This window comes from Vigna angularis, chromosome 2 (assembly GCF_016808095.1).
Source record: "Vigna angularis cultivar LongXiaoDou No.4 chromosome 2, ASM1680809v1, whole genome shotgun sequence".
In the NCBI taxonomy this organism is placed as follows: domain Eukaryota; kingdom Viridiplantae; phylum Streptophyta; class Magnoliopsida; order Fabales; family Fabaceae; genus Vigna; species Vigna angularis.
The window spans coordinates 8723196-8824425 of NC_068971.1; the positions used below are offsets into that span (position 1 = coordinate 8723196).

A 101230-nucleotide genomic window follows, 5' to 3' on the forward strand; every position below is an offset into this window, starting at 1 on the left:
TTAAACCCACAAAACCAGTTTGTAAGATGAGATTTGCACTCACTTGTATAGTGTACATTTTCTTTATCTTTAGTCGAAATGAAATTTTCAACAATGACAGATATCATTATATCATTTTATGGATTTACAACATTTCAAATTGTATAACTCAATAACTCTGTGTGACAATCAAATAATTTTACACCAATAAGAATCAAAACTAATTTAGAAAGAAAAATAAGCAATTATGGTTCATACCAAGATATCAAGTTTCCCAAATTTGGCTTTTGATGAAATGAGCTATGGTAGCAACACTGGCAGGGTCATCCACATCAAGCTTATGAAAAACCAAAAGGGATGAGAGACTGTTACGTACCTGAGTACGTAAACTAGCCAAATACACCCTTTCACACTCTCACACACGTAATAGAACAATAAACGAATGATAACGAATGAATGAATCTCTTTTATTGATGGTAATATCTGAATAAACAAGGGTAAACAATAATTGGGAGCATAACCTCCTTCAATTACTTTAGAAGCATAACCTCCCTCACAAGACAATCATGTCTGTCACAAAACTCAATAATCAAAAACATGTCTTTAACCCTAGACTCTAGCTTTATTTATATTAATTATTTCCCGCACATCTCTTATTAAATATTTCTCTAGAATATATCTGCATTTAATATAAATATCCTTATATTTAATATTTAATATAAATATCTCTATATTTAATATAAATATCTCTCCGTATATTATCCTAGCATATATCCTTAATTATAAATATCTTATATTGAATATTTCCCTAAATATATATTTATTTACTCTAATTAACTTATACTATATTTATTTACTTTAATTAACTTATACTAAATATTATCTCTGCTCATATACTTTCCAACCCTTATTACTTATATCCTAACAGAGACCAAACTCTTTCAGTGTTTCAACTGCTTTCTGTTAAGGAGTGGACTTTAAGCCTAACTCAATCCTACAAAACCGGCTTGTAAGATGAGGTTTGCACCCACTTATACTTTAAATTAGCCTTATCTCTAGTCGATGTGAGACTTTCAACACACCCCCTGACGCCGAGGTATATACATCTCGAGCGTGGGATTAGACATTAATGGGTGGTCCAATAGTGGCCCGATAACGGTGGAACAATATGCCCAACAAACAACAAATATTGCTAAGATAGACTCTAACCATAGCTCTGATATCATGTTAAGAAGTGGACTTTAAGCTTAACTCAGCCCCACAAAACCGGCTTGTAAGATGAGGTTTGCACCCATTTATATAGTTTAAATTGACCTTATCTCTAGTCAATATGAGACTTCCAACACTTTCAAGCCCCTCCCTCATCTCTAACGGTTAGCACCACCATTTTTTTTGGGATCGATAATGATAGTTGTCAGGATTCATTAGTGGGAGAGTTGAACCGACAACTCTTCTCACATCTCCTTCCAAACCCACCAAACCAACCTTATAACTCCCAAATGTTAGTGGGGGAAGTTGAAACCAGAACTTCTCCCACTAACACCACCATAACACCAATTGAAGCCAACTTCTCTCACCCCAAAACCAATCCCTTTGTTTGCTCCTGTCACAACAGCATACCTAAAAGATAGTCCAGAAAGTAATTACTTTGTGATTAGAACTTAGAAAGTCTATTCAATTATTAGAAAAAAAAGTAAATTATAACGATAACTTCTCATAATTTCTCAGATTGCTTCTAATATTCTTTCTTTTTCTGTCCTACACTAGTTACTTAGTTTTTTAAAAATATTGTACACAAGAGCTGATTTTAGTAGGGACAGGGTAGCCTCAAACCACCAACCAAGTCGCCAAGTTCAACTTCCAAAGCTTCATTCTTCGAGAGAAGATACAAAGATAAGTTATTGGTAATTACGAAGGGTACAACTCTGCCGTATCTTTTGTTTACATGCAATGTGAGGATGATGCAACACATGTATGGGAGGAAGAGAAACCCGCCCACTCTACTTTACCATATGTGGAGGAAGATATAATTTTGCATGAAAATTAAATCTTAAAATTAGGCTTAATTTTGAAAATATTATTTTTCTCCCTACTAAAAATATTAGTTAAAATCCGTTACTGATTGTTCATCATAAATCGAAAATGTGAAATTATAAAGAAGTTATTGTAAATGTTAAAAAGCAGAAATATTATATTTAAGCTAAAAATAAGTCTCAGATGTCAGTCTAATACAGTTAGAAACAAAAACTTAGTTAAACAAAAGCTAAACCTTTTTGCTTCCTCCCCCATTGTACAGAAATTAGAAGGTGATAACTATCTACTACGGGTATGTCCCTTCAATTCATCACATTGATGAACCTTATTAATAAGCAGTGATTCTCCAACTTTGGCCTTTTTCTATGTTCAAAATAAGAATTAAGAAATACACACAACAATTAATTACAATGTATCATGTTATGGTTTTTCAACAGCATGATTGGAATTCAACTGCATGATTGGAATCAATTGCCGTCTTCACTGTCATAATTAACAAACAGTGGGAATGCTATAACAATATTACAAGTAAAAACTGTTCAAAGAAATTAGTATAAGAAAAATAATTAATTACGAACAATGTCAATGTATGTCTTTACAAATTACAAGAAAATGTTGACCAATTTCCTTCTAATTTCCTTCTGGATTTGGGTATTGTAGACGGCACTTGCAACTCATTGATTCCATCCTCAAGTCATTGAAATCTAAATTTCAACCCTTATAATTTCTTAATAAAGAGTATATATTGAAAAAAGATAAGAAAGATGAATATTATATAAAAAAATTATAAATTAATTGTTTTAAAATGTTGGATTAGAAATGATACGAATTCTTGAAGTAAATAGGATTTATGTTTCATCTATATTATATCCAATCAATAATAAAGGCCTCTATATTGGACCCGACCCGTAAGGTTGAGATGACAAGGTCATCTTCGATTTTAAATGATTTGGACTTCATTATTTGGTGTAGGTGAGTATGACGTGTCTTTTTTGTTTTGTTTGTTTTAAAAGAAAGAAATTGGCAAAAATGAATTAAACATTAGAAATGAATTTCAGAAATTGGGAATTAAATTTGTTTGAATTAGGAATTCAATTTGTTCGAATTGGTTATTGAATTTGTTCGAATTAGGAATTGAATTTGTTCGAATTAGGAATGGGAAAAAAGGTAACGAGGAATTAGAGATTGCCAACCACCACCTCGCGTTGTTCATCTCCATTGAGTCACTTCTTCTCCATCTTCATCAACCTGCAAAGGAAAGAAAGAGGAAAACCCAGCAGCATATCCACTCGAAATCCAATTTGTCCAAGTCGCACCAGTTGTGCGAGGATCAAGCACGCAACGAGTCCACCATGGAACCCTAACCTAGAACCAGATTCGTTCCTCCTCGTTCATCTTCATGGCAACTTGAAGGAAAATCAAGCCAGCAGTCTTCGTGAGCCCTAATCGCGACACCCAGAGAATCCAGACCGCGAATATTTTCGCATAGTAACCCCAAATTTTCCAGAAACTCAATTAAACCCTAAAGTCGGGATATGTTCGCAACACTGTCGTCCTCCATTCTCCACCGCGACGCCAACCAAATCGCAAACCCAAAAAACAGAGAAAGTCCAGAATCGCATCTAACATCAATTCATCTTCTTCACGCTAGACGAACAAATTCAATCCCCAATACGTAAACAAGACGAACATGGGCCATTTTCAAACCTCGAGCCTCTTTTTCTCAACATCAACTATGATTAAACCCTAAATCCCCAAATTGATACCCTAATTTGTGAAACGGATTCCAAATTTGCACGAACCCTACAATGTGAGAACCAAGTTCTTCCAATCTCAATCCCTAATTCAATCAAATTGAATCCCCAATTAATTCCCAATATTTCATTCATTCTTTTCAATTTTTTTTTTAAAATAAATATCCACATCAGAATCTCATAGACCTACTAATGTCAGCATTTCAATTAAAAACATAATCCACCGCGTCAAGCATCCATTGACGCCGTTGATTCAATTTAATGGTAGGGGATGTAATTGTTGCTATTTTTACAAAATAAGAACTTAGACACTGAAAAAGAAAATGAGCAATTTGAAATTTTCACCTAAAATTGGGACAAACAATGATTAAACCTTAAAATTTCAAACAAATACAACTTCAGACGTTCAAATAACCTCTTTTTCTTCCATTCGCAGAAGACACACAATTATAGAACAAGTCCATTCTTCATTAAAAAAAAATTAAAAGTGAGTGGGTTCAGTAAACATAATTAAAAATGACACCCTTCAGCAAATACACCATCCAAGTTGTTTTTCAATACTTATTTATCAAAACAAATAATCAGAATCGAGGAAAAGGTGATGCTTTTGTAATTGAAGCTGATGCAAATGCAGGATTTGAATTGGAAGGTGAGAACTTGCCTGTGAGGGGAGTGAGAAAGTTGAAGAAGGGGACAGAGTTTGACGCAGTTCTCCCTCCAAAGGGGTTTATAAGAATTGGTTGGGATCTGCAAGGGAGAAGGGGAGAGAGGAAGAAACTTTGTGTGGGACCCACCAGTTGGAGACACATGTGCCTCCTGATATTAACACTTTCCAAGATTAGTGTGTTAATCAATACTTGTTATTTTGCAAGATTGGGGTTAATTTTCAGCTTTTAAAGAGAAAAAAAAATTATGTGCAATTTGTTAATCAGTTTCTTTCATGTAACAATTTTACAACCTGTTTTAAAGGGTTTTTTCAAGATAGTTTAACTATTAAATTCATTAACCGAAATGAAAATGGCATATATTTTAAAAACTATTTATTTCTAGTTTATATTAAACTTGAATAGGATTATGTAAGATATATAAATTAATAGTAAATTTATAATATAAAACAAGTGAAAACCCATGTGAGTATTAATTTTTTTATAATCATAAAAAATAATAAAATTAATATAATTATTTTTATTATTATAATTATGAAATTAAATATAAATATTTTTTTACAATTTTTTTGTAAATAGTTTTTATTTATTTTATAAGTAATTTTGTATTAAAAAATAATTAAATTTAAAAAAATGTCATATTGAAAAAAAAAATTTAAAGAAACAATAAAATTCATAAAATATATTATTCATTTAACAATACATGTGTGTATTTTATTGTATATTTGAAAGTATAATACAATATTAGTGGTACATGTATTTTAAGAAGAGAACACACTACTGGTTAATTTCTTTTACTTCAATAGGTCCTATTTTTGTTAAGAATCTTAAATATGATATTTTTTTTTTCTGGCGTCTCAATTGGTCCTTAATTTTGTAAAATTGAATCAAATAAAATCTTTCCGTCAAATTGATCAAACGACGTTAAGTACTGTGTCACCTGACATGCTAACAGTGTTGTTTTACCACACGTGTCATTAGAAACGTGGGTGAAGTCTATTATTTTAAATTTAAATTAAAAAATTAAATTAAAAGAATGGAAATTCAAATACAAAACGGCAAAGTTGAAAATTCAATTCCAGAAATCATCGTTCTCTCTCAATTTTAAACCTCTGTTCTGCCGTTTTGAAATTATATTAAAAAAAATTAAAAAACAAAAATCTATTTTCTTCTTCTTCCTTCACTAACTTCATCTTCTACGAAGCCTGCACCACTACTTTACGAAGCCTGCACTAGTGGTGACACCAGGACACAACCATGGGAGATCGTGGAAATGTCAAACTATTGGAGTTGGGAGGACATCGGTTCGTTGGTCTCACAATCATTAAACAGAGAAATAAAAATTTGGTGAAATAAAAATCTTTTTGGAGTTGAAATCTGGTGAGCCCATGAGACGAAGTCCAGAAATAAAAATTAGAGAGAAAGAAAAAGTGATGGCGTTGATAGTGGAAGAATGATAAAACGGAGATGGGTGGCAGAAGGTTGAAAAACAGAGAAACCATGGGCGTTGAATCGGTAGCGCCGTCGCCACCACCTCCGAGATCGAAAGGAAAAATCGCTTTGCTCCAAAGCCCCAAGATACCCTTCTCACTGGCTCTTCTCTTCGCTGACGCCCTCCTCGTCACTCTCGCTGATGCTCATCTCTTCAGATACGAAGATAGATTGGGACGCTTACATGTCACAGGTTAGCAGATTTCTCAAAGGGGAGAGAGACTTTCGCAACCTCAAAGGCGACACTGGTCCTCTCGTCTACCCTGCTGGCTTTCTCTACATTTACTCTGCATTTCAGTATCTTACCCAAGGACAAGTTTACCCTGCTCAGGTCACGCATTCAAATTATTATATTTCTCATTCTACTCAGTTAATCTGGGCCCTTTGCTTGCTTTCTCTATTCAAGAGAGTTCATTCCATCCTCGTGCTTCGTCTGTTTAATGACTGTATGGCCATGACACTTCTTCAAGCAAGGGCGTCCAATTAACTGTAACCTTATCCATTGACATCTACTCGAACAAATTTTGTGGACAGTGACGATCCCTAAAATTCAAAATTTCTCCGATTTCATTTCCATATCACAATTGCAGATGGGGGCTTTCTTAATTGAATTTTCTACTTTGCCTTGCTTTATTTGAATTTCCACTCTTTTAATTTAATTTTTTAATTCAAAATTTAAAATAATAGAATTTATCTATGTTTTTAATGACAAATGTGTTAAAACAACACTGTCAAAATGCCAGGTAACACAATACTTAACACCGTCTGATCAATTTAATGGAAAGACTCAATTTGATTCAATTTTATAAAAATAAAGACTTAATTGAGACGCTAGAGAAGAAAGAGTCAAGATTACAAAGGAATCAACGTATTGAAACATTAAACCTTTACTTTAATAACGAAGTTTTTACATATCAGATCCAAAAGATCAGTTGGCGTGACCCATCAAAGAATTTATTACAGGGTCGATAGTTACTCTTGTTTCCAAAGAAAAAATTATTATCTTTTAATGGTTCGTTTTAACAGACATATCTCATATCTAAGTCACTTAAATAGCTTAGGATTTCATAACTCTATATAAAATCATGCATGTATACCATCAACACACATTAAAATATATATATTCTTAATTTTTTATAAATTTAAACGTCGAAGTACCTTTTAGACGTGGATCTTTCCTTACTTTTCAATCCTTTAAAGCATATCATAAGAGTTTATTTGGTTTAAGCACGTGTCAAAGGGTCTAACATTCAAATCTGGTAAGAATAATTCAAGTTTAAATTGATTTGTAGTTAGTGTAACGTCCCAGCAACTCACATGGACCATCGACTGCCCCCACAGATCATCACCAGGCTTTCCAGTGTGCTTTGTCCTCACTCGCACACTTTCCGGGAAAACTTCCCAGAAGGTCACCCATCCCAGAATTGCTCCAAGCTAAGCACGCTTAACCATGGAGTTCTTATGGGCTAGGCTACCGAAAAGCAAATGCATTTTGGTGATATGAGTAGCCAAATCAATCCCTTTAAGATATCCTTCAACTGTATAGTCCCATACCTACACAGTCTCCAGATCCCTCTCATTCCGGTGTATGTCCGATTCGTCCATGTACCCCTTCCACCACCCGAAGCTGCCAGGAGCCGCTCCTTGTCTGTGCCCCCTGCACCATGCTTCTTGCACCGGCGTCACTCCCCGCCCTCGTCTCCGTGCCCGGGTGTCACAGTTAGAGGTTTATCTTGAGGATTTAAATGAGTAAATTTTGTTCAAGATAAAATGTTCTTGAATTATTATTATTGGTCATGGGTAAAACTTATTTTTCCTTACTAGTCACTACAAAGGTAATTTGCACTTGCTACATTAAAAGTAAGAATAAAATAAAAGGATATTTAAGTATATAAATATTAATTTTTATGGTATTTTTTTTATTTTGTTTGTGTTCTTTTATTCTTTTTTTCTCTAATTATAATAAAATAAATATGCATATAATAAATGAATAGATGACATCTCCGTAAATGTCCATTTTAAAGTTCAAGGATAAACATCTACACGGCTCTCCTTTTGTTTCTTTATATTTTTTAATAGATCACTAATTAAATCAGAATACTAATAGATCACTAATTAAAATTTTTTAACATTCATCTTCATTTTATTAATCTCTATAAATTGATTCAATAAGTATTAGAAAGCTTTCATAGTGTAACATCCCAGATTATATAAAATTATATAATATAATAATTCATATTTTAATATAATAAAACAGTTAGAGAAAGACTTGCAGATAAAGTCTTAAGGTTACAGTAATCCTAAAATGGCTACAATTTAAAACTTTTAACACATAAGAGTATTTCCAAATACACAAAACGCTTATGGATCCTAACTAGGCTAATCAGCGGTGTCATCTCCCTCCAAGGCCTGCTCCAGAAGCACCTCATCTACCTCTGCTCACATCCAAATGGATGATCATTGCAACAGAAAACACAACACAAACAAAAGACAAACACAAGCAGAAAGGTGAGCTAGATATACAAAAATCATATTATAACAGTCACACACAACATGCAATTTAATTCACATATACATAGTCACTTAATACAACTTGTTACACTTTTAAACTTGACTCGTCCGGACTTAGAATGATTGCCGAGCTATGGCGGGTCATGCTCTCGTGGTGGCTTCTACTGCTTTGCAAAGTCATTGCCAATGGGTTTCACCCTACCACACTCACAAGGTTAGTCCGTTATCACTCACCTTGGACCATACTGGAAGCACCCAAGACTAGGACCTCCTGCTACTACTCACGACATGGTTCAATCCTCTCTACCTAAGAATGATTGACCATTGTAGTTTCAGGATAACCCCCAAGACTGAGCTTCCATGCAAATCATTCTAAAACACACCAAGGGCACCACCATGGATATTCTCCTTGAAGATCATGGAATTACGTCCAATAACATAGGGCACCACCATGTAACCTCCCTTTGAGATCCATGGAATTACGTCCATCAACCATACTGTCACTTTGAAACTTAACTCAAGACATGAACAACCAAGTACCATAATACTATCATATTGAATCCAAACATATAACCTCACTGATCATACACTATCATAGATACTTCTACACCATTCTAATAATCAAAACATAGTTCAAGGTTATCAGAAAACAGGAATAAAAAGAATAAAAACAGGTTCTAGGCAAGTCGCTCAGCGCACCAAACTCGCTATGCGAATAACAAAAACAGTGAGTTTTACTCACTCACATTCGCTCAGCGCACCAAGCCTGTGCGCTCAGCTAAAGTCCATTCGCTCAGCGCACCAAGTCTGTGCGTTATTCTAAATTGAAAATTCTGCTACACATTATTAGACCCTAAACCCTCGCATAGCGCCCCAAATTCGCTATTCGAATTAAACTAGCATTTTCCCAAGCAACCACCAGTCGCACAGTGACTAGATTCGCTATGCAAATCACCAGACAGAGAGCAGCACCCTCCAGTCATTCGCACAGCGCACCAGCTCGCACAACGAATGACCCAAACAGTGAGCACTCTCTACAGGGATTCCCTATGCGAGACAGCTCGCATAGCGACTCTGCATCATCTGCAGAACGCAAATTCTGTAGAATCATGCACTCACACCATCCCTTACCATTTCTAGGCCATTTCTCCAATTTCTAACACCCTTAATTCATGTTTTACACCTAATTAGACTTATCTAGATGTTCCTAATCCTTCTTACTACACTTCTAAAGGGATTACACTCAACTTTTACTCCTCAACATCAATTTCCATAACTTGAAGATCCCAAACCCCATTCCACCAATTTGCACTGATTTGGACCACTTTGGTGACTCTAAGAAGTCACAATACACTTGCTAAGACTGCCCCAACAGACCACAAGATCCTTAGACCACTAACTCTCAAATTCACTATCCCACTTCTTCTAAAATAACCTTAAACACTATCAAATTCCCTCAACATACACCTAAGCTCTCACAGTATATTCCTTCATCTAAAATACTCAATTTCAGTTCAAAATCACATCCCAATCAATTCACAAGCATCAGTTCACAGATTCATAGATGCACATTCCAATACATATCATTCCATCTACTCAAAACTTAACATGCAAACCAAGCAGCAGAAATAATACATATCTCAGTATATACACATACATGCAACTAATTATAAAGAAGTATTTCTAGCTCCTCTTACCTTAGAGTTGAGCAACCTAGCTCACAAAAAACGACTCAACAGTGCCGAACTCAGCAAGAACCTAGACAACACCCTACAACCACCATATTGGTGACGAAAACGGCTCATAGAGCTCAAGATTTAGCAGAGAGTGGGAAAAGGGAACACAAGATACATGCAACCAATAGAACTGCATGTTCTAGGTTCTAAAACAGCGGAGGAGGAGGAAAGGAAACTACTTACCTGTTGGAATGAAGAATGGAGAAAGTGATCGGTTTAAAACAGAGCCCTCTACGCCGCAGGTACTAGGGCACCACCTGATCGGAAATCAAACGACTTAGTGAAGAGATTTGGTAGAGAACTTGGAAGAACTGAGTTCTAGAAAGAGAGAGTAAGGCTTGACTAATGAACCGGGATGTTCTAAAATGTGTTTTTAAGAAAGAAATTTTGGTTTCATTAACTTAATACCCTATCAGCTTTCTAATTCAGATTTTTCAAGTTCTCACACATTGCATTGTTATGCGATGGGCAATCATATTGTCATGTTTTCATCTTCATGGGTAGCTCCTCTTTGTTTTTGATTAATATATATATTTAAAAAAATTAAGACTAAAAACTACTTTATCATAATTTAATAAAAAATGGAGAGATGTAATTACTAAAAAGAACTATGATAATCAAGACATAATTAAAAATCAGTTATGAAAAAATGTTTTGGGATGCCATATAGATGTATAACATTTTTTAGAGTACTAAATCTATAAAATATATTAAAATATATCAAAAAGTATTTTAAATTATATATTAATTTATACATAAAACCTTTTTGGGTATATATTATTTCTAGTCTCTTGTTTTATATTTAAATATTTCACTATTTTTTTAATATTTTTATTTATTGCTTATTTTTTCTCATAAGAATGTTTAATTTTCAATTTAATTTAAGTGTTGAATAACAAATTCTAAATTCAGATAATATAAAAATTTTATCTTTTTATTCTATTATTCTTAATTTGTTTTCTTTTGAAGAGCTCTTTTTGTTTTGTTAAAACAATTTTTATTATCTCTTAACATTTTAACTAGTTTGACATGTAAAGTTTTCTTAAAATTTTAAGATATTTTTTCATCTTATCAAACTTTTAATTATATTTTTTTTTACGATTTCATTCAATACAGTTTTGATATTCTTTTATATAATTCTTTTTATTTTCTAATTCATTATCATAAATGTAATTCCATCACTATAATTGTAAAAAAAATTATTTATTATAATATAATAATTTAATATTATTATTATGAATATTGTTTATCATCATTCAACATATTAAAAGATAAAATTATGTGCTAAATTTTAATTATTATTAGTTTAATATTTGTTCTTTCAATAATTTGTATTATAATTTTTATTAGTATATAAAAATGAGATTTTGTTAAAATTTAAAAATGAAAGTAAGGAAACATTTAAAGTATTTTTAAATTTGAATATCTATTTTATTTTTGTAATTTTTTAAAATACTTTTAAATTTTTTCAACTTTTTGTTTCGTTAACAATTGTAAATTTAATAACTGTTTTGGTTGTTGTGAAAATTTATTTGATACCATGTATATAATTATATATTTTTTTCTAAATATTTGATTATATTATTTTGATATTATAGAAATAAAAATATATTATTTTGATGTTGAATATTTGATAATATTATTGTTTTTACAAGAACTTCTTATTATTTTATAAAAATGAATTATTTAATATTAAAACAATAAAAAAAATGTATGGATAGAGGCACGAATGTATTACCTTGTCGAGTAACGATATAAACGAGACAAAAGTTTCGTACTGATTGAATTTAGGTATGGGGATGATGATGAATTTTGTCCATCCCTAATAATGACTACATTCTTGACCATCATCATCTCCATTTTCACATCTCATCTCGAACCACGTATCTTCATTGCACGTTCCACCATCACCCACCCACTATCATTGTGACCGATAATGTTATTGGTGTTGCCAGCGTCATCTTCTCCCTCGCGCATGGGAATCTTTCTTCTTCCTCTCTAAAACAAAACCTGCCATATCTTGTCGCTACATTCAAATCACAGCTAGAGTGTCATTCAACAAAAAATAATTAAAGTTTGAACATAATCAATTCCAATTTTTGATAAAGGACAAAAAAATATATTCAATCCTTACATTTAAAATCAAATTTAGAATAAAGTAAGAACATCGTACTTTTTTTTAAAACGTATCATACTTTCATTATGTTAATTCATGCAATGGTTAAAAAATGGTGTAATAATGTAAAAAAAATATATTAAAAATGGATGAATTTTAAAGAATATTAAAAAGTATTAAGGTGAAATTTAATCAACGGTGTAAGTGATTAAATGTAATAAACATTAAAACGTTAAATACTAGGGTTTTAAAATGTTTTTTAACTGGCCTTTAAGAAAATAGTCTAAGCTAATGAAAAACAAAATTTATAAGCATACAGATAGGTAAGTAAGCCATATATTGGCTTGCAGTAAAGATGATTAAAGTCTTCCATAAACTGATGCAACTTCACTTCGAGAAAAGAAGAGACCAGAAGGACCTCCATTAGGTAGTAGAGCCAACCTTACTACACTTTCAGCACCTTCATCAACTCCAAGATAGCCAATATTGAAGTTGAGATCTGTTTTCACAAAGCCAGGGCAAACAGCATTGATGCAGAAAGATGGGTACTTCTTGGCAAGAACCCTTGTGTAGGCAGTCAAAGCAGCTTTTGAGACTATATATGCAGAAAGCTCAGGTGGCCACCCATTGGTTTCTAATGAACCCTCTTTAAAATCATTTAGAAACCTTTTCAGAACTTCATCCACTTTTTCTTCTGTTAAGCTTTCAACATCACTTAGGATTCCTCTAGCCCATTCATTTCGTATTCTCTGCATGACCAACAGTATCAGATACATCACAATGATTGAAGAAACAGTACATAGCAAAAGTTGGCTATCAGATTGTGATTCCAGACACAGTAACAATTTCATGCATATTAGTCACATATACCTCCAACTTCCCCATGGTGGAGGAGACATTAACAATCCTTGGTGAGTCTGACAATTCTATGAGGGGAATAAATGCTTCACACATTAATTTGGCTCCATAGTAATTTGTTCTAATGCTTGCTTCTGTAGATTCATAAGTTTCATATGCAAATTTTCTCCAATTAACACTGTCAACTTTTTCCTGTAGTCAAAGAGAAGAAAGTTAGCCTCTTTCCTTGCAGCAAATAAGGGCAGACATCTTCAAATAAAACAACCAGGCCTCTCTGTAATTAATGTCTTTTTCAAGAATATACCTTTGCAAGAAAAAAGATAGAGTTCTATCCAAAGAAATTTGAATATACCGAAAATGTTAAGCCTAGTTATTTCTTGGAGAAAGAAATGTTTATAGGAGACATGACATAGAAACATAGATGAAACAATACCATTGACCAAAGAAAAATTACTGAGCTACAAATTTTAAGATGGTGTGAAAGTTTATTTAAACTTTTGTTGGTGAGCCTATTAGGCCACCTATATTATTGGTCATTATAGGACCACTTGTAGATGTTTCATTTGCAAATTTCACATTCAAAACATCTCGTTTTTTAGTATGAGAGGAATGTTGAAAATCTCATGTTAGCTAGTAACAATCAAATTAAAGTATATAAATTGAGAACAACCCTCAGCTCTTAAGCTAGCTTTGGGGTCCAATTCCAAATTCTAAGAGTGAGTATATGTTGTACTTTGGAAACATACGTTAGATTATGCCCATCATCATGATTAAAAGCTCAACCATTATTGATCCTATGATAACAAATGTTAGTTTGTGCAAAAATTTGTCTCCTTTTATAACCCAGTAATGTAGGATTTAGCCCTATCGTCTATGCAAAATAAAAAACCGCAGACAATACATTCCAGAAAACCATTCACAAACTAGATCAACAGAAAAGTTATGTCCTAACTTAAGCCTTCACTCAAATTTCTATATATTAACATTTCCTAGTAAACTTTCAGCTGTCAGGTTAGAAGACGAAGGAAATATTCTATATAATTAGGAATACATACCCGTGTAGCAGCTAAAGCATCATGGTCAACATTAGTTCCACTTATTCCTGCATTATTCACCTAATCAGAATTCAAACATTAATCAGCATTCATTCCAATTTCCATATAGGTGTGTGTATGATAAAGGGAAGAAAAATTAACTATACAAGAGAACACACACAAGAACAGTAAGATCCAACTGATCTAAGAGTTGGTGCAGGACAAGTGCTTGTTAACTATAAGTTTCAAACAATTATGAATATGAACATGGATGAAGTCATGAAGCACAACGAACTTCCAAAAATGAGGATTTGGATGCTCACCTGATCTAAACAACATAATTATTATTGGGACAAAGAAAAATACACAGTTTTTGTCCTACTAGAAACTAGCATGAACAAAAAGAAATTGTCTTTCTCTTCTTAATACGATGCTAAAACTCAATCATACCAGGATATCAAGTTTCCCAAAATGTGTTTTGATGAAATTTGCAAGGGATTCAATGCTTTTAGGGTCAGTCACATCAAGCTGATGAAACACCACTTGGTCAGATACACCAAACTCCTTCAGTTTTTCAACAGCTTCAGTACCCCTTTTTTCATCCCTAGCTGTTAGCACCACAGTGACACCATTAGAAACCAATTGCTTGCAAATCCCAAATCCTATCCCTTTGTTTGCTCCTGTGACAACTGCGTACCTGTAACATAAATCGATCCATCAAAATTATGGAAAATAACCACTTTTAATTCTTTGTTATTCTATGATTGATTAAAATTTGGGCACCACATAATATATGGTGCCAAATGGGCACCATTACGAGACTTGAAGAAACGTGTACCTTGTTGCTGCTGCCATGGTTGTTACAAGAAATCTGTGAGCTTTTTGAAATTTAACACCAGTTTTTAAGAGGTGAGTTCACCTGCTCTGTTGTCAACGTTTTCTACAACTTCTATATAATATGGAAAAAGTTAATTTGACAAGGTATCACTGCTCATATAATATAGGACACATTTCTGGACTTTCACTTTCAAATATATAAATATTATATCCTTAAAAAGTATACTACAATTATTGGATTGCACTGCCAAAAATTCATATCTATTAGACTTTTAAATTTTATCAGAAAAGAGAACTTGTTTTGCTCATAACTATGATTCATATGGATTTCCTGAATAAGACCTTGACTACAATAGTTCTTGATCAAGATAAAATTCCTCTTTATAGTGTTGCATGGTCAACCTCATAGTAATTGGAGTCCCTTCATCAACTGTTAAATGGTTCCTTACGAATCTATCTATAAATAATAAAATTAAAACCATCAAGCAACTTTCTTAAGGCAACCGAAAATATTAACAAAAAGAGAGTCAAACTTTAACTATAAGGGGAAAAAAACGTGGCATTTTCGTTTTGAATAATGTGACTCTTTTATTTTGCAGAATGTAGTTTCATATAACATGGACACATGACCAATAAGAAACTTGATATGAGACAACTTCAATAAACTCGATAAGAGACAAGTTCGGTTAAGGCAAATGTGGAGATAAGCTTGGCACATTTAAAGTATAAGCTCGGCAAATAAGAAATTCTACTCTCTTTTTATTATACATAGGTTTGTTTAGGGTGTAGGAAAATTTTCACCATCCCGCCAGCAGCCTGGCAGGTCGTGGCTTGGCCAAGTTCTTCAATTTGATCCAAATGACAGTCGTGGATACAAGCTCAACAGGGGAAGCATCAACATGTCAGAGCCGTATAGCAAAATGGCTAGCGTAAACAACAAATCAAGAGGGGTGAACTTGTTTCTTATTGCAAATTGTGTTTTTAATAATTTTCTCTCGTAATTCAAATTCCTTAAGGATAAATTAAAACAAATAAGAGAGTAAGGAAGAAAGAAAATTGTACATGTGATTTTATACTAGTTCAAATCACAAGAATCCTAGGTCGAGTTGTTAATCTTAAATGGGAATTAACGATCCACTATCACAATACCAAGAAATTGTTTCAATGACAAAGAAATAAACAAGTTTAAGGTTTAAAACACTTCTCCTTTTACTCTAAGAGATGAAACTTACTTACCCTGAAAGCCACAAGAGATGAACACCTCCTTCAAATGTTTCACGAAGAATGATCACTTCCTTTGGATCTTCACAAAGGATGACAAGGATTTACTCAGCAACAACAACAATAACACTCAATCACAACTTTCGTGAAAGTTCTCATTCCATGCCAACACCAAGTTCTCAAAGCCTCAACACAAGGGTTACACAAACCCTGGAACACACTTATCAGAGGACACAGCAAAACAGATAAGATTTCGTCTGTCTCATATTTTAGAATGAGAGTCCCAATCCAATATATAGAGATCTCACTTAAGAATACTTCCAAAAATTTGTTGTTAACTATTTAACGCTTAATAATCGATTATCTAAATAAGGTAATCGATTATGCATTTAATGTATGCACAGCGGTCAAAAATATGCTTGAAAACTCTCATAATTGCATGTGATAATCGATTATGGTAAGTCATAATCGAGTATGGATAATCGATTATCAAAATATGGTAATCGATTATTCTAGAAGAAAAATGAGTTTTTAGAAAACTTTTAAAACCTCTATGTGATAATCAATTATCTTAAGTGTTAATCGATTATTATAGAGTTTTTCTGACTCCAAAACAAATTTTAAAACATACAATACATAGAATCAAGGATAAACAACACCTTATATAAATCTACGGAATTACAAGAGCTTTAACACAAAACAAGTCTTCATGAAAGTCTTCTTGCAACTTGAGCACTTGAGACATCATCAAAACTTCTAAGCTTCATCTTTATGCTAACACAACACAAGCTCGATAGGAGATAAACACCAAGCTTGGCGGAGAAAAGCTTCGCAGGAGAAACGTCGACACAACCTCGAAAGGAGACAACGTCATGAAGCTCAGCAGGAGACAACCTCAGCAGGAGACAACCTCAGCAAGCTCGATAGGAGACAACTTCAGCATACTTAACAAGAGACAACATCAAACATGAGAATCTTTCTTCTTCCTCTCTAAATCAAAACCAACCATGTCTTATCGCTACATGACTTCAAATCAGCATCATTAAACAAAAAAGAATCAAAGTTTGAATAAGATCAATTCCAATTTTTCACAATAGATAAAGGATAAAAACATATTTAACCCTTATATTTAAAATTAAATTTAGAATAAAGTAAGAACATCGTACTTTTTTTAAAAAAGTATCATACTTTCATTATGTTAATTCATTCAATGGTTAAAAAACAGTGTAATAATGTAAAAAAAAAGAAATTATTAAAAATGGATGAATTTAAAAGAATATTAAAAAGTATTAAAGTGAAATTTAATCAACTTGATTAAATGTAATAAACATTAAAACGTTAAATAGGGTTTTAAAATGTTTTCTAACTGGCCTTTAAGAAAATAGTCTAAGCTAATGAAAAACAAAATTGTTTCCCATATGCTGTGAATAAGTTCAAAGAAAATTTCCAGCTTGTAAAAAAACGACTGAAATGACATGCATAACATAGCCTAAATTGTTTCTTGATTTGAGATTTTTTCCAAGTGTATATAAGTTTACGAACTTACTTTGGGATATCCAGAAAAGCGTAATAGTAGATTAACTTAGTTTCTCCAACAAGAATCATAAACTTATAATAGTCCAAACAGTTAACAAGAATGAGTATTCATATTGCTCACACTCCGATGAAAACAAAATATTTTTAGCTAAAATTGCGGCACTTGATTGGTGTTAAAAGAAATAAGAAGGCTTTGAAAGCAAGTTGCTACCATCTAGCTTTAGAGGATGTTCAGTTCCTTCATCAATTAGTTAGGGTCATAAATGGCAAGGGCATAGCAAAATCTGAAGCAGAGAAGTACAAATATACCATCTTTACAAATTTATAAGCATACAGATACGTAAGTAAGCCATATATTGGCTTGCAGTAAAGATCATTCAACTCTTCCATAAACTTATTATAATTATTTAACAAACAACACACTGTGTCTAAATTAAATTTCTCAAATTATTAATGACTGTAGTTCACCACTATTGGCAACATAATCCTGTAATATCTGCAATTCACTGTAGGGTTGTTCTCAGCAATGATGTGTAGATATGTGTCATGACACATAGCTTGTTATTTATTCATTATCTTCTAGTACACAACAAACCTTTTGTCAAACTGATGCAACTTCACTTCGAGAAAAGAAGAGACCAGAAGGACCGCCATTAGGTAGCAGAGCCAACCTTACTACACTTTCAGCACCTTCATCAACTCCAAGATAGCCAATATTGAAGTTGAGATCTGTTTTCACAAAGCCAGGGCAAACAGCATTAATGCAGAAAGATGGGTACTTCTTGGCAAGAACCCTTGTGTAGGCAGTCAAAGCAGCTTTTGAGACTATATATGCGGAAAGCCCAGGTGGCCACCCATTGGTTTCTAATGAACCCTCTTTAAAATCATTTAGAAACTTTTTCAGAACTTCATCCACTTTTTCTTCTGTTAAGCTTTCAACATCACTTAGGATTCCTCTAGCCCATTCATTACGTATGCTCTGCATGAACAACAGTATCAGATACATCACAATGATTGAAGAAACAGTACATAGCAAAAGTTGGCTAGTCAGATTGTGACTCCAAACACAGTAACAAGTTCATGCATATTAGTCACATATACCTCCAACTTCCCCATGGTGGAGGAAACATTAACAATCCTTGGTGAGTCTGACAATTCTATAAGGGGAATAAATGCTTCACACATTAATTTGGCTCCATAGTAATTTGTTCTAATGCTTGCTTCTGTAGATTCATAAGTTTCATATGCAAATTTTCTCCAATCAACAGTGTCAACTTTTTCCTGTAGTCAAAGGGAAGAAAGTAAACTTCTTTCCTTGCCGCAAATAAGGGCAAACATCTTCAAATAAAAAAACCAGGCCTCTTTGTAATTAATTTCTTTTTCAAGAATATACCTTTGCAAGAACAAAGATTAAGTTCTATCCAAAGAAATTTGAATATAATGAAAATGTTAAGCCTAGTTATTTCTTGGAGAAAGAAATGTTTATAGGAGACATGACATAGAAACATAGATACCATTGACCAAAGAAAAATAACTGAGCTACAAATTTTAAGATGGTGTGAAAGTTTATTTAAACTTTTCTTGGTGAGCCTATTAGGCCACCTATATTATTGGTCATTATCGGACCACTTGTAGATGTTTCATTTGCAAATTTCACATTCAAAACATCTCGTTTTTTAGTATGAGAGGAATGTTGAAAATCTCATGTTAGCTAGTAACATGATCAAATTAAAGTATATAAACTGAGAACAACCCTCAGCTCTTAAGCTAGCTTTGGGGTCCAATTCCAAATTTTAAGAGTGAGTATATGTTGTATTTTGGAAACTCACGTTAGATTGTGCCCATCATCATGATTAAAGCTCAACCATTACTGATCCTATGATAACAAATGTTAGATTGAGCAAAAATTTGTCTCCTTTTATAATCCAGTAATGTAAGATTTAGCCCTATCGTCTATTCAAAATAAAAAACCGCAGACAATGCAGTCCAGAAAACCATTCACAAACTAGATCAACAGATCAATTATGTCCTAACTTAAGCCTTCACTCAAATTACTACATATTAGCATTTCCTAGTAAACTGTCAGCTTTCAGGTTAGAAGACGAAGGAAATATTCTATATAATTAGGAATACATACCCGTGTAGCAGCTAAAGCATCATGGTCAACATTAGTTCCACTTATTCCTGCATTATTCACCTAATCAGAATTCAAACATTAATCAGCATTCATTCCAATTTCCATATAGGTGTGTGTATGATAAAGGGAAGAAAAATTAACTATACAAGAGAACACACACAAGAACAGTAAGATCCAACTGATCTAAGAGTTGGTGCAGGACAAGTGCTTGTTAACTATAAGTTTCAAACAATTATGAATATGAACATGGATGAAGTCATGAAGCACAACGAACTTCCAAAAATGAGGATTTGGATGCTCACCTGATCTAAACAACATAATTATTATTGGGACAAAGAAAAATACACAGTTTTTGTCCTACTAGAAACTAGCATGAACAAAAAGAAATTGTCTTTTTCTTCTTAAAGAGAGGATCCAAATCTCAAAAAATTATTTAAAACTGCGATCTTTAGTTTATTTTTTTGAAATTGATTTAAGCATTAAAAAGAGAGGAAGCAGGGTAAGTCAGTCTATATACAGTAGGTGTGACCCTTCCCAGGACCGTGTCATATGAGGAGCTTTATAGCACCATGTAGCCCCTCTTTTACGGTGAAGGTGCAAGCACCAAAATAGGGTGGAAGAAGGGTCACCTAGTAAGGGATTGAACCTTTCACATCTTCTCTCACAAATCCAGGTCTTACTATTTGAGAAAGGATATCCCTCTTTGATCCGTTGTTTTACTATTTTAAATGAAGACAGAAAGTTAAGGATATGTTTTTATTGTATTATTTCATATTTTCATTTTCTGTCTTCACTTCTTAAGTCTAAAAGTATTATTATTATTGTCAATCTGTTTCCTGCTTTTAAATTTTGTACAGAAGCACACTGAAACAACTTTTGGGGAAAAACAAAATGACTAGAATATGTATTTGATTTTCTTTACCAAAAACTACAATATTAATAAACCTTTCTCCTTCACGGCTTCGCTTTGTGAGGAGGATGAAATTATAATCCCTGATTTAGAAATTAAGGGTTAAAACTGTAACAAAATATCAGTCCAGGTAAAACAAATTCTGCAAATGTTATAATTTAACTGTTAATTTTCACATCAATAGCTGAAACTGTATTTCATCCTCCAAACTTCAACAACTCATTACATAAACGTCAAATTCCAACCCTGCTTCACAATATTACCATCTAAGTCCATACAATAATCTTCATCTTGTGATAGGTTCTCTTTCTAACACACAGGATAATATATGTGTGTGCCTGGTGCTTTTACTGGGATCAACAAGAAAATAAGGAAACATATAATACGATGCTAAAACTTAATCATACCAGGATATCAAGTTTCCCAAAATGGGTTTTGATGAAATTTGCAAGGGATTCAATGCTTTTAGGGTCAGTCACATCAAGCTGATGAAACACCACTTGGTCAGACACACCAAACTCCTTCAGTTTTTCAACAGCATCAGTACCCCTTTTTTCATCCCTTGCTGTTAGCACCACAGTGACACCATTAGAAACCAATTGTTTGCAAATCCCAAATCCTATCCCTTTGTTTGCTCCTGTGACAACTGCGTACCTGTAACATAAATCGATCCATCAAAATTATGGAAAAATAACCACTTTTAATTCTTTGTTATTCTATGATTGATTAAAATTTGGGCACCACATAATATATGGTGCCAAATGGGCACCATTACGAGACTTGAAGAAACGTGTACCTTGTTGCTGCTGCCATTGTTGTTGCAAGAAATCTGTGAGCTTTTTGAAATTTAACACCAGTTTTTAATAGGTGAGTTCAATGCTCTTTTGTCAACGTTTTTCTACAACTTCTATATAATATGGAAAGAGTTAGTTTGACAAGGTATCACTGTTCATATAATATAGGACACATTTCTGGTCTTTCACTTTCAGATTGGGAACGAAAGTCACCATTATTTATTATTTTCTAAGAAATTAATGTATTTGTTTTGAAAACAAAAAATTTCTTTACTTGATAATATTATTTGCAAAAGAACTTCTTGGAATGTTAAAGTTATTTCTGGTTTATACATGTTATTTCACAAAACTGAAAAATTATTAATCAATTTTAGTAATGGGTTCTTGTGAATAAGTATTAGGCATTAATTTACTTAGATTTCATACACGTGCACAGATTTATAACACTCGTAATGTTTTAATTTTCATCATTAATCACTCAATTTATTTTATATCATCACTCAAATTTATTATTAACAATTTTGAATTAGTATTAAAAATTCATGGGTCAGTAAGAGAAAACAAATGGAAAAAGTAATAAATAACCTCATAGAAACATATTAAAAGCTAGAAAGGTTAACTTCCATGCTCTATATACCTAGTCCTGCACTAATTTATATCTCTAATACTTTTTAAATATTTAAATAGATATATATTATTACAAATTATTATCATTATTTGATTGAAAAACATCATCGTGTTAAACACATATTGAAAGAGTTAAAAATTCAAAAATATAAAAACAATATTGGATAAATAAATGAAAGTTAATAAAAAAACTAAATATAATTATAAATTAGAAGAATTTTAATTCATATTTTCATTGTATTCAAATTTAAATATGTAAATAGTTCTTACGACTCTCTCTCTCTCTCTATATATATATATATATATTAAGATATACTATATCCTTAAAAAGTATACAACCATTATTGGATTACACTGCCGAAACTTCATATATTTTAGACTCTTAAATTTTATCAGAAAAGAGAACTTGTTTTGCTCATAACTATGATTTGTATGGATTTCCTGAATAAGACCTTGACGATAATAGTTCTTGTTAAATGGTTCCTTAGGAATCTACCTATATATAATACAATTTAAACCATCAAGCAACTTTCTTAAGGTCAATTAAAAAATTAACAAAAAGGTCAAACTTTAACTATAAGAGGAAAAAACATGCATTTTCATTTTGAAGAACATGGTTCTCTTATTTTGTACAAAGTGGTTTCTGTTAAGAAAATTTCATATGATACAAATATTTTCTTAAAATTTAGTCTCATATTCATCGGTAATTGAAATCCTTTAAATAGCTGTGACACTTACAATATTATGGAAATAAAAATAAAATTTGAAAATAAAATATCAACTATCTTAAAAATAAAATCTGCTTAATCTATCATAATATAATATTGTACCTAGATAAATTGAAAATCATAACTACTTATCCCTATTTTATCTTTGTTAAATCAAACTAAATATTACTAGATCCAAAACTAATAAAATAAGATTTAAACAAATTATTAATAAAACTCTAAATTTTAAGTTTATCCCAACAAACTCTCCCATAAACTTAAATTCTTCCTTCCTTCATTCGGCTTTCCATGTGCATCATCCCATACCGGGTTTGCTTCTTTCAATCAGATTTGACTTCCTCTTTTTTCTTATGGCTCTCTTGTCTTTTACCTTGGTTGACCTCTTTAATGCTTCGACTGACTTTGGTATGCCCGACTTCTCAATAACATTGACCAACTCATTTTTGACCTTAGGCGATTTCTCAATAATCTTGGCTGACATCTTCATCGGGTTCTTCTAAACATCTTCATCTTCCTCTTCGTCTAGTTCAAGAATACTAGATACTTTCTCTTCCTTTTCAAGAGCCACCTTTTTCAGTTCCTCAAGCTCAACCCTTTGTTTATTCATAACTTCATTAGCTTCATCTAGAAGCCTCCTTATCCGCTGAATCTCTTCATCTTTTTGTTTGAGTTCTTTCTCCAGGTTTTCCTTCTCCACAATTATTGCATCCTTTACTGAGATCACATCATCCATTGTTGAAATCGAGCTCTCCATGTCCACTACATCCGAGCTTTTTGCCATCAAAAGAATTCCACACTCTTCTTCCGCATCTTCAGTAAGGAGATTAGTCTCCCCCTTTGTCTTGATCTTTCAATACTTTGCAATATGGCCTACCTTGCCACAATTGTAGCACTTGCTTGATCTACACTCGTTTGCATAATGTCCATATTTTCCACACTTAAAACACTCAACTATTGACCGATCTCCTCGACCTTTTCCTTGTCCTCGGTCATGCCAATTATGTTGACCGGTTTGCTCTTCACTATCATTCTCAAAATTACCTCGCCACGTCCACCTCGTCCTCGGCTTCCTCGCCCTCTACTATTAGGACCTCGGCTTTGAGTAATTCGAGTTTTATTCGAGTCAAACTGTACTTGTAGTGCTTGATCATCAGATTTCCTCTTTTTTCTTTTTCTTCCTCAATTCGTGGGCTTTTAATGACCCAACTAACTCCTCCACAATGAGAGTTGACAAATTCTTTGTCTCTTCAATAGTGACCACAATACTTTCAAAATCATCCATCAGATTTCTCAAGATCTTTTCCGCAACCCGGTTAGGAGGAACCTCTTCTCCGTTCATTCCAAGTTGGTTGGCCATCTTCTGCACTCGAGTTATAAACTCGGCAACTCCCTCATTTTAATCCATCTCCATATGTTCAAACTCTCTTTTGAGAGCTTGTACTGGGACCTGCTTCACGCGAGTAACTCCTTTGTATGCCACCTTCAAAATTTTCCATGCTTCTTTTGCTGACTTTGCATTAGCTATTTTCTCGAATCCAGATTCATCCACTGCATTATACAAAAAGTACAAAGTTGATCTATCTTTCACTCGTGTCTTCTTCAATGCAGCAATCTGGTTCACTGTCTGATGCTCATCATCCGCTAGTTCATTGTACCCGTCCTCCATTATGTCCCATAGATCTTGGGATCCAAGAAGAACCTTCATCTGCAAAGACCAATTGTTGTAATTGGTCTTTTCCGACAATTGTGGCACACTCATCCCATTGACTACATTTGCCATCTCTCTCACACAAAAAATAAGCACTCACTTTTTCTCTCACGGTGTTTGAATCTCTCCTCTCTCTTTTTCTCTCTCTCGGTACTCAGAGCATAAAGCTTTGATACAACAGTTGAGGAAATCTCACAATACACACACTCTGATATTTTCTTAAAATTGAGTCTCGTATTCATCAATAATTGAAGGGTTTTAAATAGTCGTGACACTTACAATATTACGGGAATAAAAATAAAATTTGAAAATAAAATATCAACTATCTTAAAAATAAAATATGCTTAATTTATCATAAAATAATATTGTACCTAGATAAATTGAAAATCATAACTACGTATCCCTATTTTATCTTTGTTAAATCAAACTAAATATTACTAGACCCAAAACTAATAAAATAAGATTTAAACAAATTATTAATAAAAATTTAAAATTTAAGTTTATCCCAACAATTTCACATAACATGGAAACTAACAATAAGCTTGGCAGGAGACCATTTCAGTAAGTTAGGTAGTAGACATTGTCAATAAGCGTAGCAAGACACAACTTCACCAAATTCAATAGGAGACAAGTTCGACACGTTTATAGTACAAGATCAACGAACCAAAAATTTTATTCTTTTTTCCACACAGGTTTGTTTAGAGTGTAGGTAAATTTCTTTTGCCATCCTGCCAGCCCGAAAGTCTAACAGGTTGCGGCTTGGCCAAGTTCTCCAATTTGACCCGAACATTAATCGTAGATACAAGCTTGGTAGGAGGAAAGTCAACACAATCTCGACAAGAAACAAATACCAAGCTCAGTAGGAGAAAAGCTCTTAGGAGAAACATTGACATAAGTTCGGAAGGAGACAACATCATAAAACTCGGTAGAAGACAACCTCAACAAGCTCGACAAGAGACAACTCAGCAAGACAACATTAACAAGCTCAACAAGAGACAATCTCACCAAGCTCGATAGGAGACAAGTTCGGCAGGACAAACGTGTAAACAAACTTGACACATTTACCGTATAAGCTCGACATACCAAAATTTCTACTCTCTTTTTTCGCACATAGGTTTGTTTAGGTGTATGGAAATTTTTTCGCCATCCTACCAGCCTAACAACACGACATCTTGCGGCCTGACCAAGTTCTTCAATTTGACCCAAACGCTAGTCATGGATCCAAGTTCTACAAGAGAAAAGTTTACACAAGCTTGACAAGAGAAAAGCTCAATAGAAGAAATATCGACACATGTTTGGAAGGAGATAATGTCATGAAGCTTGACAGAAAACAACCTCAACACGCTCGGTAGGAGACAATCTCAACAAGTTCGACACGAGATAACTTAAGCAAGTTAAGTAGGAGATAACACGAGCAAACTCAACAAGAGACAACCTCATCAAGCTCGGTAGGACAAACTCACTACATGTACAATATAAGTTTGACAGGCCAAAAATTCTACTCTTTATTCTTTCGCACATAGGTTTGATTAGGGTTTACTTATTCCCAAATTTTATCTCTTTGTGAAGATACAAATGTTTTTCATACATGTTTTTGTCAAATTTTTATTGTTTTTTTTTACCACTGTAAATATATCTGCATGTGATATCTATTTAGTGCATATCAACAAGTTTATTTACAACATTTGTGAATGTCAACTATTAAATGATTTGTAATTCAACATTCGTAATTAGTGCATATTTCTAAGATCTCAACTAGTTTAGCCCGACAATCATCCATACCAACGAGCTTGACAATCATCTGGGCTAGATCAGACCAGAGCAGCCTGACAGTCATAACATCGGTTTTTTTACCAAACTAGGCATATTTGCCTCTCTTATTACCAAACTAGGCAAATTCAAACCAAATTACCAAAATGGGGAAGTCGTGGGGGGCCCAAGCGACTTCAATTGAAGAAGTCGTGCCCCCCCTGCACGACTTCACAATGTTCATATACACAGTGTTGAAGTCGTGCACCCCAAAAACGACTTCTGGGTATGGTAATCGATTACCACAATGTTGTAATCGATTACCATACCGTTTTTAATAAAAAAATAAAAAAAAATTGAAATCGTAGGGGGGGTTCACGACTTCAATAAGAGAAGTCGTGCACCCCCTACACAACTTTACTTTATTTTAATTTTTAACTTTTATTGATTAAAATCATTTATAATTTCTAAAAAATATTTTTAAATGTATTTAAAATAATTAAAATTATATTTAATTAATAATTAAAGTTTTTCAATATTATTAAATAAATAAATTTTATACTTTTAATTATTTTTGTAATTAAATTAAATTTTTTATAAAAGAATTTTAATTAAATAATCTATAACTATAATTATTATAATTATTTAATTAAAAATTCAAAAACATTTATATTTCATTATAATTTATTTTTTTTAATTTTAATTATTATAGTATATTTTTTTACAAATTATAATTAATTAATAATAATTTTTTTCATTATAAATTATTTATGCATTTTAATTTATGTAATTACAATAATAATAGTTATAAATTATTTAATTAAAATAATTTAAAAAAATGTGATTAATTTAATAACAAAAATAAGTTTATTTATTTAATAATATTTAGAAACTTTAAATATTAATTATATATAATTTTTAATATTTTAAATACATTTAAATATATAATTTAAAAATTATAAATCATTTTAAATAAAAATAATAATAAAGTGAAAATGTATGGGGGGAGCACGACTTCAATACAAGAAGTCGTGAACCCCCTCCACAATTTTAGTTATTTAGCTTTTTTATTAATTTAATTAGTTTATATTTAATAATTTTATTAATTTAAATAGTTTATAATGAAAAAAATTATTATTAATTATTATAATTTTGTAAAAAAATATACTATAATAATAAAAATTAAAAACAATAAATTATAGTAAAATATATATTTTTTTGAATTTTTAATTAGATAATTATAATAATTATAGTTATAAATTATTTAATTGAAATTTTTTTATAAAAAATTTAATTTAATTATAAAAATAATTAAAAGTATGAAATTTATTTATTTAATAATATTGAAATTTTTTATTATTAATTAGTTATAATTTTAATTATTTTAAATATATTTAAAAATATTTTTTAGAAATTATTAATGATTTTAATTAATAAAAGTTAAAAATTAAAAGAAAGTAAAGTTGTGTTGGTGGTGCACGACTTCTTCTATTGAAGTCGTGAACCCCCCTACGATTTCAATTTTTTTTTAATTTTTTTATTAAAAACAGTATGGTAATCGATTACAACATTGTGGTAATCGATTATCATACCCAGAAGTCGTTTTTGGGGTGCACGACTTCAAACTATTCACATGAACAGTGTGAAGTCGTGCTGGGAGGCACGACTTCTTTATTTGAAGTCGTCTTGACCCACGACTTCACTTTGGGTCAAAATTTTATGGGATTTTTGCCTACTTTGGTGAAAAAACCCATAACATCAGTAGTCCAACAATAATTCAGACCAGACCAGCTCGACAATCATTCTATCCAGAGCAGAACAATCGACAATCATGACTCTGGTAGTTTGATAGTCTTCCATAGTAGCTCGACATGGGTCAGGCCATACCAGACCAGCCCAACAGTGTTCTAGACCAAACCAACCAACCCGACCGTCATCTGGACCAGCGGGCAAAACTGATGACATTAGATTTGATGCCAGGAAAAAAAATATATACTAGAGAGCCAGCCCGTCATCTCTCCATTGGTGGGTTGTAAATTATAACCGGATCTCGATTGTTTTTATAGAAAATAAAATACCTTTGTCTTGTGTTGTACGGGTCAAAATTCTAGTAATAAATTAACAATGGAATTCTATGCAGAAGTTGTTCTTGATTAATTCCCTATCTGGTGTGTATTGAAGAAAACTATAAGAAACGTAGAAGAATGAAAACGTAATTTTTTCCCCCTCAAACATGCTGCAAAACTTGTTTGCAGAAACATAACCTATATAAATTTGGTGTAGAAAGTAGCCTTAATGTAGACTATGCATAGAACTAAATCAATGTTTTCATGACTATGTACTTATTTATTCAGAGCTTTTTGCTATATAAATGGATATTCAATGATCAAAAGGGTATTACTTGACCCTGATGAAAGAAGCAACCAGAAGGAAGATTATTTGGCAACAGTGCCAACATTACAGGAGTTTCAGAACCTTCATCAATGCTTAATTGTCCAGTGTTGTTGTTCATATCAGTCTTGACAAAGCCAGGGCACACAGAGTTTATGTGAAAATGTGGAATTTTCTTGGCCATAACTCTTGTGTAAGCATTCAAAGCTGCTTTTGACATTGTATAAGCAGGAGCAAAAGCTGGCCAACCCTTGATTTCCAATGATCCCTCTTTGAAATCTTTCTGAAACTCTTTCAGTACCCTATCTATTTTTTCTCTTGTAAGGTTTTCAATGTCACTGAACACTGTTGTAGCCCACTCATTAGGTATGTTCTGAAACAATCACAGTACAAAATAATAATATAAGATTATTGCAATAAATATCATTTTATGTAGAAAAGCTGCAGAGCCTAAATGTACCTTCAAGAGCCCTGCTCTTGAGGAAATATTGATAATTCTTGGTGAAGTAGACAACTGTAGAAGAGGAATAAGAGCTTCTGTTACCCTTTCCACACCATAGAAGTTTGTTTGCACACATTGTTCAACTAACTCAAAAGTTCCATACCCTATTTCACTCCAATCAACTTTTTCACCATTTCTCTACAACAAATATGACATTCATAATTAGTTTCTTCTCCATTACAATACACATATACCTGATATATGGAACATACCTGCATTGTACATGGCTCTATAACAAGGAAAGGAACACATAACTCGTTGATTTTGAATATTGAGGAGAGTGGTTTTAATCTAGCTAGTTAACTGAGAAATATATTATACTTGACTTTATAGTACAACATATAATAGCTAGGTGAAGAATAGAAGTAGATAGATTAATAAAATGAATTGTATTCATTAAGAAGAAAGAAGAAGAAGAAGCAAACCAACCATTCTAAGTAAAGCTTCACCATTTAATAATTTACCCCCGGGAACAGCTGCATTATTCACCTGCATCAGTGCCAAAAGAGTGAAAATTTTACATAACAAGGTGAAAATGATACATTATTCTGACTGTACTATGAACTTTAAGCCCTTATTCACTTGAATGGATTTGGGGAAGAGTGATTGAATGAATTTGAGAGAATTTGAAAGTAAATTTTTTGTTGTTTATTTGAGTGGATTTTGAAAAGAAGTGAGAGTGGATTTGAAAGTAAATTTTTTTAATCTGTCATATTAATCAAATTCTACACTAATTCTCACAAACTTTATTTCTAAATCCACTCTCACTTACTTCCAAAATCCACTCAAATAAACAACAAAAAGTTTACCTTCAAATCCTCTCAAATTCATTCAATCACTCTTCCACAAATCCATTCAAGTGAACAGGGAATAAATACTGCAGGTGTATAACTCAGTATCTTTGTGTGAGAATCAAATAATTTTACACTAACAAGAGAAAAATAAGCAATTATGATTCATACCAAGATATCAAGTTTCCCAAATTTGGTTTTGATGAAATGAGCTAAGGTAGCAACACTAGCAGGATCATCCACATCAAGCTGATGAAAAACCAGAAGGTCTGAGAGACCAAACTCTTTCAGTGTTTGAATTGCTTTCAAGCCCCTCTCCTCATCTCTAGCTGTTAGCACCACCACAACCCCACTTGAAGCCAACTTCTTACACACCCCAAAACCAATCCCTTTGTTTGCTCCTGTCACAACAGCATACCTGAAAGATAGTTCAGAAAGTATAATTACTATCTGGTTAGAACTTAGAAAGTCTATTGATACTTTCTCAGAATTTCTCAGATTACTTCTAATATTCTTTCTTTTTCTGTCCTACACTTGTTCATTAGTTTTTTGAAAATATTATACAAAAACTTAAGTTAAACAAAAGTCTCAGATGTCAGTCTAACATACTTAGAAACAAAAACTTAAGTTAAACCTTTTTGCTTGATCTCCCATTGCACAGAAATTAGAAGGTGATAACTATCTACTACCAGTTTGTCCCTTCAATTCATCCCAGTGATGAACCTTATTAATAAGCAGTGATTCTCCAACTTTTGCCTTTTTCTTTGTTCAAAATAAGAATTAAGAAATACACACAACAAATGGATGTTTGTTAATTACAATGTATCGTGTTATGGTTTTTCAACTGCATGCATGATTGGAATCAATTGCCGTCTTCACTATCATAATTAACGAAAGGTGGGAATGCTATAAGAATATTACAAGTAAAAATTGTTCAAAGAAATTAGCATAAGAAAAATAATTCATTACGAACAATGTCAATGTATGTCTTTACAAATTACAAGAACATGTTGACCGATTTCCTTTCGGATTTGGATATTGTAGACGGCACTTGCAACTCATTGATTTTATCCTCAAGTCAAATTTAAATTTGAACTTATAATCTTTTTAATAAATAAATATATATTGAATAGAGATAAGATTTTTTTTTATAAATTCATTATTCTGAAATATTAGGTTAAAAATATATCAATTCCTTAATTAAATTGGTTTTACGTTTCATTTATGTTGTATCAGATCAATAGTAAAGCTCTTTATATCACCATTCTTAAATTAAAGTTGCAAAATTTGAAAGCATGTATGTGTTTTTTAATTTTTAATTCTCGTTTCATTTCTTTACAAATAATTTTTAATTTCTTAAAAAAACATATAAATTTCAGATTTTAGACTCTAAAAAAAGTCTTTTTTTAATATTAAATTGTAGTTGAATCGGTACTGATAAAGTAGAATTAGTAATAATTATTATTGTAATTTAATAAGCAAAATAACATGTTAGTATTTTGTATTAATAATTAGATGATATTTAACCGAAGATAGACTAGACTTGCTTAATTTTAAAATACTAAAAAAGAAATGTATATCCACATTCTGTATTAAAATTTAATTAAATTAAGCTTGCTTATTAAAATAAAATGATAAAGACAGAGTTGAATTGAAACATATAATTTAAGCTTGATTTGCAAGATAAAATATGCTTTGTCTAATTTTAAAAAAATGAAAAGTGGTTGATCTGTAGCTTCTATTCTATCTGGTTCAAATATGATTAAAAAAAATACATTTTTAACTAATATAAGTTTATTTATTTTTAGTTCCTTTTACGCACTGTTTGGGAGGAGCGTTACATAACTAGATTGGTTGATTTTGAAACCCTAGGGTTTTGTTTTTGGGCTTTCTCACGTTACTTGTGTCTTCTTATTTTGCCATATCTCTGTTTTCAGAAGCATCTGAGGAAGAGAAGAGAGAGTGGATCGCCGTCTGAAGACAATTCACTCATCTCAGGTACGCCCTTCTAAACCATTCTTCAAATTTTCACTCTCACTGTCACAACACTGTTCTTTCTTTCTGTTTCTTTTCTTTACTTTTCTTGTATATTGTATTATTTTTGTGAGTCTCGATTACGTAGCCTTTTCATGAACCTGGTTGAGGTCAAATTCCTGAGCTTTAATTCGAGACCGAATTAGAGAGGGTCGATTGGAATTTCGGGAGAGACTTACCAGTTCACTCCATATTTTTTGTTTTATTTTGTTAACTCCCCGTAAGGTGTTTGTGAAAATGTTTCAGTGAGGAGGCAGCTTGATTGCCTTATCCGGTGCCTGGGTGTGGAATTGATTGAAGTTATTCTATTTTCCTTGGCAGGTTTTTGTACTTAAGATAAAATGAGTGGAACAGAGAAAGGAGGATCCGGAACCACAAAAACCCCTGCTGATTTCCTCAAATCCATTCGTGGAAGGCCGGTTGTCGTCAAGCTCAATTCTGGTGTTGATTACCGAGGTTTCTCTCTTCATTTACTACTTTTTTTCGTCTTCCCTACCCTAGATACGCAGGTCAAGATTGTTTGCCAAATGTTGATAAAAGTTAGAGACTGTCAGTGCCGACATGTTTTGGTTTATTTTCTGTCATGTTTTTATATTGGGTATGTATGGGTTTGTGTGCTTGTGCAAGTCCGTTGTCTGATGATTCTTTAGAATATTGGTGAATTAATGGGTATATCTTGGTTGGATATGATTTATTGATATGTTAATGCGTGGTCCATATTTTCTTGTCATAACTTTTTCTGCTTTGTTGAGAGAAAACCTGATGATTTGGTTGATTGGATGAGAAGGAAATTTCTTTATTTAGTCTAATGGTAATTATTGTTATATTTTGATCTCAGATATTGATTTAGGCTTCTGGGCAACCTATGTTTGGCCCCTGCCCAAAATTGTTGGATACGTGGAGTAATAAGAATAGAATGTACTTATTTTTTTATATATATCAAACGCTGGGTACTTCTTTTCATATAGACACGTTTTTCACTCACGATTGAAGATCATAGTTTATGACTTTATGATACGTTTCTGAGAGTACTTGAAAAGAATTGATTGCTAATGGATTTACATTGTGAATTGCCTATTGGTCTCATCCCCACTGTATAGTTTGTATCTGTTATGTTATGCTTCTGTGTATGCGTGAAGTAGGCTCACTCTTTTTGGCTAATTCTCGCAGGTATACTTGCTTGTCTAGATGGTTATATGAATATTGCAATGGAGCAGACAGAGGAATATGTCAATGGACAACTGAAGAACAAGTATGGTGACGCTTTCATTCGAGGAAATAATGGTACTAATATTTGAAATGCAGTGTTATAAACATATACACACATATTTATGGAAAATTGAGATTTTGTTTATTATACACAATAGATATTTGACTGAGTAAATAATTGGAAAATTTATTTTATTTGATGCAGTTCTATACATCAGTACCTCAAAGAGGACTCTAGCAGAGGGGGCGTAGAATGTATAGGATTGTTGATGTTTTTTAATGTTTGGAAGACGCGTATGATTTTTTAGAGACTGCCTTTATGTTGCAACTCTTGCCTATTGTAGACGATTTGCCCTGGTTATATATATGTAAGGCAAAGCAGTATGGTCAGATTGTAAAATGCATGTTGACACATTTTGATAGAATTTTTAACCTACTTTGAAAATTCAAAATTGTAATAGAAACTTCTATCGCTTTGATTTTTCTTTTAGTTTTTTAAATGACATGTTACTATGTTATATATTATGCCTGTTTAAATCTTATTTGGGGAGTTCATGACTTGGTTGGATGGCTCAACTTCTTCCAACTGTCAATGTGGTCTGAACTCTAAAGTTAACAATCCTCCACCATGTGGTATATAATCCACCAAGTTTGGGCCCTCATACTGTAATGATTATATTCATCGAGCAATGGTTGTAGATGCAAAAGGGCGGTTATTGACAGTGATTGTCTGGTTTGATTTGATTAGCATAAACTCTGATGAATAAGTTTGAGGTTTTGTCGTTTTGTTTAACCAATTGAAATTTGAAAGGGTTAAAAATAAATACAGTGATACATTTGGAAGGTTAGAAATTGAGAAAGAAAATGCTATAGTATATATCGTGAAGGGACTTTTGGGTCTGTTTCTTCATTAGCTTATTTACTGTTTTCTTTTTCAATGCTAAAGAAAATACGGCTAAGAACATTCATGGTCGACTTCTAATTTGAAATGTTTTTCTAAATCTAACTCAGATTCGCATGATGTAATAAATAATGCTATCTTCCTCCTAAAAATTCGTGGAAAATGAAAACAAGAATTCAATGAGGGGACATGTAATATCGAATTCACTTGGGAATTTTCTCCTTTTGTTCTTTTCTTTACAACGTCGCCCATTCAACTGATAGCTTGTTAGTTTGGGATACGTGCCTTAGTATATGTTAGTATATACTAACATTTTAGTTTTCTTGTTTTTTTGTTTTTTTGTTTTTTTGTCTTTAATTTTGAATCGTACTACTTTAACTACTTCAAATGCCGGTTAATTTTTTTCTTTAATAAAACATTATCCAAAATGCATTAATGGGCGTAATTTCGTTCTGATTTCTATGTAAGAAAATTCTTTAAATTTTCTCTCTCAAAAATTTAAAACTTATAATTTTAGTTTGAGAGCGACTTCCTCCACCACTCCAATTGTTTCCTTCACCTTTCCAATTTTTTTTAATTACAAAACTATTCTTTTCACCTTAACTCTCACAGTAGCCCCCCTCTCACTCCCCAACTCTTATTTTCACTCTCTCTCCAAATGCGTTTGTTCCGAACGAGTGAAAACTGCAAAACACAACGAAGAGGGAAAAATGTAAATAAAGGAAGTTATTTGAATGAGTATACCCATGGAAGCAACAGTTGAAGTGCCAAAAGCCCACACAAAACTATCATGATCTCGTACCACCACCACTCCAGGCAAACGGAGACACAGCTCGGCGCGGCGAGCCGGAGCAGCGGCTTCAACCCGGAGAGACAGTCTCGGGTCGACGCGGCGCAGCGGAGGCCTGTGAGGCACATGTGCGTGGCGAGGAAGAGGAGGATGGAGAGGCTGGAGGCAGCGGAAGCTGCCGCGACGCCGGCGAGGCCGCGACAGAGTCGCATGACGAGAAGGTAGTTGAAGGGGAAGTGGAGGAGGGTTCCAGCCAGGGACGCTAAGGTGACCGGGTGGGTGACGCCCTGCGCGTGAAGGTAAATGCGGATTGGATGGAGAAAGGAGTGGGTGGGGAGGTCAGGGAGGGAAAAGATGAGGTAGGTGTGTGCCATGCGGGTGATGTTAGGATCCTGGTGCAAAGGTAGAAGGATGTTTGAGATGTTGAGCAAGAGGAACGATATTGGAATGGAGCAGAGTAGCAGAAACATTACACAGCAGTTTGCGTCGAAGGACTCGATAGCACCGACCGAATAACATGTGATGTTGGCAAAGGCCATTCCTAAGGATCCCGCCGCCAGTTTCAGGTCTCTTAATATCCATCAGCGCCCAGACCACCCAGACCAGGGTTCAAGCGTATGTGCACATCCGTTTGGCCTTGAATCGGAAGTTAACATCCGTTTATATTCACGACAAGGGCAGAAAAAGAACGAGGAGATGCAGCGCACAATATGTGGTGGTGGAGGGAGTAACTCCCTTTAAGTTTTTATAAAGGAAAATGATACTCAAACAACCAAATTTGACAACATTTGGACACAGCACACGTGTCAGCGTTTGAGCGGCCCACGTTTTGGTTGGAAAAAGCTGCTGCAATCTGAGAATTTCTGATGAAACCTGCTTCAACGCTGACGTGGCGAGGACGGGCACGGGCAGTTTGGGGTGTGCGTTTCAAAAATTAAAATGAAAATGAAATATGACTTGGAAAGGGAGTGGTCAGGGGTTTTTGTTTGGCGTTTGAAATTTGAATTTCATTTTTGAACAATTTTAGAGAGAAGTGAAGGTTGAGAGAGAGAGAGTCTAACCTAGAGAGAGCCCGAGAGAGTTGGAGAAAGGGAGTTAGAGAGAGAGAGGTCCGACGGATTGCTTGCCGGAGTGCCGCCGGACAACGTTGAAGGCTGTCGGAGGTCCTCAACTCCTCCAGCCGGTTCCGATTCACGGTCGCCGCAGCTCCGACGTTGGCGAACGAACCGAAGACGGCGTCGTCTTCCCTCCGGCCCAGCGAACTAGGTGCGCATTCTGAGTCTCGCTTCGTCCCACCTGCTTCCCTCCCTATGCCGGACCTTTGCATTCACCGCCGGAGTGCCGCCGGAGTGGCGACTATACGGTGGACGAAAAAGAGGGGTTTTCCGGGTTGTCAGTCCCACCCACACCGTAGGCAATCGTCTCTGTTCCAACCGCCACACCTCGTGTTCACTCAAGGTTAGTTTTTTTTTTTATTTCAGTGGAATGAATGTTGAATACGTGCATGATGTTGTTTGTGGATGATTTTGGTTATGTATGATATGTTGTTTGTAAGCTGTAAAAATATGACTTGTTCGATGACGGTGGAATGTTGTTTATGTATGATGGAGGTGGTTTGTTAATAGTATTTATTGGATGAATTAAATGTGTGGTGATTGATACTATGGACATGACACATGGGTTATCACATGGAATCATTAAAAGTGTAGAACTGTAGCACACTAATTCACATTTTATTCCAATTGTTGGAGAAACAAAAGTGCATTCTTTCCAGTCAGTCTGCTACAGATGAAAATAATACAGTTAGTCAATCTTCATCGGACGCCATAAATTCTAGCACTGAGGGTAGGTAAATTGGCCTCCAAAGTCTTTGTTACTGATTTTTATTTGATTAGTATTTACTTAACATTGTTCTACTTTTCTTTCAGGTGGATCATTGCAAAATGATTATGTGTACAACACATTCCTTTATCATCTTTTCGTGTGGTTTGTCAATTTTTATCCTGAAATCTTTTAGCCTTTGTTTACAGTAAGTGGTGCCAAACATAGATGTGGATTTGGATGTGTGTTTAGTTGTTTGTTAAAATTTAATTTTGATTTGTGATATTTTTTGTTGGAAACTATATCAAGAGATGTGATATGTGTACGTCAATTTATAGATCTTTGGTGGCATAAAAACATGCAGGGTGATTAGTTGTATAATTAACACCTTTGGCTGAGAGGAGTGATAGGTGTAAATTTTACTTGTTTTTGTTGCTTAAATTGTTGTGCTTTTGAGTAAGTTTTAGTGTTAATTCTCATGAAAAGTATATAATTGTTGATATAAGTATAATTTTGACTGTTTAAATGTTTTTTGATGCTTTTGTTTGTTTATTTCGAAGTAGAATAACGATTGGATACTGTCAAAGACTTGGAGCGCATCATTTGGCTGTCAGCATCGAGAAGAGAACGCCCATCCAACAGCAAGCCAGGACGCTCGTCCAGCGCGCAGCGCAGAGGACGCTCGGCTAGCGCTCAGAGAAGGCTCGTCCAGCGCGCAGAGGACGGTCGTCCAGAAAGTGGACGCTCGTCCAGAGAGCGGAGATCGCTCGCCCAACTAGCAGAGAACGCTCGCCCAGACGCTTGTCGCCCAGAGGGGACGCTCGTCCAGCGCGCAGAGGAGGCTGCGCAGAGGACGCTCGTCCAGCAAGTGGACGCTCGTCCAGAGAGCGGAGATCGCTCGCCCAGCTAGCGGAGAACGCTCGCACAGACGCTTGTCGCCTAGAGGGGACGCTCATCCAGCGCGCAGCGGACGCTCGTCAAGCGCGCAGAGGAGGCTCGTCCAGCAAGTGGACGCTCGTTCAGCAAGTGGACGCTCGTCCAGAGAGCGGAGATCGCTCGCCCAGCTAGCGGAGAACGCTGGCCGAGCTGGCCGAGGACGCTCGTCCAGACGCTTGTCGCCCAGAGGGGATGCTCGTCCTATCAACCATTTACAGCAGATATGTGGTGTGCTACGACTGTCTCATTTTTTGTGATTGGAATTGTTATATGGATTCTTGAACACCGAGTCAATAGTGACTTTCGTGGTCCTCCTAAGAAGCAAATTGTAATTATGTTAATGTACGCTTTTGTAGCGTCATATGATAACCTTTTACGGCCAGTTTATTGAATTTGGTGCAGCAATAAGTGCCCCAATGTTCATCTTTTGTTTAAGATTCTAAATCCATTTAACGAGTTATTGATGATTTGAATTAATGCAGTATAGACTAGGAAGTATTGCGGTTCAGTCATAGATGACACACGAAAAAAAGGGGGGGTTTTTTTTGGATTGTTTTGCAAGGAAAATTAAATTAATTAAAAGTTGAAAGTTAAAAACAATTGACAAAAGACCGAACGGTCCAAAGCACAGAACGAAAGGTTGAAGTATAAATTGCACAGAAGTAAAAACCGAGCTGTAATAACATTGAGACCGAGCGGTCTCCGATAATGGATTTGAGCGAACGCTAAATACCGAGCGTCCTAACTGCACGGTTCTTATAACAAGGCCGACCGGTTAAGGCAGTAAATCAAAAATGAGCACAATAAAGCCGAACGGTAAAAGCAGCTTAAACAGTTAATGAACAGGACGAACGGTATTAGGTGACCGAACGGTATGAAGATAACAGGCAATGGAAAATGATATTGAAAACTAAACCAAACACAAAAACGAATGTTAATGACCGAACGGTACAAGAATATTCATTCATCACTTCCCACCACTGAAACACCAGGACCAGCCTAAGAAAAGTTCAAAAGTGCTTAAAACTCACTTTTTTTGACAATGCTCACCCATGTTAACCTGACTGACTACCTCTGTTGGACTTTCTGTACAAAATCCAATTTTCTCTCGGGTAATCGTTTACAGTGTCCTTGTAATCGATTACAGTGTCAAAGAAGGTGTAAACTTGATTTCTAAGGCATAATTTGAAAGGTATTTGAGTATAGATTCCAACAAAACAAGAATCAACTCATTTGGAGTTCGGTGGAGAAAGTTATGAGCAAAAGAACAAGCAAAGGTCAGAGTTGGCAAAAATATATGAAACGCTAACTTGAAAGAATAAACTGTACCAACTCAGATGTCTAAAAATTACAAATTAGTAGTCATTGGAAAGATTTTTGAGTCTAGTTTCTAATAAAAAAGGAATCACATCATTTGGAAGTCGGTGTGAAACGTTATCAGTAAAATAGCCAACAAAGGTCAAAGTTGACAGCATGTTATCTCACCCAAGTTGCTCATCTCATAAATATTGTTTCTTTCCTCCATCATGGGGTGCCAAAACATCACTTTCCTCCATCATTGGGACATAATCACATCACTAACCTCCCTCTCCCACCATTGGAACACATGGAATAGCCTAAGACAAGTGCAAAAGTGCCTAAAAGTCACTTCTTTTTCCAATGGTGACCCCTGTTCACCTGACTGAGTACCTGTGTTGGACTTTCTGTACAAATTCCAATTTTCTCTCGGGTAATCGTTTACAGGGATGCTGTAAACGATTACCAGACCCTTTTTTCAACACCCTCACTCATCCCTTGCACACCTTGCTCCTCTAACTGATGAGGGGTCACCCCACACTCCTTGGCCTCACATCACATCACCAACCACCCTATCCCAGCACTGAAACACCTAGACCAGCCTCAGACAGGTGCAGAATTGCATAAAAGTCACCTTTTTTTTAATGGTGACCCCTGTTCACCTGACTGAGTACCTGTATTGGACTTTCTGTACAAAATCCAATTTCCTCTCGGGTAATCGTTTACAAGGATGGTGTAAACGATTAGCAGACCCTTTTTTCAACACCCTCACTCATCCCTTGCATACCTTGCTCCTCCAACTGATGAGGGGTCACCCCACACTCCTTGGCCTCACATCACATCACCCCCACTCAAATTGTCCTTCAAATAAACTGGTTTTGACATTCGTCACCCATGTTACCCAGAAAGACCACTCAAACACGAACATCTTACAAACAACCCTGCAACTTAGGAGACACAAAAAATGACCACATTCTGAAATCCACAAACCCACAACTCATAATAACAATGGTATTGAAGAAATAAAATATGAGACCAATTCAAAACCAAAACTCAAATTTTATTTCATTGAACTAAATCGGATACATTAAACATTGTTTTCTTAATCTATTTACAATGATTACAATTATCATTACTTTCCAAATAACATTTTCCATCAACTAAATACACAAATCACTCATTTTTTATTCTAAGCACTACGGTTCCGGTGTATGGAGTCCTAAGTGCTCTTCCCTTGTAACGCCTTCGTGATCGAACCCTAACATACGTCTTCAAAGGTTGTTCATTTCCGTCAATGTCAGTAGGGGATACAAAACCAGTGTTCACAGGTGGTTCTGTACGAGGCACACTTTGTCGAACGTCATCTTTATTTTGCCTTCTTGCCTTCTCTTTAGCCAATTGTGCCTCCAAACTTCCAACCCTCCTTTTAAGTTATTCAATTAGAAATTCTTGTTCCTCTAAGGCACGCAATCAATGACCGATGCTCGTCTGTCAAGCGTTCGTTCAAAGTACATATATACTTTGTCGAAAAAGAGTGACGAACACTCAACTGCATAAACCAAAATAAAATCATCAAAACAACGAAACCCAATAACCCAAGAACCACAACACAAGGATACCAACCCCAAACCTTAACCCAAACCAAATAAGCATGCTACGACATGCCCAAACCGAATAACCAAGCTACGACATGGAATGGAAAACCACTTACCTTCGTCGTCGGACAATGGTCAACGAAACTTCCCATTCCGCACGATAACAGGAGACGAAACTGGACGGAGACAACATCACGCACAGAGAACAAAGTGAAGCGGCACGAAACGTGACCTTCGACCTTTCAAGAGAACGGACCTTCGTTTCCAATGGAACAGAGAAAGGGCTATTTTCGGATTTTCACTAAAAATAAAAGTTACGGCGGCACTCCGGGACAGGGACGGCACCACCTGGGACGAAGCAATACCTTCAACGCCTCCCTTGGTCGCAGGGCCGGAACGGACGACACAGGCTGCCGTGTTCAGGTCGACCGCTCCACGTCGGAGCTGGAAGCGTTCGATCTCTCCGACACGGCCTTCAACAGTGGACGGCGGCACTCCGGCGCGGACTCGGTCTCTCTCTCTGTCGCTCGTGATCCCTCCTTTCTCCAACTCTTTCGTCTCTCTGTCTAGGTCACACAAGTTGTTTTGGTTGTTCGCGCTGCTTCTCTGTCTACGAAGTGAGAAAATAAAATTCAAATTGAAAACGCACACCCCAATCTGCCCGTGCCCGTCCTCGCCACGTCAGCGTTGAAGCAGGTTTCATCAGACTTTCTCAGATTGCAGCAGCTTTTTCCATTAAAAACGTGGGCCGCTCAAACGCTGACACTGTGCTGTGTCCAAATGTTGTCAAATTTGATTGTTCGAGTATCATTTTCCTTTTATAAAATAACATTTTGGATTTGGTCCTTTGCATTTATGGACTTGGGTATATTTATTGTCAAATCAGTAATTTGTTAATAGGAGAGTTTTTCTTTATCACTTTCGTATAACTATTTTTATTATTAGTTATCAAACCCTAATTTATGTCATTTGCATATAATCTTAAAAATGATATAACATTTATGCTTATTGAAAATCTATCAGTTATAGATTTAAGTTATAACAAACCCTACATATTAAGACATATGCAAGTTACTTAACTATAGTAAATAGGATGAAACACGACAAAGAAAAGAGTAGAACATATTAAATGACCAACTTGCAAGTAATCCTCCACAATTCCACTCCACATCACGTAAGAGTAAAACATGATAAAGAAAAGAGTAGAACATATGAGCAAGAGGCACTTTATTCCATTGCATTGTATTATTGTAACTGCATGAATGCAAATTTAAAAGTTGGACAATTCTTGCCTAACATAGAAAAGGCCAGAAGGGGAACCATCAGGAAAAAGTGCCAATCTCACAACACTAGCAGCACCTTCATCAACTGATAAGATGCCAGAGTTTTTGTTGATGTCTGTTTTCACAAAACCCGGGCACAGACTGTTAATAATCACGTTTTGATGCTTCTTTGCTAGAATCCTTGTGTATGAATTCATGGCTGCTTTTGAGACAATATAGGCAGACACGAAGGTTGGCCAGCCTTTAGTTTCTAAGGAATCTTCTTTGAAGTCTTTGATAAACTCTCTGAGCACCTCGTCTATTTTCTCTTCTGTAAGATTTTCAGCATCATTAAGCACCCCTTTAGCCCATTCGTGTGCTATGTTCTGAAACATCATCATAACAAAATTTTGCCAACGTTTAGAAGGGAAAGTAAACCATCTTTCAAATGAATTGTTTAGGCATTCTTATACCTTTAACAATCCCGATTGGGAGGAAACATTCACAATCCTTGGAGAGTTGGATAATTGCAGAAGGGGAAGAAATGCCTCAGTTACTTGCTTTGCACCATAGTAGTTTGTTGTTAGGCACTTTTCAACCATCTCATAAGTTTGAGTGAGTTCCCCCCAGTTAAATGCTGATCCCTCCTCCTGAATTCATGTTGAAGAAACTCCAAAAAACATTAACAGAGGCTCCACTGAGACAAATATACATACATATACACACTCACCACTTCATCCAGATTGACACCATTTATTCCTGCATTGTTCACCTACACAAAAATTTGTTATTCTTAAATGGTTAAAAATTGAGTTGTCATATGAAGCTAAAGAATAACAATTAAGACAATACAACATTCCATCATATTTCCAAATTACAATTCACTAATTTGCTGTTTTACTGATAGCAAAAGAAATGAGAAACTGGGTCTTCTTACCAAAATATCAAGTTTCCCAAACTGTGTCTTAACAAATTCTACTAGAGAATGAATACTAGCAGAGTGAGTGACATCAAGCTGGTGAAAAGTCACCAAATCAGAGAGACCATAATCTTTCAATTTCCCAATGGCTTCTTGACCTCTGTTCTCATCTCTGGCTGTGAGCACCACCTTCACTCCATTTGAGGCCAACTGTTTAACAGTCTCAAACCCTATCCCTTTATTTGCTCCAGTTACAACAGCATACCTTTCACATCAAACCACACACATTTCTACAAATCATGCAAACATTCATAATAGTGTTTGATCTCATTAGAAAAAATAAGACCGGCACAAATAATTTTTCTCTCCTGGTTTTGTAGACTGGACTTTAATTCAAATTATAAAGTAAACAATCATGTTAATTCTAGAAATTGAAAGAAGCTATTGCATTAGTTTCTGAATTTAAAAAAGAAAAATTCAAACAAGTTCTTAAACTTAGGTTTCCAAGTCACATTTTTAAACTTTTGATCTAATACAACTGTAAATTTTGTATTTTCAGGAAACCCTTTCTTTGGATCTGACAGGTGTTAGTTTTTATCAGCAAAAGATTCAAACTTGTTATATATATCCCTCATCTTCAGGAACTTAGAGACGAATTTAAAAGTAACTTCAATTAAATTGGTGTTCATTCCAAGATACAAGAGTGGTATGTAGGAATAGTGTGGTCATGTCTACATGAAGAAAGCATGGACTAAAGGGGTGAAATACTAACCTTAGATTTTGCTCTGCCATAGAAATGCTGAAACTGAATGATGTGTTAATAATGTTAGTGGTTTTCTCCAAAACCAGGTGGCAAATATAATGAAGTGTACCAGCTTATTTTATAGTTGATGATGTTTTTTTTTGGTAGCTTCGTTGATTGGGACACTTGCAAAGTTTTGTAGTGGCGGTGGAACATTGGTGCAAGTGGGGACGTGGGTGTATCAAACACACAATTTTTTTCTTCTTAAATACTAGTTTCTATTTTTATTGAGTTTGGTTCTTATTTTTGTTAATTTAGTCATTTTGTTAATGTTATATAAATAATTAATGATGAATAATGTACGTCAAATATCGTGATGTTTTTTACATATTTTACAATATTAAAATAAATCATTAAAATTATTATTATTGTGACAGAGAAAACAAGAAAAGGAAAATCTAAAAAAAGTTATTTCAACAAAAAGAAAAATTATATTTATATTTGACAATTTTATTTTATAATCTATTAATATAATGTTGTATCACATTTTTATTTAATAGTTTGTGTGATTGTTAATCTCTTAAAATTTTAAATCAACAGTTCTCATTTTTTTAATTTTCATTCTAATGGTAAATCAATTCTAATCTTACATTAGAAATATTTAATAAAAATATTAGTATAACGTTTATATAAAAAAATAAATTTAATCTCAATTTAAAAAGGTCAAAATTGTTTCATTTTAAAGAAAATAACTCAATTGTATGAAATTAATGAATATATAAATCAAATTGAATATAAAACACTAAAACATATGACATTATACTAACATGTGATACTGCTACAATCGCATGGCACACTACTGGATTAATACATGAACATTTTTTAAAATTAAAATAATTAAAAAAACAATTGACATATAACATACATTTTTCATTATCGATTAATTATTTATACGATGTTAACAAAAAGGACTAGATTAAACAAAACTCATATTAGGATTAAATTGAACAATCTCAAAAAAAATAGAGACCAAATTAGTATTTAAACGAAACTTTTTCATCATTACTCAAATACTATGATATGTGTTTGAAGCAAAATAAGATATATGAAATTGATTAATTATTTTGATATGTTGATCAATCTCGTTGTTCTCTGGGTCATGTTAGTTCAACTTCAGGATAATAAATATGTAATTTATGTCTCTCTTGTTAAAAAAAAAATCGTGACTTATACAAATAATTTCACTCTTTAATGTGGTTATTTTCATTGAACTATAACACTCTTTAAATATGTTTAAATAGAGTCTTAGGTCAAGTATAAATAATAAAAACTAAAAACAATTATCAACTAACTTAAAATAAAAAACTACTTAATATATCCATATCTTATATCAACAAAATAAAATAATGTTATACCTAAATAAATGAAAAATCAAAACAATCTATTCCTATTTTACTTTTATCAAAAGTTAAATAAATATTACTTATTTTATTTTTATCAAAATCAAAATAAATATTACTATACTCAAACTAATAAAATAAGATTCAAACAAAATTATTAATAAATCCCTAAAATTTAAGTTTATCCTAATATCTCTTATCTCTTACCTCTTTACCTTGAACCTCTTTATAGTTTTGTAATGGACTTTTTATTATAGTGAGTCTATTTACACCCCAAACTCCACTAATCTTGATTAAGGCTTTAGTTAGAATGGTTTTTTGCTTTAAATCGTTCCATTTGGACCATTAAGTTTTTCTAGTAAAAATGTCATCTTAGTCACTCGTTAGTTAGTATGGTAAAATATAATCTCAGTTGCTTGATTAATATTATAAAAATACCATATGAGTTTGGCCAAATGACGAGTTGACTATTGGTTAACTCGTTGATCGGACAAGACACATTGTACACAAACTTTCCAAGCTCGAACATAACCAAAGAGTTATAAAAATGTTGGCTTAATACCTCTTTTTGTCCCTCTTTATAAGGGAAATGTTCAAGTTCGTCCTACCTTTTTTAAAAAGTTCAATGTGGTCCCAAGTTGTGAAAAAAGTGTCCAATTTAATCCCTTTTGGTCACGGCGTTAAATATTTAACGATGAAACTGCTTCTCTGGACTAAACTTAATGAGCTGTTCATTTTTTCTCTTACGTGGCATGGTGACGTGTCAATTTTGAATTTTAAAAAAAAATTGCTTGACACATCATCTTCTTCTTCCACGGGCAAGGACTTAATTGCAAACCTGTTCTTTCTGCTTTCTTTTACTCCTCTTTCGCAAACAGTTCCCGAACTAGGATCTCTGTCACCCCAAAATTAAATACCCCAACATAGGACCAATATTGGGAACAGAACAAACTTGAAAGGCAAGCATTGGATAACTTCAGATTGAAGAGATGTTTGGTTTAAAGAAAGTGGTTCAAACCGATAACTCCAGAGGAAGGAGAATCAATGAAGATTCAAAGCGATGTGTTTGAGTTGAGGGTTATGAGGACGATGCTGTCAGGAACAGGGTTTTCTAGAAAGAGGGGTGAGATTGTGTTGCTGTACTCTTGTTCTTTACGCCATTTCTTAGTCTCAGAGGCAAAAGAGATTCAGGAGTGGTGACCTTTGCTTTCAATGTTTTGTTGGGTGGCAAAAATTTCATTTTTTTTTTACGTTATGTTGGGTGGCAAAAATATTCAATTTGGTGAACTCCATCTTCAAACTGCATTGTTTCTCTTCTATCCTATTAAATTTTTATTTTTCTTTCCATAGTAATTAATTGCAAACACACAATATCCTTTTCCCTGATAAACCCAAATTTAAAAAGAAAATCGCACAATAAATCTTAGAAACAAATATTTCTAACTGCATTTTCCAGCTTTTGCAAATCCTTCACTGCATTCTCAATCCTCAAAGATCCTTTGGTCCAGCTTTTCGAAAACGAAGAACACCCTTGGAAACCATTCTCAATCCTCAAAGACCAATTCGAAATACCCAAACCAAACCCTAACACTCAGAATTTTAATCACTGCCCACTGTCACGTTCTCAATTAATGGAAAACACTGTCACTGCCACGTTACGAAGGTAAAAAGCCACGTTGCTCACATCAGTCCACGCTGTCAGCAGAATCGTTAAATATTTAACGCCGTGACCAAAAAGGATTAACTTGGACACTTTTTTCATAACGTGGGACCACATTGAACTTTTTGAAAAAGGTAGGACGAAAGTGAACATTTCCCTTAAAAAGAGGGACAAAAACAGGTATTAAGCCAAAAATGTTTAAGTACAAGACAATAACTCTTAACGTTGATAATATCACGTGTCACACCATGATACCTAACATGTGGACAATAAACTTTTTTACTAAAAAACAAAAAAAAAACTACTTTGACATTGATAATAATATTAGTTGTAATATATTATCGAAAAAGAACTAATTTAGTGAATTTTTCAAAAATTGTTACTCAGTTGAAGAAAAAAAAATTATAAGTAAAAACCAACTTTTTAATCAAACAAGTAATTAAGCCTTATATATTAACATTTTAGTTTTTTGTTCTTTTGTCTTTAATTTTGAATTGTACTACTTTTCTACTTCAAGTACCAGTTAGTTTTCTTCTTCAATAAAACATTATCCAAAGGCGTAATTTATAATTTTAGTTTTTATAAAATAACATTTTGGATTTGGTCCTTTGCATTTATGGACTTGCATATATTTATTGTCAAATTAGTAATCTGTTAATAGGAGAGTGTTTCTTTATCACTTTCGTGTGACTTTTTTTTATTATTAGTTATTGTACTGTATGGACTGTGTACTGTATGGACCGACCGGTCTAGGAGTAATCCTGAGACTCAGTCAACCACTAGCGTTTTACCCTTAACAGCATGGGAGGGCGGCTATTCGTGTAGAAATTCACTTCACACGCTGTCATCTGACCGACCGTTCCACCATTCTGGAGTAATGCCGGTTTATCGCTCGGACGACCTATTAAGACCGGCCGGTAGGTAAGCCAAGTAGTTAAGATGAAAGATTAAGGTAAATCAGTATTAGAGCTATTGGACTGAAGTTGGGTCGTGATTAACTTTTCACTAATTCCAAACCCATAACAAAAACTATAAATATAGGTCAGAGGAGGTGAGTGATAGCCATGTTGCATTTACTATGCATTTATTACTGTTTCATCAAAATCGCCAGTTCCGTACTGACTTTGGCATTGGAGGCATTTGGTAACTTAGTCTCCAAATAACCGAAACAGTTATCAAACATTAATTTATGTCATTTGCATATAATCTTAAAAATGATATAACATTTATGCATCTTGAAAATCTATCAGTTATAGATTTAAGTTATAACAAACCTTACATATCAATACATATCCAAGTTACTTAACTATAGTAAATAGTATGACAAAAATATTTTTGTCTCTCGGTATTCTCGGTGGATAATTGCACCCATGTATATCTATTATCTACTGTTAATATGTATTTTAGTACTTATTTATAAAGAAAATGGGTACAAATATTACATTATTTGTATACATGGATATTATACTATTTATAATTACATGTATTATATTATCTTACCTACAAGTATTTATTACCTACAAAAAATAAACATAAAAATTTAATTTATATTTTATTAAATTAAATTTAATTAAAATTAAAATTTAATTTATAATTTATTAAGTTAAATATAATTAAAATTTTAATTTAATTTATATTTAATTCAATTTATATTATATTTTATATTTTTTTATAATTTCATTTATATTTTATTTTAAAAATTTACAAAATATTATTTTTTAAATAATCAAAATATTTGTGAATTTTATAAAATCTCAAGATATTTTTTCAATTAATATTCAGCGGATAACGAATTAAATTTTATTTTACGAATCAAACCGTAAATAAATACTATTCATATCCAATCTAATTCGTTGTTATCCTAATAGTGAATAGATGTTGGACTAAACTTATATTCATATAGAACAAAAGAAACACCACTAGTTATTAGGTTGAAGTTTGAAAGTAAACATGAAAACAGTGGAAAGATTAACACGGCATAGTTATTTTATATTAGATTATCAAGAATGTAAGTGAGATATAGGACCATTCTGCGCAACCAAATTCAATTAAGTAATTTTTTTTCCATATATTTTAGGCTTAACAATTTACTGGAATGTGATAATAAAAAATTTCTTAAACAAGGAATAGTTCATCTCATGAACTTAAACCGTAAAAACTCATAAAATGATGACAAACAGGAAAATGTGAGAAGATAAAGGTCCAACTTGTAAGTAATCCTCCACAATTCCACTCAACACATCACGTAAGAGTAAAACATGATAAAGAAAAGAGTACAACATATGAGCAAGAGGCACTTTGTTCTATTGCATTGTATTATTGTAACTGCATGAATGCAAATTTAAAAGTTAGACAATTCTTGCCTAATATAGAAAAGGCCAGAAGGGGAACCATCAGGAAAAAGTGCCAATCTCACAACACTAGCAGCACCTTCGTCAACTGATAAGATGCCAGAGTTTTTGTTGATGTCTGTTTTCACATAACCGGGACACAGACTGTTAATAATCATGTTTTGATGCTTCTTTGCTAGAATCCTTGTGTGTGAATTCATGGCTGCTTTTGAGACCATGTAGGCAGACCAGAAGGTTGGCCAGCCTTTAGTTTCTAAGGAATCTTCTTTGCAGTCTTTGGTAAACTCTTTGAGCACCTCATCTATTTTCTCTTCTGTAAGATTTTCAGCATCATTAAGCACCCCTTTAGCCCATTCGTTTGCTATGTTCTGAAACATCATCATTACAAAATTTTGCCAACGTTTAGAAGGGAAAATAAACCATCTTTCAAATGAATTGTTTAGGCATTCTTATACCTTTAACAATCCTGCTTGGGAGGAAACATTCACAATCCTTGGAGAGTTCGATAACTGCAGAAGGGGAAGAAATGCCTCAGTTACTTCCTTTGCACCGTAGTAGTTTGTTGTTAGGCAATTTTCAACCATCTCATAAGTTTGAGCGTGTTCCGTCCAGTTAAATGCTGATCCCTCCTCCTGAATTCATGTTGAAGAAACTCAAAATAACATTAATAGAGGCTCCACAGAGACGAATATATATATATATATATATATATATATATATATATATATATATATATATATATATATATTGTTGGATTCGAATGTGAAACAGAGAAACAGAAAACTCAGAAAAGAAAGAAGAGAAAACACAGAGAGAAATGATCTAAATATTTCGTGATTGAAAAATTGATTTTGAAAAACGAAGACACGCTACAATATATAGCCAATTCAAGCGACATAAAAAAGATTGAACAAACGTAAGCAGTAGAGGCCGAATGCAGGTCGAGTACAGCAAAGATCGAGCAGCACAACCAAGAACAAAAGCGAGCGTACATGACAAAGCGTACATAACCGAACGAACAGAACAAACCGAACATACACTAACCAAAAAAATAACGAGTGGTTATAAACATGAAACCGAACGGTCGGCAACAATAGGAGAGTCTAAACAACAAATCTCCACCTAGACTCAATTATTACTATAAACAAAATTACCGAATGATACACAAAAATTACAGACAAATTGGTAAAAAACCAATCCTGGACAACAACTTCAGAAACTTCTCTTTAGCGAGCAGCTTAGTCAGCATATCTGCAAGGTTGTCATCTGATGCAATTTTGCAGATTTGGACATCACCGGATTCCACAATGTTCCTGACAAAATGCAACTTGATGTCAATATGCTTTGTTCTAGAATGGTAGATCTGATGGTTGGCCAAATGTATGGCGCTCTAACTGTCACAATGAACCTGGACGGTCGTTTGATCAATACCCAATTCCCGAATCAAGCCTTTTAACCACAGTGCCTCCTTTACCCCTTCAGCGAGCGCACAATATTCAACTTCAGTGGTTGAAAGGGCAACGACTGATTGCAATGTAGACCTCCAGCTTACAGCAGTACCGAACAGTGTAAACACATATCCCGAACGAGATTTCCTTGTGTCCATGCACCCGACAAAATCTGAATCCACAAAACCTTAAATATATCCTCCACCTTGAAAGTTATTATGGAAGAGTAATCCAGTATCAAGAGAACCCAGTATGTATCTAAGCATCCACTTCAACGCTTCCCAGTGAATTTGTCCAGGATCAATCATAAACCGACTGAGAACACTTACCCCATGCGCCAGGTCAGGTCTTGTGCAGACCATGCCATACATGATGCTCCCAATCCTACTTGAAAATGGAACAGATTCCATCTTCCTCCTTTCAACCTCGGTCTTCGGACATTGTTCTTTGGTGAGTTTCAAGTGTTGACCGATTGGTATGCCAGCCGATTTGGATTCATTCATCTGATACCTTGAAATCACCTTCTGCAAATAACTCTTTTGAGATAAAAACAAGTTTTCCCTTCAATTTATCTCTCTTTATGTCAATGCCCAAGATCTGCCTTGCTTCTTCAAGCTCCTTCATTCCGAAAGCACCACCCAACTTTTCTTTCATCTCATGAATCATGCTCCTGTCACTGTTGGCAATCAGAATATCATCCACTATAGAAGAAGATACAAAACCTCATTGTTACGATGCAGAGTATACACGCAGTCATCATAATTGCACCGCTTGAAGTTCGGCTTTATCATAAAATCATCAAATTTCCTGTACCATTGTCTTGGACTTTGCTTTAAGCCATAAAGCGACTTCTGTAACAGGCAGACCCTATCATCCACAGCAAATCCCTCCGGCTGCTTCATATAAATTGTTTCCTCCAGGTCTCCATCCAGAAACGCAATCCTCACATCCAACTGTTCTAGATGCAAATTGCGGTGAGTAACTATCACCATTAAAACTCTGACCGAACAATGCTTTACAACAGGAGCAAAAATCTCATGATAATCTACACCTTCAATCGGAGTAAAGCCTTTGGCAACAAGTCTTACTTTGTACCTTGCTTTCTCACCCCTTGGTATAGCTTCTTTTTTCTTGAAGATCCATTTTGAACTTACAACCTTCTTACCCTTTGGCAGATCCACCAATCTCCATGTGCTATTTTTCCTCAACGCCTTCAACTCTTCCTCCATAGCACCCTGCCAAAGATGTCGATCGCTGCTGTGAAGAGCCTCCTTGTAACTTCTCAGTTCACCCGAGCTTTCAAGATCTTCAGCAGCATTCAAGGCATAGCAAATTAAATCTGCCTCTTCAAACCGTTTGGTTGGCTTAGAGATTATCCTTTCCCTATCACAGACAAGCTGATAATTCCTCAATTCATCACCAGCTCCTCTTGAGTGACTCACATCACCAAATATACCATCTGTATCATCACCAAGATCTGTACGTATTTCACCCGTTCGGTTCTCCTCTAATGACCGAACGTTTTCATCTTGCCCTTCACCCGTTCGGTCTTCCTCAGTCAACGATCGAACGTCCCCATCAGTAGTATGCTCCACCTCAACGAGCGTTTTCTTCTCGCATCCAGGATTTTCAGCATGCACTGCCATTCTCGTTTCGTCGAAAATGACATCCCTACTAATTATCAGCTTGGACGATTTAGTATCTAACCTCCACAACCTGTATTCCTTAACTCCTTCAGCATATCCAAGGAATACACTTCTCACCGCTCGGGCATCCAACTTATCTCCTTTGACATGAGCGAACGCCAAAGAACCGAACACCTTCATGTGTGAATAGTCAGCCGGTCGTCCACTCCAAACTTCCATTGGTGTCTTATAGTTGAGAGTCGAAGACAGACTCCTGTTAATCAGGTATACGACTGTATTGGCAGCCTCTCCCCAGAAAGCCTTTGACAACCCTGATCCAAGAAGCATGCACCGAACCCTCTCCAGAATTGTTATGTTCATCCTTTCAGCCAAACCATTCTATTGAGGAGTTCCCACCACAGTCTTGTGCCTCCTGATCCCTTTAACCTTGCAGAACTCATTAAATTCATCTGAAACAAACTCAAGACCATTGTCAGTTCTCAGACATTTCAGCCTATACCCCAATTGGTTATCGGTCTGAGTTTTCCACTCCTTGAATTTTTTAAACGTTTCAGATTTATTCTTCAGAACGTAAATCCACACTCTTCTTGAAAAATCATCAATTATGCTAAGGAAATACGCTCCTCCACCATGAGTCTGAGTTCTTGCAGGCCCCCACAAGTCAGCATGGGCGTACTCAAATGGTCGTTTGGTTAAGTGCTTCCCTTAACCAAACGATATCCTGTGTGATTTCCCCAAGACGAAATGGTCACAGAAATCCAGCTTCTGCAGTTTATCACCCAGAAGTAAGCCATGGTTCTCAATTCTTCAAGACCCTTCTCACTAATATGACCCATCCTCAAGTGCCAAAGCCGAGCGGTGTTCTCAATCTTCCCACTTGCTACCCAGACATGACCAATGACTGTGGATCCCTCCAGAATGTACAAGCCATTCTTCCTACTACCTTTGACAACCACAAAATCTCCAGAATACACCCTCATCACTCCATCCTCGACTTTCGTGGTGTAACCTCCAAGATCAAAGGAACTTATTAAAATTAAATTTCTCTTCAGTTCAAACACATACCTCACATCCTACAGTATCATCTCCCGGTTATCAAACATCTTCAACCTTACCGACCCCACTCCTTGCACTCGGCAAGCCTTATTATTTCCCAACAGCACGTTTCCATGCTCTTTCTGATCCATATTCTCAAAGAACTCCTTCACCGGACACATGTGATAGCTGCAGCCAGAATCCATGACCCAGCTCCTTTGAGAATCTTCAGACGAAGCCACCAGAACACCAGCAGATTCATATCCTTCAGAAGCCTCTGCCACATCGGCAGTTTCCTGCGGCCGAACATTTTTTCCCTTCTCTGGACAATACTTCTTGATATGTCCCATCTTCTGGCATTTGAAACATCTCACCTGTTTCACACCCTCTGGCTTCGTCTTCTTCCCATTTCCAGCCTGCTTCTTCCATTTCTCCTTCACCGAAAACAACCCAGATGCCACCTCCTCGGTTGCCTTCGAATCTTGGAGCTTTTGAAACTCCTTGGTTCGAATTGACGTCACAACCTCCTCTAGCGTGATCACCTGATCTTTACCGTAGAGTAGGGCATCCCTGAAATGCTCGAAGGTTCTTGGAAGAGCATTCAAAAGAATAATTGCTTTATCTTCATCTTCCAATCGCACGTCAATATTCTCCAGATCATCAACAATCTTGCTGAATTCTGCAAGCTGCTCTTCTATGGTTCTTGATTCTGTCATCTTGATTGAATAGAGTTGTTGCTTCAAACACAACCTATGACCCAGCGATCTCGTCATGTACAGAGATTCCAACTTTGCCCAGATTCCAGCCGTAGTCTTCTCCTTCGCAACCTCTCTCAGTGTCTTATCACCCAGACACAGAATGATTGCGCTTCTTGCTTTATCAACCATTCTTTTCTTCTCTTCTTGCAACATCATAGCACTCATGTTCAACTCGCCCTTCAACGCTTCATCGCATCCTTGCTGTATCAAGATAACCTCCATCTTGATCTTCCACAGCCCGAAATCATTAGAACCATTGAACTTCTCAATGTCGAACTTGGTTGTCATTGCTTCTTGAGTTTCTTGATTCACTGGCCCCACAGTGGGCGCGAATTATTGGATTCGAGTGTGAAACAAAGAAACAGAAAACCCAGAAAAGAAAGAAGAGAAAACACAGAGAGAAATGATTTGAATATTTCGTGATTGAAAAATTGATTCTGAAAAACGAAGACACACTATAATATATAGCCAATCCAAGCGACAGAAAAAAGACTGAACAATCGTAAGTAGTAGAGGGTGAATACAGGCCGAGTACAGCAAAGATCGAGTAGTACAACCAAAAACAAAAGCGAGCGTACAAGACCGAGCATACATAACCAAACAAATAGAAGAGAACGTTCGGTCACAAATGGCCAGAACAAACCGAATGTACACTAACCAAAAAAAATAACGAGCGGTTATAAACATGAAATCGAACGGTCGGCAACAATAGGAGAGCCTAAACAACATATACATATATATATATGTATGTATAGTCACACTCACCATTCCATCCAGATTGATACCACTTATTCCTGCATTGTTCACCTGCACAAGAATTTGTTATTCTTAAATGGTTAAAAATTGATTTGTCATATGAAGCTAAAGAATAACAATTAAGACAATACAACATTCCATCATATTTCCAAATTACAATTCACTAATTTGCTGTTTTACTGATAGCAAAAGAAATGAGAAACTGGGTCTTCTTACCAAAATATCAAGTTTCCCAAACTGTGTCTTAACAAACTCTACTAGAGAATGAATACTAGCAGAGTGAGTGACATCGAGCTGGTGAAAAGTCACCAAATCAGAGAGACCATAATCTTTCAATTTCCCAATGGCTTCTTGACCTCTGTTCTCATCTCTGGCTGTGAGCACCACCTTCACTCCATTTGAGGCCAACTGTTTAACAGTCTCAAACCCTATCCCTTTATTTGCTCCAGTTACAACAGCATACCTTTCACATCAAACCACACACATTTCTACAAATCATGTAAACATTCATAATAGTGTTTGATCTCATTAGAAAAAATAAGACCGGCACAAATAATTTTTCTCTCCTGGTTTTGTAGACTGGACTTTAATTCAAATTATAAAGTAAACAATCATGTTAATTCTAGAAATTGAAAGAAGCTATTGCATTAGTTTCTGAATTTAAAAAAAAAAATTCAAACAAGTTCTTAAACTTAGGTTTCCAAGTCACATTTTTAAACTTTTGATCTAATACCACTGTAAATTTGTATTTTCAGGAAACCCTTTCTTTGGATCTGACAGGTGTTAGTTTTTATCAGCAAAAGATTCAAACTTGTTATCTATCCCTCATCTTCAGGAACTTAGAGACGAATTTAAAAGTAACTTCAATTAAATTGGTGTTCATTCCAAGATACAAGAGTGGTATATAGGAATAGTGTGGTCATGTCTACATGAAGAAAGCATGGACTAAAGGGGTGAAATACTAACCTTAGATTTTGCTCTGCCATAGAAATGCTGAAACTGAATGGATGTGTTAATAATGTTAGTGGTTTTCTCCAAAACCAGGTGACAAATACAATGAAGTGTACGAGTTTGTTTTGTAGTTAATGTTGTTTGTTTTTTGGGTAGCTTCGTTGATTTGGACCACTAGAAAGTTTTCTGGTGGTGGTGGAACATTGGTGCAAGTGGGGACGTGGGTTCATCAAACACATACAACTTACTTTTTTTCTTAAACACTAGTTTCTATTTTGAATGAATTTGGTTCTTATTTTGGTGAATTTAGTTCATTTTGTTAATGTCATATAAAGAAGTAATGGTGATCAATCCATCTCAAGTGTCTATTCCTAATTTTTTTTACACATTTTACAAACTTAAATAAATCATTGTAATTATTATTGTGATAAAGAAAAAAAATCTAAAAATTGCTATTCTCATTGATTGTTGGCTAACTCGTTGACCGGATATGACCTTCTCAGTTTCCCAAGCTCGAGTGTCATCAAAGAGTTGCGAAGTGGTATAAGTACAAGACAATGATCCTTAACACTGTTAAGTGTCCACCACGAAATCTAGCACGTGAACGACAAATTCTTTTGCTAGATATATAAAAATAATAATAAAGAAAACTAAAAATTAACATGTCACATTAATAATAATACTTTTGTAAGGTATTAACAAAAAAAAACTAATTTAGTCAATTTTTAAAAAATGTGACTCAATTGAAAAAAAATATATAAGTGAAAACCAATCTTCAACTTTTTAACCAAACTTCAAATCAAACACTTAATTAAGTCTTATATTTTATCATTAAACATTATATTATAAATAATTAATATATCAACATGCAATACATAGAATCACTTTTCATATCTTACAAAATTTGAAATTGTTGTAACTGTAAAATTCTCTCATAGTTAAGTGTAAAGCATCATAAGAACTTTGGTCGTGCTAATTAAGTGTGATCCATGTGAGAATCAAAGTCTAGAACTGGCATGTATATATTCTTCAGCAGTTATGAATCTATCGTGGAAAAGAAAAAAATTAATTATTTCATTTATTTGAAACAAAAGAAAATACAATATCCTGTCCTTTAAGGATTTCTTACTAGTATTCTCTTCCTTCCCTTATTCCTAATTCCTATATCTAAAGGTAAGAAAAATATCATCAAGAGGCACATTCTGTGGTTGTTCTTGAATCTGCACCATTTATATGCATTTTTAATGATTCAAAAATTTGACATTTCTTCCCTACTATAGAAGAGGCCAGAAGGGGAACCATTGGGAAGCAATGCTAATCTCACAACACTAGCAGCACCTTGCTCAACTGATAAGAAACCAGTGTTTCTGTTTATGTCTGTTTTCACAAATCCAGGACACACACAATTGATGCAAAAGTTTGGATATTTCCTTGCTAGAATCCTTGTGTATGAATTCATGGCTGCTTTTGAGACCATATAGGCAGATAAGAAGGTTGGCCAACCTTTGTTTCTGAATGAACCTTCTTCAAAGTCTTTCATAAACTCTTTCAGTACCTCATCTATTCTATCTTCTGTAAGATTTTCAGCATCATCAAACACCCCTTTAGCCATTTTGTTTGCTATCCCCTGAAACATCACCACATATCACAATTTTTCTAATGTAAAATCATATTTCAAGAGCAAAATTATAGCATTCTTGTACCTTTAACAACCCTCCTTGGGAGGAAACATTAACAATCCTAGGTGAGTTAGATAGTTTCAAAAGGGGAAGAAATGCCTCAGTTGTTTCCTTTGCACCATAGTAGTTTGTTCTTAAACACTTTTCTGCCATTTCAGAAGTTTGAGTAAGTTCCCTCCAGTTAATTGTTGACCCTTGCTGCATATGTGGAAGAAATTCAGCTTCAATAAAGGTTCTACATAGAACATAAATCCCTCACATTAGACAAAAAAATACACACTGACCATTTCATATGGATTTACACCACTGATTCCTGCATTGTTCACCTATACAAGAATGTCAGATTTTTCAGAGGTTAAAATGATTAATTCAGATAAAGTTGAAGGGAAACAAATAAGATGACTTCTATAATTTAGACATTCTTATAAGCATGAAGAAAAACTATTTTAAGTACTTCTTTTATGGTTTTGTGTATAGTCATAAGAAGTTATATATGAATGCTGATAAACCATATTTGAAATTGCTAGGAACATTATAGAATCGAGTACTTGAGAATACATTTTTTTTTATAGCTAAAGGAAAAAAACTTTGCTATAGTTAATGGTGGATACATACGCCAAATTTTATTTCTTTCTATATGATTTAAAGGATACAGAATGAAACAGCCTAGCACCATAAAAAAATGCTCTTAGACTTGCAAGGTGTACCACTAGACAAATTATAGTAAAAAAAACCTTATAATATGTTAGGAATCCGATAATAGGATCCTAATCGTATCTCTCGGTCACTGTAATGCACACTCACTCAACAGAAAGAATCAAATAATGGATATTTTATTCTGTGAAATGAATAAGGAGTAACACGTGTAAGATGAGGGCCTAACCCCTCTCACCAGGTGTTGCCACCGGTCTATACAAAGTATATGATTTTTCTCTGTCTAATCACAATAAAAAGTGTTATCCCTTATATACCCATACTACCCACCCTATTTCTCACCGCTAAGGCAGTTAGGCCTTCTTTTTCTTCCTTCTTTCATAAACTATCCAACCCCTAACATTACCCCCATCCTGAAGAGGAACCTTGTCCCCAAGGTTAAATTCTGGGAATTGCTCTTGGATAGTAATTTTGTCTTCCCATATCGCTCCATCCACCCCTCCTTCATTCCATTCAATTAGCAATTGCTCTCTGGTCTCTTCTTCTAGCTGCTGTTGTCTTCTATTCATAATACATATTGGCCAAATAGTTGGGCCCTCCATATGCAGATCAGTTGGCAGCTCCCGCTCAACACTCTTCGCTCCAATGGCCAGTTTCAACTGTGATGCGTGGAATACAGGATGTATTCGAGCAGTGTCTGGCAACAATAATCTGAAGGCCACCTTCCCCACCTGTTGCACCACTTTAAATGGTCCATAATATCTAGCAGCTAGTTTCGGGTGTATCTTGGTTGGCATGGAAGACTGTTTGTGAGGTCTAATCTTCAGATAGACCCAGTCGTCCACCTTAATTGTCACCGGTTTCCTACTACGATTCGCCTGTTTAACCATGGCTTCTTGGGCTCGGTTCAAATGGAATTTTAGTTGCTGGAGTGCCTCATCCCTCGTCTTCAAATCTTGTGCCACCGCTTCAACCAAAGTCTCCCCCGGAACGAATCTGATCAAAGTTGGGGGAGCTCGCCCGTAAACTGTTTCAAAAGGCGTGCATTTTGCTGCTCCTTGGTAGCTGGTGTTGTACCAGTATTCTGCCCAAGGCAGTATAGCACTCCAACCATTGGGCTGCTCCGAGCAAAAACAGCGTAAGTACCCTTCCAGGATCCTATTTAACACCTCCGTCTGTCCATCCGACTCGGGGTGATACGCGGTGCTCATCTCAAGTTTTGTTCCCTGCAGCTTAAACAACTCTTTCCAGAACAAACTCAGAAATAAGGGATCCCTATTGTGACACCCGGGCACGGAGACGAGGGCGGGGAGTGACGCCGGTGCAAGAAGCATGGTGCAGGGGGCATAGACAAGGAGCGGCTCCTGGCAGCTTCGGGTGGAAGGGGTACATGGATGAATCGGACATACACCGGAATGAGAGGGATCTGGAGACTGTATAGGTATGGGACTATACGGTTGAAGGATAACTTAAAGGAATTGATTTGACTACTCATATCACCAAAATGCATTTGCTTTTCGGTAGCCTGACTCATAAGAACTCCATGGTTAAGCGTGCTTAGCCCAGAGTAATTCTGGGATGGGTGACCTTCTGGGAAGTTTTCCCAGAAAGTGTGCGACTGAGGACAAAGCACACTGGAAAGCCTGGTGGTGATCTGTGGGGGCAGTCGATGGTCCCTGTGAGTTGCCGGGGCGTTACAGATGGTATCAGAGCCTAGCCTCTCCCAGTACGGTGTGGTTCGAGGACGAACCAAACGGAAGCTGGTGGGCATGTGACACCCGGGCACGGAGACGAGGTGATCTGTGGGGGCAGTCGATGGTCCCTGTGAGTTGCCGAATGAGAGGGATCTGGAGACTGTATAGGTATGGGACTATACGGTTGAAGGATAACTTAAAGGAATTGATTTGACTACTCATATCACCAAAATACATTTGCTTTTCGGTAGCCTGACTCATAAGAACTCCATGGTTAAGCGTGCTTAGCCTGGAGTAATTCTGGGATGGGTGACCTTCTGGGAAGTTTTCTCAGAAAGTGTGCGAGTGAGGACAAAGCACACTGGAAAGCCTGGTGGTGATCTGTGGGGGCAGTCGATGGTCCCTTAGCCTGGAGTAATTCTGGGATGGGTGACCTTCTGGGAAGTTTTCTCAGAAAGTGTGCGAGTGAGGACAAAGCACACTGGAAAGCCTGGTGGTGATCTGTGGGGGCAGTCGATGGTCCCTGTGAGTTGCCGGGGCGTTACACCTATCACTTACTATTGACTTGGGTACCCCGTGCAACTTAACCACTTCTCTCACAAATAACTCTGCCACCATGCGAGCTGTATAAGGGTGCTTCAGGGGAATGAAATGACCATACTTACTGAGACGGTCTACCACTACCAACACAGCATCATATCCCTTGGATTTTGGAAGTCTAACAATGAAATCCATACTGATCTCTTCCCATATTTGTTGGGGAATGGGTAAGGGTTGCAGTAACCCTTGAGGTGAAGCCGCCTGATACTTGTGTTGTTGACATACTAAACAATGTGCCACATATTCGGTCACATCCTTTTTCATCCCTATCCAATACAAGGATTGGGCCACTCTTCGGTATGTGCGGTATATCCCTGAATGTCCCCCAGTGGTCGATGCATGCAGTTCAGCTAAAATTTTCGGGATCCACTTCGACTTAGCCGACAACACCAGCCTGCCCTTGTAGTGTAACCTTCCATTCTCCAAGGTAAATGGGAGATGCATATCAGGATTTTTGGTAATGTTTTCCACAATTTTCTGGAGCTCTCCATCTTCCTCCACCTCCTCTAATACCTCCTGGAAATCTCTCCAATAGGGTCTGACAATTATGGTCAACTCTGTCTCCCCCTCCTCTACACTCTTGGACCCCCTTACTTTCTCCTCCATTGCCTCCATTCCCCTCCGAGACAATGCGTCCGCTACCTTATTCATAGCTCCCGCTTTATAGACTATATCAAAATCATAGCCCAAGAGTTTAGCAATCCAGTTCTGTTGATTCTGGGTTGTTATTCTCTGTTCTAACAAGTATCTCAAGCTTCTTTGGTCAGTATGGACCACGAACTTCTGGCCTAGGAGGTAAGGCCGCCAGTGCTGTATTGCCATCACAAGGGCCATGAGCTCCTTCTCATAAATTGACTTGCTCAATGATCCTTCAGACAAAGCTTTACTGAAGAAAGCAATTGGCCGCCTGTTTTGCGTTAACACTGCTCCCACTCCCACTCCAGACGCGTCACACTCAACATGGAAGGCTTGAGTAAAATCAGGCAATGCCAAAACCGGTGCAGTAGTCATGGCTGTTTTCAATTTCCCCATTGCTTCCCTGACCACATCTGTCCACATAAAACTGCCCTTCTTCAACATGTCTGTTAGAGGGCGGGCAATCTTGCCATAATCCCGAACGAATCTCCTATAATATCCAGTCAATCCCAAGAATCCTCTCAAAGCTTTGATGGTCTTGGGTTCCTCCCATCCCAGAACAGCTTCCACTTTTTCTTTATCCATTTCCACCCCTTTTTCGGATATCAAGTGGCCTAAGTATCTAATATGTTTTTTTCCAAACTCACACTTCTTATGATTCGCCACCCACTGATGCTGCTTCAAAGTGTTCAACACACACCCCACATGCTCCAGATGTTCTTTCCAAGTCCTACTATAGACCAAAATGTCGTCAAAGAATACCAACACAAATTGTCTCAAATATTGTCTCAACAAGGAATTCATGGCACTTTGAAACGTGGCTGGGGCATTGGTAAGCCCGAAGGGCATCACCAAGAATTCGTAGTGCCCTTGGTGTGTTCTAAAAGCGGTCTTGTGGATATCCTCCTTTCCCATCCTAATTTGGTGGTAGCCGGCCTTAAGATCTATCTTGGAAAAATATTGCGCCCCTCCTAATTCATCAAGCAACTCTTCTATTACCGGAATGGGAAATTTATCGGGTATTGTGGCTCGATTAAGGGCCCGATAGTCTATACAGAAACGCCAGCTTCCATCCTTCTTCTTGACTAGAATGACTGGACTAGAATAAGGGCTAGTACTAGGTCGAATAATCCCATTTTTTAGCATTTCCTCCACCTGCTTTTCTATTTCCCCCTTCAATAAGTGTGGATATCTGTAAGGGCGCACATTAATGGGGCCTGTTCCTTCTTTCAGAATTATCTTGTGCTCACTCTCTCTCTCTGGCGGTAAATCTTGAGGCTCATGAAACACTTGTTGATATTTTTCCAGTAATTTTTCCAACTCACTCCCCTGTTTTTCTGTCAGATCTTGCTTCTCCCCTTCTCCTATAGGTACTTCCATTTGTCTTAACCCCCATATTACTGCTACCGCCTCTGCCTCAGTAATTTTGAGCAGCGCTTTGGGTGCTATTATTTCCCTAGCCAAAGTCGGATCCCCTCGGATCATCACTTCTTGTCCTCCTTGTTGGAACTTCATGGTTAAATTACCCCAATTATTCACTACTTCCCCCAACTTAGCCAACCATTCTACCCCTAGAATCAGGTCTACACCTCCTAAATCGAAAACATAATATTGCTCCGTGACTTCAATACCCCCCATGTGTATTACTACCCCTTTGCAACAACCCTGGGTTTGTTTCCTCTGTCCGTCCCCCAAATAGACCGAATGAATCTGGCCTTTATCTACCTCCATTTGCAGCTCCTCAACCAACGTTTGGGATATAAAATTGTGGCTAGCACCACTGTCAACCATGATCAGCACCACCCTATCACCCAAACTTCCTTGAAGTTTCATGGTTTTCGGTTGAGTCAATCCTCCTGTAGAGAAGAACGATAATTCTAACCTCTCATTTTCCACCTTCACTTCGGTTTCCCCAGGTTCTTCCTCCTCATCCTTGCCCAAAATCAACACCCTCAAGCTGCGTTCCGGACAACGATGTCCAGGGGTAAATTGCCCCCCACACCGGAAACAACGTCCCTCTTCCCTTCTCTTAAGATATTCGTGATAAGGGAGGTTTCGCACTCCTCTTCCCATTGTGTTGTTCCCCGTAGCAGTCGCACCCCTTCCCGTCGTATGACCCGAGTTTCCTTCTCTTCCCCCAGACCCTATGCTCTCCATATTAGCTGTCCGCCCTTCCTGGTTTCGCATTGGTTCCACTCGAGTTATCGTCCCCGTCGTTCGTCCCCCCGATCCTTGTAGTCGATTCGCACCACCACCCCAAGTCTTAGCTCCTCCCGGTAGGACCTCCACATCTCTCGCAATTCGCATCACCGTCATTAGTTCTTGGGGATCATGCGGTCGCACTCTATTCCTCACGTCCTCCTGTAAGCCTCCGAGGAAATAGCCTAGAAGTTGTGCGTCAGTTACTCCGTTCGTTTGTCCTACCAGAATCTCGAAGTCTCGAATGTACTCCTCGACTGTTCCGGTCTGACGGTTAGTCATGAGCCTCTCAAAAATAGAACCCCTGTTCCTGTCCCCAAATCGTCCGATCATCGCGCATTTCAGCCCTTCCCAGGTGCGGTTCGTCGCTTTCTCCCGCCATAACCGATACCAATAACCAGCGCTCCCTTCCATGCTGACATATGCGACTCTGACCTTCTCTTCCTCCGTCACTCCCTGTAGCTCAAAGAAACGCTCCGCTCGGTTGATCCAGTTCAGAGGATCCATTCCCTCAAATACGGGAAGCTCCACCTTCTTCCTCCAATAAAATTGTCCCTCAGTTCGTTCCGCATCGCGCGAACCTACATTCTCATCCTCTCGCCTCGTCCTCCGCATGCCGTTCACTGAAACCTGACTCCCATCCGATCTACCTTCGTGTTCGTGGTTGCGATTTCCCAGCATTCGCATGATTTCTTGAAGATCCTGTCGAATAGCCACCGAGTCTTGTCTTATCGCCACATTTTCCGCCTTCAATCCATCTACTGCAATCTCTATAGCTTCGAGCTGGCTCTCCACCACGTTTAGGCGTCCTTCGTTTCTTCCCTCCATTACTCCGATCTCTCTTCCTCGGATCCGGCAGGTCGGACCACTTTGTTAGGAATCCGATAATAGGATCCTAATCGTATCTCTCGGTCACTGTAATGCACACTCACTCAACAGAAAGAATCAAATAATGGATATTTTATTCTGTGAAATGAATAAGGAGTAACACGTGTAAGATGAGGGCCTAACCCCTCTCACCAGCTGTTGCCACCGGTCTATACAAAGTATATGATTTTTCTCTGTCTAATCACAATAAAAAGTGTTATCCCTTATATACCCATACTACCCACCCTATTTCTCACCGCTTCACCGCTAAGGCAGTTAGGACTTCTTTTTCTTCCTTCTTTCATAAACTATCCAACCCCTAACATAATATTTGAAGGTTTTAAAAGAGTATATATATTGCACTTTTTAACTCTATCCAATAATTTTATATTGTTTAGAAATTCCGTTAGAAACAATTTAAAAACATATTTTCCCTCGTAATCCTTCAAGATAACTTATAAAAATAAAACTATATCGCTTAGAAATTCGGTTACAAACAATTTAAAAACATATTTTCTCTCAAGAGTCCTTCAAAATGTTTTATAAAGATAAAATTTTTAAAGAAATTTGACTTTAAAAGAAACAATACCTTAAATATGATCATTATCTCTCGTTACTATCTCAAGATATTTGAGGTAAAAAAAAAATAATCAACCTATATTCACTGTAATTTCCACATCTAGTAAGGAAAAACACAAAACTAATAAAAGTGCACTTTCACAATTTATACACAAGGTTAACTCCATTCTACTTTCAATTTTATCCTATTTCTCTTTCCTGGAAAGCTTAGATTATAGTCTCCCAATCTTAGATTATAGAGCCCAAAAGTCATGTTGTATATTGAAAAATTTACCTTTGTATTTGGAGAAGGAAAAATAAGAAAAAAGTTATATAAAACAGTTTAAGATTTTGATGTGTGTACATTAAGGATATATATAGAATGGTTCCTAATGATATAATAATTTCTAAAGTATAAGATATTGAAAATGAATTCCACTAGCATGTGTTCTTACCAAGATATCAAGTCTCCCAAACTGTGACTTGAGAAACTCCAGGAGTGAATGAATACTAGCAGAGTGAGTGACATCAAGCTGGTGAAAAACCACCAACTCAGAGACACCACATTCTTTCAATATCTCAATGGCTTCATGCCCTCTTTTCTCATCTCTGGCAGTGAGCACCACCTTCACTCCATTTGAGGCCAACTGCTTAACAGTCTCTAACCCTATCCCTTTGTTTGCCCCAGTAACAACAGCATACCTGAAAAACAACCACATGCTACAACATCATTCTAACATAGAAAGAACATGTAAAATGAACATGTGAACAATGTTGTGTCACTTGAGTAACCAACCTTGGTTTTGGCTCTATCATAGATGCTGAATCTTGATGAACTGCTTAAGGAGAGAAATGAATATATGTATAAGAAAGAAAGAAATGGCGGCTAGTCAAATGGGTTAGTTGTGTTGTTACCTGTTACTGCAGTTGTTGTTCTTGTTGTTTATTCCACAGTATCATTGTTCTAGATATGAAAAAAAATTGTTAGTGTTTGTTGCACAGTGTGATGCATGATGAAATGGAATATTAGATGGTATTGTAAACTGAGTGACCACAGCATGTGAAGAAAGAGACAATGCAAAAATCCAAAGAATGCTTTACCTAATCTGGTATGGACATTCTCATGTGGTCCGTATAAAGTAAAATATAAGTTTTCATGTTTGTAAATTTAAATTCAATAGCCTAATTTAGGATTTAGGGCTAGGTATCCTAATCCAAACTAAAGTTTTTAAATTTTTTATACCCTTTTAGGACTTGAGTTTTTTCTAACCTGGATTCCAATTACCACCTTTTTAAACTTATTTTTAAAAAAATTATAATGTTTACAAATATTTTTAAATTAATTTATAACTTAAATCAATTAAGGGAATAATGAATTCATAAATTAATTACCAATAATTAATAAAAATAATTAATTATTAAGTAATAAAATAATAATTAAATGATAATAATTATTAAGTAATAAAATAATAATTAAGATGGAATTTTTTTCATCTTTCTTGTATATTTTGTTGTTGTATTAATTTATATACAATGTTATACTATTTTTCATTGATGTTTAATAATTTTGTTTATTGTTTGTTGTGATTTGATAAACCATAAATTAGATGAATTTTTTAGAGATAGAAAAGTTCTTATGAGTTCTCGACCTTTAAAATAAGACAATTGATAAATTATTTGTTTGAGAATGAATAATGACATATTAATCATCTTTAGTCCTTGAACTTAATGTTGAAAATTTATTTTACTAAATTGATAAGGAATTGTATAAAATATACCTAAGATTTTTCATGATAAGGATCAATGGAGTTATCTTTAAGCAAAGGAAGGTAGATCCGGAGGAAATTTTTTATTCAGCAAGTAACTGCATAGGTTTGGATAAAACGTCAAAATCGTAATCTTAAATTAATGACTAATACTTGTGTCCTTCTTTGTACTTAAAATCACTGTGAACTTGTAACTTCTATTTAAATTGTTGTTTAATCTCATTTTATATTCTATCATTTATTTTATGCTTATTAGTATAAATTTGGTGTAGTTTTTAGTATCACAGTAAATCTCTACAGATTCGACATTCTTATTTATTTTAAATTTAAAAAACTATTCACTCCAATAGTGCCCTTAATAATGCTCCAAAAGTTGATTTAATTGTCGATCAAAATTTTTAAGTGAAGTTGCATTCATACATTAGTGAATCTCATAATTATTTAATTTAGGTGACCACAATTTATTAATCTATATAACAAATATGATTTTATTTTCTTATTTTTCAAAACATTCTTTTTTTTAAAATGTGGTTAAACAAATTAAAAGTTACATTTAATTCATTAAAAATTCCAACAGACAACATCTTCCTCAAAACCCTCAACACATAAAACATCACTTTGATTATTCAATTTTTCCAACCATTATGTTTTGGGAAAGAAATAAAAATATCATAAAAGTATTTTTAAATTTATGCCTTTTGCATTAAAAGATTAAATTATTATTTAAATTGTAATGTTATACATTGTTTAAATTTTAAGCTTCAAAAAGGTTATATATTATGTTATATTTAAAATTGTACTTTTCAAATTTAAAAAGTTAAAACGAAAGTCTCGTTTAGAATTTGAATTAAGGATCTAAACTCTAACTAGCCAAAAAAAAATGTAAATTCAAGCCCTCTAACCAAAAGTAAATAATAAATGGTAAAAAAGCTTATCTTTTCTAAATAAATGGAAAAAGTCATTTTCGCATTAAAATAACAAAAGGGAAAAAAATCATCATGTTAGTTCATTATCATAATAGCAAAGACAATATTTTGGTTAATATTCTTTTATTATAATATTGATTTGATGTATAAATCTATATAAATGAATTTTAAACGTGTTGTGACCTTTTTCTTTACTTACGAATGAAGTATCCATCTTTGTTGTTGATTTATTGTTCGTCAAATTTACTGAAAATTTCTCTTTACCTAATTTATTTCATCCAAAACTTTAAATTTAATTTTATGAAATTATAAAATAAAATTTACTTTTATATATATTTTAAATCAATCTTATTTTTAATCACTTTCAACAAATGTAAAAATAAAATAAATTTAGACAATAAATTTAAATTATTCAAAACAAATAAAACCTTGAACTATAAAAAAAGAAACCAATGTAAATGTTAGAAAAACATAAAGCTTTTATATATAATTCTACAAAATTTTAAGGAGATTACTGTACTTTGTATATTTTTAATAGTCTAGTTTGACTGGTTTATTATAATTGAATCGTAAATAAGGTTGAATAAAATATCTCCATCAAGTTTCATTTTAATCTTTCAACCTTCTTTCATTATGATAATCTTCTAGAATGACTATCACACACACATACATCAATAATCTCATTCACCAAAAATTTGTCTCTTGTGAAAATTTGTATGCTCAAACTGCAACTGGGAGCTGTTGTTTGTTGATCAATGGTAAGTGGAATCACTTAAAAACTATTGTTGGTCAATTCAGGCAACTTTCTTACACTTCAAACATTGAGATCATTCTCAATATATACTATATTATGTGTCACTTGTTCTTTAAAGTTTAACTTTTCTCTCTTTTCTTTAACAGAGACGTGTAGCCCAGGAAACAAACTACTCTCATATCAATCTTATTTCTTAATTAGCAACTCAATGTGGTAACTGTTTTTTTTTAAGTTACAAACAAAAATATTAAGTTTTACAAATAAACGACATTTTCTCATATCTCATCCGTGGTTATGTAAATCTAAAATTAGTGTTGTGAAAATGGTTCATTTGACTTAGTATGGTTTGACTCACTACGGATTGATCATTTAATGAGTTAACCCAATCCGACTCACTTATTAGCGAATCAAAAAAAATTTGAACACAGTCGAGCCCACTGCAAATTGATCAGTCAAACGGATTGATACACTCATTATAAGTTTTTTTTTACAATTCCAAAAAAAAAAATCTAATCCAATTTAAATAAAGAAAAAAGGGTCTTAAATTAGATTTATGATCAATCAAACAAAAGATTTCATTCATGCAAGCATATCACAAAATCTTATCAACAAAATTTTTAGTAGCTTCATAGCAATTCAAATTTGTTTTTGCATAAAAATTGAGTCATTAAGTATAGATTTGTGGATTTTTCATGTTATCTAATTATTCCATACAAAAATAATTTCATACGAGTCTTTGTTTCAATATTTTGTAAAATGACTAATCCAACAAAAAGTACTTATTAGAAAAAGTAGGTGGGTAAGTGAATCAACCCGATAGATTCGGGTTAAACTAGGTGGGTTGGTGAGTCAACCCACATCACCACACGTTCAATTTGGATGAGTCCGACTCAAAATTGACCTATATCCAAATTTTAAAAAAAAAATCAATCCAATTCGACTCGAACCTTTGGTAGGATAGGTTAACTCAGGTTCCAACCCATTTTGATATCACTATCTAAAATTCAAGTTAAGTTAATTGATTCAATCAAGCATTCCACATAGTATATTTACTTGGATTGTGTTAATTGGATTATCTAATATAAAGTAGTATAATATAAAATAGTATATGGTTGAATATAAGAACAATATTAGGTTGTGACATTAGAACACTATTGAAACAATAGCTGTTGGGAAACAGCGGTACTTGTTCCCTCCTCTGTAAACCCCAAAATGGGAACTATGCGGAAGCGTAAAAAATGAAGTGTAAATGAAAGTGTAGACGTAGGGAAAAATAACACCGGAATTTTAACGTGGAAAATCCTCTCGGAAAAAACCACGGGACCTAGTCCAGAAAAATATCTCCACTATGAAAGTAGGATTACAGTGTTTCTCTCACTCTCTGAGGATCTCTCAATAAATCTCACCCTCTCGGATGATATACAAAACTCTCACTTTCACACTCACAGTATCTTCTATTGTACTGTGTCTACACCTATCGGTATTTCTCTCACACACAAAAAACTCTATTTCTCTCCTTCACCGTGACTCTCTTTTCTTCACGGTGGGTTTCTCTTCTTCTCTGTTTGTTGGTGTGTGGCTTCACTTCCTTTGCTTCTCAATTTATGGAATTGAGAAAGTGCAAGTGTCCAAATAAGAAGATGGTAATGGTGCACTCATTTTCCGTAAAATAAGCAAGGTGGGAGACAACTTCATTTGGCTTCAACTTTCGGTGGAGTGGTAGTGAGAAAGTGGAGGGTCCCATTTTTGTTTTATTCCAACAATAGCCAATGGGTAAATAAAAGGAGAGTTACGTGCGGTGAATGAATTATTTTTCTCTTAAGCCATTATAATATTTAAAAAAAAGAAGAATGTATTTATGCATAATTTTCATGTATTTAAAGTGATGTCATGTTGGATATCCTATATCAACAAATGTCAAATGAATTATTAATTTATTAGATTCACTAACTTAATCGAGAAAAGAAAAAACATTTTTCTTTATGTACTCCAGCCTATTATACAATTTAAAATTATACAATCCTTTACATCAAGTTTTAGGAGGGAAATAGAAGGGGATAGATAGACACAAACTATGAACACCTCGAGTGACAAAAGAAAAAAAAAAGTCTCGAGAAAGTGAAGAAAAGAGCAATTAGTGTATCTGTGCAACTCTATCCAAAAAAGCTAACTTGGAGAAAATGTTTTATTCTACATCTCATATATTTGAAGTTGCCTATGTTGTTTAGCTAAGTACTTGTTGGAGTTTTCTTGTGTTATTATGCTTCTTGGTGAAGAGAATATTTTTCTGGTAGATTCTTGAAAATTTTAAGAGAATTTCTGGTATATCTATTAATTATTATTAGTAGAAGATTTTACTAAATTAGGTCTCATGGAGTTTTTCTCCATGTTGATGTTTTCTCACATTAAAACTTTGGTGTTTATTGGGTTCTCTGTTCTTTACTTTGTGTATCTTATTGTTTTGCATATTATTTATATGCAGAAGATTTGATCTGGTTTTGCTTTTAGTTGTCATTTGTTATTTTTTTTATCTTCCCAAAAGCTAGAGATAAGGAAGATTTGTAGTATGTATGATGGATATATATGACCCAACGTGATTAACTAATGTTATGACGAATTTAAGATATATATATATATATATAATTACGTAAGAAAGCTAGTTTTTAACAAGACCTTAATCAAAAATATAAATTTAACTTTGAATAATTTTATGATTTTAAATTCTTGTGTAAATCAACAAGTTTAATAATCAAGATAAATGAATCGTATTATAACAAATATAGTAAAAATACTAAAAAATATTGACATTTTATTAATAAGTTAATCTACTACACATAAAAGGTTTTTTTTTTGCCTTTATAATCAAGGAAGTCACTACTATAAAAGTTTAGATTTGATATTAGGTAGGCCTAATGATGTAATGTAAGTTAAATGATAGGTCACTTTTCTGATTCAAAACATTACAAGTAAACTCTATTAATATTCTTGAAAACAAATCATTGTCCACGACCTCTCTATAGGTATCTTTGAAATAAATTTTAAAAATGATTTAGTAACGTGAATCAGATTGTAAGAATGCGTGGTTTTCAGTATTGTAAATGTTAAAAAGCAAATGATGCGATTAGAGAAGCAGAAATTAAGAATTGTCTATAATACTAGTGAAGCTTCAAAAAGAAAGGGAGTACACAGAGAATTCACTGCCTACGCGGCCTTTTCCCCTTCTCACAACTTCAACTATCAAAACCTTGCTAGTCATCAATAGCTAAGATAAAAAATGAAAAATAGCAAACCAAAAGGCCTTCCTTCAAACAATTTCATTTTTCATGAACAAGGGGGCTATACTCAGGGTACCACATATTGCCTCGCACATACTCCACAGTATCTTCCTGCAACCAAACCAACAAGCATCAGTTACCAGCAGCAGAATATACATCATACCAAGTTGCCATCGACATGCTGAGAACTAAAGCACAAAATATGGGAACTAGTCAATTTGCAATATTTAGACGCAAACTGCAACTGTATTTAATCTTCAAAACTTCACTATCCGCTCACACCATGCAAAATTAACAATACACTCAACCAGAATATGAGAAATCTGAAATTTCCATACTTTTGACATGTTTGCTAGTTCTCTCAACCCTATATCACCATGTCCTTCAGCCTGATTTTCTGCAACCGCAGCACCAATAACAGCAGCTCCAACCTCAGCTGTAACATTCCGAATACTGCCAAACAAGGTACCATTCGATTACAGAAGGCCACAATGAACATCTTTGTTAAGAGATCAGTAAACCAAAACTATATTGTTAGATTTAGTACCGTACATGGCATCCAAATCCAATATACATTCCAAGAATCAGTTTTAGTGTCTATACAGATTAAATTTTAATTCTCATAGTGGTTCAGAAAGGATCCATGGAAAAGGAGAGGAGAGCCGTGAGAAAATGAAAACAAGTCGTAACAAGGAAAAAAAGGAACGTTACCAGTCAATAGATGGAAACAAGATTCCTTTTTGGACCTCCTCATCTGTCATATATGAAGCAAGGCTGAGAGGATAGCAGCAAGTTAGTAATGTATTTAAAAAGGCCCAAAGTGGCATCTCATCAGGGGGGAAGTTATTTATTAATGAGCGGCAATGTACACCCAGAAAACGTATTAAGCTTTTTAAAGTAGGCACAGAACAGATAAAATGATTTAGACAACACAGAATACAAGGTCAGACTGCTCAATTGTTATGCCTAACACGGGAGCAGCCCTACAAACATCAAGAAAATAATTCACTAAACTTCCATTGAAATCGAGTCTAATAGCTTTTGTTGGAACAAAAGAACTGTACAAATTAAATATACCATTCAGCTGCTGCTCGCAACATTTCGTCTGTTATATGACGAGCACCGGATAGAAGTGTACCCAAACCAATCCTGAATGAAATGTTGCAGTATAATTACGCCAATGTTTCCACTGAGTGCATGATTTGTGAAAAAAATAAATATAGAGCCACAAAGGCACGCTTACCCTGGGAATAGGTACATATTGTTGGCTTGATTGACATGGCCAACTTCATTTCCTGTACAAAAATTCATTTGGAGGCTATGGTAAAACATAATATTGAAATGAACGTCAAAAATGTAAAGAAACAAGATTCTTCCTACGACAAAAAGCCTCCGCGGCTTCGAACTTGACAAGCATACTTCCAAAACCAATTAATCATATTACAGAATGATAATTACCGAGATCTACATCGTCAAAAGGGCTTCCACTTGCAAAAACGATATTTTTTCCAGCGTGACTGAAAGCTTCAATAGCAGTGCACTCAGCTGTCCCAGTGACAACGAAACAAGTGTCAAAATGAAAAACATGGACATAATTAAGCAATTGTCCGTACTGAATAAGCCTTGTACAAACAAACCATTCACGGTGGGATTAGACATTGCAAAGATAGCAGGTTTTGTTGAAGCAGATTCTCTCATTGCCTTGAGCACCTGAGTTGAATCTCAACCATTAAATTGAAGAAAACCAATTACAATAAAATGAAGGAAGCAGAACCCAAAGATATTAAAACAAGAAATCTTTTCAAAGCATGTGTATTTCACTTAATCAAATATACTTCACTGAGGAATAAACATAAGGTAATTACCTCCGTGTCAAAAACACCACCAACTCCAGACAATCCAAGTAGCACGTGTGGCTTAACCTTCTTAACCTAAGGACCATTAGGTTCAACAAATGAAATATGGATATCAATTAGAATGCATATTTTTTATTCTTCATAAGTATTATTTAATTTACTCTTACACAAAAATAATTGTTCATTATGATATAAATGTAAAATAAATAACATATCGAAGTGAATGAAGTTTTTCTCAAACAAATTCCGTAGCATTTACCACTTCAATTATACTAGCACCCTCTGTAAGCCCTTCAAGATCTCTTGGATTTTTGGCAAATGGAACAGCAGCTGGATCTAGATTGCTCCTTTCCGTGGTGACAAGACCCTACATTCAACAATCACATCATTATTAAAGATTATCATAATAAAAATAGAAAAAATATGCATGCACAGAAATAACAGAATCCAAAAGAGGATGTCAAAAAGAAAATATGTATGACGATGTTAGTCATATAAATGAAGAGAATTTAAGACAGAATATGAAAATAAAAAATGAAGATATTTGGATAAAAAAAAGTTGAGTCAAAATCACGAGGGATCCAGATAATATATTATTACGAATACAATTTTTATTTGAGTTGCAACTTAAAGCACACTGAAAGCAAAGAGCATGAAAGCATACATTTTTATCAATTAAAAAAAACGGGCTGTTAGCAGTGGCCGCAGTTCCACTGCCCCCTGACATTCTTGAAACAGCCTGGGCAGCCATCTTAAGAACACCAAGCCCTGCACTGCCCATCAGGCAAAAAAGTGTCACGTATAACAGAATTTTGGCAGCAAGATTTAAGCAGAAAATAATAATATAAGGAGCATGATAGAACAACGAAACAAACTGGATACCCAACAAAGATACATCAAAATTAGTTTTGCAAGTACCTCCCTGCTCCAACAACAACTATCTTTTGTTTCAAAAAATCAGACAATGGTCGACCTTGGGATCTTATAGTTCCCAATAGCCCAGCAAGTGCAACACCGGCGGTGCCCTATTAAACAATGGAAATGAAGAAAAAATGCACGTTTTAGAAGTCACTTCAAGAAAATAACGCATTACTTAGCACCTTGAACATTTTAAATGTAACAAAATATAATATCACTTTCTTACCTGTATATCATCATTAAACATGCAAAACCTTTGTCTATATCGTTTAAGGGTTTCAAAAGCCCACTTCATTTGGAAATCCTCAAACTGAAAAAATAAGCTAATCATCCGGTTACTAGATAAGTAAATTATAAACTGAACAGAGAGAAAAACGTTGTAAAAGAAAAGCAAACCTGAACAATAGCCTTAGGCCATCGAGCGTGTACAGCTTCCATGAATTCATCAACAATCGATAGATACTCTTCACCTTCCAACCTAGGCTGTCGAACTCCTAAATCTGACAAACGAGAATCATGTCAGAATACAGTAACTTTCATGATGTCAAATACGTGGAATTACCATATTATCTTTTTGTATGCTCAAGAGATCAAGAATGTCAAAGTAATTGAAAAATCCCACTCCAACTCATCATTGGAGCATAATATAATTAGATAAACTTAGCTAAATAAAGCAGAAAAGCCATTCATTAGTTACAAGATTATATTACTCAACCACAAAATCTAGGATACTGGAAAACATGACATCTTCCTCACTTTACAAAGCAAACATACCCATGTAAATGAAAAAGTGAGACAAACAACAACCATAGAAATGAGGAGCAGAATTGAGTTATACTCACAAAGGGGATCTTTGAGTAGCTTTTCATTGTTTGTACCAACATCTAACATAACTGGAAGTATCTGAAACAAGTGGAAAAAACAGCATACTGTACAAGTTAAATCAGAGTTACTAACTTTACCAAGTAGCAGTTAAAAAGTAAAGAAAATAAAAATTACAAGTTTATAACAAAAGATCTCTTAGACAAACTTCTCCATAAACACTCTTAAGAGAGAAAAATAAGGAGAAAAATTGAAATTAGCTTCCCCATAAGCTAATTTGTAGAAGTTTTTTTATAGAACTTTTCTAAACTAATTCTTTTAAAATTGTAGATAAATTAATTTTAGATTATAGAGAAGTCCGTTTCATTTTTTTTTCTCCTAAAAGTACTTGCGGAGAAACTCATCTAAACAAACCCAAAGTCAAGATTTATGAACTCATTTCCAGTTCATTTGTTGATTACGAGTAATTGTACAAGATAAACGTACAAATATTAAACATAAACAAAATTAGATTTATTCAGCATCATAAAACAGTTAACAACCCAACCCACCGTACAAAAATTCAAGTATCCATTTCACTAAAGAAAAAAATCTCAGTCCTGGGCCACCAGTAACACATGATGAGTCCAAGTTATGAGGAAATTCAAGATACAAAGAGAAAGGAAGGGGAAAACATACTTTTCGTGGGTTGATACCAGCAGCAGCAACATACATGTCAAGTTTTCCAATAGGTATTCCTATGCCCTGAACGCCAAGGTCACCCAAGCCAAGAATACGGCTACCATCTGTCAGGACAATCATGTCTACCTGAACCAAGGAAACAAGATGATTATAATTTATAACCAATGATATATCATGTCAGGGAGAAATTTTGACCCACGTAACCGAAAAGTTCCTAAATTTTCGCAATGCATGTAAATAGTTGAACTGTACCCAGTTACCCGAACATTTATCATTGAAGTCGGGTAAAGTGAGAAAACACGAAGTAACCACAATCACAACTAAATACCAAAATCACAAGAAAAAATCAGTAAAAAACTAAAACAATTATCAATTTCATGCAAGGCACATAATATGAAACCATAGAAATAGTGTCACTTAACGACGACGAAACAAATATAATATACTCACCCTCATGAGCTACCTATTTAGGAGGGAGAATCGAATATTTAAATACTCCACTCAAGATCCCATACTTTCTTGATGAGAGTTAGGCACCCCATGATACCCAGGTTCTTATAAACGTTCTAGATTATTCTATTTTTTCAACTGCCTCCCCTCTGTTTTATAAACCTAATACCTACGTAGACCTCCCTCTAACGAGAAAATACACTAATATTCTTGTCCAAGAAAAGTCATCTTTGACACTAATGAAACAATAAATGGACCCTCACAAGATGAAACTACTTCGGGTCCCTGACAAATCTGTCAATTTTTTACACACAATTTTTTCAACAAAACTAAAAATACAGCAATATCCATGAAGTTGAATTCCAGTTTATCCCTCAGGGCGTACAAATATACTAAACTCGGCGACATAATTAGAGAATTCCAGTAAGTACAGAATTCACCAAGTTTCAATAATTTTAACCCTTGCATGTCAAAACCTTAAGAAAGCTGTATGGATTATAAGGGAAGAATGAAAAATAAAAGTCACTTCCATTTTCTATCATGAAGGAAAAGAAAAGGAAGGCAGAATTTTACCAAGACGAGTTCAATACCTCGTCAGCAGGCCAGTTATAGATCATTGACATCATCTCTCCTTTATCTTTGACACTAAAATACATACCCCGCGGGCGTCTAAATAACCCTGAATAATTTTCACACACTAATCCAACCGTAGGAGTATATATTATAGGAGCAAACTCTTTGATGTTACGGATAAGAACCTGAGATAGAAAAGGGTAAGCAAGATAAAAAGCACATAATAATAATAATAATAATAACCTTTGTAATATATTGTCATATCCGAAAGGCAACTTCATCATCAAACTTACTCGGTAATACAGAATCTCATTCCTGTCATGCAATCTATTTAAGATCCTCCATTTGGATAAGGCAACAAATTTATCTGATTGGCCCCGTGTATTCTTCTCCAAAGATCTATAAGAATCCACTGAAAAATAATAATATATTAATATAATCAAAGAAGAAGCAAACATGAAGCCAAACACACATGCGGAGTCTAAAGATGAGCAAGCAATAATTCCTGAGACTGAAGAACATATGCACATAGCATGAAACGGTTAGGTTTAAAACTTACTAAACCGATCATATTGATGCTCAAATGAAATGACACGAGGTGGAAGAAGGCCCCGAAGTCCCAATCGATCCCTTTCAGTTATGGGAAACCCAGTATCCTACACATAAAAAATTAATTAAGTAAATGAAGTTTTAGAATCCCAGACAGTGATCAAGCACAGCAGAGAATAGCTTCGATTTTTAATGTAAGAGATGGTAAACATAATATATTTATATCAATGAAAAGCATCTTTTAATGAATCCATATTATGCATCTACCCGAACTAACTCAAAACAGATACCACCAAAATATCAATAACGAATTTTCTCCACTTTAGATTCTACATTTCATGCATGTCACACGAGGCTCCCGATTACACACTTTCTACATAAACAAAAAAAAATTACAGAGCTACAAATTTATACGAAAAACGCATTTGGAATGTTACTCAAATTATGTTTAATACAACCTATCTGACTTAATTTAGCGTCCTCTAAAACTAAAACAGTAACAATAAAATAATTAAATATTCACTTTCAACCTTTCTAAAAAAAAGCATGTATGGGGAAAAAATTATGAGATGCTCTGATTCATATGGTCTGGTCCATTCTTAACGTGACACTTTTCAAATTGTAGGAAAAATTAACAACACCAAATTATAAGTGCTGATCCTGAACCGCTTAACAATAACTTCATCTTGTTACGTATAATGCTATTAGATAAAAATATTCTCCTTTGCACCTATAAACTCAAGGTTCAAACTCAGAATCACTCGTTAAATTGAAACAACTCCACACAAGTTGATGCAGTGGTCTTCTTAAAATAATTATATTGTATGAAAATATAATAATCAATCGCTTCCATCTCTTTTCAGGTTAAAGCTTGTTTCCTTTCAACCAAATAAACTACACTAACAAACAAACAAATTCACCAACACAAAAAAAAAACATTAAATAAATAAATAAAAAACAAAGTTAGCGAAGTGAAAAACAGTGTCTATCGAAAAACAGTGCGAACCTTGTTGAACCACGGATCATGGAGGATATCAGTGCCCCGCTTGTGGACCTTGCACGGCCCGGGAATCGCCGTGGAGAATCGCCGTGATCTGGACGCCGCGAATCGCACAACCTTCCACATTCTTGTAAATCGAAATCAAAATCAAATGCAGCACCCAACAGCACCACCTATAACACTACGATTAAGCGAACTTAAAAGAAATTTGGATTTGGTTTTGTCTTTATGAGCTGCGAGAAGCGCATTTTCTACGAAGGAGGAGAGAACGATGTCGTTTGTGAGGTGCGGATTGAGGAAGGTGGAAACGAGCGCCAGGGTATTTATAGCGTCAGGAGCTTTCTCTCTCTAGCTTTCTCTCTCCTATGTTTGTTTCCGAGAGTTGAAACAGTTTGAAGCAGTTGGTGTTGCAGGTGCTACTACCCAATGAATTCGGGCAGTGTGGGATGGACAGTTACAGAAGGAAAATCTGCCCCGGAGAGATTCGGGCAGGGATGCCCAAAGATAGCGACTAGCTTAACTCGGATGAATAAAACACGTGGACTATTTTCTTTATTACCCAAAAAAAGTGTTTTATTTATATCCAAGGAAAAAAAGAGATTGGTGACGATGGCAATGGCAAAGCTTAGTTAGTTTTGTCTATGTCGTACTTTTTGTCTTTTTCTCCATCAAATTATTTAGATTTTTTTAAACTATTTTTTAGATTCTAAATTTTTGGTTGATGAAATAATACCCATTAACCATAAAATTTAATGGTTAAAGGATGAAAAAGTTAAGGATTAATAATAGTAAAAATTCAATTTTGATTTGATTAAATATATAATTTTCACAAAATATTTGTATCTGTATCTAATTTTTAATAAGCTTTTGTGATTAGTGTATCGTATGACCATTCAGTCAATATTAGATTGGATGACCAGACAAATCATAACAACAATTATATTTATTATTTTAAGACCGAAAAGTAATAATATATATTTGGGATGATTATTCTTCAAAATAATTAGACTTAACATTGATTAACTTATGACAAAATGTAATTATTATTAAGTGAGTCATAATTAGGTCGTTAGTCTATAATTTATTTCAAAATCTATAAATAAGATAAAGAAATAAGTAATGATATTTAATACAAATTTATTACTAGAATTATCAAAATTTTACTAATTTTGACTTTTTTTACCAACTTTGACTATGATCAACCGCTAAATTAGGACAAACATTAAAACTTTCAAAACCAAGTAAACAATTAATATTGACTCTCAAAACATTAATTTTTTAATCCAAAACATAATAACATATTAATCTAATGAAAATAAAACAGTGAAAATGTATAATACTGTCCTTCATATAACATTATAGTAGTTTCTTTAAAATATGGAGACTAAATTAATTTCTCAAAGATTTATGTTCATTTTATTAGCCTACCGAATTTTATATCAACAAATGAATCTTTCAAACAATTGATTTGTTGATAGTTGTTTCTTAAAAAAATATAAATGTCACTATGTTAATCCATATATATATATATAAGACTAAAATGGCAAAAAGAGAGAATATTTGAGAATTTGAATTAGTAATTAATATTAAAGGTAAAATATTCAAATTTTCAGCAAATTGATCCTTATAGAACTAAATTGGTAATAAAAAAGAATATAATTCCATTCACTAATTTAGTGAGAAATTAAATATTAAAGAAATATATTTGGAGCAAAATTTTTAGTTATAAAATTTTTTAGAAGATTAATGTGATGACACATATAACTTTGAAAATTCAAAATGAGAATTAATATAAATATTATCATGTCACCGACCAATAAGTTGGCTTGTTAAAAGTAATGACAAATAAGTGAAAACATTATTTTTTATAATTGTCCCATCAATCTCTTTGTCGAAAACAATGTGTAAGAAAATAGATATAACACGCCACGAAACAACAAATTGACTCAATAAAAATAATTAAAAACAAATACATACAAAACATTAATGAATTCTTATAACAAAATTATGGACGAAAAGAATGACATATCACAACGAGAAAAGTTGACCAGATAAATAAAATTACCAAATACATAAAAAAACATTGACTTTTATAATTGTCCAAGCACGTTAATGCCTCTTTCACAATACCATTCTTAGGGTTTTGGATAACCCAATGATTTATTTTAAAGTTGAAAACAATTGATTTTTAAATAGTTAATCTATACAACAACTTGTATAATATAAAGTGAGGAAAAAGAAAAGTATGCGGTGTAATTAATTATATGATAGAAAGAGATAGAAAAAATAAAATATAGATGAAGTAGGTTTATTTGTGTTAAGAAATACTTTTAAGTGATTCTTATATAAGTTTAAATTGATGTGTATGTGTTTAAGGCAAAATAAAATTTATCTTTTTTTATCCATCTGCTTTTTATAATAATTAAACTTCTAGTTACTTCTTAAAAAATACATATTTTAAATAAATTTACTCAAACTTATTTAAAGTTATACTAAATCATTATTTTATTTAAAAATTTCACTAAAAAAAAAGTAAACAGACACCTTATGTCCTACAAATAATCTCATTATATGTGCAAATCACTTATAATTACACTTTTAGCAAATGTGACTATTTTTAACTTTTGAAGGGAAGTTTTTGCCACAGTTTATGTTACTAACAAATTCAGTATGAAATAGTTAAATGTTGTAATAGAAAGTTGTGTGGAACAGTAACATGGTTTTATTTTTTTAACTTTTTCATTTGTTTGAATGGTTGTTGCTCTGATTGTATGTCATTTCCTTGTGGTTAAGTTTGACAGGCTAAAAGTGAGCATGTGAGTTTAAGTTTTAGGAAGTGGTGTTGAGAATATGCCATGTCCACATTAGATGGCCAACAATAGCAATACTACCTTCTAATGAAACTGGTCCCCTCCACAAGCACATGCTCAGCAAACTAAACCAGTGGTCTCTCAAAACAACACAGACAACAGTAATATTTGTTGTCAGAATACATTCTTCATGTTCCTTTTCAAGTGGTTAAAATTTCTCTCCATAGAATAAAACCCATTTTTCTCTTTCCATATTAGCAAGAGAATATGGTTCAAGCGGATGAGTCTGTGAATGAAAAAATGAATGCTAAAGAGGATATTATCTACTTGGACTAAGTTTAATAAGAGCAGGTAAAAAATACTAAGAAATTGACAGGCTTGCAATGGATGGATATAGCTTGATCTTTCTAAACCTTGGAATCAAATCTGTTCATTCTATTATTTTATGACTTTCAACTCATTCGTTCAGTTGGCAACTGGGTATTCATTATTTGGCGATAGCATCGTAGAAGAACCAAAGTTGTTCACGACTTCACTGACTAGATTACACGTGTACTTATGCAAATACCTCAGATTGTTTTTCATAATACATACTTGGGTATTTCTAAATTTGAGAAACCTGTAACATAACAAAGCCAGTGCTTTATGCTTAGCAAGGCTATTTCTGTGCAGGCATGAATTCTAAACATCAAAATCATAATAAGGTCATGCATGCACCTAAACATAAAATTATGAATTTAAAGAAATCGATATACTTTTAAATATTCGATCGTGCAGGTTGGAATAACTTCAACTTTTCCATTAAAAACATAAAATTCTACTTTCTCTTTTTCTACATGGCATTTAAATGGGGAAAGAACTAATGCGAGAAGGTATAGGCAAATTGATAAAAGCACAATTACAATTATTACAGTAACGAGTAATATCGGTTTCAACAGGCTCTCGAATCAAAACTTCAGAAAATAGCACTTATTTAATTTCATAATTTCTAAAATGGATGTCCATCAAATATAGCCAAAAAATAATGTCACTACTTGATGCTAGATCAAAGTCTTGGATAACATCAACAACAGCAACTCTTTAAGGCTGTTCATATTCTTAGAGCATATAACAAATAATGTTTGCTTGACATGATGTGGACTCCCACACCAGTGATGCAATTGTTATTCCGTTCATTCATAATCTTTAGTTCCAAAGTTCTTGCACCAGAGTTGAGAAGGGATGGGGCGAACAGGATGATGCGGTCGTTGCTGAAAGATAAAAAAAAAAAAATTCTTAGCCAATCCATACAGTCATATAGTCAAGGTTACGAGCAAACATAAAAGAACAAATTATAAGAAATGAATAAAGTAGAAAAAAAAATGAGTACACCATATAGCATCATCCCAGCAAGGTCAACTCGAGAAAATAATTAATCTGTGCCAAGACTCACCCACCCTACCCTCACATTTACAGAAATAAAGAACAGCAACTAAAAAAGGTTGAACCAGATTCTTCCACCACTTACATAATAGAAATTCAAATCAATCATCTACTCAGGCATATCAAACTAAACCATAGGAAATTAATCAGGTTGATGCAAACGCAAAATATTAATTTTATATGCGCATAAATCTAGAACCAGAGGCATAAGATCTAAATAATGGACAAAATATGCTCCATAGTATGTAACTATCAAACACGGTTTATATGCTCAATAATTTCAAAGTATTTGATGCCCAAAAAGCATCCAAATGAAAGTGGTCAAGACAAAAAGTACACATCCAATTGTCTGTCAATTATAGAGTTAACCATAGCATCTTGAAAGTCACAGTATCAGGCTATGCTAATTAATATTAACCTTCACCTCCCCCAAATATGTTTTTCAGGCTGTTGTTCTCTGATCAGGAACACAGAATACCTGCTCAGGACAAAGCCCTACTTTATAGTTAGTTTGTGGAATCTTATAGGCTTTGTCTCTGACTAGGGAAAGTTTGAGTGTTGCTTCTGATTGGTAGCTTAAGCTGTTTGCTGTTGGAAAATGTCATCGAAAATGCTAATGCTCCTTCAGATTGGTTGTAGTGCACCTGCAGTACTAGTACCCCTACTTGTGCTGGTGCTCCTACTGTTTTGAAAGTTTAAAGTTTTAACAAAAAAATATATTTTATAGTTCCATTATTCGAGCACAAGAAATAATTGAAACCGTATGTGACACCATGTATGATTATCTCCATCCCTCACTTCTATCCTTATCTTGTGCACACATCTTAAATATTCCCCAAAATCAAAGGAGTTAACAACAGTTTCCCACGAAAGTATTGCAAAAGCATTTAGAAATTACTCATCATTGTCATCGTCTTACTACTATCTTATTTGCATTATTTTATGTGTATATATTCTAAAATATAATTTTACATCTTGTCTTGAATTATGATCTCAAATTCTAAATTTCTACCCGACGTCTAATCCAAGGAAGGGTCTACAATTTTGACAACCATGGTTAGAATATTTACAAAATGTTACACAATATCTTGATAGTATCTAGAAAAAAAAAAATTAGACCATCTTAAATTATCTCCCATGATGGTTCTCATATTTCTTTTTATTTCTTATTTTGCTTCATTATCTGATTTATGAGTCTGAATTCCTATAGAAACTAGTGTTTCATATTTTGTATCATATCATTATCATAATGCATTTACCATACAATATCTTGTATTCAGAGTCTATATCCATTACATAAAGCCAACAATTTCTACAACTAATAATAAGTTTAGCAACATATAGTAAATAGTTATCGCTAACAAGTTTAACATTATACTTTAAGTGATGTTACCAGTCTCACGCCTAAGAAACTTAGCACAACCTTGTGGAAAAGAATATAGCAACATATGCCTTTTAGAAAACTAAATAACATAATTAAAGCTAGCAGTAGAATCACCAAAAGAAAAAGGAAATGTGCTCCATGTTGAAAAAAAAATGTGAGGGAGATGATTGTTGTTATTTTCACATCAAAGTGAAACAAAACTGCCCATCTTCCCCAAATTTTTTTTTCAGGGAACTCTTCCAGGGTAATGCAAAATATGACAGCACAACACTGTTACACAAAATCCCCACCAAAACAACAGGGCCTTACTCCACCCCAGTTTATCATCCTACACCTTTTGGAATTGATTTAAACAACACTTTTTTGCATACCACACAGAAAGTAGTCTAACTCGTATTCTTTTAAAGAAGAAAAAGTTAAGGTAATAAGGATACTTGACATATACCATGAAATAATGTCCAACTTAGCACAACCGTTTGAACAGGAATATAGCTATGTATTTCTCAAAAAATTAAAATAAAGATAGTAGCAGATCACCAACTTACAATACAAAAACTCACTGACAAAAAAATTATTTGACAATTGTTTCCTCTTACGGAAAATAAAATGTAGTGGAGATGATTGTTGCTATTTTCAACTGTAAACTGAAACACAACTGCCCATCTTCCCCAAATTTATTTTGCAGGGAACACTTTCGGAATAATGCAATGATTGTAGCATAACACCATAACACAATCCCTGCCCAAAACAAAGTCCTACTTCACTATTTGGAATTGATTTAAACTCTGCATCCTTGTATACCACACAGGAAAATGAGTCTAAATGATTTCCTTTTAATTAAAGAAAAGGTCAAGAGGAATACTGGATAGATGATGACATTTGCTGACAAACTATAAAGTAACGTCCAGCTAAACACAACCTTGTGAAATGGGAAAAAACATTGTATTTCTTAAAAAAATAAAATATAAGCTAGCAAAATCACCAACAGAAAAAGAAAAGGTTTGTAATTTGTTTCCTCTTTAGGAAAAAAAATATGTAGTGGCGATGATTGTTGTTATTTTCAACAGCAAGCTGAAACACAACTGCCCATCTTCCCCAAATTTGTTTTGCAGGGAACTCTTTCGGAATAATGCAATGATTGTAGCACAACACCGATACACACAATCCCTGCCCAAAACAAAGTCCTACTTCACTATTTGGAATTGATTTAAACTCTGTATCTTTGTATTCCATACAGGAAAATGAGTTTAAATTATCTCCTTTTAATTAAAGAAAGGTTTAAGAGGAATACTGGATAGAAGACATTTAGTGAAATAAACTATATAATCCAACTAAGCACAACCTTGTGAAATGAGAAAAAGCATTGTATTTCTTAAAAAAATAAAATAAAAGCTAGTAAAATCACCAACAGAAAAAGAAAAGGTTTGTAATTTGTTTCCTCTTTCGGAAAGAAAAAAATGTTATTGTTATTTTCAACAGCAAACTGAAACACAACTGGCCAAATTTGTTTTGCAGGGAACTCTTTCAGAATAATGCAATGATTGTAGCACAACACCGATACACACAATCCCTGTGAAGAACAAAGTCCTACATCACTATTTGGAATTGATTTAAATACTGCATCTTTGTATACCACACAGGAAAATTAGTCAAAATGATATTCTTTTAATAAAGAAAAAGGTTGCGAGGAATACTGGACAGATGACATTTGCTGACATAAACTACGAAAAAATGTCCCACCTATCACAACCTTGTTTAAGGGGAAATAGCATTGTATTTCTTAAAAGAGAAATATAACAAAAGCTAGTGACAAAAGATAAAAACAATAGTGCTTAATTTGTTTCCTCTTTCGGAAAAAAAAATTGTAGTGGCGATGATTGTTGTTATTTTCAACAGCAAACTGAAACACAACTGCCCATCTTCCCCAGATTTGTTTTGGAGGGAACTCTTTTGGAACAATGCAACGATTGTAGCACAACCCCGATACACACAATCCCTGCCAGAACAAGGCCTTTCACTACCGTTTTTCAGTCTCCACTGTTCGAAATTGATTTAAACTCTGCATCTTTTTGTAACCCAGAGAAATAATAGTATACCTTATCTACTTTTAGGGGAAAAAAAAGTTAAGGGGATTACAGGATAGATGAAATTTACTGACCTATATGAAATGATATCCTTTTAAGTTTGAGATATCCATTTTGGTGAAAGGAAAAAAATATGGCCAATCTGGGCAACTATATTAGGCTAAAAAAGGGCACTCTATTCAAGGTTGATGTCTTCCTGAAACTAAGAAAAAAAGGGTGAACTCCTTAACCCCCATTATCAATAAAAACGTCGGTAAATTGACCGATAGGTATTAAGTGTCTAGCAAGAAAATAAATGAGCTCAGCCAGCTAAGTGATTGGTGAGGCCAAACTGGGGTGAACTTGCGCAAGAATTGCAAGCTATCAGAACCTAGCCAGAAAATGGAGGAGTCAAAGTGCTGAGAGGAAATGTTTGCATATGGAGAATATTCAGCTACAATTTCACCACCATTCTTACACCAATGAACACAACCTCGGCATGACAGTAGCACTATTTGCCACCATTGATAACTTAAATCGCGACACTGCGGGCTTGGGGCAACATAATCAAGAATCAATAGAATCAAAAAAAATAACATCGGAGAAAAAGTCCACAACACCATTTGAAAAATTCAATTGAAATAAAGCCACTATTGGGACAACATAATATTGCCTCATTGAACCTTATAGTTTGCAAATATATACATTACCATCCATACAATCAATCAATCAATCATCAACATATAGCCGTGAAAAATCATATAAAAATCCGTTTACTAAATCGAATCGAGGAACCAGATCGGTGTGTGCGTGTGTGTGTGTGTGTGTGTGAGAGAGAGAGAGAGAGGGACCTCAAGTTCAGCGGATTTCATGGCGATGGGGATGCAGACGAGGACGACGCCGAACATGGCAATGGCAGTGTTTCGCTTCCAGTGTTTGGGACGACAGTAAGGGCCACCTGTCATACTCCACACCTTGGTCCTGAAATCGCCGTTTCCATGGCCATGATCACCGCCTCCACCGCCCATTTCTTCCGATTCCGATTTGGTCTGGCTGAAAATTTGAAACCCTACTCACTCGCTCACTCTCTCTCTTTGGGATACACGCACGAACAAAGTTGTGAGGACAAGAGAGAGGAACCAAGGTTTCGTTTCGTTCAGGCTGAGATCCCCTGCGGGAGTGTCTAACTGCCTTATGCTACTCTCCCCTCTCTTCACCAATCAGGATAACCGTCAATTGATTAACCACGCATTTTAACTTTTCTTATTTTACAATTTTGTTCTCCTTCTCAGTAGTTTTAAATCACGGAAAAAAATAAATAAAATTTTTTGGGTATATAATTTGATTATAAATAAAATTAACATAAAAATTTATTTATTAATTTCAAAAATATATTTATAAAAATACAAATAATAAATTTTGTAAAAATACAAATAATGAAGTATATATAAAAATATATAATAGTTTTTCTAAAAATATAAAAATATAATTTTATTTTTTAGAACAAATAAGTTTAAAAATAAATTAAATAAATAAGTAAAATCATTTTTATGATAACAAAATAAATATAAATAAAAAATTAAAGGGTTAAATATGTTTTTAGTCCCTCAACGATTTTATTTTTCGTCCATCTCTCAAACTTTGGTACACTTTGATCCTTCTCCTTAAGGAAACTATAATTTTTCGTCCTCCAAAAACAACGACGTTAAAAATCCAGCTGAGGTGGCTAACTTTTGGCCACGTGTCAAGACATTTTTTCATTCTAACATTTGCCACTTTGGATTTGTTCAATGCAAGTCTCCTTCTTCGATCCACACCAGTCACCGCAGCTTCAAACCAAAATGACGTTAGTTGCCTTTCTTTTCCCCTGGGCAAAATAGGAGTCATTCCCTCTTCTTTCTCTCTTCTTTCTCTGTGAGAACAACAACACCCGCCGAGCCAACACCTACCAAGCCCCGAACCCTAGTTTGTAGCTTCGTGCATCGCTCCAACCTTTCCCCTTCATCCACGCACATGGCATGGTGGTTCTCAGATTGAACCTGCCAAGCAGGTAAAAGTGTAGACTTTTCAATCTCGTAATCTCCCATTCTCTTATCTAGCCTCCTAATTCAACTTCTTGTTAAGTGGTTTCTTTATTTTGCATATGGATGTCAACAATCAATTGATTGGGGCAGAAATTCTTTCACTAGCGGAGGCAGATGTTCCCTCTGAGGATCTTGTCTTCCACAAGTTCTACACAAACAAAATGAGCTCTACTACTAAATCGAAGAAAAAGAAAAAGAAGTCAGTTGATGAGGAGGCAGTCGAGGAGTTGTTTGATATTGATGATGGTGAGGTTGATGGTGGGGATGAAAGTGCTAATGAAGAGATAAAGAATCTGTTGGATTCTACTGATCCATCTTTGGGACCAGACACTGACTATGATTATGATGATTTGGATGAAGTTGCCGGTGAGGAAGATGATGACTTGATTGGTGATGTTAGTGATGGTGAGATGGGTATAGGGGAGGAAGATCATGCTCCAATTGACAATGTTGGCAGTGATGATAATGTTAATGCTGATGATGATGTCATTGATATTGAAATTGCAGATGTTGATGATTTGGAACCAGTCTTCTACTTTCCAACACAGTCTTCTACTTTCCAACATCATGTTCACAAGAAACCCCTTGAATACATCATTGATGAATCATTATTTTATTCACTTCATTTAGTTTATTGTGCTAGAATTAATCAGGGAATTGTGCTTAATTGTCCAGTATTTTCCCATTTTACTGAATTGAGCCTAATCCGATCAGAAATTCTTATTTTAATTAATTTGAATTATCTGAAACGAATTATTTACATTATTGAGTGTATGAAAAATTTTGGAAAATATTTTTGGACATTTAGGCTTTCTGTACAAATTCCCAATTCCTCTCGGGTAATCGTTTACAGGGGCAGAAGTGCCTAAAAGTCAGTTTTTTTGCCAATGGTGACCTGTGTTCACCTGACTGAGTACCTGTGTTGGACTTTCTGTACATATTTGCAATTCCTCTCGGGTAATCGTTTACAGGAGTGCTGTAAACGATTACCAGTGTTGCGTGAATGTTGTGTCAACTTGTGTGTCTTCGTTTGAGTTCAATTCTTATCCGTTTTGCATGCAATTTTTTTTCATAGTTTCGTCTGGATGTCTATTTTCACGTATAGTTTTTACTTTGTTCAAATTCGTTTTTTGCTGTTCCCAGTATTTATTTTACTCTCCTATGTCAGTCTAGTGATTACTGTTTGAGTGACTACTAAATTGTTTGCATTGTTTGATACTTGTGGTGGCTGGAATTGATCATTGGACGGTGCTAAGACCTCCCAACACTCAAAAGATTCAACACTCATATTGGCACATTTTATACCACATTCCAAGAAGCAAATTACGTCCACATGGATCTCCAAATGCAAGCAAGCATCATTTTTAATTGGACAAGAATAGAGTGCCACGGCTGCATGCTTTCTAATTCAGAATTTTGCAAGTAATACAACACATGGGAGCCTACACCTAGCTTTGGAAAAGAAAGAAGCCTTCACTTTGTTGAAAGAAGAGAAGCAATTTTCGTTCCTTTCTTATAAAAGCAAACGGCCATTGTGAGAATAATGGAAGGGGCCACCACTTTTGAAAACTCACGTAAGGGGAGTGGAGTTAATGAAATGCTGAATGGTTTTCTCCATTTGTTTATAAAATTGTTAGAAAACACATGGCCCCTTTTCACAAAAAGTTGATTAAACATTTGTTGAGAGTGAAGAAAACACACGGCACCTTCAAAGATGAAAAGGAACTCATGGAACAAACAAAAACAACACTCGGCCCCATATGTTGTCAAACATCAACCAAAGAGATTGGAATAGTAGTAGGAGCTACATGAAAGGTTACGTTTTAATAGAAGCTTGGATTGCAGATTTATTTTAATTCTCATCTCTTCCAATCCACACAAGTTTTGGTTCTAGATTTTCAATGGGAAGAGAAACTCATGGTTGATTCCAGTAGAAGAGAGTTTCGTTCCAGCTGTAATGTGTTAAGGGAGAAGATCACGTTCCAGCTCCTCAAAAATCCAGCAGCTTCAATGTGCTACATGCAACAGCTCATGGCCATGGCAGCAGCTTGGAATGGAAGTAGAGTCCACTTTGGTTGGAAGGAAGCGTTGTTGGCAATAAGAAGATTGGAGCAGCTGCCACCTAAAGAGGAAACCATCTTTCACACATCCAGCATAGGTAGGAGTTTACGGGAAAAGAAGGAAAGAAAGCCAAAGAATTTTTGGATGGAAGAAGGGACCACCTTTGTTAAGAAACCCACGGCCATGGACATTTATTTTTGCAGTAAGCATAACTTTAAATGGATGGAGGGGTAGCATGTTGTTACGGTTTTGAGAGGAGAGGTAATGCAGCAAGCTTACATGGTGTCACGGCCCACATGGAAAGAAAAGCTTTTGGATTTTCAATTTGGTTGTAGCATATTAGAAGCTCACGGTGCAGCAAAGAGAAGGGAGAAGGAGATGTTGAACAATCCAATAGTTTGGGAGATGAGACAAGTGAGGTAGAAAATGGAGGACCCCACCTTCTTGACTTTGGCACACCCAAGGAGCTCAATAGCTGAACATTTGACAAAAGAAATTTCTTGAAACAAGGATCTGCCAATTAGAGACAACAAACGTGAAGCTTGAAGGAATTCACGAGCTGCCAATTGGAGATAAAGCAAAACAACCAAGCTGAATTGAAGGAGGATTATACTGGAATTGGTCCAGAAAAGTGGCTATAAATTGAAAGCCAAGCAGCAGAGAAGACTATGAGATTTTAGTGTAGTTTAGGTGTAGTGTAAGAAACTCACGGTCTGGGAGGAGGCTTCTGCCTCTTCCTTTCCTTTTCCAGTTCCATTTTCAAACAGTGCAAAATGCAATTTCATTTCTGAGCGTGTAGTGTATTATGAGACAGTTTGTTAGTTTTATTTTGGAATATTATTTTCAAGTGTTAAATCTTTTAATGAATTTCATTTTCAGTTCTATGTTTTTATTTTATCTGTTGTATTTTATCGTTTAGCAGTTGTTAAATTTTGTCATTGCATTTTAATTTCAAACGTCGTTTTTAATCTGTGATAAATTTTATTTGCGATCAAGTGGTTCTATTTTTACCGTTTTCTATCTTTTAGTTTTTACCGTGGTTAAATTTTATTTCAGTGTTTTAAATTTTGTTTTATTTAATTTCCAGTTCCAATTTTATTTTACCGCATTCAACCAAAACACCAAACCCCCCCCCCCTTCGTGTTATAAATCTGAGACTGAACCACCAACATTTGGTCCTTGAGAGACGACCTAGGAGTCACTTCCTAGTTATACTGCATAATTTAATTACAATAAAATTTGTATGACCGCGACAGTCTTATCAAATTTTGGCGCCGCTGCCGGGGACCAATAACGGTTCGGTTTTAGATTTTTGTTGTATAAAGTTTTGTTCTGTTAATATGTTTGTTTTGTGTGTTTTGTCTTGTATATTTTTGTAGGCGACAATGACACCTTCAGCAAATTTTGGCGGCGTTGTCACTTCAGTTCAGGTTTCTTTTAGATTTTTACAGTGTTAATATATGTTGTGTTAATATATGTTTAGTCTTTTATATTTTTGTTGTGTTGTGTTTTGTATTATGTCTGTTAAATAAAAAAAAATTAAATTAAAAAAAAAATTAAAAAAAAAATTTATTATGTTCTGTCTTTTGTGTGCGTGTAACATGTATAAATGTGTTGTGTTTAGTGGTTGTTTTTGGAAATTTCAATTGATGTAAATATTGGTTTTCCCCATGTTATGTTTCTATATGTTTGGCTTAATCTTTGTTGATGAGGAAGTCCAAGTCTGAGACATGTTTTGCACTACACTAGAGGAGATGACAGATTCTCAAGACTGGATGTATGATTTAGTCAAGTGTCTTCCCAAATTCCTTGGGTTGGCACATGAAGATCCATACAGGCACCTCAAGGAGTTTAGCTTGGTGTGTTTGTCTATGAGGCCTGCTGGTGTTTCAAAGGAAACAGTGTTGATAAAAATGTTTCCCATGTCCCTTCAAGATGAAGCAAGAGACTGGTTCATATACCAGTATCCTTTTAATAGTTGGCAGGAAACACAACAAAAATTCTTCGACAAGTTCTTTCCAGCAGCAAAGGTGACCAGCATTAGGATGAAGATCACTGCCATTGAGCAGTTTCAAGAAGAAAGCCTGGCAGATTATTGGGAGAGGTTTAACAGGCTCTGCACAACTTGTCCAAACCACCAAATTCCAGAGCATTTGCTCTTGACTTATTTTTATGAAGGGCTCTTGGACAATGAAAGGATACTTGTGGATGCAGCTATTGGTGGATGTTGGATGGATATAACCCCAACAGAAGCGAGGAAATTGCTCTGCAAGCTGGCTGGTGAAAGTCCAATTGAGGTAGCAAAGGAAGAACCTGAGCAGCTTGTTCTGGATTCTGACACTGATAGCCCTGAGGATGCAGCTGATAACTTGGAGTTTGGTAAGAAACTTCTCAGTGAGCAAAAACAGGTTTATTCTGAACCTGAGATTCCAATTTTACCTGATTTGCCTACACATTCAAATGCATGTGATTTGACGCACATTGATTCTATAGGGTTTATGACTGATACTGATACAAATTCGATTGATCATTCTAAAATTTTTAATTCAGTGTCAGCCATTGAACCCATTGGTCAAAGTCACGTCAATATTGATTTTGAAGGAGAAATTGTGCAATCTGATGATTTTATAAAGTTAGGACTAAACTTTGATTTAACACAGTTTTCTGAAAATTTTGAATGTGATTGCGAATCTGGTTCTTGCTCCATTTGTGCTGAAATTGATTATGCATTACAGCCAAACTCTAAGTTTATTACCGATGCTATTAATTGTGAGTTTGATGACAAGGATGCAGAGTTCAAAAAGAATGCAGGTGATGACATTAAGGAATGCATGATTAATGAAGAAGAGATATTCCTGCAACAGTTTGCTGTGAGAAGAAAGAAGAAACATCTTGCTATGGATGATAAAGCTATACTGATGAAGCAGTTCCTCTTAACATTTTCTCTGCTGAATCATGTGATGGAAAGCATATCCCTGATTGTCCAAATTTGGCAACTGCCACCATAACCAGGGAAGTTTTCCTATTCCTTCTTCCCTTAATTTTCTTAGTTTATGAATTAGGGGAGAATTCTGATTTTCTTAGTTTACGACTTGTTATTTTTTTTTTTTTATATTTAAAAAAAAAAAACAAAAAAAAACAAAATTTTAAAAAAAAATGTATGTTCTCTTTCACGTGTGTTATTTTCTTAATGTATGTATTGTAAATATGTGTTTTGTCTGTTGTTTTTTTTACATTTGCGTTTTATGTGTTTTAATTTTTTGTGTTCGATATTAGGTTTTTTGTTTTGTTAAATTATGTGTTCTGTTTTTATTTATTTATTTAGTTTTTTTTTATAATAATAAAAAAAAATCAGAGAGTAAAGTTGCTGTAATAGGGCAGAGTATATAGTTTGTGCTGAAATACTAATTTGAGTGCATTTATTAATAATAAAAAAAAAACAATGCAAAAATACATAAAAACATAATAATGATGTTCGGGGTTCGATCATTTCTGATCGTTAATATTACAAACCATATAAAAAAAACATAAAAAAAATTAAAAACATAAAAACATAAAAATTAATTGTCCATATTACAGTCCTCATTAATATTCTGGCCACACTCGGCCATCAAAAACATAAAAAAAAAATAATAAGAAAATAAAAAAAAAAATTCAACGAAAGAATTGTCGAGCTGGTTGTGGTGGTCTAAGGGAGAGCTCCGTTGAGGGAGCTCTGGTACGAAAAGTCACGAGCGGAGGCGGAGGAATCTCTGTTTCTGGATCGATTATGATGGGAATGGGGAAGAGGTCCAACAGCCTCGGTGCCCTCATTATTACCCAGTCGTATTCTTTCAACCAAAAAAAAAAATGTGTTAATTTTAATAGAAAAAAAAATTCAATAAAATTGAGATCTGATGAGAGTTCTTACCATACATGTACAGCGGTAGTTGTGAAAACTGAGTGCCAGTGGGGTCTATCTCTGCTTGCCAGCGCCTGACCCGATTGCCGTGGTTGTTGAACCAGCAGTGCACGTTGTATTCGCTGGCATCTCCGAAGGTCCTTAGTCGAGACGTGATCTCGACGATTTGCGCTCGGCTTGGATGAGTGACCCCATAATTGAAGATGTTGGTCATCATCTTGACCTGATCATCTGTTGGACGCCACCGCTGACTTGTGTATCTCTCGATTTCCATCTCGCTCATCATATTCTAAAACATGGAAAAAATGAAAAAAAAAATAATAAAAGCAGAAAAACAAGAAGCATAAAAAAATTAGATTAGTTTTGTGTTTTCTTTATTTGTTCTTGTTTCCTTTTAGATTTATTTTGTCCAGTCTGTATTTGATGTTTCAGTGTCTTGTCTTTGATCTGTTTCACGGTCTTTGCAAAAGGGTCCTAAACGGATCTACGTCCAGTTGTCCAGTTGTCCTTGTCCATATTGTTCTTGTATATTATGTTTCTGTGTTTATTTTGTTTTAAGCGGGGTACGTGGCGTTGTTCTACCCGATTGTCTCTGCCATACCTTCAAACGAAGGGAGATTAACGTCTGGTTTCCAGCCGATATACCCCTTTAATTTTAAGACAATTGTGTTTTATTTGTTTTAAGTGTTTTTTTTTTGTTGTTTAGAAAAAAATTGAAAAGGAGAAGAAGGAAAGCAGGAAATGGAAAATAAAAGGCAGAAAGAAAAGAAGAACGAAGTGCATAAAGGAAAAGAATAACGGAAAGCTTTAAAGGGAGAGCAGGAAAGCATAAAAGAAAATAATCGGCAAAAGAGAGAAATAAAGCAGAGAGAGCGTAAAAGAAAGAAATTACATGAAAGGAAAGAAAGGTAGATCTAGGTGCAGATGACTTACCTGGAGAAGTAGGCTGGCAGAGAAGCTCCTCGCCGATCTCGGACTCTTCAGAAGGCACGGTAGCAGAGGCTCCGCGCAGACTCCAGACGCTCAGAGGAGAGAGGAGGAGAGAGAAGAGAGAGAAGACAGGAGCAGAGAGAGTGAGAAGTCAGAAATGTTGCTCGACGCTGAGGAGTGCCCTATTTGTAGCCAAAATTCTGTCACTGTAGCAACAGTGCCGGTCATTCCCACCGAAACTGTTGCCACGGTACCGGTCTTCTCCTTTTCCAAAATAAAAAAAAAATAAAAATAAAAATAAAAATAAAAAATAAAACAAATTAGCATCTACTGATGGGTGCTAGGTGATTTAGACATCTGCTGATGGATGTCATTGATAACATCTACTGATGGATGTTACTGAAAATTTCTTCCCTTTTTCCTACTTTTTATTGCACTTGTTTATCTTATTTCACTGCTCTGAAATTGATAATCTGATGATTGTGACACACTGAGGACATTGTGTGATTTAAGTGTGGTCTACTGGGAAGAAATTCTGTTTTTTCTGTTAGTTTCTGTTAGTTTGTATTTTGTGTGTTAAATTTTTTGTTTTTGTGTGCTAAATTTTTTCTGTTTTAAGTTGTTTTTAGTGTGTTTTGTGTGCAATAAATTTTACATTTTCTCCTGATTTCTGGATTTTGTCTAAGTTGTAGATTTTTCCTTCACTTACTTAATACTTATAGATTGTAATCCTTGCTTTTCTTTGCTTGGAAAGATGATTATACGTTTGAGATGTTGATTTGATTGTGACGAATACCCTGTGTGAGATTTGAGCCACTTAATTTTCTTTCTTGTGTGTGATATGTATCTTGAATGCTTGCACATATGCCTTGGCTTGATTCTTTTTGATATACTTGATTGATATGCATGTTCAGACGTGATAAAGGCATTTTTATTCTTGAGCCTTTTTAGCCAAATAAGCCTACCTTGTTATTATCCTTTGATACCCTTTTGAGCCTATATTGTATTCATTTCTTTGTTTAAAGCTCATACACTGATCCTAAGTGAAAAACAAATGATTACCTTAACCTTAGGAAGGTCTGGAGCTATAAGAGTATTTTGTGAATAAGTGTGGTCTCCTTGGGAATTCTGATGAATTGGCTAGTTGGTTCCTCATCATGTTTTGAAATGAAAATTTATATCCTGTTGTGTGATAAAAAAATACTCAATAAAAAAAAAGACAGGATAAAAAAAAATGATGAGAAAAAGAGAAAAAATTGAAAAATAATTTTGTGAATAATGGAGTCGAGAAGAGGATTGAATTAGAGGTTTGGGTGAGATTTCACTGTGTTTACATTTTTTCCCTAGTGCACCTCTATTTCTTCTGAGCTATAGCTACTTATCCAAATTTATCCTCCCCTGTCCTTGGCCCCATTACAACCCAGTAAAGACCTTTTGATCTGAACATGCATATGATTTAAGTATTGATAATTAGAAGCTTGCCAAGTCTACTTGTGTTTGTTTTCTTGAGTACATCGAGCTGATATTATTATTTACCCTAGACACTTGAGAGAAACACTGTGAGTGCATCTGTGAGGTTTTGTTATTTTTAAATCACCTCTTAAGCTGATTAATCATTTTGCTATGTATTGAATTGCTTGGATGATTTCTGTAAGTATGTGCTTTTCTTGACTATGTGTTGGATATTGTCTACTTCTTTTCTCTGTCCAGACTTCTTGAGAACTTTGTAAATCCTGTTTATTTTTCTCGTGAGTCTTTATTTTTCTGTATGTTGCATTTGTGTCACTCCTTTGAAGTCCTTTGAATTATTCCCTGATTTGCGTCTTAATTTTGCCCAGGAGTGCAAAAGACTAAGTGTGGTCTATTTTGATGAATCATTATTTTATTCACTTCATTTAGTTTATTGTGCTAGAATTAATCAGGGAATTGTGCTTAATTGTCCAGTATTTTCCCATTTTACTGAATTGAGCCTAATCCGATCAGAAATTCTTATTTTAATTAATTTGAATTATCTGAAACGAATTATTTACATTATTGAGTGTATGAAAAATTTTGGAAAATATTTTTGGACATTTAGGCTTTCTGTACAAATTCCCAATTCCTCTCGGGTAATCGTTTACAGGGGCAGAAGTGCCTAAAAGTCAGTTTTTTTGCCAATGGTGACCTGTGTTCACCTGACTGAGTACCTGTGTTGGACTTTCTGTACATATTTGCAATTCCTCTCGGGTAATCGTTTACAGGAGTGCTGTAAACGATTACCAGTGTTGCGTGAATGTTGTGTCAACTTGTGTGTCTTCGTTTGAGTTCAATTCTTATCCGTTTTGCATGCAATTTTTTTTCATAGTTTCGTCTGGATGTCTATTTTCACGTATAGTTTTTACTTTGTTCAAATTCGTTTTTTGCTGTTCCCAGTATTTATTTTACTCTCCTATGTCAGTCTAGTGATTACTGTTTGAGTGACTACTAAATTGTTTGCATTGTTTGATACTTGTGGTGGCTGGAATTGATCATTGGACGGTGCTAAGACCTCCCAACACTCAAAAGATTCAACACTCATATTGGCACATTTTATACCACATTCCAAGAAGCAAATTACGTCCACATGGATCTCCAAATGCAAGCAAGCATCATTTTTAATTGGACAAGAATAGAGTGCCACGGCTGCATGCTTTCTAATTCAGAATTTTGCAAGTAATACAACACATGGGAGCCTACACCTAGCTTTGGAAAAGAAAGAAGCCTTCACTTTGTTGAAAGAAGAGAAGCAATTTTCGTTCCTTTCTTATAAAAGCAAACGGCCATTGTGAGAATAATGGAAGGGGCCACCACTTTTGAAAACTCACGTAAGGGGAGTGGAGTTAATGAAATGCTGAATGGTTTTCTCCATTTGTTTATAAAATTGTTAGAAAACACATGGCCCCTTTTCACAAAAAGTTGATTAAACATTTGTTGAGAGTGAAGAAAACACACGGCACCTTCAAAGATGAAAAGGAACTCATGGAACAAACAAAAACAACACTCGGCCCCATATGTTGTCAAACATCAACCAAAGAGATTGGAATAGTAGTAGGAGCTACATGAAAGGTTACGTTTTAATAGAAGCTTGGATTGCAGATTTATTTTAATTCTCATCTCTTCCAATCCACACAAGTTTTGGTTCTAGATTTTCAATGGGAAGAGAAACTCATGGTTGATTCCAGTAGAAGAGAGTTTCGTTCCAGCTGTAATGTGTTAAGGGAGAAGATCACGTTCCAGCTCCTCAAAAATCCAGCAGCTTCAATGTGCTACATGCAACAGCTCATGGCCATGGCAGCAGCTTGGAATGGAAGTAGAGTCCACTTTGGTTGGAAGGAAGCGTTGTTGGCAATAAGAAGATTGGAGCAGCTGCCACCTAAAGAGGAAACCATCTTTCACACATCCAGCATAGGTAGGAGTTTACGGGAAAAGAAGGAAAGAAAGCCAAAGAATTTTTGGATGGAAGAAGGGACCACCTTTGTTAAGAAACCCACGGCCATGGACATTTATTTTTGCAGTAAGCATAACTTTAAATGGATGGAGGGGTAGCATGTTGTTACGGTTTTGAGAGGAGAGGTAATGCAGCAAGCTTACATGGTGTCACGGCCCACATGGAAAGAAAAGCTTTTGGATTTTCAATTTGGTTGTAGCATATTAGAAGCTCACGGTGCAGCAAAGAGAAGGGAGAAGGAGATGTTGAACAATCCAATAGTTTGGGAGATGAGACAAGTGAGGTAGAAAATGGAGGACCCCACCTTCTTGACTTTGGCACACCCAAGGAGCTCAATAGCTGAACATTTGACAAAAGAAATTTCTTGAAACAAGGATCTGCCAATTAGAGACAACAAACGTGAAGCTTGAAGGAATTCACGAGCTGCCAATTGGAGATAAAGCAAAACAACCAAGCTGAATTGAAGGAGGATTATACTGGAATTGGTCCAGAAAAGTGGCTATAAATTGAAAGCCAAGCAGCAGAGAAGACTATGAGATTTTAGTGTAGTTTAGGTGTAGTGTAAGAAACTCACGGTCTGGGAGGAGGCTTCTGCCTCTTCCTTTCCTTTTCCAGTTCCATTTTCAAACAGTGCAAAATGCAATTTCATTTCTGAGCGTGTAGTGTATTATGAGACAGTTTGTTAGTTTTATTTTGGAATATTATTTTCAAGTGTTAAATCTTTTAATGAATTTCATTTTCAGTTCTATGTTTTTATTTTATCTGTTGTATTTTATCGTTTAGCAGTTGTTAAATTTTGTCATTGCATTTTAATTTCAAACGTCGTTTTTAATCTGTGATAAATTTTATTTGCGATCAAGTGGTTCTATTTTTACCGTTTTCTATCTTTTAGTTTTTACCGTGGTTAAATTTTATTTCAGTGTTTTAAATTTTGTTTTATTTAATTTCCAGTTCCAATTTTATTTTACCGCATTCAACCAAAACACCAACCCCCCCCCCCCCCCTTCGTGTTATAAATCTGAGACTGAACCACCAACATTTGGTCCTTGAGAGACGACCTAGGAGTCACTTCCTAGTTATACTGCATAATTTAATTACAATAAAATTTGTATGACCGCGACAGTCTTATCAATCATGCCTAAACCACAACAATTAACCGTGGAATATGAACTTTTCAGTTACTAACATACACGTGGACGCAACTTCTAAAATAGAAACACTATTAGCACCTGCAAAGTGCGAAAAATGGCAGAGTCCAACAGATTTCTGGCGGTGGAAGGATCATTATCAGAATGAGAAGAAGAAGCAATCAAAAACTTATGAAAGGTGCGAAATGCAACAACAGTCTCAATTCTTAATTTGGATGTATCTTTTTGTGCAATGTACAATTTAGTCAACCATGAATCAAATTTTAATTTATCACTAGTTTTGTTAGCTATCATCTTTGGTGGCAATCACACACTTTTAAATTATGATAAAAATGTCAAGTAAAGAAAAGATCAAAATGAAGTGTTTGAAGAGGATTCACCATTGCAAATGCAGTGTTTTGAAATTAACAACATATTTACCAAAAGCATACAATCATATCCGAGCACATTAATAAGGTCATACTCATCACCTGCAGATGATCAATTTCACTGCCACTATGCTACAACAGTGGCAAAGTCATCACTAAACATCTAACCGTATCTGAACGCATTAATAAGGTCATACCCACCACCTGCACCGCCCACGATCAATTCCACTGCCAGTATGCTACAACAGTGGCAAAGTCATGATTTTGAGGAAGTTCAACATCCAATTGGTGAATCAGCGAAAGAATTCAATTATCTTCCAATTAATTTCAAGCGGTGGTGACAGTATCATTAAGTGTAACTTTGTAATGATAGTTTTAAGGGTAACCTCATACACATGGCCCCACTACAGTATTCCACCACAACATAATTCACCATATAAAGCAGACACAACACCATCTACACCAAATGCCAATAATTAAAATAACACCAAATATTCCATGCTATACATTTTAATGAAAAATCCTTTGTAATTATCATAAGTTGGGATGGGGCGAAGGATGGTAACAAGAATTTGCCTTCACCTTTTAGAGATGACGATGTTGGAAAGAAGGGATTTTGGAAGGAGGGATGATGAGGGTGGGAAACAGAAGCCCTAGAAGCCTTGGAATAATATGGAACCTTATGGTGATCGGAATCGTGAACAACTCAACAGAATTAGAGGTGATTCTATTCAGAGCTTGGTTTCAAGGTCAGCATTTTCCTCGGGTGATAAGGATTTGCCTTACAGAGATCATCGATCTCGATGAGTGCGGTGGGATCCTCGCCGGAGATGGAGATAGAGTGGGAAGGAGAGAAGCTCGCCGGAGATGTCTAGTCGATGTAGAGGGAAACAGTTTGCCACCTGGAGACGGAGGGAGAGAAGCTCGGCGTGAAGATGCAAGAAGGATTGACATGTTTGAGAAAAAAGAAAAATGATCTGGCACACCGTTAGCTACCTAAGAAAAAAATTAACACCGTTAATCATGGAGGACTAAAAATTATAGTTTCCTTAAGGACAAGAATCAAAGTGTACCAAAGTTTGAAAGAGGAACGAAAAATAAAATCGCTTGATAATTGAGGGACTAAAAACATATTTAACCAAAAATTAAATAACAAAAATGAACAAGTTTTTATTTGTCAACAAAATAAACATAAATAAAACAAAATAAATATATATAAAAAATAAATTAAAAATGTCAAATAATTTAAAAATTAATTTTTTAAACACTTGTAAAAAGTAGACATAAGTAATAAAATAAATTTCTTAATATATTATTTTTCTTATATTATAAAAGATAATGGATAGATAACAAATTTGTGATTTAAATTTCTTAATATTAATTTTCTTATTTTATAAAATCTCTTGAATACGGAAAATTCTAATCAAATAATAGTTTAATTAAATACCGAAAATGTTTCGAAATTGAATATTAATTAAGATTGTAATCTCTTAAAAGAGTATGAGACCTAAAATTAC

General features: G+C 34.8%; 8 protein-coding genes, 5 non-coding genes and 1 pseudogene across 17 annotated transcripts; 2 read left to right on the forward strand and 12 right to left on the reverse strand.

The window, feature by feature from the left end:
• The first annotated feature begins 5899 nt into the window (after positions 1-5899).
• Positions 5900-6410, forward strand: LOC108327223 (dol-P-Man:Man(5)GlcNAc(2)-PP-Dol alpha-1,3-mannosyltransferase-like; annotated as a pseudogene).
• Positions 6411-8229: 1819 nt separating this feature from the next.
• Positions 8230-15147, reverse strand: LOC108328876 ((+)-neomenthol dehydrogenase). 2 transcript variants are annotated; one of them, XM_017562760.2, is made up of 8 exons: positions 15017-15147; positions 14629-14875; positions 14200-14259; positions 13157-13336; positions 12728-13035; positions 11909-12196; positions 10132-10427; positions 8230-8358 (listed from the first exon to the last, which is right to left on the reverse strand). In XM_017562760.2, exons 1-6 carry the CDS (start codon positions 15031-15033, stop codon positions 12169-12171), a joined length of 840 nt encoding a protein of 279 aa, XP_017418249.1. In that variant the 5' UTR covers positions 15034-15147; the 3' UTR covers positions 8230-8358; positions 10132-10427; positions 11909-12168. The 2 variants fall into 2 exon arrangements, with proteins under 2 accessions (XP_017418249.1, XP_017418248.1); XM_017562759.2 differs by lacking the exons at positions 8230-8358; positions 10132-10427; positions 11909-12196 and having other exon boundaries at positions 12524-13035.
• Positions 15148-18057: 2910 nt separating this feature from the next.
• LOC108328877 ((+)-neomenthol dehydrogenase) lies at positions 18058-21766 on the reverse strand. 2 transcript variants are annotated; one of them, XM_017562762.2, is made up of 5 exons: positions 21616-21766; positions 21227-21473; positions 19910-19969; positions 18874-19053; positions 18058-18751 (listed from the first exon to the last, which is right to left on the reverse strand). In XM_017562762.2, the coding sequence occupies exons 1-5, from the start codon at positions 21630-21632 to the stop codon at positions 18374-18376; spliced, it is 882 nt and encodes a 293-aa protein (XP_017418251.1). In that variant the 5' UTR covers positions 21633-21766; the 3' UTR covers positions 18058-18373. The 2 variants fall into 2 exon arrangements, with proteins under 2 accessions (XP_017418251.1, XP_052729909.1); XM_052873949.1 differs by lacking the exon at positions 18874-19053.
• A 7045-nt stretch (positions 21767-28811) lies between these two features.
• Positions 28812-30994, reverse strand: LOC108327222 ((+)-neomenthol dehydrogenase-like). The gene is made up of 5 exons (XM_017560950.1): positions 30980-30994; positions 30281-30559; positions 29748-29807; positions 29277-29456; positions 28812-29189 (listed from the first exon to the last, which is right to left on the reverse strand). Exons 1-5 carry the CDS (start codon positions 30992-30994, stop codon positions 28812-28814), a joined length of 912 nt encoding a protein of 303 aa, XP_017416439.1.
• A 949-nt stretch (positions 30995-31943) lies between these two features.
• LOC108327765 (sm-like protein LSM6A) lies at positions 31944-33836 on the forward strand. Its single transcript, XM_017561463.2, has 4 exons — positions 31944-32107; positions 32465-32599; positions 33314-33427; positions 33558-33836. Exons 2-4 carry the CDS (start codon positions 32485-32487, stop codon positions 33602-33604), a joined length of 276 nt encoding a protein of 91 aa, XP_017416952.1. The 5' UTR covers positions 31944-32107; positions 32465-32484; the 3' UTR covers positions 33605-33836.
• A 1044-nt stretch (positions 33837-34880) lies between these two features.
• Positions 34881-35731, reverse strand: LOC108327764 (protein DETOXIFICATION 51). Its single transcript, XM_052873950.1, has 2 exons — positions 35517-35731; positions 34881-35435 (listed from the first exon to the last, which is right to left on the reverse strand). The coding sequence occupies exons 1-2, from the start codon at positions 35580-35582 to the stop codon at positions 34980-34982; spliced, it is 522 nt and encodes a 173-aa protein (XP_052729910.1). The 5' UTR covers positions 35583-35731; the 3' UTR covers positions 34881-34979.
• A 6170-nt stretch (positions 35732-41901) lies between these two features.
• On the reverse strand, positions 41902-65337 carry LOC108327221 (uncharacterized). The gene is made up of 15 exons (XM_052872478.1): positions 65303-65337; positions 64962-65208; positions 57583-57624; positions 57323-57496; positions 56872-57246; positions 55635-55750; positions 54885-55131; positions 54678-54719; positions 49481-49657; positions 49021-49393; positions 43645-43747; positions 42891-43137; positions 42684-42725; positions 42427-42603; positions 41902-42339 (listed from the first exon to the last, which is right to left on the reverse strand). The coding sequence occupies exons 1-15, from the start codon at positions 65320-65322 to the stop codon at positions 41962-41964; spliced, it is 2760 nt and encodes a 919-aa protein (XP_052728438.1). The 5' UTR covers positions 65323-65337; the 3' UTR covers positions 41902-41961.
• A 5698-nt stretch (positions 65338-71035) lies between these two features.
• LOC108327762 (NAD-dependent malic enzyme 59 kDa isoform, mitochondrial) lies at positions 71036-78457 on the reverse strand. Of its 3 annotated transcripts, XM_017561460.2 has the most exons (19): positions 78083-78451; positions 77087-77183; positions 76821-76939; positions 76545-76712; positions 75502-75630; positions 74844-74904; positions 74398-74501; positions 74228-74311; positions 74002-74108; positions 73748-73856; positions 73343-73450; positions 73093-73158; positions 72865-72937; positions 72686-72772; positions 72471-72522; positions 72305-72376; positions 71939-72001; positions 71566-71680; positions 71036-71338 (listed from the first exon to the last, which is right to left on the reverse strand). In XM_017561460.2, the coding sequence occupies exons 1-19, from the start codon at positions 78200-78202 to the stop codon at positions 71267-71269; spliced, it is 1806 nt and encodes a 601-aa protein (XP_017416949.1). In that variant the 5' UTR covers positions 78203-78451; the 3' UTR covers positions 71036-71266. The 3 variants fall into 3 exon arrangements, 2 of the variants coding, with proteins under 2 accessions (XP_017416949.1, XP_052729907.1); XR_008247433.1 differs by lacking the exon at positions 71036-71338 and having other exon boundaries at positions 71595-71680; positions 71939-72210; positions 78083-78457; XM_052873947.1 differs by lacking the exons at positions 76545-76712; positions 76821-76939; positions 77087-77183; positions 78083-78451 and adding an exon at positions 75955-76092.
• A 3312-nt stretch (positions 78458-81769) lies between these two features.
• LOC108326898 (uncharacterized) lies at positions 81770-86962 on the reverse strand. The gene is made up of 2 exons (XM_017560497.2): positions 86607-86962; positions 81770-82136 (listed from the first exon to the last, which is right to left on the reverse strand). The coding sequence occupies exons 1-2, from the start codon at positions 86781-86783 to the stop codon at positions 82059-82061; spliced, it is 255 nt and encodes an 84-aa protein (XP_017415986.1). The 5' UTR covers positions 86784-86962; the 3' UTR covers positions 81770-82058.
• LOC128195658 (small nucleolar RNA snoR135) lies at positions 83843-83985 on the reverse strand. The gene has a single exon (XR_008247455.1). It is a non-coding gene; the product is annotated as a small nucleolar RNA snoR135 (small nucleolar RNA).
• LOC128195656 (small nucleolar RNA snoR135) lies at positions 84297-84437 on the reverse strand. Its single transcript, XR_008247453.1, has one exon. It is a non-coding gene; the product is annotated as a small nucleolar RNA snoR135 (small nucleolar RNA).
• Positions 84724-84866, reverse strand: LOC128195655 (small nucleolar RNA snoR135). Its single transcript, XR_008247452.1, has one exon. It is a non-coding gene; the product is annotated as a small nucleolar RNA snoR135 (small nucleolar RNA).
• On the reverse strand, positions 85146-85269 carry LOC128195659 (small nucleolar RNA snoR135). Its single transcript, XR_008247456.1, has one exon. It is a non-coding gene; the product is annotated as a small nucleolar RNA snoR135 (small nucleolar RNA).
• Positions 85553-85695, reverse strand: LOC128195657 (small nucleolar RNA snoR135). The gene has a single exon (XR_008247454.1). It is a non-coding gene; the product is annotated as a small nucleolar RNA snoR135 (small nucleolar RNA).
• Positions 86963-101230: the final 14268 nt, after the last annotated feature.

Bases quoted from the DNA above. Each gene is read 5' to 3' on its own strand.
- LOC108328877 (XM_017562762.2), bottom strand. The intron at 19,970-21,226 runs GTATGATTAAGT...AATTCTGATTAG, and splicing joins TTGGGAAACTTGATATCCTG to GTGAATAATGCAGGAATAAG. The intron at 19,054-19,909 runs GTATGTATTCCT...CTTTGACTACAG, and splicing joins ATGCTTTAGCTGCTACACGG to GAAAAAGTTGACACTGTTGA.
- LOC108327221 (XM_052872478.1), bottom strand. From the start codon at position 65,322: ATGATAGAGCCAAAACCAAG. The intron at 55,132-55,634 runs GTTAGTATTTCA...TTGATGTGAAAG, and splicing joins ATGGCAGAGCAAAATCTAAG to GTATGCTGTTGTAACTGGAG. The intron at 54,720-54,884 runs GTAAGAAGACCC...ATTCTTGTGCAG, and splicing joins TTGGGAAACTTGATATTTTG to GTGAACAATGCAGGAATAAG.
- LOC108327762 (XM_017561460.2), bottom strand. From the start codon at position 78,202: ATGTGGAAGGTTGTGCGATTCGCGGCGTCCAGATCACGGCGATTCTCC. The intron at 75,631-76,544 runs GTATTGAACTCG...TCCTTGGTTCAG, and splicing joins ATAACTGGCCTGCTGACGAG to GTAGACATGATTGTCCTGAC. The intron at 74,109-74,227 runs GTAAGAAAGTGA...ATTGTTTAATAG, and splicing joins TGTTTAATGATGATATACAG to GGCACCGCCGGTGTTGCACT.
- LOC108328876 (XM_017562759.2), bottom strand. The intron at 13,337-14,199 runs GTATGTATTCCT...CTTTGACTACAG, and splicing joins ATGCTTTAGCTGCTACACGG to GAAAAAGTTGACAGTGTTAA. The intron at 13,036-13,156 runs GTATATGTGACT...TTGGTCATGCAG, and splicing joins CCACCATGGGGAAGTTGGAG to AGAATACGAAATGAATGGGC.
- LOC108327765 (XM_017561463.2), top strand. From the start codon at position 32,485: ATGAGTGGAACAGAGAAAGGAGGATCCGGAACCACAAAAACCCCTGCT. The intron at 32,600-33,313 runs GTTTCTCTCTTC...TAATTCTCGCAG, and splicing joins TTCTGGTGTTGATTACCGAG to GTATACTTGCTTGTCTAGAT. The intron at 33,428-33,557 runs GTACTAATATTT...TATTTGATGCAG, and splicing joins TTTCATTCGAGGAAATAATG to TTCTATACATCAGTACCTCA.
- LOC108327764 (XM_052873950.1), bottom strand. From the start codon at position 35,582: ATGGCCTTTGCCAACATCACATGTTATTCGGTCGGTGCTATCGAGTCC. The intron at 35,436-35,516 runs GTAATGTTTCTG...CCTTTGCACCAG, and splicing joins CCTTCGACGCAAACTGCTGT to GATCCTAACATCACCCGCAT.
- LOC108327222 (XM_017560950.1), bottom strand. The intron at 29,808-30,280 runs GTATGAATCATA...GCACTGATGCAG, and splicing joins TTGGGAAACTTGATATCTTG to GTGAATAATGCAGCTGTTCC. The intron at 29,190-29,276 runs GTACATTTAGGC...TGATTGTTTCAG, and splicing joins CAAGAGCAGGGCTCTTGAAG to AACATACCTAATGAGTGGGC.
- LOC108326898 (XM_017560497.2), bottom strand. From the start codon at position 86,783: ATGGGCGGTGGAGGCGGTGATCATGGCCATGGAAACGGCGATTTCAGG. The intron at 82,137-86,606 runs GTCCCTCTCTCT...TTTATCTTTCAG, and splicing joins TGAAATCCGCTGAACTTGAG to CAACGACCGCATCATCCTGT.